This window comes from Peromyscus leucopus, chromosome 8b (genome assembly GCF_004664715.2).
Source record: "Peromyscus leucopus breed LL Stock chromosome 8b, UCI_PerLeu_2.1, whole genome shotgun sequence".
Classification (NCBI taxonomy): domain Eukaryota; kingdom Metazoa; phylum Chordata; class Mammalia; order Rodentia; family Cricetidae; genus Peromyscus; species Peromyscus leucopus.
In genome coordinates, this window is record NC_051086.1 from 52,567,594 (window position 1) to 52,703,726 (window position 136,133).

General features: G+C 49.3%; 9 protein-coding genes, 3 non-coding genes and 2 pseudogenes across 17 annotated transcripts in view; 3 read left to right on the forward strand and 11 right to left on the reverse strand.

The window, feature by feature from the left end:
* Nucleotides 1-1,556: 1,556 nt before the first annotated feature.
* Fxr2 (FMR1 autosomal homolog 2) lies at nucleotides 1,557-22,203 on the forward strand. Its single transcript, XM_028869451.2, has 17 exons — nucleotides 1,557-2,021; nucleotides 10,838-10,890; nucleotides 11,208-11,301; nucleotides 12,032-12,103; nucleotides 12,207-12,355; nucleotides 13,213-13,306; nucleotides 14,549-14,665; nucleotides 18,229-18,399; nucleotides 18,574-18,652; nucleotides 18,998-19,107; nucleotides 19,599-19,685; nucleotides 19,936-20,161; nucleotides 20,300-20,497; nucleotides 20,583-20,783; nucleotides 20,869-20,964; nucleotides 21,112-21,212; nucleotides 21,511-22,203. Exons 1-17 carry the CDS (start codon nucleotides 1,941-1,943, stop codon nucleotides 21,604-21,606), a joined length of 2,025 nt encoding a protein of 674 aa, XP_028725284.1. The 5' UTR covers nucleotides 1,557-1,940; the 3' UTR covers nucleotides 21,607-22,203.
* Nucleotides 22,204-23,100: 897 nt separating this feature from the next.
* On the forward strand, nucleotides 23,101-25,603 carry Sox15 (SRY-box transcription factor 15). The gene is made up of 2 exons (XM_028869453.2): nucleotides 23,101-24,775; nucleotides 25,318-25,603. Exons 1-2 carry the CDS (start codon nucleotides 24,246-24,248, stop codon nucleotides 25,472-25,474), a joined length of 687 nt encoding a protein of 228 aa, XP_028725286.1. The 5' UTR covers nucleotides 23,101-24,245; the 3' UTR covers nucleotides 25,475-25,603.
* Nucleotides 25,589-30,301, reverse strand: Mpdu1 (mannose-P-dolichol utilization defect 1). Of its 3 annotated transcripts, none has more exons than XM_037201068.1 (7): nucleotides 30,133-30,301; nucleotides 27,475-27,540; nucleotides 27,231-27,363; nucleotides 26,758-26,879; nucleotides 26,546-26,664; nucleotides 26,279-26,389; nucleotides 25,767-26,171 (listed from the first exon to the last, which is right to left on the reverse strand). In XM_037201068.1, exons 4-7 carry the CDS (start codon nucleotides 26,783-26,785, stop codon nucleotides 26,046-26,048), a joined length of 384 nt encoding a protein of 127 aa, XP_037056963.1. In that variant the 5' UTR covers nucleotides 26,786-26,879; nucleotides 27,231-27,363; nucleotides 27,475-27,540; nucleotides 30,133-30,301; the 3' UTR covers nucleotides 25,767-26,045. The 3 variants fall into 3 exon arrangements, with proteins under 3 accessions (XP_037056962.1, XP_037056963.1, XP_028725285.1); XM_028869452.2 differs by having other exon boundaries at nucleotides 26,758-26,843; nucleotides 30,133-30,296; XM_037201067.1 differs by lacking the exon at nucleotides 26,758-26,879 and having other exon boundaries at nucleotides 25,589-26,171; nucleotides 30,133-30,298.
* Nucleotides 30,302-31,838: 1,537 nt separating this feature from the next.
* Nucleotides 31,839-34,650, reverse strand: Cd68 (CD68 molecule). Of its 3 annotated transcripts, none has more exons than XM_037201065.1 (7): nucleotides 33,686-34,650; nucleotides 33,387-33,557; nucleotides 33,097-33,290; nucleotides 32,850-32,969; nucleotides 32,637-32,712; nucleotides 32,361-32,531; nucleotides 31,839-32,158 (listed from the first exon to the last, which is right to left on the reverse strand). In XM_037201065.1, exons 1-7 carry the CDS (start codon nucleotides 33,729-33,731, stop codon nucleotides 32,025-32,027), a joined length of 912 nt encoding a protein of 303 aa, XP_037056960.1. In that variant the 5' UTR covers nucleotides 33,732-34,650; the 3' UTR covers nucleotides 31,839-32,024. The 3 variants fall into 3 exon arrangements, with proteins under 3 accessions (XP_037056960.1, XP_037056959.1, XP_028725290.1); XM_037201064.1 differs by having other exon boundaries at nucleotides 33,097-33,305; XM_028869457.2 differs by having other exon boundaries at nucleotides 33,097-33,557.
* Nucleotides 34,651-34,744: 94 nt separating this feature from the next.
* Nucleotides 34,745-40,102, reverse strand: Eif4a1 (eukaryotic translation initiation factor 4A1). The gene is made up of 11 exons (XM_028869459.2): nucleotides 39,963-40,102; nucleotides 38,666-38,714; nucleotides 38,310-38,442; nucleotides 37,768-37,907; nucleotides 36,608-36,776; nucleotides 36,180-36,289; nucleotides 35,938-36,081; nucleotides 35,723-35,860; nucleotides 35,554-35,643; nucleotides 35,236-35,315; nucleotides 34,745-35,147 (listed from the first exon to the last, which is right to left on the reverse strand). Exons 1-11 carry the CDS (start codon nucleotides 39,983-39,985, stop codon nucleotides 35,003-35,005), a joined length of 1,221 nt encoding a protein of 406 aa, XP_028725292.1. The 5' UTR covers nucleotides 39,986-40,102; the 3' UTR covers nucleotides 34,745-35,002.
* On the reverse strand, nucleotides 35,377-35,518 carry LOC114693253. Its single transcript, XR_003734518.1, has one exon. It is a non-coding gene; the product is annotated as a small nucleolar RNA SNORA67 (small nucleolar RNA).
* On the reverse strand, nucleotides 36,386-36,525 carry LOC114693257. Its single transcript, XR_003734522.1, has one exon. It is a non-coding gene; the product is annotated as a small nucleolar RNA SNORD10 (small nucleolar RNA).
* LOC114693254 lies at nucleotides 37,403-37,546 on the reverse strand. Its single transcript, XR_003734519.1, has one exon. It is a non-coding gene; the product is annotated as a small nucleolar RNA SNORA48 (small nucleolar RNA).
* A 757-nt stretch (nucleotides 40,103-40,859) lies between the features above and the next one.
* Nucleotides 40,860-50,473, reverse strand: Senp3 (SUMO specific peptidase 3). The gene is made up of 11 exons (XM_037201063.1): nucleotides 50,133-50,473; nucleotides 48,624-49,334; nucleotides 47,539-47,778; nucleotides 47,334-47,445; nucleotides 46,846-46,993; nucleotides 46,679-46,726; nucleotides 45,702-45,779; nucleotides 42,223-42,360; nucleotides 41,942-42,025; nucleotides 41,768-41,818; nucleotides 40,860-41,369 (listed from the first exon to the last, which is right to left on the reverse strand). Exons 2-11 carry the CDS (start codon nucleotides 49,321-49,323, stop codon nucleotides 41,259-41,261), a joined length of 1,710 nt encoding a protein of 569 aa, XP_037056958.1. The 5' UTR covers nucleotides 49,324-49,334; nucleotides 50,133-50,473; the 3' UTR covers nucleotides 40,860-41,258.
* Nucleotides 50,474-51,409: 936 nt separating this feature from the next.
* Tnfsf13 (TNF superfamily member 13) lies at nucleotides 51,410-54,546 on the reverse strand. The gene is made up of 6 exons (XM_028869462.2): nucleotides 53,492-54,546; nucleotides 53,093-53,171; nucleotides 52,909-52,956; nucleotides 52,642-52,760; nucleotides 52,281-52,419; nucleotides 51,410-51,732 (listed from the first exon to the last, which is right to left on the reverse strand). Exons 1-6 carry the CDS (start codon nucleotides 53,723-53,725, stop codon nucleotides 51,623-51,625), a joined length of 729 nt encoding a protein of 242 aa, XP_028725295.1. The 5' UTR covers nucleotides 53,726-54,546; the 3' UTR covers nucleotides 51,410-51,622.
* A 270-nt stretch (nucleotides 54,547-54,816) lies between these two features.
* LOC114693180 (tumor necrosis factor ligand superfamily member 12) lies at nucleotides 54,817-64,623 on the reverse strand. Of its 2 annotated transcripts, none has more exons than XM_028869461.2 (7): nucleotides 64,126-64,623; nucleotides 63,923-63,970; nucleotides 63,229-63,304; nucleotides 62,227-62,280; nucleotides 61,972-62,007; nucleotides 55,725-55,849; nucleotides 54,817-55,521 (listed from the first exon to the last, which is right to left on the reverse strand). In XM_028869461.2, exons 1-7 carry the CDS (start codon nucleotides 64,282-64,284, stop codon nucleotides 55,270-55,272), a joined length of 750 nt encoding a protein of 249 aa, XP_028725294.1. In that variant the 5' UTR covers nucleotides 64,285-64,623; the 3' UTR covers nucleotides 54,817-55,269. The 2 variants fall into 2 exon arrangements, with proteins under 2 accessions (XP_028725294.1, XP_028725293.1); XM_028869460.2 differs by having other exon boundaries at nucleotides 63,923-63,973; nucleotides 64,126-64,614.
* Nucleotides 64,624-92,603: 27,980 nt separating this feature from the next.
* On the forward strand, nucleotides 92,604-93,005 carry LOC114693242 (annotated as a pseudogene).
* Nucleotides 93,006-107,010: 14,005 nt separating this feature from the next.
* LOC114693243 lies at nucleotides 107,011-107,623 on the reverse strand (annotated as a pseudogene).
* Nucleotides 107,624-111,946: 4,323 nt separating this feature from the next.
* Nucleotides 111,947-136,133, reverse strand: part of Polr2a (RNA polymerase II subunit A) — a 26,198-nt gene continuing 2,011 nt past the window's right edge. The window contains exons 2-29 of the mRNA XM_028869464.2: nucleotides 130,001-130,133; nucleotides 129,728-129,864; nucleotides 129,456-129,629; nucleotides 129,062-129,343; nucleotides 128,631-128,792; nucleotides 128,292-128,512; nucleotides 127,944-128,076; nucleotides 127,058-127,182; nucleotides 126,733-126,943; nucleotides 126,131-126,340; nucleotides 125,879-126,047; nucleotides 125,467-125,561; nucleotides 125,172-125,375; nucleotides 124,654-124,876; nucleotides 124,351-124,534; nucleotides 123,766-123,937; nucleotides 123,569-123,674; nucleotides 123,270-123,475; nucleotides 121,146-121,370; nucleotides 120,781-121,027; nucleotides 119,963-120,063; nucleotides 115,494-115,598; nucleotides 115,217-115,399; nucleotides 114,814-115,017; nucleotides 114,112-114,298; nucleotides 113,860-113,973; nucleotides 113,611-113,760; nucleotides 111,947-113,528 (exon numbers count right to left, since the gene is read on the reverse strand). Of these exons, the coding sequence (XP_028725297.1) occupies nucleotides 112,372-113,528; nucleotides 113,611-113,760; nucleotides 113,860-113,973; nucleotides 114,112-114,298; nucleotides 114,814-115,017; nucleotides 115,217-115,399; nucleotides 115,494-115,598; nucleotides 119,963-120,063; nucleotides 120,781-121,027; nucleotides 121,146-121,370; nucleotides 123,270-123,475; nucleotides 123,569-123,674; nucleotides 123,766-123,937; nucleotides 124,351-124,534; nucleotides 124,654-124,876; nucleotides 125,172-125,375; nucleotides 125,467-125,561; nucleotides 125,879-126,047; nucleotides 126,131-126,340; nucleotides 126,733-126,943; nucleotides 127,058-127,182; nucleotides 127,944-128,076; nucleotides 128,292-128,512; nucleotides 128,631-128,792; nucleotides 129,062-129,343; nucleotides 129,456-129,629; nucleotides 129,728-129,864; nucleotides 130,001-130,133 (5,820 nt within the window). The 3' untranslated portion in view covers nucleotides 111,947-112,371. The remainder of the gene's footprint in view (nucleotides 113,529-113,610; nucleotides 113,761-113,859; nucleotides 113,974-114,111; nucleotides 114,299-114,813; nucleotides 115,018-115,216; nucleotides 115,400-115,493; nucleotides 115,599-119,962; nucleotides 120,064-120,780; nucleotides 121,028-121,145; nucleotides 121,371-123,269; nucleotides 123,476-123,568; nucleotides 123,675-123,765; nucleotides 123,938-124,350; nucleotides 124,535-124,653; nucleotides 124,877-125,171; nucleotides 125,376-125,466; nucleotides 125,562-125,878; nucleotides 126,048-126,130; nucleotides 126,341-126,732; nucleotides 126,944-127,057; nucleotides 127,183-127,943; nucleotides 128,077-128,291; nucleotides 128,513-128,630; nucleotides 128,793-129,061; nucleotides 129,344-129,455; nucleotides 129,630-129,727; nucleotides 129,865-130,000; nucleotides 130,134-136,133) is intronic.

The window sequence follows — 136,133 nt, forward strand, 5'->3', positions numbered from 1 at the left end:
CGGTGCTCTTAACCACTGAGCCAGCCCTCCATTCCTCTTTGTTATATCTTACTAATGTCTACAAGATTCTTTTTCAGTATAACATTCCATTTTACTGCATTTATTGATTTAAATTTGGTTTATTTACTGTGCTATGGATCAAACTCAAACACGTACAAATCTATATCACAGTTCCTTTTTATTATTATTATCATTTTATTTTATTATTTTATTTTTCGAGACAGGGTTTCTCTATAAAACCTTGGCTGTCCTTGAACTCTCTGTAGACCAGACTGGCCTAGAACTCATAGAGATCCACCTGCCTCTGTCGCCTGAGTGCTGGGATTAAAGGTTTGTGCCACCCGGCTGTTCCTTTTTATTCTTTTTTTTTTAAAAGATTTATTTATTTATTGTATATATAGTGTTCTGTTTGCATGTACACCTGCATGCCACAAGAGGGCGTCAGATCTCATTACGGATGGTTGTGAGCCACCATGTGGTTGCTGGGAATTGAACTCAGGACCTGTAGAAGAACAGCTAGTGTTCTTAACCTCTGAACCATCTCTCCAGCCCCTCCTTTTTATTCTTACTTAAAAAAAATTATTGTGTTACCTGTGTGGGTGAACATGAGTGATATCACACGTGTTGATAAGACAACTTTCAGGAGGTGAGCATTTCCTTCCATCTCGTGGGTCCAGGAACTGAACCCCAGTCGTTAGGCGTTATAAGTTGAACCATCTTCCAGGCCAGGCTTTTTTTTTTTTTTCTCCATGACAATTTTCCTGTTTTGAATTTCCTCAGCATCAGATCATGTTGCATTTTCTTTTCAATATGGCCTTGAATTTCCTGGAATATTAGAATCAACTTAGGGCAAGCATGGCAGTGACAGGGTTGCCTGTAATTTTACTCGGGAAGTTTCAGGGATTCAAGGTCGTTCCCCATCACCTTAGTGAGTTCGTGGTCCACCTAGGACACAAGAGACCCGGTCTCACAAAACTTTAAAAACAAAAAACTACTCAAGCCAAGAACCGTGACTCTTGAATCTCCTATAGATGCAGAGAGTCAACACATGCGCATGGACACCAACGCCCAGCGCATGCGCACTGGGCAACTTGTCTTAGCCTTTCGGCTCCCCCCACCCTCCTTCCCTTCCGCCCCCCCACTTTGGAGTGTGTGCACCAAGAAAGACAAAGGTGGTGAAAGTGACCAAGCAGTCATTCCGGCGCATGCCCATCCCTAAACTGCCCTGGCTCCGCGGGGCTCCCTCGGTGGGGGCGGAAGTCCAATCCGATGGAGCGGGCGCGGCCCCTCCCTTCCCCGGATTGGCCGGCCGCAGTGTTGTGGGGCGGGGAAAGGAAGGGACAGGGGCAGTGGAAGCTCGGGGTAGCGGGGCGGGAGCGTCCGCCTGCTTCTGCGCAAGCGCAGAGCGGCGGCCGGGAGGGGGCGTGAGAGAGTGGAAGAGAATGTGGAAGCCCTGACGCGCTGGCGAGCCGGAGCTGGGTCGCCAGCCTCGACGCCTGCGCCCTGGCCCTCGGGCGCCGCGCGCGGCGGGCGGGTGCCCTGTGCGCCTGCGCAGTAGGCGGCGGCGGCGGCGGCGGCGGCAGGGGGAGGTGGAGGCCGTGGAGCGGCAGCGGCAGCAGCGGGTCCCGGGACTGAGGCAGCAGCGGGGGCGCCGGCGGGCGGAAGCTGAGGTGACGAAGGCGGCGGCGGCGGCGGCCGTTCCTCTCACGGTGGCGGAGACCAAGGCAGCGGCGGCGGCGGCGGACGGGGAGCGGCCCGGCCCCGGCCCCCTGCTCGTCGGCTGTAGCAGGGCCGCCGTGGGGCCGGCCCGGCTCCCGCCCCCCGCGGCTCCCCCTCCGGCTCCTCCTCCTGGGAGACGCCGGGGGCCCGGCCCGGCCCGCACTCAGAGCTCTGCTTCAGCCGCTGCCGGGGCGGTCGGAGGTGCTGGTGGCGGCGGCGCCATGGGCGGCCTGGCCTCTGGGGGGGATGTGGAGCCGGGACTGCCCGTCGAGGTGCGGGGCTCCAACGGGGCCTTCTACAAGGTGAGGCGGCGCGTCGCCCCGGGACACCCTCCTCCCCCCCCTCCCCCCGCCGAGGCAGGGAAGAGTGCAGCGGGGATCGAGTTTCTGGAGCTCGGTCCTGACCCTTAGAGCCTTCGACCCACGCTCCCACTCGCAACCCTCCCGGGGAGACCGTGGGAGTTGACCCTCGTGCTCTTATTTTGGAGCCTGCTGTGACACCTGCGTTTATCCTCAGCTGAAGCGTGACCGTCGGGTCAGGACTGCGCGTGGATGGGCACCCCTCCCTGGTCCCTCCGGAGAAACCCCTGTTCCCGGCTTCTGATTGACTTGGCTTGTGTCTTAGTGGAGGAGATACTCGAGCTCCTAATCCCAGCCTCTCCACGGCCCAAGCACATGGGAGAGTCTTTCTTTTCCTGCATGACCCCTTGGGAAGGCCCACTGTCCCACATTAGGTCTTCGGGCTGCAGGGAGGCTTCTGCCTGCTGGCTCTAGACCATTGACTCAACTTTGATCCTGTGTTCTTGTTCCCTGCCTAAGAAGAAATGGTCAGAACCCATTTGTAGTGTTGAGCATCTTTGGTCTCAGGTTTTATCAGCCATAAAAGTAGGTTTGTTGGACAAGTCTGTCACCCCACCACACCTTTATCCCCAAACCAGCAACCCAAGGATGGATTCGTCTTTATCTCTTGGACTCCAGATACATTTAGGTCATTCCTCTATTGCCTTCTTAAGTTTAAGCTTCATTAAAAGGGTGTCTCAACAAGATTCTTTCTGTTCTTATTCTAACAGTTTTCTACTTGTTGACAGTCTTTCTGGAGAGAGAAAAGTATCTTTCAGAATTGCTAATTTCAGCTTTTCTTTGCCCAAGATTTGTTTCGGGGGTGGGGTTTGGACCAGGATCTTGATATGTAGCTCTCACTATTTAGCCCAGGCTAAACTTGAACTCTTCTGTACTCCTACCTCAGCCTTCTAAGTTCTGGGATTACAGCCTTGAACCACCATACTAGATCAGACCTTTTGTCTTTTCCTTCTTTCTGTCCATACATCCATCCCACATTCTGGATCTGTTCTGAGTCTTATCCCGAATTTAGATTAAGACAGATTCTCCTTGCTCCCAGGTATTTTTCATCATCTGATAGGTGGAGTTCTGAACGTCTTTTGACTTTGGTTTTCCCCGACAGGGTTTCTCTGTGTGGCCTTGGCTGTCCTGTGCTCTGTAGTCCAGGCTGGCCTTGAACTCATAGCCTCTGCCTCCAACACTGCTAGCTCTCTTTTGACTTTTATGTGTGGAATTGTCCCAGAAACTTTTGATTCCTTCCTTACCCTTTTTACTCTGGAGAGAAAGGAATTTTCATAGCATCAGGTAAGTTAGATGAGCCACCTTTTACTTCTGATCTCCTCGGGTCCACCCCCTATCCCAGCAGACCTTTCTGCTTTCTCTTGCCCTTGGAAATTACTTTCTCTGACTACTATGAAATTGTATCTTTTTGTAGCTGGAAAAGGACTTGTGCTCGCCCTTGTAGATGGTTTCTGCCCCCACTCCCACTGATAAGTTGTGTTTTACTCCACTGTAAGTGCCATGCCATTTAGCCTGCCTTTTCTGATCAAGTTCTTTACCCAGTGCCTGTGGGTATACATATCTATTAGGCTTAGCTTATCCTCTCAGTTAAGTCTTGGGCTTTATCTTGATATTTCTGTATTCCTGTGTAATCCTCACTGATGTCCGCCTGTGGTTCATAGCTGAAGAAGGCTCCAGGCAGATTCTGACCCCCGGCACCTGCCTCACTCTCCTAACTCTTGGTACTTTTTGTTCTGACTGGAAAAATGCCTTTGTAACATTTATGTTTTCTGTGACAATAGTCTCTAATTCCTTTCAGGTTCTGATGGGACGCATTTATGTTTTTGTTGGGGGGGGGCACTATTTTTCTGTGTAGCCCTGTCTGTAACTCTGTAGACCAGACTAGCTTTGAACTCAGAGATCCACCTGCCTCTGCCTCCCGAGTGCTGGGATTAAAGGTGTGCACCACCACTACCTGGCCATATGTTTTAATACTCTTTTCCTCAGACTTGTATTGCATTTGTTAAAACAGTCTTCCTTAGGCTGTGTATGGTGGTCCATGCCTCTAATCCTAGTACTTGGAAGGCTGAAGTAGAAAATCCAGTCTCAAAAAACCAAAACCAAAAAAAGAAGTACCCTTCTTCATAAGATGTTAGTTCTTTTTTCCTTGATATATCTTAGCCTTCATCTGTATCCTTCTCACCCCCCAATTTTGAATTTCAACAAAAGTGTTTTGTTGTTGGTTTTTTTTTTTTTTTGTTTTCTTTTGCTTGTTTTTTTGGGGGGACAGGATCTTTCTATATGTGGCCCTGGAACTCACTGTGTAGACCAAGTTGGCCTTGATCTCACTGGGATATAGATCTGTCTCTGTAGAGTATTGGGATTTAAATCATCCACAACACACCCAATTTGGAAAAAGATTGTTAAATTGAGCATGAGATCAAGATAAGATACTTGCTTTTGTTCCAGGAGGCATGGGAGCCCCGCACGGCTCCCACACAGCCAGGAAAGGTCAGTGCTCAGGTCAGATTAACGTCTGAAGTGGTTGGGAAGAGGTATATTTTTTGTTACATGGATGGGTTTCCAACAGAAAGTCTCTGGACTTTTTTCCTTTTTACCTGTTGTCCATGGCAGTGATAGATTGGAGTGAAGCGGGTAGGTTTCTCAGATACAGAGTAACAGTTGAATAAAAAGGCTGGCAATGTAACTCTTGTACTCTAGCCACTTCAGCACTTTCTGCTCCATGCCTGAGGTAAAACAATCCCTACAATGGCACTAATATTTCTTAAACTCAATGTAATGTAATTGCTTATCTTCCAAACTTGCTGATTAATATTCATGACTCAGCAAACTTTGGTGTGAGTAAAGAAAGAGTGTTAACCTGTCTTTTAGATCTGTAAATCTGGGGAGATCCCCTTCTCCTCTCCCAAAAGTGTGTTTTATTTTGATTTTTCTAGGGCAGATACCAGATCTAAGATCTGAGTTATTTTATAACAATACTATCAAAATTTCCTTTTTTGTTTTAAGGTGTGGCTCAGGCTGGCTTTTAGCTGAGTGTGACCTTGAACTTCTGGTCTTACTGCCTCTACTTACTAAGTGCTAGGATTGGTACATATCACCAACCTCAACTTCATAATGTGTGGGTTGTTTTTTATTGTTGTTGTTGTTTTTTGTTTTGTTTTTTTTTAAAGACGGGCTTTCTCTGCGTAGCTTTAGCTGTCCTGGAACTCGATCTGTAGACTAGGCTGGCCTCCTACCTCTGCCTCTCCACTGCTGGCATTAAAGGCTTGTGCCACCACTGACCAGCCAGCATTCTTTTCTTTCTCCCTAGACAGGGTTTCTCTGTGTAGCCCTGACTGTCCTGGAACTGTCTGTAGACCTGACTGACCTTGAACTAGCAGGGATCTTCCTGCCTCTGCCTCCCAGGTGCTGGGATTAAAGGCATGCACCACAACAACCACCACCACCACCACCTGGGTCAGCCTTCTTTTCTTGAGGGACATCATCAGCTTCAAAACATGTTTTTTGCATTGGCTCTTTTTCTCCTAGAATTCCTTTTCTTCTCAAGGGTGAAGATGGAGGTTAATTTCATATCTTTTTATTTAAAGAAACAGAAGTGTCTAGAAACTTAAGAGCTGTCTTTATTCATCTCACAGTGCTAAGCCCAGAAAGCTAAGCCAGGAAGTGCTATAGCCTTTGAATCAGATCATCTGGATAGAGAAGGTTTTCTAACAGATTTTATGCACTGGCTTATTTCCCCAGTGGCATAGACCAAACAGAACCCTGGAGTTCCTTTCCATAACTGTTGTCCTCCGGAGAAAACCTTGTATCTGAAGTGAATGGGTAGAATTCAGAGGCAGAGGTGGAACTGGAGTATGATGTTGGGAAGAGAGTTTATTCTGGAAAGTAGTTGAAGGGAAAATGGTGCTGGAGGTGTAAGGATAAGTGGCATTGGGTTATACTGCAGAAGAAGGGGGATTCTCTTCTGAGCTTAGCTACTCTGTGAGTCAATTCAACATGGTAGAGAATTAGAATCTTAGACACGGCCTTTGTGAAAGAGTGAGAAACTCTATTTAAGAGGCAAGCAAGTTTATATTACTTTTCTACTTTTTTTTCTCCTTCGAATGTTTCCGATAATGTTAAGTACCTTGCTAATCTCCTAAGACTTTGGGCCTCTCCCCCTCACAGGAGTGCTTTGCCATTCATTCATTCATTTAAAGTCAGAGTTTCTTTATACAGCCCTGATTGGCCTAGAACTCACTGTATAGATCAGGCTGGCCTGGAACTCAGATCCACCTGCCTCTGCCTCCTTAGTGCTGGGATTAGAAGTGTATGCCACCATTCCTGGCCTCTCTGTCCCACTTTTCCTTAATAAATCTACATTCACCTTGGGGACAAATTCTTGGGGATGGACATTTGGATAGAGTTTGATGAAAGGTTAGGCTTGGTGACGTATCCCTATAATCCTAGCACTTGGGAGGTAGAGACTGGTGGGTCAGGAGTTCGTGGTCATCCTCACCTACATAGTGAATTCCACTTGAGATCCTGTCTCAAATAAGCTAAAGAACCCAAAGGGAAGCAGGACCAGGCCAATACTGACCAGTGGAAGTGCTCTGGAAGAGTTACCATGTAGAGACTTCAGGAATGGGCATTGATTCTGAATGAAGAGAAGATAGACATTGCGAGGAAATGTATTTTAAAAAGTATGCTAAGAACCAAGCCAGGATGTCTTAACTAGTCCATACTTGGGCAATAGTAAGGTTCTAAGAAAGACTGTCTCAAAAAAAAAAAAAAAAAAAAAAAAAGCAGCAGCAGTCTGGAGAGATGGCTTATGTGTTTAGAGCGTTTGTTTGTCTTTCAGAGGACTGGGGTTCAATTCCAAGCACCCATATAGTTGCTCTCAACTGTCCATAACTCTAGTTCCAAGGATCTGACACCCTCTTCTGAACCCTGATGGAGCCAGGGACACAGTGGTGCACATACATGCCCGCAGGCCTAACACTGAGATTAAGTAAGCAAATCTTATTTTGTTTCGTTGTTTTTTGAGACAGGGTTTCTCTGTATAACTTGTCCGGGCTGTCCTGGAACTTGCTCTGTAGATCAGCAGGCTGGAACTCAAAGATCATCTTGCCTCTGCCTCTGCCTCTGAGTACTGGAATTAAAGGTGTGCGCCATCACTGCCTACGCGAATAAGTAAATCTTTAAGGGAAAAAAAAAGTAGTAGTAGTAGGGCTGGGGAGACAGCTCAGTTCTTGCTACACTAGCATCAGGACTTGAGTGTGGATCCCGAGAACCAGCATAAGTAGCTTGGTGTAGCAGCAAAACTCTGATCTTAGCATTGACAGGCAGACAGCAGAAACCCAGGGGTGTATTGGTCAGTCCAAGTTCAGTGAAGGATTCTATCTCAAAAATTACAATAGAGGGATTTCTGGCTTTCACATACATACATGTACCACGCAAACCTGGACATGTTAGCATATGCCTGCAGTCCCAGCACTTGAGAAATAGAGGCAGGTAGATCTCTGTGAGTTCAAGGCCATATAACAGCTTGGTATACATAACAGGTTCCAGGTTGTCCAGGGCTGTATAGTGAGACTTTTTACACAAAACAGCCAAAGTAGATTGTATCTGGTGCGAAATCCAGGTTTAGATTTTCCCAATATAAAGGAAGAACAGTACAGGAAGTGGTGGTTGACTGGTCTGTGTGGTGGGAGCTGTGCATTTCCTAGAGATTATTGGTCTATTTTCTCCTAAACTCTGCCACTATCCCAGCTCCTATGCTTAGGGTTGGTACTTGAGCCTGTTAGCCTTTAGAAGCACCTGCCTTCTTACTGGCTTTGATGTGAAGATTGAATTCAGGGCTTTGTACATGCTAAGCACACACCACCACTAAACTATATTTGCCAGAGCCCCCTATTTATTTGTTTGTTTGATAAATACAGGGTTTCTCTGTGTAGCCCTGGCTGTTCTGGAACTCACTCTGTAGACCAGGCTGGCCTGGAACTCAGAGATCCTCCTGCCTCTGCCTTCAGAGTGCTAGGAGTAAAGGCATGTGCTACCACTGCCTGGCAACTAATTTTTTTTTTCTAGACAGGGTTTTTCTGTGTAGCCCTGACTGTCCTGGAACTTGCTGTGTAGACCAGGCTGGCCTCAAACTTGCAAAGGTCAACTTGCCTCTATCTTCCAAGTGCTGGGATTAAAGGTGTGCGCCACCAACACCCAGCGGCAACTAATTTTTTATTTTTATTTTTATTTTATTTTTTTGAGACAGTGTCTTACTATGTATGTATCTCTGGGTGGCCTGGAACTTGTTATGTAGACCAGGCTGTCCTTGAACTTATAAAGATCCACCTGCCTCTACTTAGCAAATTCTGAGACTAAAGAAGCTGTGCACCACTGCATTCAGCCTGTGTATGGGTATTTTATCAGCATATATATCTGTGTACTGCTTGTATGCCTGGTGCCCACAGGTGCCTCTACCAAGGATGACCCTAAAATTTTGCTCTTTCTTTTTTTCTTTTTTATTTGAGACAGAATTTCTCTGTGTAGCTTTGGAGCCTGCTCTAGAACTCACTCTGTAGCCCAGGCTGGCCTCGAATTCACAGAGATCCACCTGCCTCTGCCTCCCGAGTGCTGGGATTAAAGGCATGCACCACCACCACCGCCTGTCCAAATTCTGCTCTTTCTGCCTTAACTTGAGTGCTGGGTTATATGTGTACTTCACCATGCTTGGCTTATGATACATTCAATTTATTTTTTCTTTTTTAGAACTGGAGAGACAGCTCAGCAGTTAAAAACACTTGCTTTTCCTGAGGTCCGGAGTTCAATTCCAGCACCTGCATCAGGGCTTCACAACTGTATAACTTCAGCTCCAGGGGATCTAACACTTCTGGCCTCCTTGAGCACCTGCACTCAACATTCCCATACCCGCAAGCAGACACACACCTACACACATAATGAAAAATAATAACATAATGTTTTAAAGTTATTTTTGAAAATTTCATGTATATGAATGCTTGCCTGCATGTGTACCACATGTGTACCTGCTGCCTGCACAAGCCAGAACAAGGTCAGGTCCTCTGGAATTGGAGTTAGAAGTGGTTGTGAGTCACCCATATTGCTGCGAGCCTGTGAGCCTGGGTCATTTGCAAGAGTAGCAAGTGGTCTTCACTGCTGAGCCAGTTCTCCACCCCCATTTAAAATTGTTGAGGTAAATTGTGTATCTGATATGAGGTATCAAAGTTCATTTTTTTGTCTGGCTGTCCAGTTTTTCTAATACCATTTGTTGAAAAAGCACTATGCTTTCTCCAAACTTTCTTTTCACTTTTATCAAAAACCAGGAAGTACAAAGTAATGTATAATAACTGAAAGCAATTTTGGGGCTGGGAGTATTGTGTAGTTGATACTGCATGCATAAAACACTCTGAGCACCAAATAGGATATGGTGGTGCATACCTGTCACCACAGCACTTGGGAGACAGACAGGAAGATCAGAAGTTAAAGGCTCTGCTGCATATGAGTTTGAGGCCAGCTCGGGCTACTGTAAAATCTGTTACATACCTAAATGCCAAATAAAAAACTTGGGCCAGGGAGATGGCTCAGTGGGTAAAGGTATCTACCATCAAGCCTGTAGGCCCAAGTTTGATCCCAGGACCGACATGGTAGAAGAGAACCAACTTCATAAGTTGTCCTTTGACCTCCACAAGATGTGGTGGCAGAAGCATGCAAGCATGCATGTGTTCACATACACATGATACACATGTATACAATGTGTAATTTAAAACACATACAAAATTTAGTGGATTTAGGTTCCAGAAGTTCATTAGATATGAAACGAGAAGCATAGTTCCTAAAAAATAATGAATTGAGCTGGGCGGTGGTGGCGGCTCGTGCTTTTAATCCTAGCACTCAGGAGGGCAGGCAGATCTCTTGAGTTCGAGGCCAGCCTGCTCTACACAGTGAGTTTCAGGATAAGCCATGACTGTTCACAGAGAAACCCTTTCTCGAAAAACCAATCAAACAAAAAAAGAATTGTACTTTGTCAAAACTAGAAATCTTTGTGTGAAAAATAGGGAAAGAAGACAGAAGAACTGAAGACTGTAGGTTGAATATACAGTTTTGGCTTCTTAGGAAATAAGCAACTGTTTAATGATTCCTTTTGTCATGATCTCAAGATTGGGGTCTTCTACATATTTTATTTTCAGATTCAGTAGTTATTTTTGCCATCCAGAATTATGACATCTGTTCAATTCTAGTTTTTTCTTCGGTAAACTGCTTATTATTTAGAACTCCAGTGTTCCAGTTATTCTCCAAGGACTTGGGCATCTGGGGACTAAATTTGCCAGGTCCCTGCAAAGTTAAACTCTTCTCACTTCTTGCCCTGATGTCCTCTGTGTTCTAGTCTAGTCGTACACTGTCTTAGCTTGCTGGAAGTTTCTGGCATTTTAATTGAACTCCGGCAAGCTGCTTAGCACACCAGGTAGCAGATAGATGGAGAAGTAACCGGGACCCCGAGGAGACCACCAGTTTCCAGGCTGATGTGGTGCAGGTTCTGCATTGTTCTTACCCCAAGTTATTTCTATATTTTTGTCAGGATGGTTTCCTTTCTCTTGTTTATATTCTTTTCCAATACATCTTCCTTGCTGTGTTTAGACTGTTCACATCCCCTGCTAAACCTCTTAATTTTAAAGGTTTCTGATTTCTCTTCCTGATGGCTGAGATGGTAGTTAAATGTATTTTCATTAATGCTTTTTACATTTTTTTTCTAAATTTTTTTCTAGGGCTTTGTGAAGGATGTCCATGAAGACTCTGTCACCATCTTCTTTGAAAACAAGTAAGACCTTAGGAATAGACAAGCACACTAGTCCTAAAAGGAGAGTGAGAAAGCGGGGCTGCTGAGGCCTGCAGGTGGCAGGGAGCCGGGAGTTTGGGTGAGGATTCCAGGAAAGGAAAGGGCAGATAGCTTGGTGTAAGTTGTAGGCATTTGGTAGTGGGCAGCAAGGGATAAGAGACCACTGGAGCAGAGCCTGTTGTTTTGACTCTTTGAGTGCCAGGAAGGATAAACGGGGTCTTGGCAAGGGAGTAACCCCCTTGTAAGAAGTGGACAATTACATCAGTCTGAATAGCTTTCATGTCACTTTTGTCTTGCAGCTGGCAAAGTGAGAGACAGATTCCTTTTGGGGACGTCCGACTACCACCTCCAGCTGACTATAATAAGGAGATCACAGAAGGAGATGAGGTCGAGGTAAAGCCTGTGAAGTCCACCTTTCCAGTGTCAATTTGCCTTTTTTCCCCTCAGGATTCTGTTTGTGTGTGTGTGTGTGTGTGTGTGTGTGTGTGTGTGTGTGTGTGTGTGTGTGTGTCTGTCATGAGTGTGCCACAGCTCACAAGTGGTGGTTAGGACATTGAACTCAAGTCATCAGACTTGGAGAGCTCTTACCCACTGTGCAAGGAAAATGAAATAATTAAAACTCAGTGAGTATTTTTCAGTTAGTATTTCCTTACTCTGGTTTCCTTTTTGTGGGTTTAGGAATGCTTCTCAAGTATCTGAATGCTTTCTCCAATACACCCCCCCACACACACACACACACCCCGGTTTCTTTGTGTTATAGCTCTCCTAGAACTGGCTGTCCTAGAACCCACTTTGTAGACCAGGCTGGCCTCAAACTCAGAGATCCCCCAGGTGCTGAGATTAAACCACCACTGCCCAGCTTCCAATTCTTTTTGTTTGTTTGCTTTTTGTTTTGTTTTGTTTTTGTTTTTTGAGACAGGGTTTCTCTGTGTAACAGACTTGGCTGTCCTGGAACTGACTCTTGTAGACTAGACTGGCCTCAAACTCCCAGAGATCTACCTGTCTTTACCTCCCGAGTGCTAGGGTTAAAAGTGTGCATTACCACACCTGGCTTGCTTACTCCAATTCTTGATGTTTTTGAATAGTCTTCAGTGCTATGTCTCTTTATTTCTAACTTTTCCAGGTTTATTCGAGAGCCAACGAACAGGAACCTTGTGGTTGGTGGCTGGCCCGGGTTCGGATGATGAAGGGAGATGTGAGTGACTGAGGCCCTTTGGAGAACTCCTGAAAGTGTTTTGTTCTTGGGAAGTTGGCAAATGAATGCTCAGGTCATTCACTTCCTTTTTCCTTTCTGCCAGTTCTATGTCATTGAGTATGCTGCCTGTGATGCTACCTACAATGAGATTGTCACCCTGGAACGACTTCGGCCTGTTAATCCCAATCCCCTTGCAACCAAAGGCAGCTTCTTCAAGGTTACAATGGCTGTGCCTGAAGATCTCAGAGAGGCGTGAGTGTTGGGAAGGTTGGAAATTGGGGGTTCTCTGGCAGCCTCTGTCCTTATTTCTTCCGGGTCTCCCACTCTTCAGTCTGCTGTTCATCCCCTGGCCCTGTGAGAACCTTTTTGCATGATACACCTGTACCCCTTCCATTTTTCATCTTTGTCCTTCTTTCTCTCTTTGTTTTATTTTGAGACAGGGCCTCACTACACAAGCTCTGGCTGGCATGAAACTCTATGTGTAAACCAGGCTGGCCTTGAAGTCACAGTGATCCACCTGCCTCTGCCTTCCTGAGTGCTGGGATTAAAGGTGTGTGCCACTATGCCCTGCTCTGATTATTTTTTAAAATATTTTTTTTTGAAGCATAAATATTTATTTATAACAAAGGAGTTTGTGTACATTGTTGAAAATCTACAACTTCTTGTTAAATTCACATTTGCACTTGACCTTTTTAAACAAACATTTATAATCATAAAAAATAGTTTTCTTAAATCCCTATTCTTTAGCAATGGTTCAATCCCAATCTGGTCTACAAAGTGAGTTCTAGGATAGCCAGAGCTGTTACACAGAGAAACCCTTGTCTCAAAAAACAAAACAACAGCTGGGCATTGGTGGCGCACGCCTTGAATCCCAACACTTGGGAGGCAGAGGCAGGCGGATCTCTGTGAGTTCAAGACCGGCCTGGGCTACAGAACAAGTTCCAGAACAGGCTCCAAAGCTACGCAGAGAAACCTTGTCTTGAAAAACCAAAACCAAACCAAACCAAACCAACAAAAACCAGTGGTTCTATCTTTCTCATTTTCTCCTCCCTACTTTTTGTCCCTTGGCCCTCGTCCTGCTCCGTCATGAATGCTTTACTCTCCTGCAGCTGCTCCAATGAAAACGTCCATAAAGAGTTCAAGAAGGCCTTGGGGGCCAATTGCATCTTTCTCAACATCACCAACAGCGAGCTCTTTATTCTGGTGAGTTTTCACGCTTGAATCTAACATAGGCCTTTTCAACAGTTTCTCCTTTTCCTTCTGGAAACTTGCAAAAGTGGATATGCTAGACTGCTCACACCTACTGGTGACTTTGTTACTCCTGACCCTTCCTTAGTTTCCCTCATGTTATCTTAATCTCCCCCTTTGTGTTTTTTTCCCAGTGTGAGAGATTAAACCATGTTCTTCACATACCTGTGTGCTCTAGACAAGTACCCTAGCTTTGGATATGTTAGGATCTGTGTGTGTGTGTGTGTGTGTGTATATATATATATTTGCGTGTATATAGGTGCACACCATGGGAGGAGGGGCTGGGAAAGCCTGAAGTGTTGGTATCTTTCTCAATCACTACACTTTACAAGGCAGAGTTTTTTTTTTTTTTTTTTTTTTTTTGAACCCAGAGCAAGCCAATTCTGGTTAGGCTAGCTGTCCAGTTAGCCAGCCCTGGGAATTCCTGTTCTGCCTTTTCCATGTGTCTCATAACCAGTTCCAAGGCATCTGACACCCTTTTCAGGTCTTTGCACCTATGTGCACATAGCATTCACAGAGAGAGACACATAGAAATAATTTTTTTTCCCTAAAACTTACTATGTAAACCAGTCTGGCCTCAAACTCACAGAGATCTACCTGCTGCATCTACTACTACCCCTGGCTATAAATCTTTAAAAGGGGGGAAAACCCCACTGAATAACTCTCACCTTGTACTTGCTCCTTATTGTCAAATGGCTTCTGTCAATATTTAGTGACTGACAGTAATTTTCCTGCAGCCTACCTCATTTCTTTTGTTCCTTTGAGACAAGGTGTGCACCACCCCCCACCCTCACCCCCACCCCAGCTGACCTGGTATTCACTATGTAGCTGAATCTGCACTTGAGTTTGTGATGGTTTTTCTGCTTTGCTTTCCCTAGTTTTGAGGTGATGGGCATGTGCTACCACACCTTATTTTAAACTTCATTTATTTTATTTTTCAGCTTTTTGAGACAGGGCTTCTCTTTGTGTAGCTCTGGCTGTCCTGGAACTCACTCTGTAGACCAGGCTGGCCTCAAACTCACAGAGATCCGCCTGCCTCTGCCTCTTAAGTGTTAAGGTCAAAGGCTTGAACCACCATGGCTCAGCTGAAATTCATTCTTGACACCTGCCTTCTTTCATGGACTCTGGCATTGCGTAGTCTCTGATGCCCCCTTGGGTGTATTTTGCTTTTAAGACCTTCTATTCATTTCTTCCCAGTCAACCACAGAAGCCCCTGTGAAGAGGGCGTCTTTGCTGGGTGATATGCATTTTCGAAGCCTTCGCACCAAATTGCTGCTTATGTCCCGCAATGAAGAAGCTACCAAACACCTAGAGGCAAGTTTTGGCTGCTCCTTCTCATGCTGAATAATGTTCTTCTTTCCTTTCTTATCTTCTTGTGTTTCTGAAACATAGAGAAAGGCTACTGGGTCATTAGTCCTGGATTAGCTGTTTGATCTTACATTCTCCAGAGGACCGTGTTTTATCATGTTCTGTTTTGGGTTTTTCAAGACAGGGTTTCTGTGTACCTCTGGCTGTCCTGGAACTAACTCTGTAAACCAGGCTAGCCATGAACTTATAGAGATCCACCTGCCTCTGCCTCCTGAGTCCTGGGATTAAAAAGATGTGCTACCATATCTGGCCAAAAGTACATTCTATCTGTCTGTCTATTTTTTGAGTCAAGGTCTCTCTATTATATAGCTTTGGCTGTCCTAGAACTTGCTATATAAAGCAGGCTGGCCAAACTCACAGAGATCCACCTGCCTGTCTCCCAAGTGCTGAGATTAAATGCATGCACCACCACGGCCCTGCAATGTTGTCATTTTGAAACAGGGTTTCACTGGTTTCCTTGGCTTGCCTGAAACTCTCTGTGCAGGCCAGGCTAGCCACAATCTCAAAGGGATTGCCTACTTCTGCTTCTCAAGTGCTGGAATCAAAGGTGTGTACCACCATGCCCAGCTTGTCTTTTTGTTTCTTTTCAAGACAATGTCTCTCTGAGCCCTGGCTCTCCTGGAACTCACTCTGTAGACCAGGCTGGCCTCTGAACTCATGGAGATCCTCCTGCCTCTGCCTCCTGAGTGCTAGCATCAAAGATATGCACCACCAATGCCTGGCTGTTAAACCATTCTAAATGAGTATAAGATATGTGTGTGTGTTTTGATTGAATTGGATTTCTGATTCCATTTATCAAGTGAACTGATCCTTTGGGGAGGCTTTTCTTTGAGACAATGCAAATTGTGTATTATGGCAGTCTTCTCCAGGGCTATTGCTGAGGGAACTGGGAGATGAAAAGTCACCATTTCTTCCACTTGAAACATGTCTTTGCCAGTCCCAAATGAGCAGGTTTTTTTCTTTTTTTAAGATTTATTTTGCCTGGGCTGGAGGGAAGAGCACTGGCTGCTCTTCCAGAGGTTCTAACTTCAAATCCCAGCAACTACATGGTAACTCACAACAGTCTATTAACTGTAGTCCCATGGCATCAAATGCCCTCTTCTGGTGAGAAAATGTACATACAGACAAAACACTTACATACATAAAGTGCATAAATGAATAAATATTTAATGTGTATATATATTCATTTATTTATTTATTTTACCTGATGTGGTAGCACATGCTTTTCAGGAAGCAGAGGCAGGCAGATCTCTGTGAGTTCAAGGCCAGCCTGATCTATAAAACAAGTTCCAGGACAGCCAGGGCCACAGGGAAACCGTGTCTCAAAAACAAACAAAAATATATTTTACTTTATGTGTATTGAGTGTTTTCCCTGCCTTCATCCATGGTGTCTATGGAGGTCAGAAGAGAGCATTAGATCCCCTGGGGCTAAAGTTGAAAGGTGGTTGTGAGCTGCCAGATAGATGCTGGGAATGAAATCTGGGTCCTCTACTAGACTTAGCCTAACCTTGGAGCCAATTCTCCAGCTCCATAAGCAGATTTTAACAAAGGGTAGAATAGTCTTTTCTCCTAGAACTTGGCTTTCTCTTTCTTTGTTAACATGCCCTGAGTAATTGAAGTTAGACATAGGTGCAGAGTGCTTGCTCAGAATTGAGAGGAAGAGGTAGGTGAATCTACATAGAGGTCCAGAACACCCAGGGCTGTCGGGGCTATGCAGAGAGACCCTGTCTTCAACAACAACAAAAAGAAAAGGAAAGGAAAGGAAAGCTTGCATACTTGATATTCCTTACATTCTCTTTCTCTCTTTTTTCTTTCTTTCTTTCTTTTTTTTTTTTTTTTTTTGAGACATAGTCTCACTGTGTAACCTTGGCTGGCCTGGATCTTGCTCTGTAGACCAGACTTGTCTCAAACTCAGAGATCCACCTGTCTCTGCCTTCCTAGTGCTGGAATTAAAGGTGTGTGCCACTGTACCCAGCTAACACTCCTTTTCTTGTTCTCCCAACCCCTTTCTTTTTATCTCTTTGCTAGGGACTAAATCTAGAGCCTTCCGCACTTGAGGCAAGTTCTCGAACACTGACCTACAAAAGGCAGTGTTTTAAAATAACTGTTAGGACTATAGCTGAGTGGTACAGCATTTGCCTAGAGTATGAGAAACTGTGCATATCACAGTTGACTCTGCCCAGATACTCAGGAGAGGCAGGAAAACTGCTTGAATGCATTAGTTCATGGCCAGCCCAGTGAGACCCCATCTGAAGAAGAACTGGACAGCTGGGCATAGTGACATGTACCTATTATTTGGACTAGAAAGTTAAGAGCACCAGTTGCCCTTGCAGAGGACCTGGGTTTGATTCCCAGCACATACATGGCAGCTTATAACCATCTTTAACTTCAGTTCCAGGGGATTTTATGCCTCTTCTGGCCTCCTGGAGTAACAAGCATGTACACGGAACACAGATAGACATGCAAGCAAAATACTCATACATAAAAATAAAAAAATTAAATCAAAACAATAGGAATTTGATCATGTAATGGTTAAAAAAAATATGTGTGTGTAGCAAGCACTCATAGGCAGCTTATTTATTTTGGTGTTTGAGACAGGGTCTCTGTAGCCCTGGCTGTCCTGGAACTTGTTAATGTAGATCAGGCTGGCCTCAAACTCACAGATCTGCCTACCTCTGCCACCTGATGCCCAGCAATTTATTTATTTAATTATTTCCTACAGTGTTTTGATCATCATACTCCTGCCCAGTAGTTTGTTTTTGATGCCATGGGTTGAACATAGGCCTGGAGCATGTAGGCAAACACTCATACGCAGAAGAATTTTAAGAAGCCACTTGGATGTCAGCCTTGTTTAACTCTCTTGCTAGTCTTTGTTTCTGTTTTTGTTTTTCAAGACAAGGTTTTTCCTCTATAGCCCTGTCTTTGAACTCACTCTGTAGACCAGACTGGCCTCAAACTCAGAGATCCTCCTGCCTCTACCTCCCAAGTGCTGGGATTAAAGGTATGCGCCGCCACTGCCGGTCTGCTAGTTGGTCGGTCGGTCGGTCTGTCTGTCTCACTCTTTCTCTTTTTTTTTTTTAAAGCAGAATAAACACTGATTTATTAATGAAAAGTGAGAACTCCTGAGAGTGGGAAGGGCTCAAAAGAGGAATAGTATTCTTATTAACTTCCGAGTGAGTAGGTCAGCTGTAAGGACTTGTCAGGTGATAGACCAGAGGCACAGAGGGTGTGTCTTGTTAAGGACCATTCATCCAGTTAGTGTTAGAGCCAAATCTAGAACTTTGGTGGCTTCTAGCTCAAACTGCCCTCATTAGTTAATCACTGCCCATAAGCCCTCGTATTTAAAAGTGCCTGAGATTTCTGTGCAGGGCTCAGTGACTAGCAGACCACAGGCGGTCCTGGTTTTCTTCATACTTTTTCCCTTATTTAAACTATACAAAGGATTAGCCACCTGGGACGCGTATTCTGAGATTCCACCACCATGATCTCACAGTGCCTTTTCCTTTCAGACAAGTAAGCAGTTGGCAGCAGCGTTCCAAGAGGAGTTCACAGTGAGAGAGGACCTGATGGGTCTGGCAATTGGGACCCATGGTGCCAACATCCAGCAGGCCCGCAAAGTGCCAGGAGTGACTGCCATTGAGTTGGGTGAAGAGACTTGCACTTTCCGCATCTATGGGGAGGTCAGCCAAAGATGGGTCTTTTGGTTCCTTGGGGGGACTGAGGGGATAGAGGGTAAGGTGGAAAGCAAGTCTGAGCTGTGGTGACCTCCCTGCCTGACTTTGGTAGCAGCTTATTTCTCCAACGTTAGAGAATGGCAGAGATCCAGGTTCTGTTGTAGTTTACTCTTTCTATAGACGCCAGAGGCGTGCCGACAAGCTCGCAGCTACCTGGAGTTTTCTGAGGACTCTGTACAAGTGCCCAGGAACCTGGTTGGTGAGTTTGGGTGTGTGTGTATGAAAGGAATAGTTTGGGCCCGGGTGGCAGGGTCTTGAAAACAGTGTTAGGCATGTGACTAGGATTGATGTTACTCTGTGGACTTCTGGTTTCATAAGGACAGAATAAATAGTCTGACCTAGGAATGAGAAAAAGGGAATGATAAATGTGTGGAGATCGTAGGTAGCATTTTATCCCACGGAGAGGTTATGAGATTCCTAGAAATAGGAGAATGAATGAAGTGCAATATATGTAGAGAAGGGGCTGTAGAAGACGTTTACTTTTATTTCCTTAACAACAATAACAACAAAAATTAAAAGCCTAATTCCTCCTTTATCCATTTAGGCAAAGTGATTGGAAAGAATGGGAAAGTGATCCAGGAGATTGTGGATAAGTCTGGTGTGGTGAGGGTTCGTGTGGAAGGTGATAATGACAAGAAGAACCCCAGGGAGGAGGTATGGGGCACAGAGGCCTAGAAATTGTTTTCTAGAAATAGGAGGCACTGGGGACTTCTAAAGGGTGGAGCACAGAACATAGCCCTAGTAGACTGTGACCCTGTTGTCCGTTTGAGAAGTGGGCTTAACATTCCAATCTTTTCCTTTTTGATTTTCTTCCTTTTTTGAACAGGAGCTCACTATATAGCCCTAGCTGGCCTGGAACTAACTTTGTGAACCAGACTGGCCTTAAACTCAATTTACAGAGATACTGCCTGCCTCTGCCTCCCCAATGTTGGGACTAAAGGCGTGTGCCACCATGCCTGGCATTTGGGGGGGAATGGGTTGAGACAGAATCTCATGTAGCATAGTTATGCTTGAAATTAATTAACTTTACCGTGTAGCTGAGGATAGCTTTGAATTCCTGCTCCTCCTCTGTCTCCTGAGTACTAAGATTATTTGTACCATCACAGCTAACTGACTTGTACTCTTTCTGTTGCTCTGTTCTCTAGGGAATGGTTCCCTTCATATTTGTTGGCACCCGAGAGAATATCAGCAATGCCCAGGCACTGCTGGAGTACCACCTCTCCTACCTACAGGTACCCATGTCAGACAGGCTGGGGGAGCAAGGGGGGAGGGGTTGCCTGCATATCCTCTTTGGGGCTGGCCTGCTTGCTGCCTTTCTGTAGAACAGGACTGTTGGTTCATCCTGTTCTTTCTAAGCCTTTGTCTTCCTTCTTGTATCCCAAAAGCTTAGCTACACAGGGACCAATGAGTAGAAAAGCATGAAGGAAGTGGACTGTCCACTCATTTTCATTCTCCTGTGTTGTCTGTCTTCTTTCCAACCAGGAGGTTGAACAGCTTCGTTTGGAGAGACTGCAAATTGATGAACAGCTTCGGCAGATTGGGCTGGGCTTTCGCCCTCCTGGGAGTGGACGGGGTGGCGGTGGCGGCAGTGACAAGGCTGGCTATACTACAGATGAGAGCTCCTCCTCTTCCCTGCACACGACCCGGACATACGGGGGCAGCTATGGAGGCCGGGGCCGGGGCCGGAGGACTGGTGGTCCTGCCTATGGTGAGACAGCGGCGGGGGGGCCTGGGGAGAGCAGTGACTTGGGTGCTTGTGAGTGACGGGAAGAGTCTGGTTTGGAGGAGGTGGTAGAACTCGCAGGGCAACACCAGTGGCCCTGATTAAACCCTTCTGTGCCCTCAGGCCCCAGCTCAGACCCATCCACGGCTTCTGAGACAGAGTCAGAAAAGAGAGATGAGCCTAATCGAGCAGGACCCGGTGACCGAGATCCCCCAAGCCGTGGAGAAGAAAGCCGGAGGCGGCCGATTGGGGGCCGGGGAAGGGGACCCCCACCTGTTCCCCGGCCTACCTCAAGATACAACTCGTCATCTATTAGCTCAGGTTATCAGAGGGCTGGGGTCATGTATGTGAGCCCACAGGAGAAAATAGTTGTCACCTGATCCCAGTCCCTCCTTCCTCTCCTCAGTGCTAAAGGACCCAGACAGTAATCCTTACAGCCTATTGGACACATCTGAACCAGAGCCCCCAGTTGATTCAGAGCCTGGGGAACCCCCTCCAGCAAGTGCCCGACGTCGCCGTTCCCGCCGCCGTCGTACTGATGAAGACAGGACTGTCATGGATGGAGGCCTGGAGTCTGATGGTCCTAACATGACAGAGAATGGCCTGGGTGAGGGGCGAGCCCGGATTCTTAGGTGTCTTGAGAAAGAATGAAGAATGAGAGGATGGGTGGATGACTTTTCTTTACTCCACAGAAGAGGAATCGAGACCCCAGCGCCGCAATCGCAGCCGCCGCCGCCGCAATCGTGGTAATCGAACTGATGGGTCCATCAGCGGAGACCGCCAACCAGGTCAGCTGGCATTGCGGGATCGGAGCCTTCCTTGAGCTAAGGATGGAATGCTTGGTGCTCTAGGGAAACCAGGGTTGGGTTCAGTGGGAACCGTGGAGATGGAGCCCTGTGTTCCTGAAAGTCTTGATCCCTCTCTGCCTTTACTAGTGACTGTGGCAGACTATATCTCACGGGCAGAGTCTCAGAGCCGCCAGCGGCCACCTCTGGAATGCACGAAACCCTCAGAGGATTCTCTTTCAGGACAGAAGGTTGGCAGTCATGATACAGCTTACCCCATTCTTTTTTTTTATTTTTGGGCAGGGACATAGAAAACTTGTGTAGGAAATATCTGAGTTGTTGAATTGCCGGGCTGTACGTGGTGGAGTTCAGGTCAAGCCAGGCTAGAGCAGAGCTGGTGCGAATGGAAGGCAAGGCTCACAGTGACTAGAGCACAAGGAGATGAGGGAATTACCCCTGGTCTCCGTGTGTCTGCAGTGAGAAGGAATGCCTACACTTTGTGTACTGATGGACTGCTGTCTTTTCCTTTTCCTCCTGCTTCCTCTTCAGGGTGACTCTGTCAGCAAGCTTCCCAAGGGCCCCTCGGAGAACGGGGAGCTCTCTGCCCCCCTGGAGTTGGGTAGTTTGGTGAATGGGGTTTCATAAAACCTCCAGTCCACATCCCTCCTTTCTCCATCTCGCTTGCTGCCCACCACCATGGCCCTCATGGGTCCAACTGACCTGCGCTGGAGCTGCTCTTATCTATGGGGGAGGGGGGTGGCACAGCAGCTTGGGTCCCCCCCCAACCTCCAGGAGCTAGTGGAGGGGTGTGTAACAGGGTCATACCCCCTCCCTCTTGTCCACCCAACCCCCAGGGTGAGGGGAGCCTCCCCTTCCCTATCAGACTGGATGTGCCTTTATCCTCTAATGCCCCGACCTCTGAACACCCCCATTCTCCGCCTGTTGGTGGGGGTGCTCCTTGACCCACCCAGATTTGACAGTTCAGGGGGGCTCCCCTGCTATCCCTCCTCCCATCCTGTACCCCCCATTTCTGGGGCCTCATCACTGTGGAAGACGGGGATAGTGAGGGTATTTGTGGGTGGGAGGCATGGGGAAGGTTCTGGAGTAGAACCAGGGGTGTGTATGAAGGGGGTGACAAGGTCCCCCAGGGAAGTGGGGGGAATAACCTTGTCTGGTGGATGAGAAGGCGTATTTATTTTTCACTGTACAGTATTTAAAAAGAGAATAAAAAAATCCAATGGCCTTGTGGTTCCCATGTCTTATTTGTCCCCAGTCTGTGGTCTGTTTGGGTCTCTAGGACTGACCTGTACTGCTCCCTGGCTATTCTGTATTCTTAGCTTCCCATTCTGTGTCAGGAAGATGATATTCTGGAAATTGCTGCATTAATTCTCCATGCCCAGCTACTTGGTTGCTTGATAGAGTTGGGCCACTCCTAAGCCCTGAGTCACAGGAGGCTAGGCAGGGCTGCTTGAAGCTGGACCTGTTCCTGCTAGGAGCTGAGAGTCTGGGCAGGCTATTTAATCGGATTATCTGGGGCCTGGGGCACAGGCAGGGCCCTCATCAGAGGAGAAAATAGGGTTCTTCCAGCATGGCTTCTAGAACCCAGGAAGGTCAGCATGCATTTCTGGCTTGGTGTTGCTCTGGCTCCAGAATCCACATCACTGACCTCAGCTTTTGGGGTCTTACGGGTAAAGAGGTAGTGACTGGGATTGGGAGACTCCAGACCTAGGTTGGACAGTATGCTGAGGGTTGAAGATGATCCTAAAGAGGGTGTCCTGAATGCCTTGTCAGAGAAGGAAGCCATGACCTTAAAGTGGAATCCTCAAGAAATAAGTATCAGTCAGGTGATGGTGTTGTACACCTTTAGTCTCAGCACTAGGAGGCAGAGGCAGGCGGATCTCTTGAGTTCCAGGACAGCCAGGATTGTTACACAGAGAAACCCTGTTTTGAAAAACAAACAGGATGTATCAGGTAGCTCAAGGCCAGCCTAGTCTACATTTGAAAAAAAAAGGATGTACCAGGGCAGTAAAGATAGCTCAGGAGGCCGGGCCATGGTGGTGCGCACCTTTAACCCAGCACTCAGGAGGCAGAGGCAGTGAGTTCAAGGCTAGCCTGGTCTACAGAGTTCCAGGACAGCAAGGCTACAACAAGAAACCCTGTCTCTAAAAACAAAACAACAACCAAGGGTGCTCCCTGCCAAGTCAGGACCTGAGCTGGGCCCCCGAGGTAGCCTCTTCCTCTTCACTTGGAGACCCCGAAGGAGAGAATAGACTTGTGGGAGTTGTCCTCTGACCTCGACACTGCAGAGAGTAGCACTTGTGCCCCTCCCATCAGCTTTCTGAAAATCCCAAGATCCCGTTTTTTTAAAAGTGTGTACCTCTAGGTCCAGAGTTCTTTGGCTCCCTCCTCCTGGTTTAGGTTGAAAGATGAAACTTGCCATAATCGAGTGGCAGTGGGGAAATCTCAGGGCTGGAAGTGGCTTGAGTGTTCTCACCCACCCAGGCGCCTGTTGGAATGACTCAAAACAAAAATGGCCTGTCTTCTTAGTTTCTTACCTCTGGGGCAGGTCAGGGTTTGAAGATCAGCAGACACCGGAAAAGGCTGAGCAGGGTGTGAGATCTCCTAAGGTCTTCCAGTTTGGTTGACCCTGAGGGCATTTGATGCCCAAGCTTGGGAAGGAATTTGCTTTAAATTGCTGGTGCTTGGGTAGACAATTGTAGCCACTGGGGCCATTAGCCTGACATCCAGACCTTGGGTGGAGAGGGGCGTGGTGCCCCAGGGGAGGTGTCTGGGCAGCAAATAACAGGACACTTGGGTTTGCCGAGGAAGCACAGCCTCTGGGAGGGATTGGGGGAGGAGTCGGGCTTTCAAAGCCGGTTCATAGAGGCTGAGCACAGGTGGGGAACCGGTCTGTGGCACCTGGGCACGCTCCTGGCAGCTGTGGCAACTTCGGAGCCCAAGAGGCTCGCAGAGCCAGAGTTGCAGCCTCCACCGAAGGAAGACTCCGGCCCGCCGCTGCCCGCCGCTGCCCGCCGCTGCCCGCCCGCCGCAGAGGGTAGGGAGAGGGACTGCAGGTACTTGAGAACAGCACCTCTCCAGGCAGGGGGCAGACAAGGAGGACTCTGCGTTCAGCTTTCCAGAGGGGGTGAATCCATCCCCGAGAGCAAAGGTTCGATTTAAGGACTCCAGACAGAAGATTCTTAACCCAAATTCTCAGAGGCCAGTCTTCACTCTGGGAGGAGGGCACTCAAGACGCCCTCTCCAAGACGCTTTATCCTCAACCCATGGCGCTGCCCGGCTCCTCACAAGCCCAGACTTGGGCCGTGGAGCCCCCGGTTCCCACAGCCTCTTTGCCCTTGGGACCCCAGGAGCAGGAGGGTGCCGGGAGCCCCGCAGCGTCCGGAGGGCTTCCGCAGCAGGAGAAGGTGAAGCGGCCCATGAACGCCTTCATGGTGTGGAGCTCTATTCAACGCCGCCAGATGGCGCAGCAGAACCCCAAGCTGCACAACTCGGAGATCTCGAAGCGCCTGGGAGCGCAGTGGAAGCTGCTGGGCGACGAGGAGAAGCGTCCCTTCGTGGAGGAGGCCAAGCGTCTCCGAGCCCGCCACCTACGCGACTACCCCGACTACAAGTACCGGCCTCGGCGCAAGAGCAAGAACTCGGGCACCGGGTCCGTCCACTTCAGCCAGGGAGGAGGAGGCCTGGCCTGTGGTGGCCCGCACTGGGGGCCAGGGTACACAACTACCCAAGGGAGCAGAGGCTTTGGGTACCAGCCCCCCAACTATTCGACAGCCTACCTGCCCGGCAGTTACGCGTGAGTGTCCGATTGTGCCCCACCACCACCCCGCACCACCCTCTTCCTGAAGGCTGGGTAGGGATGGAGGCCGGAGGGCTAAGTTGGGAGGACCCCATCCATCTTAGCAGAAGCCCAGCAGGCTGAGGTTGGGTGCGAGGCATCAGAGTTCAGGACAGAGGCCTGTCCCTCTCAGCCTAATGTCTTCCACCTCTGAATGTCAGTCTCCCCCTTGCTGATGGCCCTTGTGTGACCCGGCTTCCTCTCCCAGCCCCCGGGGCAAGGAGAGGCCAAGCCCATCCTGTTGCTCCCTCCTGGCCTGCCGCCCCAAGAGCGTGCAGCACGCAAGACAGCTCCGAGCGTGCCCCGACAGAACTGCCTTGCTCTTTAAGCCATCTTAGGGTCTTGTTCCGTGCCTGCTGTGCCCAGCATGGCTGGCTGAGTAGCAAATTCTAACCCTGTTTGCTGCAAACTGGTCAGACCAGAATCCTGAGAGTTGGGGACCCTGCCCAGTCTCTTCATCGTGGAAATGTAACCTTCAAACCTCATGTTTCTCGTTACAGCTCTTCCCACTGTAGACCGGAGGCCCCCTCGCCGAGCTCCCTCCCTCCGAGTGATCCTCGGCTCCAGGGGGAGCTGATGCCCTCTTTTCCCACCTACCTATCCCCAGGCTCCACCACCCCATACAGTACTTCCCTTGCTGGTGCCCCCTGTCTGTAACCCACCTTTAACTGGCAGAGGCATTCAGGGCCAACTCCACAGAGCCACCCCTTCCCACGTCAGAGGCCTACAAGTCTCTCACAGAACCAGAATGCACAAAAGCACAATACACAATTTTGTACAATCAAAGTACGTCTCCGAGTCTTTATTGCCTGCCCATCTTTACGCTCACCACTACAGCAACCCCTGCCTCTCCACCCTTCCTCTGGACCTGCCCCAGCAGGAGCCTCCCCACCCCACCCTGAGGCCCTTATCTGAGTCATTCTCCCCTCCCCCACCTCCAGAATCGGGGTCCAATAGATTGTCCCAGCCAGGGGGCAAAGGGAAGCAGCCACAAGCTCACAACCACATCTGTCCAGGCTCTGTCCCCCCCCGTCCAGAAGGAAGGTAAGTGGACAAGGCAAGCTTCTGCTCCGTCCGGTAAGAAAACAGCTGCTTCCAGGGAGGCACCTCAGCCAGTTGGTGAAATCAGTGTTTACACAAACCCTGGCTCAGGAAGTGCAGTTGAGGAATGGAGGAAGATAGTTGAGTGGATGGTGGAAATGGAATGCTTCTGGATGCTGGCTCCACACTATTGCTCCTTTTTCTGTTTGTGGGGAGGCTTTGCGTTCCAGTAGAAGAGGACCTGGGCAGCAATGAGACCATTGCAGAGGGAGGAGACCACAAAGATGCCAGCCATGAGCGGGTCTCCAGTTTCCTGTTGGGAAAGACAACACAGACCTAGAAAGGCTCCCGAGGGAGAGGCTTCCGACTCAGCCTCGAGTGAGGTTTGAGTGCCCTCTAGAGGGCAGAAGGTGCACTCACCTGAACCGAAGTGAAGATGCGGGCCAAGGCGCCCCCAAACAGCATGAACACTGTGATGGCCGAGAGCTGGCCCGTGTGCCCGTTTCGGTAGTTGGTGACTGCCTGCAGCAACTGGAGGAGAAGTTGGTACTTCTGGTCTGTCATCTGAACACTCGCTGGGTTCCCACCACCAACCCCCTCCCTCCCTCCCTGCAGACTAACACTCCATACTCGGAGGCTCCACCCTGCCCCTCCCACACATGCATCCGTTCCCTTCCCAGCACCCACCTTCCCCGCCACCACGGCAGGGACATTGGAGGCCTGGAGCAGGGTGACTAGAGCCAGAGGTGTGAGTGGCGAGAGCAGCGCCAGCAGGAGCATCGCGTAGCAGGCGAGGAAAGCGACTCCTGGGGGTCAGGGAGACAAGGGCCCTCTTGAGCCTCCCGCGTCCCACAAGAGTCCCAAGGTCCAATGCCTGCTCTCCAGCCACGCCCCGGCACCTTTCACGGTCTCTCCTCTGTAGTGCATGACCAGGAAGCCGATGGTGACTGTCTGGAGGGTCAGGAACAGTGCTTCACCCCAAGAGCTGCAGAGTCAAGAGTGGGGAGGGGAAAAGGCGGGCCTGGAAAGAGGCAGGCAAGCCTCCATAGCCCATCCATCAGGCCTGGCTCATTCAGAGAGTGCTCACGTCACCACCACTCGGGTGTGCGGAACTTCTGGAAGGGCTGAAGTGTTCTTCACCCTTGTGAGAGCTGTGGGCACTAGGGCTGGTCAAGTAGGTCAGCAGGTGAAGGTGCTTGCCTCCAAGCCTGACCACCTGCCTTCCAGCCCCAGGATCCACACACTGGAAGGAGAGAACCAATTCCTACAAGTTGTTCTCTGCCCCCCCCCCCCCCCCCCCGATAAATAAGTAACTATAATAAGAAAAGAATTGTGGGCATTTGGCCTTGGGGAGGAGGAGTGGGGCCCTCACCTGAAGGGGAAGTTGTTGGTGATGCTGTAGACCACAGTTCCCGTCAGCGCCACTAGCTCTAGCATCACGGCCTGGAGACTCAGTCCCTCGGCACTCTTGGCTCCCAGGATCTTAAGTATCTGGGGCAGCTTTACTGGGGGAGAAGGGCACGGCTGAGGAGGAAGAGCAGCCTGGCCCCAGCCCTTGGCATCCGCCTCTCAACACCTCCACCTTTACTCTGACACAAAGAAGGAACTGTACGTACCCAGAAGTGACCCGGCCACGATGCCCAGCCCAAGGCCTTTGCTGAGGAGAATCTTGAGGCAGGGAACTGAGAGAAGAGAAGAAAGTGAGCAGAGGCCTCTGGAACCCAGGTGAGGGTCTGAAGTGCTCTGTGAGCTGTTCCCCTCCCCTCCCCCTTGGCATGGCCACCACAGCAGTAAGTCTCTCTGGGGAGGGTGGAAACGAGGGGGCCAACTGCTGCCTTCCCTCCTGCTCCACCCCCTTTCCTATAACACACGTGGAAATCGTCTGTTTTAGGCCTGACAAGAGAGCTAATGACCTGAGTTCACCCCGGGATCCACATGGCAGACGGAGGAGAGAATCCATTCCAGGACTCTCTTCTGACTTCCATGCATGAGCCCTCTAATAAAAATGTACTAAGAGCCGGGCGGCGATGGAGGAGCGCGCCTTTAATCCAGGCACTCGGGAGGCAAAGTCAGGTGGATCTCTGAGTTCCAGGCCAGCCTGGGCTACAGAGTGAGATCCGGGAAAGGCTCCAAAGCTACACAGAGAAACCCTGTCTGGGGGGGGGGGGGGAAGTACCAAGAAATTGTCTTTTTAGAAAGTCATTAGGGGCTGGAGAGATGGCTCAGAGGTTAAAAGCACTGACTGCTCTTCCAGAGGTCCTGAGTTCAATTCCCAGCAACCACATGGTGGCTCACAGCCATATATAATGAGATCTGGTGCCCTCTTCTGGCCTGCAGGGACACACGCAGGCAGAACACTGCACTGTATACATAATAAATATATCTTAAAAAGGCTGTGTTATGGTACATGCGTTTAATCTTTTTAATATCTGAGTTCAAGGCCAGCCAGGATTACATAGCGAGACTCTGTCTGAAATACTTAAAAACTATTGCCAGGTGTGGTGGCACACACCTTTAATCCCAGGCAGACAGATCTCTGTGAATTCAAAGATTGCCAGAGCATTGGGCATTGGTGGCGTTGGGCATTGGTGGCGCACTCGGAGGCAGAGCCAGGTGGATTTCTGTGAGTTTGAGGCCAGCCTGGGCCACAGAGTGAGTTATGAAAGGTTCCAAAGCTACACAGAGAAACCCTGTCTCAAAAACAAAAAACAAGACAGCCAGAGCTCTGTAGAGAGACCCTGTCTCAAAAAAATAAAAATAAGGGGCTGGAGAGCTGGCTCAGTGGTTAAAAGCATTGACTGCTCTTCCAGAGGTCCCAGGTTCAATTCCCAGAACCCACATAGACTTCACTGTAACTCCAGTTCCAGAGATCTGGCGCCGTCACATACATGCAGGAAAACACCAATGCACAGAAAACAAACAAATTATTCTACCAGCAATATGGCTCTGTTGCTAAGTCTGATAACCTGAGCATGCATAAGTCGAGGCACACAACAAGAATGAACTATAAAAATATGGGGCTGGAGAAATGGCTTAATCGTTAGGAGCACCTACTGCTCTTTCAGGGGGTCCGAGTTCAAATTCCAGCGCCCATGTTCAGCGGCTCACAACTGCCTGTAATTCCAGTTCCGAACGGTGATACCTTGTGCCTCTGGCATCTTCATGCCCCTGCCGTCACGGGCTCACATACACATACATACATGACTGCCACTGCCTTCAGTCACACAGGCACTGCTCCAGGGTTCCCTGACCCTTCTCTCTCTCCTCAGTAAGCCACTGCAAATGGTCTCCTTCCAAAGACAAATCTCGACAGCACACATTCCTGAACCTTCTGGTTCTTCCTGGCCCTTATGCAGTGGCCAAGCCTACTCTTCCAGGGCTTGCTTTTATCCCTGTTCATCCAGTATCTCTATCATTTATTTTGGTTTTCCGAGACAAGGTTTCTCTGTGTAGTCCTGGCAGTCCTTGAACTCAGAGCTCCTTCCTGCCCCTGCCTCCCAAGTGCTGGGATTAAAGGTGTGGGCGGCGGCCGCACTATTCCTGGCAGTTTCTCTGTCACTGAATTCTTGACCTGGATGGAATTCGGCCAGCAGGGAGTCTGACGATTGATTGCAAACCGTCTAGAGCCGTGTCCTCCGAGCACATGACCTGACATGATACGGGAAGCCTTATCAAAGCCTTATCTGGGGCTGGGGTAGCCCTTGGCCGTGGACTTGCCGGGTGAAGAAAGGGAGCTTGTGGGATGAGACAGCTCACCCCAGCACTGGTGGCCCAGGAAGGCCTGCTGCCAGTTCAAGGGCAGCCTGTGCGCCACAGCGGGTTCTGGAAGTCAGCACCGGGTGGGAAAGCATCTCAAAAAAAAAAAAGGCATCGCGTCTGCCTGTCAGTTCAGGGTTGGGAGGAGGAGAGGTCTGTCCACACGCCCGGCTGGGATCTGAGCTTTGCTTTATACAATGTGAGTCTTCCAGGCTGGGGACAGAGCGCGGGCGGCACAGTGGTCGCCGTATGCGCCCGAGGTCCTGGGTTCGATCCCCGGCCTAGGAAGGCGGGCGGCGAGAGCACCGACTTTGCAGGCGGCAAGGCAGACATTTAACTCTCTTTTCGGGCGACTCCCCCCTCATGCCCAAATATGGCACCTTCCCTAGGCAGGGCCCAGGACACTTCCGCCCTCTTCAGACGCGCCTTCCGCCCAGCTTCGCGTGGCACTAGGCGACCCGCGCCAGCTCACGGCCCCGGGCTGCTCGTCCAGACCCGGAGGGCTGAATGAAACTTACCGTGAAGCAGGTCCCACTGGACGAAGAGTTGGTCGTAGCACTTCTCAGGCAGAAGAATCGGCACCAGCACCCGTCGGAACAGCCCGTCCGCCTCGGCCGCCATGTTGGAACGGTGGCTTCCGCCAGGCCGGCTCGCCCCGCCATTGAGCGCCGCCGCCGCGCATGCGCGCTCCGCCCGGGGCCCCGCCCCCTCCCGCGCCGTCCCGGCCCCGGCCGCAGGCTGGGCCACGCACGCGCCCTGACGCCCGCTCTGGAGCGCGTGGCCGAGCCGGGCGCCTGCGCCGCTCGCACTTCCGCGCTTTTGTGGCCGCTAAGCGTCCCGCAGGGGAGGTTCGTCCCTCCGCCTCCCGCCGTCCCCCCTGCGGACGCGCCATCTTGTCCTCGCCCGGCCAACTTTGTGTTTGAAGTTGGGGAGGGAAAGAGTCCGAGCCTTCAAAATGGCGCTAGCGGGGGCGCTGCGGCTCCCTTCTCTCCTCCTCCGGGTCTCCCCGGAGGGAATGGCACCAGGACGCGGCCGTTCTGAGCTGGGCGTCCCCGCTGGCCCCGCTTCTTCCCGTGCTTTGCCCGGGTGTTGGAAGATGCCCGTCCGGCGCAACAGGAGCGAACCAGAGAGCGGCCCCGGACGCGTCCAGGCGAGAACGCTGGCGATGGTCCGGAGGGCGCAGGCCGAGGGTCCCCAGTAGCTCCTGCTTGGGAAGGGGCACTCCATGCTGCACCCCAGCGCCCGGACAGCGCTCTCGGTTCACTCTCTGCATGTACACCCGGCCCTCGGGCTTAGGGCACGCCTAGTTTCCCTGCCCCTTGTTCTTGGAGGGGCGGTGCTGGCCGGGGGCTGCCACAGGTACCTCTCAGCTGGGTAGGGCTCCAGCCCCCCAAGAACTTCTAGAGCCGCATGAGGCTCTTACAACTGGAAGGGCACCCATCCTTGACTCCCATTGGATGCGCTATGCCCTACTATAAATAGTAGAACTTGTCTGGCGGTGGTGGTGCACGCCTTTAATCCTAGCGCTGGAGGCAGAGGCAGTCGGATCTTGGTGATTTCAAGGCCAGCCTGGGCTACCAAGTGAGTTCCAGGCCAGCCAAGGCTACACAGAGAAACCCTGTCTCAAAAAAAACCCAAAATAGTAGGGCTTAGACTTGATGTCGGTACAGTGGGTGGCTATCTGGAAGTCCCTTTTAGAATCTGGACATGGTCTGTCCTGCAAGTGGCACCACCCCCTCGCCCTCTGGTACCCAGGCATCAAGGGTGTGTTTGCTGGGCCTCGAGTTGTTCCTAGAGCACCCACTGCTTCCAAGGTTGGTGCATTTCTTCGCAGTGGGCTCTTGAGTGAATCTAGCCCTGGCCACAGTGGCCAGGGACTCTCGTTGCTCAGTAGCCCCTGGCATCACCCCTTGAAAATGAAATTACACAGCCACCTACTCACTTGGCCTGTGTTGCACCTCCGGCTGGACAGAGGGTCAGGCCAGGATGGGCAATGCGTTGTGTTAAGGGGATGGGTAGCCACTGGCCCCAGCAGGGGGAGGGAGTTCTGGAGGAGTCCCCAGCTGCTCTGCCAGACACCGAAGGCTGAACCATGAAGGCATTCGGGCACTCTGGGACTCACATCCCTTCTTGCCAGCTGTCCCCTGGTGACTCAACCAGGAAGGCACATGACAAGAAACTCGTGGCTGTTAACTCTGGCATGGCAAGGGAACAAGGACACAGATTTCTTAAGTTTTCATGCTCCTTTTGTGAGCAGGAATGGGACACGGTTCCTGTTTATTAACCCCCCATTACAAAATCTCTAATTTTGTTCTTAAAGACAGGAAAGGAGAAGAACTTCGTTGAGTCAGGTGCACATTGAAGAAATGAGGGTGCTCCTTGGTGGCCCGGAGTGGATTGGAGCAAATGCTCAGAGAGGCTGGTAGGCTGATTGTCGTCTCCGGGTTACACAGAAGGCAATGAGCACCAGGGCGAGGAGGCCAAGGAGGACCAGGCCAATGATGAGAGGGAGCAAGAGGGATTGGTCGCTGGCGCAGGAGAAACCTGGTGGAAAGATGGGGTGATCAGGAGTTGCTGCAGTGGTGGGGGCCTAAAGGTGGGAGGAGCTTGATGAGGAGCTCAACCCCATAGTTTAGAGCAGTAAGGGAAGGAGGACTAGGTAGTCCTGGGGAGGAGACTAGGGTGTGGAAAGAGAGCTCTGGGGAAGAGGCTTCCTGTGCAGTGGGAAACTTGTGGGAAGTCTTACATGGCCCCAAGTGTCCTGTGTTGGGCAGCTGAGCAGCCTGTAGCCTCAGGGAGAGCAGGTCAAGGTGAACAGCTGGAGAAAGAACTATGCTTGTATTTCTGCAACAGAAGCTTTGGCCCAGAGGAGCTTGGAGCTCTCGAAGAGATGAATTCTGAGCTGAGAATGTCCACTCTGAAGAAGTTAGTAATGAAGAGTCAAATCCAGTCCACTCCCAACTCCCGAGTGTCCCCTCTTCCCCCACTAGCTAGTGTGTAAGGAGAAGGGAAGGTTACTCACGTGCTGCCTGTGGAAAGGACACGTTGTATTCCACTGCCATGTAGTTGAGGTATATACTCGGGCTCTGCTCCAGGTCCTTGAGGTGAACAAAAGGATCAGAGAGAGCAGCAGGGACAATGGCAGTGGCTTCATGTCCACAGGGCAAGAAGGGAGGCTTACGAGGTGTGGGTATGGGGCATGGGAGAGTCAAGGATGAAGACAAAAGCTGTCTACCTGTTTGAATCCAAAGGTGAGCTGCCCGTAAGGAAATGAGAGAGGCAGGTGGGACTCGGCACTGTCACAGCCGCCCTGGACCTTGGTTTTGTTGGGATTCAGTGTCGAGATGCCCCAGGCCTACAGAAGTGAGAGAACAGCGAGTCTGTGCCCTGCAATGTTTTTATCTCTCTCCGCTCTTCCTCCTCCCCCTGAACCACCACGGGACTGGCCTCTTGCCCCCTAAGCCCCACTACCTTAGCTTTACCTTTCCTCCACCCTGGGTCGGGTACAGGATTCGAATTTGAATTTGTGCTTGAAGCCGGACACAGGGCTGGGAGCCGTTCATCCACGTGTAGTTCCCAAGAGCCCCCTCGGAGCCTGGACGAGGACTTGGAGAGGGTGGAGGTGGTCCGGGGGGAGGGCCGGTGGTGGATCCCGGAGTGGGAGCAGTGCCGTTGTCTGTGGTGGGGTAAACTGTGGCATTCCCATGACTGGTGGTCACGGCAGGGCTGTGAGTGGAGGTTGTGGGCCTGGAGCTGGTAGTGGTACTCTTACTTGTTGGATGAACCGTGACATTTCCGTGGCTGGTGGTGGTGGGCCTGTGGCTGGTGGTGGTGGGCCTGTGGCTGGTCGTAGGGCTGGCTGTGCTTTCTGTGGTCGTCATCGTGAAGGATGGCAGGAGAGTAGCAGCTTTTCTACGAGGACAGTCTTTCCCTGTTCCTTGGGCTTTCAGGAAGAGATTGGTTGGCAACCCAGGCAACCCCACCACAGACAACGGCGCTGCTCCCACTCCTGGAAGGCAAGGGTTCCTGCCCAAGGAGCTCCCTCCCCCCCCCCCTCTCAATTCTCCTTACCTACAAGCAGTCCCAGCAAGACCAAGCAAGGCACTTGGAACCTCATGGTAGAGCAGCTCAGAGTCCAGCTGGGCTGTACCAGTTCCTTCCTCAACCCAATAACCTCTGCCTTCTCTTGGAAGAGGAAATGAAAGTTGCACTTCCTATAAGATAATCCCACCCAGAGCCTGACTCAGACACCTTTGCTCCAGCCACTTTGTCACTGGTTTTCACAATTGAGCTGTGATTGGCAGTGTGGTCTTTTGAGTGGGAGGGACGTTAGTTACCACGTGAAAGAGGAAGCAGTTGACTCACAAGGATCTTCCCTAAGCAAAACTTGCTCTACTTTTACAAGTTTACAAGGCAGAGGAATAGGAGGCCCCTTCCTCATTGGTGAGAAATTCAACACCATCTGTGTCTACCTTCAAGCCCAGCACTGGAGGTAGAGGCAGGACAGCCTGGTCTGTAGTTCCAGGATAGCAAGAGCTTGAGACCAGCCCTGCCTACCCCCTCAAAGGGGATTGCCAATTAGCATTCAATCTGGGTTAGACCTCAAGCACTAAGATTGTTAACCAAACTAGGTTTCCCGCACTCCTTAACCCCATTCCTTAGCTAGTTCAAGGCTGTCAGGAGGTGACACTTGGACTAATCTGAGGGGTATCCACTGGCAGTACACTTTCTGTAGACGGCGGGTCACTAGTGTCTTTTAAGCACCGGTAGGGGCAATTGTAACAAATGTAGTTCTAGCCGATCCACAGGAGCGGCAGGTGGGAGGGGACAAATGAGAAGCCCAAACAGGCAGTTTCCAAGTCATTTTATTCAGAATTTTGTGTTTGTTTCCTGAATCAATAAATACTATACAAAACAATGTAAAAATGGCTACCATTTTCTCTCCCCTGCTCCCCTCACCTGGGGACAATTCCCTGGACTTCACGCAGGCACTCTCCCTGTAGACTTGGTCCAGCAAATGAGGCCAGACATGTTTTAGACCCTTGACACTTTTGGAGACTTGGCTGGGGTAGGAAAGCCTTTAGAATCAAGTGACTAAGTTAGGGAACTGGATTAGTGTTTTTTTTTTTTGGGGGGGGGGAGACGGCGCCTGGGGCAGAGCCTACCCCAAAGAAAAGGGTGTCTAAAATGTTCACGGTTCCTTCTTTTTGCCTCAAAAAGTGACATTTATTCAAAGAGAGAGAGAGAGAGAGAGAAACAAAAAAAAAACCAAAAACAAAAAAACCAAAAACAAGATGTCCATCCCTTGGCTCCCTTCCCTCCCCCCTCCAGCTGTTCCTCAGCCCCCCAGGACTGAACCCTGGCTAAGCCAGGTAGCAGGACAGCCCCTCAAATGAGGTCAGCAACATTGAGGGGCATTTCTTCAATGGAGGTGTTGTAGAATGTCTCAATGTCTCGAAGAGTCCTTTTGTCTTCTTCTGTCACCATGTTAATAGCCACACCTTTACGGCCAAAGCGACCACCACGACCAATTCTAAGGGGGAAAAAGAAGAATTGATGGGAAGGGATGACATGTAGGTTTCAGCCCACTGAGTGAGTCTGGTATCTCAGACCTTCATTACCTGTGGATGTAGTTTTCCCTGTTGGTGGGAAGGTCGTAATTGATGACTAGGGAGACCTGCTGTACATCAATGCCTCTGGCCTAGGTCAAGAAAGATGACAGAGCCGTCAGAGGATACAATCTATCCAGACTGACTAGGCATACATGTAGGCAGCCAAAGACAGGCAAAGGCAACAAGCATCCCTTGTTCCCCAGAGACCTCAGGCATGCCAAGTTTTCTTCCAAGTTGCTACGTTCCTGAAAAGGGCACTAGTCAGCCCCTTGGAGAGGGAATCACCTTGGACCCACCCTTGCTTTCCCTACACTGGCCTCTACTCACCAACAGGTCAGTGGTAATTAATACTCTGCTAGAACCAGACCGGAACTCCCTCATGATCACATCTCGTTCCTTTTGGTCCATATCTCCATGCTAGAAAACAAGGATGTGAGTAACAAGTAGCACGGGTTTCACATGCACATAGCTGTCAGCAAGATCTGAGACAACTTACCATGGCAGAAACGGTGAAATCCCGGGCATGCATTTTCTCAGTGAGCCAATCCACCTTCCTTCTGGTATTGATAAAGATTACTGCCTGGGTGATAGTCAGGGTTTCATACAAGTCACACAATGTGTCAAGCTTCCACTCCTGGAGATCCGGAAACATCAGTCAGGGGCTATACCCAACAACTTACTGCCAAGGCCCGCCTCCTGCACGGGCCCCACCTCTCGCTCCACATTGATGTAGAATTGGCGGATACCCTCCAGGGTCAGTTCTTCCTTCTTCACAAGGATCCGAATGGGGTCTCTCATGAACTTCTTGGTCACTTCAAGGACATCAGAGGGCATTGTAGCGGACAACAAAACTACCTAGTGGGGGGAAAAATGAATCAGCCCCAAGGGTGGTTTGTACTCCCCACACCACAACCAAGCCACAGCTACCCTATGAACACTGTAGCTTTTCTTACCTGTGTGTTACTGTTGAGTTTTTGGAATATATCATAGATCTGGTCCTTGAACCCACGGCTTAACATTTCGTCTGCTTCATCCAGTACAAACATCTTGATGTATTTGGGGGCTAGAAGGCAGAAAAGACACCAAAACATAATCAGAGAAATGCTTCACATTTAATTAAGTTTCTTGATAAGGGTGAAGGCAAGAGGGAAGACAGTCTGCTCTCAGAATTTAAGGACTGATCCTTTGCCCAAGGCCTCCCTGCAGGCCAGACGACAGCCCTGGTGAGTAGAACACTACCTGGGGCAAGGCAACAGGGAAGCTGGGCTCAGATGACACGCATGGGGTTCATCACAGAGCAACTCAATTCCAGGACCGGAAAACTAACATGCTAGCAAGTGAAGCTGGGGAAGTGACCCCGCAACTGGAAAGCAGTACTCACACAGGTATCTCCGGTTAAGCATATCAAACACCCTGCCAGGGGTGCCCACGATGATATGGGGAGCTTCCATTTGCAGCTTCTGCACCTCAGCACGAACATTGGTGCCCCCAATACAGGCATGACAAGAGGCACCCATGTAGTCTCCTAAAGCCATGACCACCTTTTGTATCTGAACACAAAATAGAGACATCTATGTCAGCTGGAGCTATACCAGGTAGTTCATGGGAATTATTCTACCCTTTACCTGCTGAAACACAGCTGTTCAATAAATACCACCAATACCACCAATATCAATATCACCACCACCACCACCACCACCACCACCTGTCTAAAAATAAAAACCAGGCAGCTCTTATGGCTTAGAATTCACAGCCCCCATCCTACCATCACATTCCAAAAGCTGGGATTATGAACACACTGACACACCCAACATGTTTATTTATTACATCCCTGCCACAGAACCCAAGACTTTGCTTATGCTGGGTAAGTGGTCCACTACTGAGCTACACCCTTAGCCCATACACAAAACATAACCCCCCCCCAAAAAAACCTGGATATACGGCTCTCTCTTTTGATTCTTTAATTTCTTGCTTACATCACCCAGATGGTTCAGAATAATCACTAGGTTTAAATACTAGTAACAGAGTAACATCAGGATTTTTTGTTTGTTTTTAAGACAGGGTTTCTCTGTGCAGCTTTGGAGCCTGTCCTGGAACTCAAGAGATCCGCCTGCCTCTGCCTCCTGAGTGCTGAGGTTAAAGACATGCGCCACCACTGCCTGGCAGCATCTGGATTTTATGTGCCCTAGGCATGAAACAGCTTTGGCCACCAAGTCAGGCATCAAGCTAGGATGAACAAAGGACTGCCATCTGCTCTGCCCCTGACTGATATAAGAGCAACACCACCAACAAGGTGTCTCTTTGCCCATTGCCAGGGGTTTCTTCATAAAACAGCTGACCCTGCCCAGCCAGCTGGATTCTACTCCCCTTCCCACTTTGCTTGAGAATCAGGTAAAGGAGTAGTTTTGCTGGTGGAAAAACTGTTGATAATTAGCCCAAGTCAACAGTTCTAGAAGCTATCCGTGCCAGCAAATGCACCTGACCTCTCAGCTGCCATCATTCTTACACCGGACATTCCAGGAGGGAAGAAGCCGCTCTTACCTGCTGCGCCAACTCCCGAGTGGGCGCCAGAACCAAAGCCTGAGTGGCCTTTAGATCTAACTCAATCTGCTGCAGGATAGATATGGCAAAGGTAGCTGTCTTCCCAGTCCCAGACTGGGCTTGGGCGATCACATCATAACCTGCAAGCAGACAGAGAATTACATGTGCATCCATCATGGGCCCACAGACAATTGAGACCTAACTGCATGATATCAATAAGGAAACAAAGTTCTAAAAAGCGTCAAGGGCCTCAAACTTTTGCCACCATGATATTCTGACAACAAAGTCCAGGGTATCTGAACATTGTGAACTAACTCACTCCACGCCCACTTGAGCTAGACATAACACGTTAAAAATAAAAATGCCCGTGAAGTGGGAACACCAACCCTGTATCCAAGGTATGACCTAGGTACCGACATAAAAAGCCAGCAACCAAGGAGCTGGGATATACAAGCTGTTTCCCTCTGCCTGCCATGCCCACCACCAACTCCATCCAGATCAGGGACAGTCTACCCCAAATCTATCCCGAGAACAACTCTTACCCTTGATACAAGGAAGAATGGCCCGCTGCTGGATGGCAGACGGCTTCTCAAAACCATAGGCATAAATACCACGGAGGAGGGATTCGGAGAGATTCATGTCATCGAAGCTATCCACAATCTCATTCCAGTTACTCTGCAGGATGCAAAGAAACAAAAACTCAGTAAGATAGCAACGTGTTTACACAAAAGCCACACAGCCACTCCAACCGCCCCCCAAGCCTGACACTTCATTCTCGAAGACTGAGGTCACTGTCGATATAAGGAGGCGCCACCTGTTTGCTTCAGACATGTAACGTGGGGACTGGATGGCGGAGAACACTCTTTGACAGGGTAATGGAAGAAGGTTCTAGTCTCACCTCGATGACGCCTTCAGGCTCCATCCCGTCGGGGCCATTGTCTCTGGATCTGTTGATTCAAAGCATCGGTTTTGTTTCCTGGTTGAGCACAGCACGGAAGCAACCAGCCCATTCCCGCTCCAATCCCCACCTGCTCCCAAAGGACCATCAAGGCGCAATGCAGAGCGACCCTCCGGCCAAGCCCCAGGGGCTGGGCCTCCACACCCACGGCGCCGAGGTTCGGCCCTGCCCGCCAGACCCACATGTTCCGGGCCCGGCCGATCCAAGCGCGTGCACCTCCTCCCGGGCACCAAGGCCACCGGAAGTCCCGCCCTTCACCTCGGCGTTCCGAGGGTGGGCCGTCCCCTTCCCCCCACGTCATGCCGCCCGCGCCCTCCCCCACTCCCTCCGGCCGGCCCCCCCTCCGCAGTACCCGGATGTGGGAGGCCGCGGGCGGTGGCGGCCTCGCGCACAATGAGCCCCAGCCGAGTTAGCTCAGGGGGAGATTGCACAACACAGACAGGCCAAGCAGACTGGGGGAGGGGAGCCTCTCCAGCGGCCATGTGCTCACCCGCCCCGCCACTCGGCGGCGGCGTCTCCCCCGCCATCGAACAATCCGCAGCCCGCCCGCCCCCGTCGAGCAATGGCGTCGCCCTCCCATACCTCAGGCCGCTCACCCCCGCAGCAAAGTGGACCTGCCCATCCGCAGTTTGCCAATTGCCCGGCTTGTGCGGCAAAATGGACCCGCCCGCCCGGCGCCGGGTGGGCTCCCGGTGCCTCCCGCGGCCGCTCCTCGGGGTCAGGCTCGGTCCTGGCCGTCAAGAAAACCAGCACCCTGAACGGCCCGTTTCTCCTCCCCCGACCCCCATTCCAAGAGCGGCGAAGGGAAGGCGCTGGCTCCAGCCCCGGGCACCCCCGCCCGGGCAAGTGGTACCGCCAGAACCCGCCGGAACGCGCGCGCCCTGCCCGACAACCAGCCCAGCCGGCTCCGGGCCGCGCCGCCGCCGCCCCACGCGAGGTCGCGACCTCGCCTCGCCTCCAGCACCCGGGCTCCGCGTACGGCAGCCCCTCGGGCGGAGGCCTCGTGACGAGCCTCGCGCCCCCCGCCCTGGCCAGGCTGTCCTTTCGCGTCTCCGCGCCGGCGGCGGCCGTGGACCTTCCCCAGCCCCCCTCCGGACGGTTCCTCCCGGCTCGGCTCCCCGCAGCTGGGCGGGTTTGGGGCGATGGGCCTCTCAACCTCCGCCCCCGCCCCCCGCGGGGCCGTCGGAAGGGAGCGGCGGGGTAAGTAGCCGCAAGCTCTTGCAAATGCCTTTCTTACCGAGAATCCTGACTCGCAGACATGATCCTTAGAATCTAGGGCGGAGTGCCCGCCTATCGACAACTTATAGAGCGCCCGACCCCGCCCCAGCCATCGCATTGGCTTGGCCGCCTCTGCCCCGCCTGCCGGCGCTCTGCATCTCGACGTGACGTTAGTTTGTAGGCGCTTTAGCTCGTACGCCCTATTGGGTAATTTGAATGCCTATCAAGGTCGAGGCCCGCCCTGCAGCCTCATTGGCTGAAAGGCCCGCCTTTCTCGCTGGTACGGAAGTGACATACAGAAGTCGAGCCTCGCGGCCGGGCAGCCATCTTGGAGCCCAGCACCTTTACACGTGCGGAGGCGATCGTGCCTTGGTCATGTGGTTCAGCAGGTCCTATCAAGCGACGGGGGTGAGGCCTTAGCCTCTGGGGACTTCCGGGCACTCGGGACTACCACTTCCCTTTACATCTCTGCTACAGGTTTCTACAGGACTCAAGTTTTATTCTCCCGTTCAGTACAGACTGGTGTTCACAGTGCAGCGGGAACGATAGAACCAGTGTCGATACCCCAGGGGGCAGAAAGTTTCCCTAGCTGGAGGGAAAAAGAATGGAACCCATTTCTGGGCTAAAAGGTATGCTGTCAGGGTACTTGGCCCACTCCATCAGTGGTTCTTTTAGGGTCTGTTCCCCGCACTCTCAGGCTCCCTTTATTTTTGAGGCTTAATTCCTCTTCTTCTGGCCCTCTGCCACGCTGGCTGCCCCGGAGATTTGTTTGGATGATGAAGTATTGGCACATATAGAAAGCCGGCTTTTGAGATCTTAAGACCTGAAAACGGGGCAGCTAACAGCACTAGCTGGAAGGCCTGAGATAGAGCACATCCGCTATTTTAAGGCCCCTCAAGGAATACCACCACTTATGTATCTTCAAAGGATCCTTTATTGACCAGAGCAGGACCGTGGCATTTTTATATATATATTTATATAAAAAAAAAGTTTGAACATCTGGCAGGCAGTAATCCCTTTGCCCGCCCACCACCCCCACAGTTTTCCTGCCCCCTGAACATGGAAGGAGGAATGGATGCTCCATCTAGGTCACAAGGCAACATTCCTCTAGAGAGGGAGACAAGGACTCTTATGTGGCCACTCCCTTCCCGTCAGAAATCAACATTCTTGCAAAGAGAACAAAATACAGAAATCAAAACATTTAAATATGAAAATCCAAAGGGAATTGGGTGGGGAGAGGAAAGGGACTGGAGTTTCTGGGGAAGGGTCTCCCTTGTCCCTGCCCATTAGTGGCTGGGGGTCTGGGGTCCGAGGCTCACACAGTGAGTTTGCAGTGACACAGCTCCTTGTAGATCTGGCGTCGAAGTTTGGGCATGTCCTGCTGGGTGAAGCTGAATGGCTGCGACAGGGCCAGGTGCTTGCAGTACTGGGTGTTAACAAAGCAGGCTGTGAGAACCATTGACTGAGCACACCTCCCAAGTCAGGGCCTGTGCTACACATTTCACAGAAACCCATTTCTCATCCAGACTGGCATTAGTGTCTGGGGTTGAAAAACTTCATATTTGGTCCAGTCTTCAGGTGGGAGAAAGTACACTGAGTTGGGGGAGGATGTTGGGAAGCCTCTCTATCAGGACCAAAGCCAGAGAACCAGTCCCAACTCTGGATGGAGAGAGGTCTGGAGAACACCGATGAAATCAGGGTTTCTGTGCTCTAACACAAAGGTACAACCTGCTCTACAATCTGGCAGAACCAAATGAGGCACGAACTACCAACAACCCCTAAGCCACTGACTCGAGCTGAGGAGGCGGCCTCATCACTGCTTACCTGTAACACGAAGGCACCACAGTCGCTGTCATTGTTCTGCCTGGCCACATTCTAGGGAAGAGAAAGCAAGAACCTGTCGTTCACTTGGAGACTCGCAGAGGCTATGAATTCACTTTCTGCCTCCTCTCCACTACCCTCACCATTACACTAGTCCACTTCCCTCTGGAAACTCACCATTTTGAAGTAACCTTTCCAGCCCTGGTGGAAATCCAGTCGGTCTTTTTTTACAGCCTCTGCCTGCAGATACTTGGCAATATGCTATGTGGGCAGGGAAAAAGAAAGTGATACTTTCATCATTTACCAGCCGAATGCAGAGTATACTGGTGGCAAACACCATGCCCACGGACGGCCCTCTTCTGACTCCAAGCCCACAGTTCTTCCTGAAATGGCTTGTTCCCAGATTGCCCTACATCTTTATCTTTACTACTTGGTTTCCCACAACCTCGTCCTCAAACCTTAGGGCAGCGGCGGTTTAGAGTGCGCTGTGAGTCAAAATAGGTGATGGTGCGCCGCCTTACATCAACCGAGATAAGGGACCAGTGTACCTCCAGATGGATGGGGATTAGCAGTAGTTCCTTATTGAAGATGTCCACCTGAAGAGAGAGTGCTGGAGGTCAGAAACAACAGAAAACTCTGCTGACTACAATGAGGATTCTAAAGAGAGAATATGGAACAGGCAAAGGAGTCATAAAATACATATCCTAGATTGTGAGAGAAGGCTCAGTTTCAGAAGTTAATACTTATTTTGGGGGGGTGGGGGATGAGGGAAGGAAGCAGTGCTTGGTATACAATGCAGGGTCTCCTACATGATAAGCAAGCACTTTACGACTGTATTACATCCTACCCTGTTGCTGAGATTCTCTGTGTATGTGTTATGTGTGCCACGCATATGGAGGCCAGAGGTCTGACAGCGTCCTTCCTGAGTGTTGACCTTTTGTTTAAGACAGGGTCCCTCACTGACGTAGGACACAATGAGTAAGCTTGGCAGGCTGGACAGCAAGTCCCAGGAACCCTCTTATCTCCACTTCCACAGGATTGATATTACCGCTATAGGTGGCCTGGATTTTTTAGGTAGGAATCAAACTCAAGTCCTCGTAATCACTCTACAGGCTGAGGTATCTCCCTAGTATAGACGTTGCTTTGTGTTGATTTTTTTTTTTTTTTTTTTTTTTTGGTTTTTTTTTTTGGTTTTTTCGAGACAGGGTTTCTCTGTGTAGCTTTGCGCCTTTCCTGGGACTCACTTGGTAGCCCAGGCTGGCCTCGAACTCACAGAGATCCGCCTGGCTCTGCCTCCCGAGTGCTGGGATTAAAGGCGTGCGCCACCACCGCCCGGCGCTTTGTGTTGATTTTTTGAGACAGGGTCTCTCTACATAGCCCTGGCTGTCCTGGAACTCACTATGTAGACCTGGCTGGCCTTGAACTCAGAGATCCTCCTGCTTCTCCCTCCTTAGTACTTGGAATACAGGCATGCACCATCACACCTGGCTGATGTGGAGATATTTGATGGTGAAGAAGAAAGTTAGAAATAAGAATAGTATCAGAATATACATGTGCCTTGTAATTCCAACAGCTGGGAAGAATTAGGAGTTCAGGGCCAGCCTCTGCTACACGAGATCCTGTCTGGTGCCAGGTATTCATGCATTAAAGGAAAAAGTCTAGGTAAAAACCCAGACTCTGTAGCAGGAGAGATGGTTCACAGGTTAAAAGCACTGGCTACTCTTCCTGAGGACCTGGGTTCAATTCCCAGCACCGACATGATGGCTCACAACCATCTGTAACTTAAGTTTCCTGGATTCAATGGCTCCTTCTTGCCTCTATGGCACTGCACACATGGTGCAGACATTCATGCAGGCAGAACACTCATACACACCTTATAATAATAATTAAAGCAAAAACAAAATAGACTCAGGATTTTGGTGCCACATTGCCAGGGTTGAAATCCAGCTTCTACACTTACTGGTCCAGGTGACCATGAGCAAGCTACTTAACCTTCTATATGTTGCCTTATCTGAGGAAGAGAGCAAAAGTACCTGTCTTTATTCATTATAGGGAGTAAACCAGACACATGGTCTCAAAGAAATGCTCAGTTAATGTTTGTAGTCACCCTACCACAAATTCGTGTGTCATTCAAGACCAAAACTGCCAATTGGGCAAGCAATTGCTCAAGGCCACAGAAGTAAGCAACAGGACAGGACAGACTTACTTTTCTTTATGTTCATTATTGGGAGGAGGGGACACACATGCCATGGTATATGTGTGGAGGTCAGGGGACAAGTTGATTCTCTCCTTCTACCATGTGAGTCCCTGAGATCAAACTCAATTCATCAGGCTTGACAGCAAGTGTCTTTACCTGATGGGCCATCTCGCTGACCCAGGTATACAGAAGGCTAGGGTTTTCACTACATTGCCACTCTTGCCTCTACTGAAAGAAACGAGGCTCTGCCGGGCGGTGGTGGCGCACGCCTTTAGTCCCAGCACTTGGGAGGCAGAGCCAGGCGGATCTCTGTGAGTTCAAGGCCAGCCTGGTCTCCAAAGCGAGTTCCAGGAACGGCGCAAAACTGCACAGTGAAACCCTGTCTCGAAAAACCAAAAAAAAAGAAAGAAAGAAACAGAGAGAGAGAGAGAGAGAAAGAAGGAAGGAAGGAAGGAAGGAAGGAAGGAAGGAAGGAAGGAAGGAAGGAAGGAAGGAAGGAAGGAAGAAAGAAGAAAGAAACGAGGCTCACCAGGTCCGAGTAAAGTTGAGCACAAAAATTACAACTGGAGCTAGGGCTAGGGCGGTAGTCCAGTGGTGAGTGCTGCACAGCTGTAGTTCTAGCTATTTTTTTTTTTGGGGGGGGGGGGGGGAGGCAGGGAGACAGAGGTAGGGAGGTAGTGTTAGGTGACAGGAGGCAGGCCGGCAAATGGGTGTTAGAACCAATGTTCCTTTGTCGCTGTAGAGATTTCCAGGCCTTTCAGATTGGGCAAATAAACCTACAGAAATTCTGGAATCCACCGCAAACCTTCTCCTGTCCCAATTTTTCCTGTTACTTAAGCCCCAAACTCAGGTATTATCCTCCACTGCTCTCCTCATCTCCCACATGCAACCTGCCAGAAAAGTCTACTGGTTCTACACGTCCAACGTAGAGGAATCCCCTGCCATCTCTCCCTCTGGCACTCCAGTCCAGCGACTTCACTGGGCCTCCCTTCCCCTTCCATCCCATCACGGAACAGGAGCAGCACACATGAAGCATTCTAGTCTGCTAGGGCTGGTTAAGACGGCTCAACAGGGAAAGGTCTCCCCAAGCATCACTACCTGAGTTTGAGCTCTGGAACCCACATAATGGAAGGAAAGAACTGATTCTTGTAAACTGTCTTCTGACCTCCACATGCCTACCATGGCACACACATCCACACGGTAGAAATGCAATCAATTTTAAAACGTCTTCTCAGCGTACCCAGAGTAACATCTACCTTTGTCAGCTTGCCTTACATGCTCACAATCTTCTCTATCATTCTACCTTAGTCACCGTGTTCCAAGCATATTCTTCTTCTAGCTGGGTCTCAAACACTTGCTGTTCCTTTTGCTTAGAGCACTGGTTCCCAGACTACACATGGTGACTCCTATCATTCAGATACAGAAGGCCTTACTAAGCCCAGTAAGACCTCTTCCCAACCTAAAGTACCTCTTACTCTTACGATGTCCCATTCATTACTGTTTTAATATGTTCACAGCACTTTATGACTCGCTGAGATTTAACTTACCCTCATCCCATCAAGGCAAGATCATTTCCTTATTTAATATTGTACCCTTAGTTCCTACAATAGTGCCTGGCACACAAGGTATTTAATATTTAGCAGAATGATGACCAGGGTTGGGGAAAGGGCTCAAAGAAAGCAAAACTCTTAAAACATTAAGACAAGGTGCTGTACAAGTAGTTGTGAACTCATGACTCACATTTTTGGTCCACCTTTTCACCCCATCATAACCCTTGGTACGGAGTTTGTCATAGAAGAAACTGTTGAAGAAATGCACCTGTGCCAAAGAGACAAAAGAGCCGGGTAGAATTCAAAGACTTCAGAGCTGCCCACAAAGTTCCCTGCCACGCTCCCAACCCACAGGCCAGTTGCTAACGGCCTAAGTGAATGGCTGCAACAACTACCACTCTAATTTACTTAATAGGAAAGTGGAGCTGTGGTTTTGTTTGCTTTCTTTTCTTCTTTTTGTTTTTTTGGTTGGAGACAGGGTTTCTCTCACAGCTTTGGTTGTCCTGGAACTCACTTTGTAGAACAGGCTGACCTTGAAGTCACAGAGATTCCCTGCTTCTGCCTCCTGAGTGCTGAGATTAAAGGTATGGGCCACCACTACCCGACATGGAAATGTTTTTAACTTTCTCTTACAGATAATTTCCTGTCTCAATTATTGGGGGTAACTAAAACACTAAAGATTTGCTTATAGATTTAAAATAAATCAGCCAGGGGTGGTGACGCACACCTTTAATCCCAGCACTCGGGAGGCAGAAGCAGGGAATCTCTGTGACTTCAAGGCCAGCCTGAGCTACAAAGTGAGTTCCAGGAAAGGAACAAAGCTATACAGAGAAACCCTGTCATGAAAAACAAAAAAATAAATAAACCGATTACCACTTACTCCTCCTCCTCGCAAAACACAGACCCTAGTTATATAAAATGGAAGAGATGAAAGGGTATGTAAAAACTTGCTAAGAATTACAAAAGTTCTGGGAATTAAAGAATCTGTTTCGTGCCAGGTGGTGGCAGAGGCCTTTAATAGTATTAAAGCACTGGGGAAGTAGAGGTACATGGATCTCTGGGTTCAAGGCCAACTTGGTCTGCATTTCAAGTTCCAGGAAAACCAGAGCTACACAAAAAAACCCTGGATCAAAAAGAAAAGAAAAAAAAAAATCTGGTTGGACCTACCTTTTCAGGGACTGTGTCCATGACCAGGTCTCCATACATGTTCATCACCTGGGGAAAAAAAAGAGGAAAGTAACTTGCTCTGGAGGGTGTGGCATGGGTACAGGGTCCCCCCCATGCAAAGGCTCCACTCTCCAAAGGCCTCTTCAAGCCCTTCATCTTCCTCTTACCTGGTCATTGAGCCAGTTCTGTCCATATAAGGTCCCCAAGTCATCCATGGTGAGCACATGTCTTTTGTAGGACACCCGGAAGCCCCGCACCATGGCATTGCCTGGCATTCGCTGGTAGGACTGGATCAACTGCAGTACCAGACTCTTCCTGAATAGGACAAAGGTTTGCAGCTCATACAAGAGCTAATAGGGATGGGCAGACAGAAATGCCCACGGCTGTCTAGAGTAAGATTCCAAACCAACTGTTCTTTCTTGTCACAAGTCCTTCAGAGGGTCTCCCGCTCCCCAGAAAGAGGAAAGATCAGGCATAAACTTTTCAGTGTCTCACGGCATCCTAAAGAAGTTCCTCCCAATTGTCTCACAGGCTCGGCACTCCGTCTGCGCCCCCCCCCCCTCACAGCTGTAGCTTTTCTACCCCACATACACCCTGAGGAGGAAAAACACCCTCCCTCCCTAAGGTCCCAGCCCCACTTCAAAGGGCACCTCACCTGGAGGGTGTGGAAAACTCCTGTTGGAAGATGTCCTCCAACTTCTCTACAACTTCATCAGTGCTGAGGGGGATGAGGCTACCATAGGTCTGCAGGAATTCATCTAAGATGCCTGAATAGAGGTAGGAGAGAAGAGCAGGGTGAGGCCTTTAGACTCTGATCTAGGAGCTGGCCAAAATGAGACTGAAGTCCTCTAAAGGCTTACTCTGCACGCAGGTCACATGTTCCTCCCGCAGGGGGCTATGCTGGCCTGCTTTCTCCTCAGGCCGCTCTGCCTCTTCCACAGGGCCCAAGTCAGAGCCCTGAAAAAGTTCCTGAGCCACATTGTCCCCAATGCTGCACACATTGCTGATGAGTATGCTGGCATCAGGGGGTGCCAGGCTGCGCTCCCCTTCAGGACCAGATAGTCCCCCAAAACCATTAGGCAGAGTACATGAGAGGAGGCCTGTAAAGCATGGAAAAAGGATAGGAATGAGAAATCAGCCCAAGGGAAAAAACTGCTACATACAAATACGAGCACAGAACAGACTGAAGCAGGACCTAGCAATATAAACCTTATGGAACGCAAACCCCTAAAGCCTAACGTAAGGACGACCGGAGTTTACAGAAGGAAAGAGAGTAGTAATTCCCAGTCACAAGCAGGAGGAAAGCAGACAGCTGGGGTTCAGAGAGATTTCAAAAATACCCGCCACCAATACATGCCTAACCCCCAATGAAGTACAGTGTAAAGAAGACTCATTAATAAGGACGATAAAGTATTAGGCTAGAGTTTGCCAAAGAGGAAATATTCTAAATAAAAATATTAAAGTCTACAGATGATTTATCCTACTTGTAGAGCTCACATTCCACAAGCTCAGTGAGTAATCTGTGGAGATGTGCATAAGCCTTAATCCAAGAGGAAGGCGGCTTTGGAATGGACAACACTGATTTTCCTAAACCATGGCGCCCTTTGTCATCTGTACTGAAGACCACAGGACAGCTACTTAAGGGTCTGTTCCCTCTCCCTGTGTTCCAGGCATCATTCCTGCTCAAAATTAGATTTCCCCCACTCCCACAGAACAGGAGCTTTCTTTGCAGGCCAGGCCAGGCCTTGATCCACTGTTCCTGTCTTAGCCTCCCAAGTGATAGGATAACAGGTGTGTGCCAGAACCCGGCCTTTCAAATGAAGGCTTAATGAGATCATTTCTCCTGGACGCCTCACTCTGCTGTCCTTAGGCCCAGTTCTCACCACAGCCACAAACTCCTGGTGCTCCAGGCTCTTCACCCTTCCCACTCCATTTCCCACCTTACCAGAGTCGGGGTCCAGAGGAGATTTTGGGGTCCACCTTAGTCCATCTTCCTCCATGGGGGGCCCAGAGGGCACTGGTGAAGACCCTCTCATCCCGTCCTCAGCCATGAGAGCACCTAGCAGACCCAGCCGGGGTGGGGGTGGCCCCCGGGGAGAATCAAAACGACAGCAGGGTGATGGCACCTGTGGCGTTGCACCCCCTTCCTGGGGTGAGAGATGGTTCTTGGTGTGTGCCAGATTCCGCCGCCGGCCTCGGTGGCGCCCCCAAAGCTTCCAGTGGAATGTCAACGAGGTGCTTTTTGAGTAGAGCAGCATCTGGAAGGCTCTCATGGCTCGGCGCCGGCGCTGTGAGCAGGTTTTTCTATGAGAGGGTCGGAGAGGGCGAGGACGCTGGGAGGCCCCCAGGTGGCCCCATCTAGGGGGTAGCCTCCAAGCTGCTACTTCCTCCTCCTCATCTTCCTCCTCCTCCTCTTCCTCTTCTTCACTAGCTGAGGCATCAAAAGAGGGCCGAGGGGCAGGGAGGCGTCTAGTTGGCACTGTGGTCCCTGACCCAGGATCCGGTCCGAATCCACCACCTGACTTGAGCCGGGGCTTAGGGGGCAGGGGCCAACGAAGACGTTCTCGTCTGGGGTTTGAGTAAGTGGTGCCGGGTCCCGGAGGCTCAGGCCCCCAAGACCCGGTCCCTTGTATAGTCTCTTTCATCTTCCAGTACTCTGTTAAAAAAAAAAAAAAAGGTTTGAATGTCAGAATCAGTACTCCTCCTCCCTCCAAGATAACTGTTCCTCAGCATTTCCCCTCTGATTTCAGATACAAATAAAGAAAATCTAAATACTCCTAATTTCAGCTCTTCTCAGCTAACCTGGTCCACAGGGAACCCTCCAGAGCCTGTCATTGCTTCCCTCGCCCAGGGGAGAGGCAGAGGGAAATGACGAAGTGGCAGACCTGAGAGATTTCACTTCTAAGCTCCGTAGGTGAAGCCCAGTATTTCCAGGCTCCACTTTAAGGCCACTATGGGTGGGTTACTTTGCTCAGGAAAAGGGCTCCACGGGAATCCTGATATGGGTGTCTGGGAAGAAGACAACTTTCACCAGGAAAACTTTGTTCCCGAGTGGTAAGTTCCCTTTCACTCTGGAATGACATGGGGGAAGGGGGACACATACGCCTCAGGTGTGGGGAAGGGTGCTGCCAGGGTTATGGCTCAGGAAACAGAGTGATAAGAGGGGAAGATTGCGAGGAAAACTGGAAGTGAACCCAATCGCTGCTTAGCGACCGAATCAAGGCGACAGGACAGACGGAAGCGGTGGGAGCCAGGCAGCCCACCCCGTCTGCAGCCGTATCCCGGGGGACCCGACGGCTCCCCGGCCCCGGTACGGTTCTGGAACCGAGGGGCGGCTCGGCACACACGGGTCTCAAGTCCCTTACAGGGCCGCTTGGGCCCAGTTAGGTGCGAGCCAAGACCCGGCGTGGAGGAGACCCCCGAAGGGCGGGGGGAGGGGCAGGGGCGTGCTCACCGGGGCGGGGAAGCCGGCCACACGGGCCCCGGGGCGGCTGTCTCCGCCTCAGGCTTTCCGGCTCATCTTTCGGACGGCGGCGGCGGCGACCCCGCCACTCCTGATGTCTTCAGGTGGAGCCGTCTCAGTGTACACGATGCCAAGGCTCCGGGCCGCGCGCCCCGCCGCCCCGCCGCGGCCGCCTCCGGTGCGGCTTTAGCCTCCTCCACCTCCGCCTCCGCCTCCGCCACCGCCACCGCCACCCCTCCTCCTCCTCCTCCTCCTTCCCCTCCCGCGAGCCCCAGGCCCACCGCCGCTGGCGGCGCGGAATTAGGACGTCACACCCGGCGAGCGGCGCCGGCGCGGCCCGCTCCTGCCGCCCGGCCCCGCCTACCCGCGAGCGTGCGGCCCCGCCCTCGGCCGAGCCAGCCGAGCCTGCGCACAGCTGCCCGGCTCGCCGCGCGTGGCGGCCCCGCCGCGCGCCCGTTTACGCCGGCGTGTCGCGTCCGGCCTCACGTTGTACGTCGTAGCCATACGGTGCTCCCCGGTCCCCGTCCCCCCCCCCCGTCCCCCGCTGTGGCCTGAGCTTGGGTGATCCAGTGGGCTTCCCAGAGCGTGGCCAGCACGTCGGGGGGCCTACGGGCACTGGCGTGGGAGGCCTGGCGCTTGGGGAAACGGAGGCGGGGGCCGGGGGGCCGACACTCACTTTTTTTTTTTTTTCACTTTCAGCAGGGCTTGATTAAGGGGGGAGACACGGCCAGCTTGCCAGGGCGTGCAGTACATACAAACTACCCGGACACCAGTCCAGTCTTTGGTTGTTTGGTTTGTTTGAGACGGCGGGGGGGGGGGGGTCCTCAACCATGTAACCCTGGATGGCCTGGAACTCGCTTCTCAGACGAAGCCGACCTCGAACTCATACAGATCCGCCTTCCTAGCACCGGAATTAAGGACCTGAAGCACCATGCCCAGCTTGGAAGTTTACCAGGGGGATGGGCAGCATGAAAGGCAATGCAGATCGACGCACCATAAATGCGTTTTTCTAGATGATAACAAGAACTCGGACACAATAGAAGTGAAAACGGGGTTCTTGGAAATTGAAGCGGAGGGCACTCGAAGAGGCGTGGCCAAGAGCCCCGGGCTTCCCTAGCAGAGGCTGTATTCCTTCCTCAAGCTGCCGCTAGATGGTGGTGCTGTTCTGGATGCATTCCAGTGGACTCCGTCGAGTGGACAAGGCTTGGCACAGTCCACGGAAACCCCCTTAACACACACAACAAAAGAATTTGGGGCTGGGTGGGAGATAAACGCAAAATCTTGTACCTTTTTAATATCCTTTAAGTCAAAGCCCAGGGAGGGGGAGGGGGAAAGTCAGAGGGAGGGACAAGAGTCACGGATTCAAACCCAAGGAGATCCCTTCTTGACCATCTGCTTGTCCTTTGTCTGGCCAGTCCTTGCAGCCTCCAGTACGGGCCCATACTGCTCTTCTCAGTTCAGAACCCCCTCTGATAGCACGATCACAGTTTCACACACCCCAGGAAGGTTCCGTGCGGAGAAAGGCTAAGTTTTGCGTTTGCCCGTGGAATTTTGACAGTCAGAATATCCCCTTGATGTAAATGAAAGACACCTGAGGGAAAAAATGAGAGAACAGATGTTCAGTGAAACACAGGCACACGAGATCTCAGATGTTTCACACTCTGCTCCTCCTCCATTTTGATTTTATGTTTTCTTTGTGTGTGTGTGGAGGGGGGGCGGACATGGGCATGTGTGGAGATCAGAGGACAACTTGTGAGTCAATTACTTCCTCCTGCTCTGTGGGCTGTAAGATCAGACTCAGGCAGTGAAGTGTGAGGGATGGAGCAAGCACCTTCTCACTGACCCTTGTTTAATGTTTGAGACAGCCTCACACTGTACTGGAGGCTGGCCTTGAACTTCAGGCCAGCCTCCCACCTCAGCTTCCTAAGTGTTGTGATTATAGGGGTGAACCCTGTGGTTCATAGGCTCGTCCCTTTTCTCCCTGTAAGGACGTGGGCATCTTGTTCTTTATTCTTTGGATTTGCCTCTACACCCGGGTTCCCAGCTCTCTACGCAGCTCCCCGACCCGAGTCAGCTCTGCTTGAGCTGATGTGACCTGCTGTGCTCACATCAGCCCTCTACGGACCCCCTAGTTCTCACCTGCACTGTAGCAGCTATTGTAGGCCCGGTTAGGATCTGAGGGCATACTTCGGACACATCGGAATAGAGTCTCCTGTCTCCCTTGGCTTTCCCGAGATACCACCTGACCCATGGTGAACGTTACATCATGAAACAGGACCTGTCGGGGGAGGGAGAAGATGCTGAAGAAAACCAGAAATGCAAAATTCAGTCCTGGGAGGCCTCGGGAGCCCTGATAAGGAGCCAGGCAGTAAGGAGGGTTCTTCTAAGTGTGGGGTGAACAGAGGGACCAGGGGAACCCTCAGTATGAGGTCCATAAGAAAGAAGGTGACAAGCCAGCCTCCATGTCCACATGGTGGCCTCAGGGCTTGTCTGGGGTTACCTGGCTATAGAGCAGATAAATTCCAGTGTCCCAGACTCGGACAATGTATCCTTGGGCCTCCAGGCCTCTCCCACGCCGCAGAGCTGGTTGCCATATCACCTCGGTCACATCAGAGTCCACTGGAGGTGAGGATCGTGGCAGGTCAGCATTCTTTACACTCAGATACATGAGCGCCCCCACTTTTTCTTTCTAGAATTCTCTTGGCCCCAGCTCCACAGTTCCTGGTTGGTGCCCTCCCACAATGCCATTATTTAAAATAGTGCTCACCCTTGGAGGTAATGTTAACAGGAACAAGATGCAGGATTGAGTGCTTCTCTAAGGAGAGAAGGAGGAAACAGTGGTGTTGACCTGCCCCTGGAGTCCACCCTCCGCCCTCACCTCAGCTCTGGTCGGGCATTCCCCAGGCTTCCGGATCACCTCCCGCCCCCACTGAAGCCCAGGGCTCACTCACTCCTGTGCCTCGGGGTGAACACTGCTCTTCGCCTCCTAGACCTCGCCTCATCCTTCCAGGCTTCCAGGACATCGGGACTCTGCTCGGGAAAGAGGGTCATTTAACTAAAGACACAAGGGTCTCAGACAGCCTTCATTCCCAGCTCTCCCCAACACGAGGAATAGCTCAGATTTCTGCACCTGTCCTAGGCCCCTGCTCTGGGCACTGACTCCCTTCCAGGGTGTTCTTGGTACAAGAAGTATCAATCTTTAACAGTCTATTTTCCTGGAATGGCTGTTCCCTTAACTTCCGAATCCAGGGCTGCCTCTTGCACCCACTTGAAATTTTGCAGACTGAGAGGCCCTGAGACCCCTCTGCCATTCCTCCGTCACCCCAAGACTCCCCTCTCCCCTTACTCACCTGTTTCCAGAGGCTCTGCCATGGACATTCTCCCCGCTTCTGGGAAGGGGCTCCGCCCCGCTGCTGCAGCCGGCTCACCTCCCTCCTCAGACTTTGCAGCTCTGTCTGTTGGAGCAGTAGCGCCACAGCACAGGTCACAGCCCCCAGGACCGCCCCCCAACTCAACCAGAGAGCAACCGAGAGGGCCGGCTCTCGGACCGAGCCCCCCATGTTACCTGGAGATGAGGCTGGCATGAGCTGGGGATGCTGCCCACAGCCGTGGTCTCAGAAATGAGGTGGCCAGGAGGTGGCAGGGAGGGTGGGAATACAGGCAAGCACAGAAGGGAAGAGCGCAGTTACGCAAGGGAGAAATAAAAAGGAACTGGAGAATAAAAAGGAGAGAGGAAGAAAGCAGACTCGGGGTGCTGTTAGCACCCCTGGCCCCCCCCTGTAGAGCTGGTGTCACTCTGCCCCCCACCCCAACTCCCAGCCTCGGGAGAATTTGGTGCCAATGGTCTAGGAAGGACAGCGCGGCCTGTGACACCCAGAAGGAGCGGCCAGCATTCAGGAGCCCAGGGACGGCCCCTGAGCTGGAGGAGGGAAGGTCGGTTGGTTATGGGGCATGGTGCCAGGAGCAGGCAAGGGGTATAAACTGGGCAGCATTGAGGTTTTGAAGGTGAGTGGGGCAGAGCCTCTGACTCAGGCCTGGACGGGATCTCTCAGGAGGCTCGTTAGGGGTGACTGGAGATGAAAAAAAAGGGGTTGAGGGGCCAGCAGGGAAGAGAACCCGGGACAAGAAACTGGCAGGGTGCTGGGGTTAAGGCTGGGCCTGGTGTGCTGGAACCAGGCCTGTGCTACTCCCTGTGCTGAACTTGGCAAGCTGGACTTCCTGTTTCCCAAGAAGAGTTCTTACATAAGGCTCTCCGGACAAAGAGACAAAAGAAAAGAGCCCCAAGCCCCCCAGCCACTGCGGCGCTCCCCAGGCCCAGGGGCCCGGCTCGAGCGCGTGGCCCCTGCAGTCCTTCCCATGGCTCTGAGCCCCTTTCCAGGCTAACTGCCACCCCATCTCCTCCTGGCGAGGGCCTGTGCCAGCACCTGCTGAACTGCTGAGCCTTCTAAGGCCGCCAACAGGAAGGGCTCCTGCTCCTCCCAGTCAGGGATTCCCCCTGCAGGAGGAAGTCCGCCTGTTAGGGAAATGAGACCGCTTCTGCAGTACCTTGAGCGGAGAGGACCAGGTGGTTTTGTTTTTCTGATACCTTTATGATTTCTACTCAAAATTGTAGCTTAAATGCCTAAACGTCCTTCCCATGACTTTCAGCTATTCTGGGCCCCAAAGAAGAGAGAAATCATGATTTATTCTCTTTAATATCCATTTAACATTTTGTCACAATAATAATAAAAATAGTATCTTTTCAAAATCCACAGGGATCCAGGGAGGGGCTTGTCTAAGGCTCTTAGCCCTCACATTTGGGAACTTCTGGCCCAGTCCCAGGCTCTTTGCTTCCTGCTGCCAGGTCCAGCCCATCTCAGTGCCTGATGCACAGTCAGTAAACACAGTGTCCTGGGGGCCGGGGGTGGGGGCGATCGGGGACAAGTGGGGCTCTGGGAGCTAGGGAGGTGGACAGCTGGGGTGGGATGGGGTGTTAAGGAAGAACAGGAATGTTTCGGTGGGATGGAAAACACGTGAACAAGCCCCGGCTGCCTTTAGAGGAGAGGACGGGACCGGAGCTCAGGGTCGGGGGGGGTCGCGGTGCTCCGGGAGCTGTGTGGGTACAGGGAGTCTTGGAGAGCAGGACCCCTCAGTGAACTTGAAAGAGTCCAAAGTAGGTGAGGAAGGGGGCAGCCTTAAGATGAGCCCAGGGCAGAGTACGGATCCGAAGGGAAGACCCTGACTGGAGGGCCAGCAGCCCAGACACCTGGCACAGCCGAAGCTGGGGTCCAGGGGAGCTTGCTGCTGTGGCTGAGAACTCCTCCAGACAGCGCAAGGCCAGCGCGTCATTCACCAGCAAGTCCAGCTTCAGATAGACAGCCTTCCCCTCATCGAAGTGCACCTGGACAGAAAGAGGGCCAGCAAGGTCCAGGCCGCTGCCTGCCTCGTCTGAATTTCCAATCTCCTTAGAAATCCAGGCATCTCTTTGCGCATAAAACCCAGAGGCTCCCTCTCCCACCTATACCTTGCCCCGCTTCCTACCTCCTAGGCCCCGTCCCTCTCCCCTTGGCCACCGCTCTGCCCGTGGAGCCAGGCAGAGCTTACCTGACAGTATAGGTAGTAGAGCCCAGTCTTGATGACTGTAAATTCCCCGATCTGGCGGTCGTAGCGCAGAGGGCTGGAGCTGTTGATCTTGGCCTCTTCCCAGCCACTCACGGTCCCATCGACACCTGAATGTGGATGTTTAGGGATAAGTAAAAGTCCCTTTACAAGAATACAAGAATCCTCCACACTCCCCAAGAATCCATTGGGGAATATATATATATATATATATATATATATATATATATATATATATATATATATATATATTCACACATATATTCCACCTTACCCAGAAGAGGGTATCAATGGCCCAGAGTATGGGAGGAGCCATGGCCCCTATGAAGCCCACAGTGATACTAAGGTATTATTGTGTGATGAGATCTAACATAGGTGACCAGAAAGTTTCAGGGCAAATTGTCACTGGTGATTGCTTCTTGGGAGATTAAAGAATAGTTATGAAGCAGGAGAGTTGAGGATTTTACATTTTACTTCGTCTGTCTTTACTGCTTGTCTCTTGACTATATAGTAGAGTGTATATACACAGACATGCATTGTTTGAGTCAACAAAAAGAAATGAGTGACAGGACACAGACTCATGAGCTGTGCATTTAAAATTTCTTATGAAAACAAGAAAAGAATATGCCAGGCGGTGGTGGCGCACGCCTTTAATCCCAGCACTCAGGAGGCAGAGGCAGGCGGATCTCTGTGAGTTCAAGGCCAGCCTGGGCTACAGAGCAAGTTCCAAGACAACCAGAGCTACAGAGAAACCCTGTCTCAAAAAACAGAAACGAACAAACAAGAAAAGAATAAAGTGACATTGACTGTCCATCTGCTGATGAACAGATGCACAAATGTGGCAGTCTTATGCACTGAGTATTATTCTGCTATCAAAGGAAATAAAGAACAGTTGCTTGCTATCACGTAGACAAACCTTGAAAACAATGTTAAGTGAAAGAAATGCATATTGTAGGCTCCCGAGCAGAGGAAATGCCTGCATTTGGCAGTCTACAGAGACAGCGAGTGGGCCATTGACTGCTTGAGGTTAGGCATGATGAGACTATAAGGTGACAGCGAAAGGATGCCTGACCTTTTCTTCCTCTTTTTATCACTGCTATTATTTTTTGAGAGAGGGTCTCTGTAGCTCAGGCTGGCAGCTGAGGATGACCTTGAATTCCTGATACTCTTCCTCCTACCTTCCAAGTGCTGGGATTATGGGTATGTGCCACTTTACCAGACTTGGGCTTGTGGGGGGTTGTTACTTTTGTTTTGTGACAGGGTCTCTCTATCCTGGCTCTACAGGTTGCCCACTACATGGACCAGACTGGCCTCAAACTCACAGAGACCAGCCTGCGCCTGCCTCTGCCTCCTAAATGCTGGGGTTAAAGGCATAAGTCAGGGCTTGTGGCGATTAATGGTTTGCACCTTAGGCTGTACTTTAGTCTAGTCACAGGAGACTAAAGAGCACTGGGTTGTACAGATGGGCAGACTGCATGGAGTGTGAAATCTATCTCAATAACGCTGTTACCAAAAACTATACCATGGAAAGGGCTGGGGAGACAGCTCAGTGCTAAAGCCCTTAGCTAGCTTGCCTCGGGCCTTACATTCTGTCACCACAAAATGAACAAAAAGAAATCCCCGACAGGGGGTGGTGGCGGGCGGCAGTGGCGCACGATTTTAATCCCAGCACTCAGGAGGCAGAGCCAGACGGACCTTTGGGAGTTCGAGGCCAGCCTGGTCTACAGAGTGAGTTCCAGGGCAGCCAGGGCTACACAGAGAAATTCTGTCTAGGAAAACGCAAGCAAACAAATGAAAAGAAAATTGAAACAGAATTAGTGAGCATAGAGCCCAGTGTCCATGACTTCCCAGAGCCCGCCTCCAAGGCTGTCTACCTCCCCAATCTCACTGACTCCCCACACAACACTTTCACCCACCACAACCATCCTGGCCTTCTTCCCGTCTCTTGCTATTCACCAAGCTCCCCCCACCCCCACCTCTGGGGCTTTATAATGTCCTTCCTTCTTCCCAGGACTTCTTCCGGACAGCCACCTTCTGGCCTCTCCTGTGGTAATGGTGGGTGTGGTGGTACAGGTCTATAATCCAAGCATTTGGGAGATTGAGAAAGTCTCTGAGTTCAAAGCCAGCATGGGCTACAAACTGAGACTTTGTCTCAGACAAAACAAAGTAACACAAGACAAGCAAACAAACCCGCCTCTGTTGTCTCTCCTGCTCGTTCCCTGGCAGTCAGCAAAATAAGAAACCTTTTTTATTTATCCCCTCTAGGGTGTGACTCCCCGGCAAGGGCAAGGACAGCTGTCGTATTCACCCGGTCTGTATTCCCAGCACTTGGAACTGGGCCTAGGACTCACTGGTGGGAAGAGAGGAGTCCTTAGGTCCATAGGCTGCCTGGGTCTCAGGAGCCTGAGCACTCAGTCAGTTCGGCGTTCCTAGTCTTCCTCCTCTGCTCTGGTCACTTGTGGGTTGTTGTGGGTTTTTTTGTTTGTTTTGTTTTGTTTTTGAGACAGGATTTCTCTGTGTACTTTTGGTGCCTGTCCTGGATTTCACTCGTAGACCAGGCTGGCCTCGAACTCCCAGAGATCCGCCTGCCTCTGCCTCCTGAGTGCTGGGATTAAAGGCGTGTGCCACCACTGCCCAGCTCACTTGTGGTTTTTAATGTTGGCTCGGGAGAGGGTCTCACCCTGTAGCCCTGGCTGCCTAGTCGTTACAGTGCACTTGAACTTGTGATCCTCCTGCCTCATCCTTCAAGGTGCTGGGATCCCAGTAGGTACCACCCTGCCTGAATTTCTTGTCCCTTTTCAAGTAAACAGTAACTCTCTGGGTTAGGGTGAAGGTCCATGGTAGAGCACTGGTCTAGCCTGTGTAGCGTCCTAGGCTGGCTCTCCCACCACACTGAAAAAAGTGGGGGTGCTTCTTCCTGAGCACACTCACCTGAGTTAGCACAGTCCTTTAAGTCCAGCCCTAACGGCTCCTCAGAGCCCTCCTTCACCCAAACAACTAACCTCCTCCCCCAGGAGGGTGAAGGAGGACTCGCTCCACTATCTACATCCCACACGTGGCTCATGGTCTCACTGGTCTCTTCTGTACCCGGTTTGCTGGGTGATCACAGTTTCCTACCATTCCTGCTCCTGAACGGCCCCGCCCACTCCTCCCTTTTCTCCCCATTCTGGTCTCCTTGGGACTCCTCACTGGAATCCCGGTCTCCACCCTTGCCTCTTGAAGTTCATTTCCCAAACAAAGCCGCAGAGTTGCTGTTTCCAAACTACAGACCTGGGCTTGCTTCTCCCTGCATTTCAGTGATGGGTCACTGGAGCTCAAGCCCCGTTTTTCTCTTTGTGACCCGCCTGCCATCTGTCTTCCGCAATCTTATAACCCAGCCTATGTCTCTTAGAGGTATGTCCAATCTATAGCCCTCAGGGGGTCCCATGCATCCCAGAGGAGGTACGAATGTGGTCCAGTATATTTGTAGAGGACATCATCATGTGACAGTATCAAAACACTGGACACCCCCACGTTTCTAGAGGACTTTCTGCCTCAGCCCCGCTGAGATTCTTACAACTTTCAACCTCATCAGACTCTTGGAAAAGCCTGGCCTTGCATGGTTCCTGACCCTCTCAACACCACACAATTAGGCTTCACAGCCTCGGAAGGCCTCAAAGCTACTGCAAGGGCGGATGAGTCCCTGACTCCACTGGAACACTGTCCTTCCTGTGCAGCGCCGTGTATCTTGGGCTACTTTACTGTCATCCTTGTCCTCCAGCTCTGTAATTACACATTTACAGACTGTCTGCTATCCCTCTGTAGGGAATCCTGAAGCAAGCACCGCCATGGTCTGGTCCCTGGTCCCCGGGAAACAGCAGGCTCCCGATACATGTATGTTAAGGAACGGATGCCTGGGAAAGTGCCCAAAGAAATGAGCTCTACTAAGGGGACGAGAGCTGGCCTGGAACAGGGAGGGGAAAGAGAAGCAGGTAAACTGGGTGCAGACCGGCTCAGGGCAAGTCTGCTTGTGGCCAAAGGGCACGGTGTACCCAGGAATGTGAATGGTCCCAAGGTCACTCACGTCACCACTACAACCCTTCAAAGGGTGTCTAAGGCTACCTGGCAACTCACTTGCCCCTACCAAGTGCTGGGCTTTGTAGCATCTCCTTAGACCCCTGCTCCTGTGTCCCTAGCCATCCTTAGGCCGGGGCTCCCCATCTCCCCCTACAAAACCTCCAAGCACCTCTTCTCATGTGTTCCTTTGGCACCGTTATGATGTGTGTCCTTGCTTCTAGAAACATCCCTTCCACCTTCTTGGGCTCTGGCCTATGGGCAGCTTCATCCACACACCAACAAGTGTGCTTCTCAAGAAGACTGTGTTCAGTACCCAAGCATGTCCTTACCGGCTTTGAACCGGGCCTTCACGGCCTCCATCACTTTGCTTTGCTGTGATCTCAGAGCATATAACTCTCATTTACTAAGTGGAGGTCATCAGAATATCTTCCTGCTAAGGTAGTTGTGGGGATCTGATAATTCCAGCTAGTCCCAGTGCCTACCCCAAAAGCACTAGGATGGATAGTCTCATTAGAAGGACAGGTTTTCCTTGGCCTCCATCCCTCTTTTTTTTTTGTTTGTTTGTTTTGTTTTGTTTTTCGAGACAGGGTTTCTCTGTGTAGCTTTGGAGCCTGTCCTGGAACTCACTTTGTAGCCCAGGCTAGCCTCGAACTCACCGAGATCCGCCTGCCTCTGCCTCCCGAGTGCTGGGATTAAAGGCGTGCGCCACCGCCGCCCGGCTGTTCCTCTTTACCTAGCCGCTGTCTCTCTCTTCCTTGTCACTGTCCCTCACCCCCTTTTCTTGTTTTCTGCCCAGTCCACACTGCTCTCCTAGTCACAACGCTGAAGTCACCCATCAGGTCATCAGTTGACGCTAGTCACCAAGCCCAGCAGTCACATCTCTGTCTTCATCTCGTGACCTCTCAGCTGCTTCTGCACAGACAGCCACATCCTCTTGCCCTGTCGTGGTCGTCGGAGCTCTCAGGACACCACCCTGCCTGAGCTTCTTCCTTTCCCATCTCCTCGCTGGCACCCCCTCTGCCCAGCTTCATTCTGGGGTATTTCTCTCCTCCGGCATCTCATCTCATCCTGTTGCTTTAAATAACAACCCCATGACCATTTCTCACCAACCACTGGTGAGATCTACTTTCCTAACCATTTTCTCCCCGTGGTCATTGTTAGATGTACAACCTATTTCCCTGCTGGCCGATCCAGACTTAGGCACTATCATTCTCAGCGCTGTTCAAGCCAGGTGTCGAGGCACAACAAGCCCGTATAGCTGCAGCCTCTAAGGAGGCTGAGGCAAGAGGGTCACCCGAGTTTCAGAGCAGCCTGGGTGGAGTAGCAAGACCCTATCTCAAAAGAAAACAATATACATGCTACTTATTATCCCTCCGTTTCTCTTGGCCGTTGTCATGGAACCCACAAGCAAACCCTGCATCTTGAAGCCACCTGTCCGACCTCCAGAGCTCCGCTCCTCTACTGCTAACACCCTGGGCTGGCCCACCTCCTGCCTTGTCTCCACGCCCGCACAGTGGAAGGATGCTCCAGGCGAGGAAACAGTCTGCTCAAAGTCCAGAAGAGACACGCCAGGGCCCAGGAGTGTCAGCCCCACAAGCAAGTGCCAGGAAGTGAGGCTGAGACCATAGCAGAGGGGCAGGCGGCTCAGCAGAAAAGCGACAGGAGAGGATCTGTACATTCAGGAGGGCTTCGCGGGGCAGCGTAGGTGGACAAAGAGGGGAGGCAAGGAGACTGAGGATGGGGAGGGGCAGAGCTGAGTTTGGGGTTCTCAGGGAGGCAATAGAGATGGGCAGAGACTAGAAACCCTTGGAGAAACAATGGTCGCACAGCAGGAAAAACCACAGAACACGGAGAAAAAAGGAAAGGATGGTGGGGACTGCCTCGCAAAGCCTGAGGGTAGGAAGAAAAAGCTGGGGCCATTGGTTGGGGAAGGGGCTAGCCTGGGTTCTGGAAAGGGGCTAGCCTGGGTTCTGGAAGGGCGGGAGTTTTCCGTCTATTTCTCTCCTGACCCCGCCATGCCAGGGTCACAAGAGAACTTGGAGGACTTTCATAAACTGGCTTCTGGGGTTCCTAGGCTAGACACAGGGAGGAAGAGGGTTGGGGAGCCCTTTTCTGGGGCGGGGGATGCTGCTCTGATGGGTCAAGAGAAGCTCAGAGGTGGAGATGGGGGTCTCACCTGCCTGCGCTCCATCCTGTCCTGGCCGTGGATGAACTGTGAGACACAGGAAAGGGTTGGTGAGCCTTGCTCTGCCCCTCTGCCACCACTTCCCCCTTCCTAAGGGGCGACCCACCTTCCTGAGGGGCGACCCACCTTCCTGAGGGGCGACCCACCTTCCTAAGGGGCGACCCACCTTCCTGAGGGGCGACCCACCTTCCTGAGGGGCGACCCACCTTCCTGAGGGGCGACCCCCCTTCCTAAGGGGCGACCCACCTTCATAATGTGCGGCAATAGCTTTGCGAGCCCGCGGTTTCCGGCCTTTAGGAGCTAAGAATAAAGAGAGATCAGCAGAGAGACCTCTCTGAGACCCAGGAGCCAGCCCCCCAGCCTCTCTCCCTCCTCAGGACCCTGGCAGCCTTAGTGTTATCCAGACTCCTAGCCATCATACTTTAAGCCTCATCTTCCTTCATAAACAGTGACAGCATAATTTATTATCCAGATTGGGATACTTGTGAGAGCAAAAGGTAGCTATTAATTAATAATCACACTGGGGGAGGGGTGCAGCTTGGTGGTGGGGTGCTTGCCCAGCATGTAAGAGGCTCTGGGTTCTATCTCCACCACACACACACACACACACACACACACACACACACACACACACATGCACACAGAGACACATACACATAGACACACACACAGAGAGACATGGACACACACACACATACACATAGACACACACATACACACACAGAGACATGGACACACACACATGCATGCAGAGACACATACACATAGACACACACATACACACACAGAGACATGGACACACACACATACACATACACACACACACACACAGATATCAGGTACAAAGCAGGACAATTTCATCCATCTGAACTTGGATATATAGGAATGTACCATTGATTCATAGAAGTCTTTGCTTTGGGATGCCCAGGCCTCAGACTCTTCCACCTTGTCCTTGGAGGCTCCAGGAGTCTTTCAAACTCCTGGCCATTTGTGGTAGGGTCCATAGGAAGCAAGTCCATATAGCAAAAGCAGCTTTGGAAGGCAGAGCTAAAATTCCTAGAGCCCATTCTCAGCTGCTTAGCTGTTTGACTCTGTGTCTCCTTCATGCTCCCTGCCTCAGTTTCTCTATGAAAATAATAGCTTTAGTCTGCTCATTTCATAGACGGTTGGGAAGGGCGAAGCAGTGAATGAACCAATGACTAGCCAGGTTTGTCCCTCCTGAGATGGGACACGAGGATGGATGCTCACCGCTTCTTCGATGCCGGACTAGTCGTTCCAAGAAAGGCACCACATCCTGGCTTCCCTCTGTCTGGGGATTCAGTTCCTAGGAATCAAGGGCAGGGTTCAAACAGGACCTCCTGGCCATACATAGCCATACATAGGGCCTGCCAGAAGGACCGTTAGCCAGTAACAGATACAGATCCTCAGGGTTGGCTAAACCTGGGTAGTGAGGCTGGGAACCAGACAGACTTTAATGCCTTCAGCCTCAGTCAACGGACAGCCTGCATCCTGCACACACACACACACACACACACACACACACACACACACGGAGGGAGGTGGGGCACAGGCAGACGGCATGTATACACAGGTGATAGCATCTTTCACAGAGCCTCTGCCCGGTGCCAGGCTCCGATTTCTCAGGCTCACCTCACTCACAGCCAATCAGCACTCCCCACTCAGGTAGCACAACTCTTCCTTTTGTGCTAAGAGTTACCTCCCTACGCCCAGATCACCCTCTCACACACAGACGTACCCACGTGGGCTGGTTCACTCCGCACACTCCGTGGTAAACGAGAGCACGCGAGAGTCTTCATGCACATACAGCTGAATGCACACACCTCACGCACACACACACACAGCTGTCACCGCCAGCCAAAGCCTCAACTCAGGCACATTTTTCCTTGCTGGCATCCTGCGCACAGCATCCACACCTACTCACAGCGGGCTCCTGGTGGTCGTCTGCTGTCAGCTCCTCCTGAGAAGGCTCCTGCTGGGAGGGAGGCAGCGTCACCCTGTCCTCTTGACATCTTATCCTCCACCCCTTCTCCGATCCCCTGGCCCTCTGCCCTCCCGGCCCCCATCTGCTTCTCTGCACTTTCTGGCCCTAATATGCTCAGAGAGGGGTATTGCCGAGGGCCTCACCTGGGCAGACAGCGTTGCCCAGCTCCCCAGGCTGACCACGACCAGCAGGAGGCCAAGGCAGGCCAGCGCCAGGCCCAGGCTCAGCACCAGCGGGGCCAGCAGGGCGGTGCCCGGCTCCCCCCGGCGCCCCCTCCGCCTCTGGCTCCGACGGGCGGCCATGGGGGCCGGGGGCTGTGCCTGCCTCACCGCCCCCCCATCCCAGGACCCAAGGGATGGGGAGGGGGAGCTGGTGGGCGGATCGGGCCAGGGGAGAGGGAGGGGCCAGGGAAGCGGGCCGGAGGGGGGCGAACGAGGACAGGAAGCCGGACACTGTGTGATTAAACTCCAGCCTCCCCGGAGTGCAGTGCAAGAAGCCAGAGGCGTCCAGCGCCCGGTCGGTCGTGTGCAAGCAGGCGACCGCAGTGGCACCCCAGGCCTAGGCCTCTGAGAGCCAGGGAAAGCAGAAGTGGACAGGCATCCACCCAGGCCTGAGTGCCAGGCTCTGGACCCAGGAACCTAGCACCCGCCCCTCTGTTCTGGGCCCTCCCATAGCAATCATTAATCAAGAAGACGCCCCCAGTGGGATTGCCTGCAGGCCAATCTAATGGAGGCGTTTTCTCAGTTGAAATTCCCTCTTCCAGATGACTCTAGCTTGTATCGAGTTGACAAATCTAACCAGCATACCACCTCTTTCCCAGCATAGATCACTAAAAAGGAGGTTCTTCACATCGTGGTTTGAAATGAGGAACCCCCAACTCCGTCAGTGTCTACTCCAACACCTTTTAGTTCTTTCTCGGTTTTGTTTAGTTTTTAGGGAACACTTCATCGGTATTTGTGGCAGCGTTTCACAGGGGTCTTGCTTCTCTGTACCACCCCAGTTTTCCCATGTGCGCTGGGGGAGTGAGCACTTTTTCTTATAGCTGTGAGGGCTTCTAATGATATTTGTGGCCATGTGACCACTGGTTATCTCCCAAAAATACTTCACTAAAATATTATATATTTTTCTTTAAAGAAAAAAATTCCTGTTTTTAGTTGTGTGTGTGTGTGTGTGTGTGGTGTGTGTGTGTGTGTGTGTGCATGCAGGTAGCCTCAGCTCAGAGGCCAGAGGCACCTGAGTCCCTGGGACTGACTTAACAGTGATTGACAGCCACCTGATGTGGATGCCAGGAACCAAACTCTGGTCCTCTGGAAGAGCAGCAAGTGCTTTATCTTTTTTTTTTTTTTTTTTTGGTTTGTTGAGACAGGGTTTCTCTGTGTAGCTTTATGCCTTTCCTGGATCTTGCTCTGTAGACCAGGCTGGCCTCAAACTCACAAAGATATCTTTTTTTTAAGACTTATATATCTTATTTTATGTGTATTAATGTTGCCTGCAGGTATATATGTGCCCAGTGTGTGTGCCTGGTGCCCACAGTGGTCAGAAGAGGGCATTTGATCCCCTGGAACTGGAGTTACAGGTGCTGGGGGTCAAACCTGGTTTTTTTGCAGGAAGAACAAGTGCTCTTAACCACTGAGCCATCACTCCAGCCCCAGAAAAATGCTCTTAACTACTGAACCATCACTCCAGCCCCAGAAAATGCTCTTAACTGCTGAACCATCTCTGTAGCCCCCCACCCCTGCCTTTTATCTTTGTTCAGATAGTCTCACTGGGTAGCCCTGGCTACCCTGGAACTTGATGTGTAGACCTGGCCTCAAACTCACAGAGATCTGCCTGCTTGTGCCCTCCACATGCTGGGATTATAGGCTTGTACCATCAACCCCAGCCTTTGTCTTTTTAAAAGATCTTTGCTGGGGTTAAACTTCATGCATGCTAGGCAAACAAAAGTTCTGCCTCTGAACTGTTCTCCAAACCCCTAAAGGATTTTTAACAAGAGCCATGCCCACCCAGCACCCAATAAAATCCCCAAGACTCCATATGGTGGGGCCAGGAGCAGAGTCCTAGGCTCTGAAATCTGCTCTATCAATAAAAGAGTGTTTAGGAGCCAGGGAACCGACTCATTCAGTAAAAGCACTTGCCACACAAGCCTGGTGACCTGAGTTAGGTCCCTAGAACCCTCATAAAAAGCAAAATATGGGAAGCGGAACAGGTGGCTCAGTAGTTAAGAGCACTGGCTGCTCTTCCAGAGAACCTGGGTTCAATTCCCAGCATCCACATGACAGCTCACAACTGTCTGTAACTCCAGCTCCAGGGGATCCGACAATTCACTTAGACATACATACAGGCAAAACACCAATGCACATAAAATAAAAATAAATTAATTTAAAAATCACACAATGTGGTGGAGTGAATTAATCTGAACATTTCTACAGAAGAAATGGGAGACATAGATCAAAAGAAACAGGTGGGAGAAACAAGGTGGAAGGCAGGAACCAACTCCTGAAAGTTGTCCACCGACCTTCACAATGGCATGCCATGATCGCACACATGAACAAGTGTGTGCACACGCAACAAACAAATACACAAACACCTTTAAGGCAGGGTGTCTCTTTTTTCTTGCAAGGTGATGGTACCCAAGTATATGCTAAGCAAGTACTCTATCACCAAACTACACATCAGCCCTTAAAAGAGGTTTTCTGCATTAGTTAGGCAAGAATTCGAAGTCAAGGAAAGAAGAACATTGGTCCTTGAGGTTGTTTTCTGGGTTAGCAGAAGAGCTGAAGAAAACCCGAGAATAATCTCAAAGGAGGATGGGTATGCTTCATCAGACTTGGGGCTTTTTTTTTTTTTCCAGCCATAAAAATCTCACCAGTCATACACCCTAATGCTTTAGGTTGCTAGACAGTTCCCCAGGAAAAGCCTGCCACCAAGCAATGCTTCAAGTAGTTTGGTCTCCTTCCTCAGTTTACCTCCCTTCTTAGCTCTCAAGCCAGGCCTTGAAGTGAACATGAAAGCCTGTGTTGGAGAGATTGTCAATACAGTCAGTAAATAGTTCTTAGAGTTCCATTGACTCGATGCATGAGCCATTTCCATGAACCTCTGCCAAACTGTATACTGGCTGTGTGCAAAACCAAAAAGAGGGCAGGCTGAGTGTGACCACACACCTCCTTAACCCCAGCGTTCTGGAGGCAGAGGCAGGCAGATCTCTGTAAATTTGAGGCCAGCCTGGTCTACATAGAAAGTTCCAGGCCAGCTAGGGCTACGAGTGAGACCCTGTCTAAAACAAGGAAAGGAAAACAGTGTGCCTTCTGATTCAAAGCCAGACACGTTTCTTGGTCTCCAATATTTCCTCAGATCCCAGTGAAATAAAAGTAGAGAACACAAGCTGGAGAGATGGGCTTAGTGGTTAAGAGCAGTTGGCTCTTCTCGCAGAGGTCCTGGGTTTGAGTCCCAGTACCTACATGGCTGCTCACAACCATCCGTAACTTCAGTTCCAGCGGATCTGATGCCCTCTTCCAGCTTCCGTTGGCCCCCGCCATACATGTGGTGCATGGAGGTACATGCAGGAAAAACACCCATAGATGTAAAATATAATAAAAAAAAACATTTTATTTTAAAAAGATAATTTGTAGCTGAGAGGTGGTGGCGCACGCCTTTAATCCCAGCACTTGGGAGGCAGAGGCAAGTGGATCTCTGTGAGTTCGAGGCCAGCCTGGGCTACAAAGCAAGTTCCAGGACAGGCTCCAAAGCTACACAGAGAAACCCTGTCTTGAATTTAAAAAAAAAAAAAAAAAAAAAAAAAAAAAAAAAAAAAAAAAAAAAAAAAATTTGTGCTGGGCAGTAAACACATTTTTAAAAGAAGCAGGCAGATCTCTGAGTTTAAGGCCAGCCTGGTCTACAGACGGAGTTCCAGGACAGTCAGGGCTACACAGAGAAACCCTGTCTTGAAAAAACAAACAGCAGGGCAGTGGAGGCACACACCTTTAATCCCAGCACTCAGGAGGCAGAGCCAGGCAGATCTCTGAGTTCAAGGCCAGCCTGGTCTACAGAGTGAGTTCCAGGACAGGCAGAGCTACACAGAGAAACCCTGTCTCGAAAACAAATAAACAAACAAACAAAAAAGGGAAAAAAAAACAAAAGGGGAAAAAACAAACAAACAAAAAGATAGTTTGGAAAATTGTGTGTATGTTTGTGTGAGTACATCACATGTGTGGGTGCATAAGTATGTGTGTACATGGAACTCTTCATCTTAGTTTTAGAGAGAGAGTCTCTCACTGACCTTAGAGGTCATCCGTTTGGCTAGACTAGCTGATAGCGAGCTTCAGGGGTCCTCTTCATGCCTCTCCACCCAGAGCTGGGTGTGTGGGTGTGCACTGCCCCAGATGGCCTGAGTGTGAGTGCTGACCTGACTCAGGTCCTTCACGCTCACATGACAGTCATCACTGTCTGCGTCATCTCCGAAGCCCCAGCTTGAGGAACACTTCACGTATGATGTCTGAGTCTCTTTTCTGTGGCGATTGCACACAGTTGCAGACTTCATAACTTAAAAGGAGTTTGCCTTGACTCATGGTTCTGGTCCAAGGTCGAAGGGCCCCACTCAGTGATGGCCTTCCTCTTGCCAAAGTCCTAACAGCACAGGACATCACATGGTGAGAGATAGGGAGCACGAGAGTGGCCAAATTGGCTTGATAGGCAACTCACCGTGAAGATAACCCACGAATGCACTCATTGCGCGGCTGGATTGATCAACCTACCACTGAGGGCAGAGCCCTCGGCATCTCTCAGCCGGGTCCGTCCCACCTCTGATTATCTCCTAATGAGGATTAAATTCCAACATGAGTATCAGAGGCCACAGAAGATGACATAAGTAAAGAGCGTAAAACAAAAGCAAAACAGAGCTGGAGAGATGGCTAGCAGCTGCTGAGCACTGGCTGCTCTTCCAGAAGACCCGGGTTCAATTCCCAGCACCCGCATGGCAACTCACAACTGTCTGTAACTCCTGTTCTAGGGGGTCAGACACTCTCATGTGTACATACATGCAGGCAAAACACGAATGTACATAAAATACAAATAAATAAAGCTTTTTTTAAAAAAAAAAAAAAGCAAAACAGGTAGAATTAAAGAATAAATTCATGACTGAAATGAAAAAATAAGCTATAATATGACAATAATATTTAATTGGTAAAGTATCCATTTACAAAACTCAAGTTTTTCCCATATTCTTCTTAGAATGGCATGTGGGGCTGAATGCATGGAGAGTTACCGGTTTGGATATAAAGTGTCTCCCGAAAGCCAGTACCCAGTGTGATGTACAGAGGTAGGTTTTGCAGAACTGATTGGATCTTGAGGGCTTTGCTTTCATCATTGATGGATTCAAACTTTGGTGGTTTTTTTTTTCCCCTTTAGCCTTTATTATTATTATTACTTTTGATTTTATGTGCATGGGTGTCTGAATGCATTTGTCTGTGCACCACACACATGCAGTGCCTCCGGAGGCCAGAAGAGGGCGCGAGATATCTTGGGACTGGAGCTACAGACATTGGTGAGCTACCTTGTAGGTGCTGGGAACCGATCCCAAGGTCCTCTGGAAAAGCAGCTGAGTTTTCTTTCCAGCCTGGAATTCAAACTTGTACCAGGCTATAGGATGGCGCTGGGACTATGGCAGGAGGGCCTGTTGGAGCAAGCAGATTACTGGGTTTGTGCCTTGCTTCTGTTTATCCTTCCTGCTTCCTGTCCTCCTTGGGGGAAGGAACTCTGCCATAAGCTCCCCACCACGATGTTCTTCCTCATCATGGGCAAAGGAACAACAGCAGCAAGTGACCATGGCCTGAGACTTTGGAAATGGGGTTCAGACTGGTCTCCCCCCTTTAGTTTCCTACGTATCTGTAGCAGCAATGAAAAGTCTAGCCACACAAAGAAGAAGGTCTAGTGCTAGCCCATTGTTTGCTGGAGCTAAGCCTTCGTTGACATGGTAATGATAATGTAAGTCTGTCTGTTGGGCTTTATCTTTCATACCATCTAGTCCAAAGGAAACTCTGATTCCCCAAACCCCAAAAGGCAGTCCAAATATCCAGAAGTAAGCTCCACCTGGACTATAGGAGAAATTGTATTGGTTAGATAAAAGCCAGCGTTCCTCAGGAACTTGTGAAGCTAGTTCCCCTCTACCAAAAAGCCATTTCCTTCCATCTGGCAGAAGGGACATATGGCTACCTGGGGTGCCCATCAGCGTATCAAAGTGCATGCTGGTATCACAAGTACCTGTTACATACACACTTCACAGTCCATGCTGGCTCCTAGGCCTTCTCATCTCCTCCTCTACCCCAAACTCCCTCCAGCTCATGGGCTCCCCTCCCGGGGGAGCTATTCACACTCCTTATAAGCCTGCTATTTCTGCTCTTCTCTCTCTCTCTCTCTCTCTCTCTCTCTCTCTCTCTCTCTGTCTCTCTCTGTGTGTGTCTCTCTCTCTCCCTCCATTCTTTATTCTCTGTCTCTTGCTTTTCTCTCCTGTCCCACAGACAGCCCCGGCCATGTCCAGTCGTCTGGCCATGTTCAGTCCCCTTAATTTCTCCCTCTCCTCTGCACTTTTTCCAGATGCCTCTGGCGGTTCTCTCTCTCTCTCTCATATCTACCATCAAAACCTCCCCCTTAGCCACACCATGGAGCAGTCATGTTATCGGTTTATACATAGACTCATCCTCAGCAAGATCCAGAGGCTCTGCTGTCAGAGCATAGCAAACCTCGCGAGTGCTTACAACCTTGAGTATTGTAAATGTGAAGCTGAGAAGGGGTTATATATGGGAGTGAGGGGGCAGGGTGTAAATAAACGAGACACTCCTCCCCGGTCACCCTGACAAGGAGACAAAACAATAGACGCTTACTTCCATAACCGAATAATTCGTCTAAGCAAGGCACGATGGTACACACCTGTGATCCCAACCAGCAGGTGGGTATTCTGAGGCCAGCTGGGCTGCATGGTGAGACCTTGTCCCAGACAAAGAGATGCAAAACACCACTGTTCCACAAGCTGGGAATATAGCTCAGTGGTAGGGAACTTGCCTGGCACATGATAAGGCCCCGGGTTCAGTGCCTGGACCTGCTGGGGGAGGATAAAAAGAAGAGAAAACATTATGAATATCACCTTCCTTGGGAAGCAGAAAGGGAGAGAGTGGACCACACACCCGACATTTTATACTTCAGCGACCTCAACAGCAACGTTGGTTTTTTAAAAAACCCGGAAGTATGAACATTATTAAACTAGGATTTCTGGAACAATGCCTAGAAAAGGCAAAAGCAAGCTGTTCCAGGGGTCGCCTAGAGCGGCTGGGATGGGGTAGGCCGGGGAGGGGAGACACTGACATTTCCCATCATGCCGGGCTTTGCCAGGTGAATGCAGCACTGTAACTTGGGAAAAGGAAAATCTTCCAATAGCAGGAAGCCTTGCTGGAAAGTGGGGTTCGTCCCCACGGCCTGCACCAGGCCTCAGTCACACCTGCTAATGGAAAAACACGAGGACTGGACCCTCAGAGACTGCAGCTCCCATAACTTTGCCTTGAAAAATTAATTTAATACACTTAACCTTCTTGTTCTTGGTTTGCCGCCAGAGCTAAAATTGACTCGCATTCTTCTAGGACACTGATGGGAAACGACTTGGGGGAAGTGTAGGAAAAGTACTGAGGGGAATCCTGCCAGTTTCATCCCCCCGCTTCTTCCACTTTCCCGTTTTCTGAAGTTTCTACCCCAGCACTGAAGAAGGAGAGGCCTTCCTGGTTTTGTTTTTCTAGGGACTGTCACGTTGCCTCATGCATCTGACACAGTGATTTGGTGTGTCACGGTGTCATCTCAATGGCGATTGTGTTCCCAGAGCCAGCTAGAGTGTGTGAAATGAACACACACAATCTCAGCTCCCTAGAGTGGGGCCAGCTTGACTAATGAAGGTGAAACACCGCTCGCAGCCCATGGCCGGACGGTGATCATCCCAGCCCGTGGCCGGACGGTGACCATCCCAGCCCGTGGCCGGACGGTGACCATCCCAGCCCGTGGCCGGACGGTGATCATCCCAGCCTGTGGACGGACGGTGATCATCCCAGCTTGCTAGAAGTGAAGAGCTGCCTGCCCAGGTTGAGAGACTATGAGAGCCGAAGCCGGGACAGTGTGGGATGAGTTAGTAGAGACCCAAGGGAGGCCTACACCACCGTTCGCTTTTAGCCCAAATGTATAAGCTTCACTCATTCAGTCAATAAAATAACTCAAGGCCCCATCCTGGGTACCTTCTCCTCACCCGTTTGCCTATCCATGCCTGAACGTTACCATCATCCATCAGTGGTGACTCCCTAAATCCTTTTCCCCACTGATCACGGGATCCTCCAGAGGTCTCCCTCCTCCTGGATCCCCTCTACACCTTGGGCCTATCTCATTCTCCTTTTTTTGGGTGGAAGGGGGTGGTTCAAGACAGGGTTTCTCTGTGTAGCCCTGGCTGTCCTGGAACTCACTCTGTAGACCAGGCTGGCCTTGAACTCACAGAATTCCTCCTGCCTCTGCCTCCCAAGGTCTGGGATTCAAGGCCTGCACCACCACCCAGCCTCCGCTCCCTTTTCTTATAAAGGCTCCATGTTTCAGTCACAGAGCTGAACTTTGATGAATTTATTTCATTCTAACAATCACTTTCCAAATGTCCCACTGCCCAATGCCACAGGTGGATTAACCTTGACGGTAGGAATTCAGTTTTAATATATGAAACTTGGGGAGACATGGGGGATGATGGCTCAGTCAGCACTGCCTGCTACACAAGCTCCAGGACCTAAATTTAGACCCCTAGCACCCATATGTAGAGAGAGAGCCGGGCTTCTGGAACCTGTAGAGGGCAGACAGAGTCACCCTTTCCCTACCAGCTCGAGCACGGAGCTCCTAAGAACAAGGGCTGCCCACCCTACAGAGAGTCCCATGTGGCCCAAAATAGCACTGAGCTCACTGCAGCCAAGGCCTTGAACTCCTGATTCTTACAGTGGGGTTAGGGGTGTACCACCGCTCCTAACACAGAGCTTTCCTTCATCTGCTGCGGAAGGGTCAGATGTGAGCAGTTAATCCAGACAATTCCACCGGCTACGTACGGATGGCCCTGGCTGTCCTAACACCGTCCTTTACATCAACTGTCCTTTCCAACTCAGGATCATATGTTCCATCTTCATTGTCTTTAAGCTGCCTTTTCATTGCTTATTTCTTTCTCTCTTTTATTTTTGGCACACAGTGAAGAGAACGCCCAGCCTGCCCGAGGCTGTAAAGGAGATCAGTTTCTCGGCCTTTGTCTTGACAACACTGATCATTTTGAGTCCCAGCCCGATGTCCTATGGAATGCTTCCCCGTCGGTTTGTTCGTGGTTGAGCTCAGGTGAAGCTGTTTGAACAGGACCACCGTGGTCGGCCGCCGCTTCCTCTGTGTGTCTGTCAGGAGGCTCGTGGCTCAGCTCAGTCCGTAAGTTAACCAGTGTCGCTCGCTAAGGTGGCATCTGCTGGCCTTCTCCACCTAAAGCCACCTCTGCATCTTCGTAACTAACCAGTATTTCGTGGAAGGGCGTCCAGAGGCTCTGTGACCGGTTTCCATCAGCTCTCGCCCAGAGACCTCAGGGTCTAATTCTTGCCTGAGTCCTGGTTGGCTTCCTGACTAGCCTCCAGTTGCTATTGACAGACAGACTACTGCCAGCTGCAGGCTCCCGTTTGCTCCATGGATTCATTTTGAGTGTAGTCATAAACTCATTACTCATATTTTTTCTTTTTTCTTTTTCCTTTTTCTTTTTCTTTCTATCTTTTTTTTTGGGGGGGGGTTCTGTTTTTGTTTTTTGAGACAGGGTTTCTCTGTGTAGCCTTGGCTGTCCTGGAACTCACTCTGTAGCCCAGGCTGGCCTTGAGTTCACAGAGATCCCTCTGCCTCCAGAGTGCTGGGATTAAAGGTGTGGGTCACCATCGCCCAGCTACTCGTATGTGCTTTAAAATGTGTTATGATCTATTAAGTCAGTATCCATGTTAATACTTAAACTGTTTCAGTTGGTTCTCCGGGAAACTTGTGTTTTCAGTTCAGTTTGTTTGTTAATTGAAGTTCTGTTTCAGCCTCCCAAATGCTCGGATTGCAGGCACTCACCACAACACCCCACTACCCCACCACCACCCATCCCTCCCTCCCTCCCTCCCCCATTCAGAACCCATCTCTCTGAGCTCCCTTCCTTTTGTGGAGACCACCACATAGAAACAAAGATCTAAACACTAGCTGAGTGTGCCTGGGTGTGTGCCTGCCTCTAGGCTCCATGTGGGCACAGACGGGATATGCAAATAGTAAACAAGCAGGCGGACCTGCAGCTTAGAGTGGTCCTCTTTGCAATGGGATAAAAGCTCATGTCTTCGGTACTACCGCACCACACATTCTAGAAGTCTGAATTGGTTTCTTTCCCACATCAGTGACATGCAATCTATTATGATGCTGAGAGCCCTAGGTCCGTCCAGTCCTCTGCTCTCCGAGAAACGAGTGCACCCTACTACCCAGCGCTGAGTAGTCCTAAGTGTGAGGTAGGTTAAGGCCGATCCAGAATTCTCTCTGGGCTACTGTGATTTGTTGGGACTTAAACCCACTGAGTGTCACCATGATAAATTCATGTCACCTCTGATCTGGTCCAGTCTACCATGTGCTCCTGTGGCTCCCCAAGGGCCTCTTCCTACCAGAGGACCCGTGTTTCTATTATTGCTCTGGCTGTGTTCACTGCCCGGGGTCAGCCTCCAGCACCTCCCGCACCTCCCGCGCCCCCCCCCCTGCACCTCCCGCAGCCCATGCCTGGTAGGACTGTTTATCTTGAGGTCCTTGGCTCTCCTGGCCCAGCTCAGTACCTGGCACACAGTAAGAATTTTATACTTTTGGCGTGTGGTGGAGGGAGGCTTCTGGAGATGGGAACCAGAACGTGGCTCATGCTAAGCAAGCGCTCTACTGTTGATGTGCTCCCATGTGCTCTCTCTCTTTCCCTCTCACTTTTTTTTTAAATCTCTCTCTCTCTCTTTCTTTTTTTTTAAGATTTATTTATTTATTATGTATACAGCATGTATGTCTGCAGGCCAGAAGAGGGCACCAGATCTCATTACAGATGGTTGTGAGCCACCATGTGGTTGCTGGGAATTGAACTCAGGACCTCTGGAAGAGCAGTCAGTGCTCTTAACCACTGAGCCACCTCTCCAGACCTATCCCTCTCGCTTTTATAATTCTATTACATATGCTCTTTTCTTTTTTTTTTTTTTTCCAAGACAGGGTTTCTCCGTAACTTTGGAGCCTGTCCTGGACTAGCTCTGTAGACCAAGATGGCCTCGAACTCACAGAGATCCACCTGCCTCTGTCTCCCGAGTGCTGGGATTAAAGGCATGCACCACCACCACCCGGCTTCTCTCTCTCTCTCTCTCTCTCTTTTTTTTTTGGAAACAGGGTCTCTCTGTGTTCCTGTCTGTCTTGGAACTCATCATGTAGACCAGGCTGACCTTGAACTGACAGAGATCTGCCTGCCTCTGTCTCCCAAATGCTAGGATTAAATGTGTGCGCCACCACAGACAGCTCCTGTTATATATTTCTTGAATGAAGTGGATTCTCACTGAGCTTTCCAGGTTCTCTGAGATTTTCTCCCAATTAGGGTGTTCTGTGTCCCACACAGCCTGACTCCCCCCTAACCACACCCAGTGTCTCTCAGGTTATCATCTGTTTACCTGACTCTCCTCTCCATCCTCTGCACTTCATGAGTGCAGGGACTGGACTCACTCATCTTTACTCCCCGGGACTAGCTGATCCCTCAGACACTCATCAACAGAGTGTTGCCTGGAAAAGCTACTGACCTTGCTCTGATGCCGTGCCACATCCAGGAAGTAGAGCCTCCAAAGTTCAAACCTTCTTGTATAATATTAGAGGGACCAGCTTTTTTGGTTTCTCTGTGTAGCTTTGTGCCTTTCCTGGAACTCACTTTGGAGACCAGGCTGGCCTCAAACTCACAGAGATCCGCCTGGCTCTGCCTCCCAAGTGCTGGGATTAAAGGCATGTGCCGCCGCCACCACCACCCGGCAGGACCAGCCTTAATATTATACATCCCAGGGGCTCAGGAGAGAGAACTACTAACGGCGAGGACTATTTTTGGGAAATAGAATCTCAGCACACCAAGCTCTATAGTCCACTTGCTTTAATTCCTCTGATATAACATCCTTTATACACAGCTTTCTTGCCTAGCTCCTTTCTTGCCTGATTTCTCTCTAAATTTATCTACTGCTCCCTCTAAGTTCTATCTTAATTCTCTCGTCTTAATTCTGCCTCATCTAGGTCCTTTTCACCTTGTTCTTACCCAGCTAGTACTTCCCCATCTGGCTCTTCCTCATCTTCCATCTCGTTCCTCTAGTCCTCTCTTCTAGCCCTTCAATCTGGTTCTTCCCATCTCAGTTTGTTCCTCTCAAGATCTCACCCATCTAGTTTGCAACCAAAGGGAAATGACCAGTGGGGAAATGAATTAACTAAAGGCTAAATTCAGGTAATATCTAAGAAGAGGGATCTTATGTGCTCAACTATAGTCTTAAACGTGATTAGTAGAAAATGTTAAGAATCTATAAGTTGCTAGGTCAATGGGAGAAAATAAAACTGTCTTCCTTTTTCCTGTGGCTCCTATCTGTCTAAGCTATCTGCCATTTTTCTGCAGGGTGAGGGAAAGTGTGCTTGGTCTCTAGGCAACCTGTGTACAGCTAGATGTCTCTGGTGATAGTTAAAGGGAGATCTGGAACTGGAGGTAAGGTTTGGGAAAGGAGGAAGTAAGGTTTAATTGGCACATCCGCCAGGCCTTCTCAAACAGGTAGCCTGGATGCTTAAGTCTGTTCTTAGAGGGTACAGAGGTGTCTCTGATAAGGTACTTTCCTCCATCTGGGGATGGACCTGGCCGGATGCTGCCAATGATGATAATTACAGGGATAATTACAGGCTTGAACTGGGGTTCTGGCTGAGCATAGCTGTCAGCGCAGAAGGTTATCTAAATATTCCTAGCAGTGGTTAGGTAAGGATTTAAACATCTATGAAGTTAGTAAGGATGTAAGAAAGGAGGGTCTGAGCTGAATTGTGTAAAGCTATTACTTAACGTCCACCTGACCTAGGCGGTATCTCCTTGTGGAATTTATCTTAAATCAGGAGACTTGCATGTGGACTGTTATTACTGCTAGTCCTTGAAAGTGGCCAAGGGAGAATCTGATTCCAGAGAAAGCCTTTCCTGAGGCTGTTCTCCAAATACCTGGAATGTGTATGTCCAGAGAGTGATCAGTGCACACTGTTAGCCCTTCTTAGGGAAAAGTCAATTGGGAAAACTTTGAAGGCACACATGATTTTCATGACAGAAGATGATGTATAACAAGCCAAGCAACACCAAAAACTCCTTGGAATTTGGCTTCCTCTGGAGGAATTCCCTGATCCCTCCAGGTGGTGACTTTGCCATAACCAGCTGAGTTCTTATGATATATTCCTGTGGCCCGCAGCAAAACCTGGGTCTGCAAAGCAACCTCCTTTCCCAAGCATGCTCTGTCCCTGCAGGAGGAGGGAAAGAGGACCCAGGCCTGAAGAGGTGAGCGGAGGGGAAGGGGACGCCTGGGCTCTGTTTGTCACCCGCTCTTTTGTAAGTTGACCTTCACAGGTTCCGGGTTTCTCAGGTCATCAGTTGACCCCAAACCTGCGAGTGATGAGGTGCTGAGTGAGAGGACCAGGAATGAGAAATAAAGAAGAAATAAAAAGACAAGGGCAGCAGCTGGGTCCGGCAGGTCTTGCTGAAGCTGACTGGTGCCAAGCAAGTTAATTACGAAGTCCAGCATCGTACATTCTGTTTGCAGGGTGGGAGACAGCCAAGGTCAGCAGAGAGCTGAGTCTGATCGTGTTGGCGAAGAGAACGCAGGATCCAGCTGCCTTCGGACTGATAACTACGGCCCAGGGGAAGGAGCTGGGTCCCCAGACCCTGAAACCTCCACCCACGGGAGGCACCTGCATGAGACGGGGCGTACCAAGTCCACTCTTGGACAAGGACACAGATCTAAAGTCCTTCTGTCCTTTCACGGTGGCCTCCGAGAAAGGCTTGGGTGACCCAGCTCCCCACAAACAGTCCTCCGCCTTTCCCCCTACTCTCCATTCAGTCTGAGCCAGGCTTCCTCGCCAGGCTTCAGCTTTTAGCTCACACCTGGCTGTGCTGGCACCGGCTGCCTGGCCCGGGCTCTAATGAGATTGGTCTGGTTTGGCTCCTGGCCCTTGGCACCAAGTGGCAGCTTGATTCACTTGTGCCTTAGTACTGATACATCACCCCGTGTGTCCTCCCTCCCAGTGAGAGGGGAGATGGTAAGAGCGTCCTTCCACCTTCGAGAACAGCTTCCTCAAGGGGGCGTGGCTTTAATCCCTGCCCTTGGAGGCAGAAGCAGACAGATCTCTGTGAGTTCTAGATCCAGCCTTGTCTACAGAGCGAGTTCCAGGCCAGCCAATGTTACATGGTGAGACCTTCTCAAAGCAACAATAACAAAACTAACAGCTGCTCTGAGACCCTTTTGGGAATAAACCCTGAGTGAGCCAGCTAGCTGCTAACCCTTTAGGTATGATGGACTAAGAAATGGAAAATCGGGTTGGTTAGTCATAGCTTTCGGGTTACTGTAAGAATGTGCCTGAAGGGGTTGGGGATTTAGCTCAGTGGTAGAGCGTTTGCCTAGCAAGCACCAGGCCCTGGGTTCGGTCCTCAGCTCTGGAAAAAAAAAAAAAAAAAAAAAGAATGTGCCTGAGATAGCTCTATTGCCTTCAGGCCAGTAAGGGGCGGAGCCTCAGTGAGGGAGGTAACTGCTTGCTTGCTGACCGAGAAGCTAAGAGAAAAAGAGAAGAGGCCAGGATCCCCACAATCCCTTCAGGGACTACCCCCGCCCCCCATCTCCTAAAGGTCTGGCCACCTCCCAGTAGCACCACATGCTGGGACAAATGTTTAGAAGACTTGTTGTTTTTTGTTTTTGTTTGTTTTCAAGACAGGGTTTCTCTGTGTAGTTTTGGTGCCTGTCCTGCCTGGATCTTGCTCTGTAGACCAGGCTGGCCTTGAACTCAGAGATCCACCTGGCTCTGCCTCCCGAGTGCTGGGATTAAAGGCGTGTGCCACCACTGCCAGGCTGGAAGACATTTAAGATACAAACGATAGCACCTAGATTCTGTCCTCCACAGACTGAAGGCTTTGGGAAGACTTCATTTGGGTTGTTGTGGGATATTCTCCAGAGAAGACAACTTGGACACAGGTTTAAGCCAATAGGAAGCCTTTATTAGCTGGCTGGTGCCCACACTGGATGTTCAGCACAAAGCCACATCCTGGTTTGACATACTTCAGTTAACAAGAACAGTTAGCCAGAAGCAGAACTACAGAAGCCAAAAAGGAAGGTTAGCACATTTAGAGACTTTCCCAGAGCTATAGGACTTTGATGGATTAGGTCTCTAATTTTGGCAGGTGATGCTATGTGCTGAGTTTTATGGCCTGAATGGTACCTCCATCATGGAGTCGGTTGTGCTAAGGTGTGGAGGCCGGTTACACAGGTAACCAGGTAACAAACAGGAAAAGAGGCAATGGTGGCAAGTGTACATCCTGACGTATTTCCTGCCCGTGGACCTCCCCTCCGCACGTGATCAAGCCCACGTGTGATCAAGGAGGTCTGGTGCAGATGGGTCAAACAAACTTGTTTGAGGGAGTGAAGAACACGTGGCTTGTTATCTTCCGTAAACAACAGCCTCCAGCATTTCAGGAACTGTCTGTCCTTGAGCAAGGGGCTTGCAGATCAGAGGCATTTTTGTTTCACGGATCTCTAAGGCATAGTAATTAAAACTTAAAGTGTAACTTTGGCTCTCAAAAGAGTTCGCTCTGAGGTACATTGGTAAGTTCACAAATCTGTCTCCCATGTGTATGTACGGCCTAGTATCAGGAGGTTATAAGAACCCGGAAACCTCCGTGGAAGGAAAATTTCACTATACACTCTTACATCTGCGGGACTATTGTAAATCTGTAAAACAGCTCTTTTGCAGTTTGAAGTGGAGGGAACTAATAAAATTGTCTGTCTTTTTTCTTGAAATGCTGGAAATTGAACCCCAAGTTTCATGCATGCTGGTCCAGCTCTCCACCACTGAACTACACATCCAGACCTCATACTCTGTAAATGTGCATCTCCAGCCCCTGCCGTGAGCCCTAAGGAACCCCACTGCGGCCTTGGTTCAGCTCCTGGCCCAGCCCTCTGTGAATCTGAGGCCAGCTGTTTCTTGCCTTGGAAGCTCTCTCACCCTTGTGGATTCTGCCTTTTTCTCTGTCCCAGGAGGCAGGAGATAAGACCTCTGACTTATTGCACTTACTTGTTCTCCACCCTCTTGCCAGGAGCATCTGAGGAGGGGTTAAGGAGTAATATTTAAAGGAGGAAGAACCAAGAGGAGATTCCTCCTGTTGATTTTATTTTATTTTTATTGTTTATTTTTTTAATTAAGAGCTTTTCTATTTTACATATCAACCACAGATTCCCCTGTCTTCCCTCCTCCCACCCCCCAGTCTTCCCCCTCAACCCACCCTCCTCTCCTGTTGATTTTAGACTACGTACATATGCTGAAAAGCTTTGTTTGTTTAGTACAACGTGTGTTTATCTTTTCAGTTGTTTTTGAAAGTTTCACGATGTAGCCCAGGATATCCTAGGACTCACCACTGTAGCCTAAGCTGACCTTGAACCTTTTGGTGACCTCAAGCCTCAGCTTCCTAAGCACTGGAGTTATAGGCTGAGCCACCACACCTACCCTCAAGGTAACATGCTGTTTGTATTTGTGGCACTTCTTTCTAGGTTTGGATTTTCCTGAGGGGTTTTTCCTACAGGGAAATAGCATTTGCTCTTAAGATGGCTGTGAGGGCAGTGCCTTCAGCTCCCTGGAAGAGTATTTGCCTAGGATGCCCAGCCCTGTGTTCAGCCCTCAGGACTGCACTAAATAAATAGATAATAAACATGTGTCAAGGAATAACATCAGTTTTCTGGGTGTGCTGATGCATGCTGTAATCCTGGCACTTGGGAAACTGAGGTAGAAGCAAGAGCCTGGGTGATATAACAAGTTTGGGGCTAGCCTGAGCTATATAGCAAGATTCCCCCCTCCCCAACAACAACAAAAAGAAAGAGAAGGGAATAAATGGAGGTGATAATTTTTTTTTATAATTTCTAACAATAAAGGGGAAAGCTAAGGTTTTATTTTTTATTTTCAGACTAATCTCAATCCAAATCTAATTCAAACCATGCAATTCTGTCTCCACATAGGTGGTTTCTAATCATGCTACATACTTTATATAGTTTTTTAGAGTTCTGCGTGTGGATGTATAAAATGTGAATGCTTACTGGGGAGATGAGCATGTTACACGGTCTGATTGAGTCAAGGAGTTCAATTGCAACCAGCTTTAGGGAGCTCAGAGTTCCTGGATCCCTGGAACCTCTGCAAAATCTCATCCAACTCTACCCACAGAACAGCCTGGGGCCTGTTCAGTGAGAAGCCCATACATGCATGTCCTGTGTTACCCCATGCTGGTGTCCAGCTTTCATGCGCGTGCGCGCACACACACACACACACACACACACACACACACACACACACACACACACACACACACAGCAACATGACTGTGGAAGCCAAAACACAAAGCAGGATGTGGGAGGACCATGTAGGTGCTGGGAACAGAACCTGGATCCTCTGGAAGAGCAGCACTCATCATCCCTGAACTTATCTTCTCCTTTTCAGCCCCAAATACTATTTAAGGAATCCTTACGATAGACTTCGTGGTGAGATTGTGATCACCTCTTGTGGCTAGAAATCCAGACTCAGAGTGAAGCCAGTGCACAGAGGGAAGGCGCCCAAGGCCCAGAACCTGGAACTGGCCCTGCTGCCTTTCTTAAGTAGACCCTGGGAGCTGCAAACCAGGCAAACCTGGGTGTGAAGTTGAATTGCCTGGAGAGAAATTACGCAGAGGGCACTGGCCCCAGCCCCGGAGTTTCACTGGTGTGTGTGTGACTGGGATTTGCATTCCAAGTGACAATTGTGAAGCATTCCATCGCAGCCCCAGAACCTGATAACACCCCCAGCATTCCATCGGCAGCCCCAGAACCTGATAACACCCCCAGCATTCCATCGGCAGCCCCAGAACCTGATAACACCCTCCCCCCCCAACCCATCCTCCCACCTCACCTCCCACCCCCCTCACCCCCTCCAGGCTCAGTGCTCTGCTCCAGCCCTACCTGAGGGAGACCTAGGCAGAGCTGGGTCTGAGGCTGATGACTGGCCATCAGATGAGCAGGACCTGAGGCCTCCACCTCTACCCGGAGCCCTGAATGGGACGGACAAAGCGGAGTTTGTAAGCGGAAGGAACAGAAACCAAGCGGGGTGGGTTTCAGCAGGAAATGAGATGATGGATGGTCGTGCACAGCCAGCCTCGATGGCAAAGCCGTAGAACCAGACTAGGAAAGCAAGCCGGGAAGAAGAAGCCTCACTGTGGAAAAGGGCCAAAGCTCCCTGCCGAGCTGGCCTGGTGAAGGCTCACCATAAGGACATCGTCTCCTGGCCGGGACCCGCCAGCACGACAGGCCAGCAGACGCTGAAGGTCACTGCTGCCCTGTGATGGTTCTCCTCTTGATTTCTTGCCTCACTAGTCCAACCGAAGTCTGAATTGGTAGTGGTCCTCCTGCCTCAGACAGTGCCTGTTCCCCACCCACTGCAAGGGATGCTGGGAAAGTGAAGCTGGCTCTGGGGCCCCTACAGAGAGCAGAAAGCCTGCCTTCCCTCAGCTCACTTAGTACTGCGGATGCTGTCAGGTGGGAGTGCAGGAGGGGGGGTCTCCCAATTCTTGTGTTCTTGAAGGAGTGAATTCAGTCAAGAGACAGTGGCTGAGCAGGTTCAGGCCCTTGCTGTCAGGCCTGGTGATCTGAGTCCAAAACCCAGGACCCACGTGGTGGGGAGTGAGAACTGTTTTCACAAGTTCCTCTCAGACCTCCACCATGAGGTAGAAACTTCATGACGTTGGCTTTGGCACAAAGAGCAGCGGCCAAACCGGAAATAAACAGCTGAGATGAGGTCCAAATGCAAAACTTCTGTGCACTAGCGGGCGGTGGTGCCGCGTGCGCCTTTAATCCCAGCACTCGGGAGGCAGAGGCAGGCGGATCTCTGAGTTCAAGCCAGCCTGGTCTACAGAGTGAGTTCTGGGACAGCCAGCGCTACACAGAGAAACCCTCCCTGTCTGGAAAAACCAAAACCAAACTTCTGTGCGCTGAAGCACATATTCATTGGGTCAGCTGAAATGAAAGGCAGTCTACAGAATATCGTTAGTCCCTCTGGGTGAGAACGAAACCACTACCACAAGTTTTGAGCCAACTTTGAAGCAAGCTTTATTAAATATTGGCCGGGACAACGGATATTGGCCATGTCCAGACCTGGGACTCCCAGCGAACGGCAGTGAAATACATTAGTTAGAAGCTATAAAGGCAGTACCCACGAGGCTAGGTACTTCCTGCCTACCTTCCACCCACCTATGTGTGATCAAGCACACCCGTGCAGCTGGGGCCCTCTTGTTTACAGAAGCCGACAGTGGCTGCTTATCTTACATGAACAGCAGCCCCCAGCCTCCCAGGAGCTTCCCTCTCCTTGAGCAAGTGGGGCTTAGAGGTTAGAGGCATTTTTGTTTTACAGATTTCTCTTTTTTTGGGGGCGGGGGGCTTTCAAGACAGGGTTTCTCTGTGTAGCTTTGGAGCCTGTCCTGGAACTCACTCTGTAGACCAGACTGGCCTCAAACTTTCAGTGATTTTTTTTTTACCTGCCTCTGCCTCCCAAGTGCTGGGATTAAAAGTGTTCGTCACGGGCTAGAGAGATGGCTCAGAGGCTAAGAGCACCGACTGCTCTTCCAGAGGTCCTGAGTTCAATTCCCAGCACCCACATGGTGGCTCTCAACCATCCATAATGAGATCAAATGCCCTCTTCTGGAGTCCAGGCATACATGCAGGCAGAACACTGTATACATAATAAATAAACTTAAAAAAAAAAAAGTGTTCGTCACCACACCTGGCTTGTTTTATAGATCTTTTAAACATAGTAATTAAAACTTAAAACATGAGCCAGCCTCTGTCTCCTGAGTGAGTTCCAGGATAGGTTCCAAAGCTACACAGAGAAACCCTGTCTCAAAAATCAAAAAAAAAAAAAAAACACCAAACAAACCAACAAACAAAAAACCAACTTAAAACATAACTTTAGCCCTCACAATAGGAGGAAATGTTAGCCAGTCTTTTGATAAGTCGTGTCCAAAGTCAAGTTTACAATATGCTGGGCATACACCTTTATTCCCAGAATGCAGAGGCAGGCATATTTCTGTGAATTTCAGGCCAGCCTGGTTTAAATATCAAGTTTCAGGACGGCCAGGGCTACATAGAGAGACCCTGTCTCAAAAACTGACGACGGCTCACAATGGAAAAATTGGTTTTCTCCGATGGAGTCTCACTGGGTATACAAACCACACTACGGCAGGCCCCATGGCCGGCATAGAGGGCCAGCACGACAGGAGCTCAGTGGCAGTTTTGGGGATGTTTTGTCTCATAGTGTTTTGTTTGGGCATTTTTTTTTACCTTGATGGTCTTTTGCTTGTATCTTATGGTTTCCGGTTTTGTGTTTTTATGGGTTTGTGTGTGTGTGTGTCTGCATGTGTATGTGTTTCTCTTGCTTTTTCTGTTCTGTTTTTTCCCTCTGTTTCTCTTTGCTTTGTTTTATACTACTGTTTTCTGTTTGTTTGTTTTTGTTTTTTCTTTTGTCTTTTTTTGGTTTTTCAAGACAGGGTTTCTCTGTGTAGCTTTGTGCCTTTCCTGGATCTCACTCTGTAGACGAGGCTGGCCTCGAACTCACAAAGATCCACCTGCCTCTGCCTCCCAAGTGCTGGGATTAATGGCATGCGCCACCACCACCTGGCATATACTACTGTTTTCTAAAAGGAGCAAGAAAGAAGGCATGGGTGGAGAGCATCTGGGGGAGGCGAGGAAGAAGAACCATGGTCAGAATATACTGTGTGGAAATTATTTTCAATATAGGTTTTTGTTGTTGTTTTGTTTTTTCAAGACAGGGTTTCTCTGCGTCACCCTGGATGCCCTAGAACTTGCTCTGTAGCCCAGGCTGGCCTCAAACTCACAGAATCCACCTGCCTCTGCCTCCAGAGTGCAGGGATTAAAGGCATGCACTATCATCACCCAGTTTATTTCAAATTTAAAAAATTAAATAAAATTCTTTTAAAGAACCAGATTTGCTAATATCTAATTACTTCAGGCTATTTTTTTATTAAGGATTAAAGGATGCGAAGATATAAAATCGAAGCAGACAGGACTCCACTGTCAGGGAACTGTGGCTCTCCGTGTGCGGGGGCCCCCCCCCCCCGCGGGGCCCCCCCCCCGCCCATTCTTCAGATTGCTCTGAAAGCCAGAGATCTACTCAGCATTTGGAGTCTATCGTATGGCCAGAGAGCCCTTAAACTGAGTTCAAGCCTGGGAGGGAAGAGGCCCGTGCATTATTATTATTACTTCATATTTTCATACACTGTGTACCCCAGGCTGACTTGGTTTTGTCAGGATTCTCCTGCCTCTGCCTCTGGAGTGCTGGGATTACAGGTGTGAATTGCCATGCCTGGGGAGACCTGTGTTCTAGAAAGATCGCTTAGAAGCCAGGTGTCAGTGCTCACCTGTGTTCTCAGTGTAGCGGTAACGCCCGCATTACCGATAACTGTTCACCGTGTCCGAGCGAAGGGCTGCGGATTAAAAAATAGAGACAAAAGACAGCGGGTCATCCGTACGATTGGATGTCGAATGCCCTTTATTGAAAGAGGGAAGAAACCTTAAATACATACAGGCTTACAGCACAAATGGAGGGACCCCCGGAGGGCAGAAGTTCGCTGTCAATGGTCTACATTCCAGACCCAATGTTCTACATTCTTGTATCTAAGTAGTTAACGCCCAAAATGCAGGATATACAAACAAGGAACTTCCCTTAAGCATTCAGAAGGGTGGATACCGGCAGGGAATCTGAATAGGGAGGACATCTGATCAAGGTCAAGCAAGCAAGGCCGCAGCCACTCCCAGTCGGGGGCCAGGGCCCATGGCGCCCACACTCAGCACCAGGAGGTGCAGCTGGAGTATTAGGAATTCAAGGTGGTTCTCAGCTACATAGAGAATCGAAAGCCAGTCTGGGCTATGTGAGCTCTAACCTCAAAAAAGAAAAAGGAAGAGAAAAAGAAAGTTCACTCAGAACAAATTGTGAGAAGCAGACTACTTTGGAGTTCATTGTAGAAAAAAAAAAAGTTTTCCTCAGAAACTTCTGTGACCCAAAAAGATCTGGGGAGGAGCTGGAGAGGTGGCTCAGAGGTTAAGGGCACTGGCTGCTCTCCCAGAGGACCTGGGTTCAATTCCCAGCACCCACATGGTGGCTCATGACTGTCTGCAACTCTAGCTTGGGGACCCGATGACCTCATTCTGGCTTCCCTGGGCACTAGGCACACCAACAGTATGTGGACACACGTGCAGGCAAAACACCCATACATAAAGGTAAAAATAAACATTTCTTGAACCGTATGCCATCTTTGTGCGTGGGTCATCGCAATCTCCCCTGTGCTCCTCAAATGTGACGCATCTGCAATCAAAGCGAGCACTCTGTTGTTTTGACACAGATTCTCACTCTGCAGCCCAGAATGTTCTAGAACTTACTATACAACCCAGGCTGGTCTTAAATTCATGGCAATCCTTGCTTCTGCCTCTCGAGTGCCAGGATTGCAGGCATGGGTCACCATGGCCTGCGACGACTTCTCATTATATCACGTACTTTATGTGGGAGACGGGAAGGACCACAGACATTGGGGTGGCAAGAACTCCAGCCCCTTGCACAGTGAAAGAGGTTAAATCTGGGCAGGGTGACTGTCACACACTACTGTCCCAGCACTTGGCACTGTAGCGAGAGCGTCTTGAGAGCCAGGCCAGCCTGGGCGACACCGGGAGTCTCAGGGCAGCCGGCGCTTCATAGCAAGACCTTCTCTGACAATAAGAAAAAGCAAGCGAGCAAATAAACAATGGTCAACCGTTTAGGAAGAGCGGTAACCCTGGATAGTGACCAGAGATGGATGACCCCACCTCCCGTTTCCTGAGGGAGGGGAAGGGGTGTCCATCTGGTTGATCAGTTGGTATTCCACATGGGAGCACCTGAGCAAGTCTCATGGGGAAGGTGTAGAAGCCGAGAGCAGAGAGGTCAATGGTGACTGATCCTGGACCCTTAGCTGGTGCCCACAGGAGGCACAAAGAGGCGTCCGGCCACAGGGTTAGGACTTCGATGGCAGGCTGTGAGGAGAGCCGGCTGCCTGCTGATCTGAAGTCAGGAGGGAGGTCCTCACAGAAGTCCAGCAGACGGGCGTGTGGACCCAGCTTTGAGGAGATGCCAAGAGGGTAGTGCGGCCTGTAGGAAGCTACGTGGGTCCCACATGTTCACCCCCTTCCGTCCAGCTTCTCCCTTGAGCTTGTTCTCAGCACAGCGAAGCAGGATGACGTCATTCCCTCGTTTCCAGTGCCCCCTGCGGAAGACATCTAGCACCCTTGTCCCTCCCAGACGTGATCGTGTGTTGTGTTCTTCTGGCTTCCTCACTGCCAACCTCCGGGCGTTTGCACCGGCTGTTCTTTCTGTTAGCCAGGCATTATTGATTATTTGGCACAGGGAATCTTTCCCTTACTGCTGAGGAGGGATGTTCTGTGAATCCGAAGGATTTCAGCACTGTTCTCTCCACTTCCCGCTAGATGCCGGTAGTACATTCCCTCCTTGCCTGGTTGCCCGCAACCAAAACCATCTCCAGATGTTGGAAACTATCCCCTAGGTGGGAACACGGAATCACCACTGCCTGAACATCATGGCCCTAAAGCGTCTCTCTGCCTCTTCTCCCTGCGTGTCCTCTGGCCTGCCAAGTCTCCAGACAGACTTCAGCCTGTCAGTGAGGGTCCCGGGACAGCTTATCAAAGCCCTGCATCTGGTCCCACCTCGGACCCCCCCCCCCTTGGGCTTCTCTTCTGTAGCAACCGTTGCCATCTGAAACACCACAGGATTTGCTCATTTATTATCATGTGTCATTTCCTGCTAATTTTTAAAAATAAAGGTACTTGTAAAATTTCTTTAGATTCATTTTATGCACATACGGCTGTGCACCACGTGTGTGTCTTGTGTTTATGGGGGTCAGAAGAGGGCACTGGATCCCCTGGAACTAGCATTGTGGGTAGCTGCGAGCCAACATGTGGATGCTGGGGATTGAACCAGGGGTCCTTTGCAAGAACTACAAGTGCTGAACCCATTTCCAGTCCTGCATTTTATTTCACACGTATGGACCTTTTGTCTGCATCTGTGTACCATGTGCACGGAGTGTCAGCAGAGGACAGAAGGGCATCATAGTCTCTGGAACAGGAGTTACAAACAGTTCTGAGCTGCCATGTGCCACATTGATGCCGGGTCCTCTGGAAGAGCAGCCAGTGCTCTAACCACTGAGCACCTCGCCAGCCCTCATTCCCACTAAAACATAAGGCCTCCAAGATCCCAGAGTCTAGTAGCTTTACATACTGAAGTAGTCCAGTGTCTAGAACTGCACCAGCATGGTAACATAAAAACCACTAATTCAGCTGGGCGGTGGTGGCACAGGTCTTTCATCCCAGTCCTCAGGAGGCAGAGGCAGGCAGATCTCTTAGTTCAAGGCCAGCCTGGTCTACAGAACAAGTTCCAGGACAGCCAGGGTTGCACAAAGGAACCTTATCTTAAAAACAAACAAACAAACAAAAACAAAACAATACTTCAGAACAACTTATGAATTGGACTACCTAAAGGAGAACCTGGGTGAGTTTAGCACGTTTCCTTCCTTCCTTCCTTCCTTCCTTCCTTCCTTCCTTCCTTCCTTCCTTCCTTTTGTACCAGCCTTTTTCTTTTAGGTTATCACCCAGCTCCCAAATCATGACACAGAAACTCATTAGGTCTGAGTGCCCAGCCTAGCTTAGGCTCATTTCTGACTAGCTCTTTCGACTTAAATTAACCTGTTTCTCTTCATCTACCTTTAGCCTCAGAGCTTATTACCTTTCTTACTTCTGTTCATCTTACTTCGCTGCGTCTCTATGTCTGGCTGGCGTCTGCCTGGCTTCTGGCCCTGGGTGTCTCTCTCGTTCTCTCCTCCTCCTCCTCTTCCTCCTCTCCTTTTTCTTTTTTCTCCAGGGTTTAGAGTTCTCCTCCTATTTATTCTCTCTGCCTGGCAGCCCTGCCTGTCCTTTCTCCTGCCTAGCTATTGACCGGTCAGCTCTTTATTAAACCAATCAGGTGCCTCAAGGCAGACAAGGTGAAAAATGCAACACACCTTTACATAGTTAAACACACATCCTTACATGTTAAACAGATGCAGCATAAACAAATGTAACACACCTTTACACAGATAAAGTAGTATTCTGCAGAGTAAACACATGTAACACATCTTTGCCCAGTTAAAATAATAAATACTCCACAATACTTCTTTCTGTTTTGTTTTGTTGTTGTTTTGGTTTGGTTTGGTTTTGGTTTTATGATAGGGTCTCACTATGTAGCTCTGGTTGTCCTGAAACTAGGTCTGTACACCCTGCTGGCCTCGAACTCACAGACATCTGCCTGTCTCTGCCTCCCAAGTTCTGGGAACAGAGGTGTACACTACCACACACAACCAGCACATAATTTTCAGTAAGAGTCATCTTCAGAAGTCACGTACTGACTTGTATTTTGAAGTAACTTCAACACCCAGGTGTGGTGGTTCAGACTTGTAGTCCCAAGAATAGGAAAGTTGAGGCAAGAGGATTGTGAGTTTGAGTCCAGCCTAGCCTACATAATGAATAGTCTACACAAATGGTTTTTAATATTTGTGCATTAGCAAGGCCCTTGAGGACCAGCGAAGTCTCTATGTCCCCATCAGCTGGTAAAGTGACAGACATAATACAAATAGTTTATAGGATCAGGGCTGGAATTTCGCCTGCCTGTCATCTGATTATTCACGTTCTTCTCCATTCCAAGTCAGGATTACAGACATTTGAACACGGGGGTGGGGTGGGGGTGGGGACAACAAACAGGATAATGCATTACAGTTAGGTGACAGGCAGGAAGTCAATCATAAGGATGAGAGAAATTTCTAGATGCTACAAATGCTCTAGTTTTTTTTTTAATTTGGGTATTATTATCTTTTTTTTTTTTTTTTTTTTTTTGAGACAGAGTCTCACTATGTAGCCCTGGCTGTCCTGGAACTCACTCTGTAGACCAGGCTGGCCTCAAACTCACAGAGAGCTCCCTGCCTCTGCCTCCCAAGTGCTGGAATTGAAGATGTGACACCATGCCTGGCCATGCGGGGCTGGAGAGCTGGCTCAGCAGGTAACGGCACTGACTGCCCTTCCAGAGGACCTGGGTTTGATTCCCAGCACCCACTGGCAGCTCACAGCTGTCTGTAACTCCAGTTTCAGGGGACCCAACTCCCTTTTTTTGCCCCCATGGGCACTGGCATACACATGGTGCACATATATATACATGCAGAGAAAGCAATCATATACATGAAATAAAAAGAGAAAGAAGGATGAAGAATGAGAGGAAGCAGTGGCTCACATCTGTAATCCCAGAGCTCTGGCTGGGGATGGCCTTAAAGGCAAAGCTGACCCGCACTCTAGTGAATCCCAGGCCAGTCTGGGCTGCAAAGTAAGGCTCCGTCTCAAAAAGCAGAGGAGGCGGGGGGATATCAAAGAAAGCACAATGAAAAGGCAAAGCAAAGGGAGGTAGTCATAAACCAGCAGCCTGTGATTGAGAGGCTGTGATGTCATAATTGCCTCACGTGCGGGTCAGGGCTCGGCACATCTGCGTTGATCTTCCCTGTCGTGAGGTAAGAAGCTTGGGTGGGTGTATCACATGACCGCCCCATGCCCTTGATTAATTGCAAGCCCTGGCTCAAGAACACACCTCCTCACCTTGGTATTGGGATCACAGCAAAAGACAAGACTTCCAGTCCTCAAAAGGGCGAGGTGAAGACACCTCCCTCCGTTCCTGGGAGGTGAGTCAGGAGGCTTCTCAGAAACACCCTCTCTGCAGGGGGTTGCACTGCCTGGCTGTGTACTTGGGTTACAAGTACATGAGGTTTGACCTTGGAACTGAGCCCTGGGCTCTGTCTTCAGAGACATCATCTGGGAGGCCATGCAGGAAGTCCCTCTGCCCAGTCTCTTTTTTTCTGCAGTTTGAAGCCTGATGGTGAGGTGGCCAAGGTGGCCACAGGGCTTCCAGGAAGTCCCTGCAATTGGCCGTGCACAGACTTTGCTTAAAGAAGTTGGCCTCAAAAACTCTGAAGAAAGCTAAAGGTTCATGAGTATTCAAGTCTGGGCAGAAAACCTCCTGCAGCAAGCCTGCCCTGGGGTCCGACAAGGTAGAGTAACTGAGTCCCAACGGCCTGAGATTGAAGTGTTTCTGAAGACCTAACACTCTGGGTACTAAAGCTGTGAATGTCCCAGGCACACCAAGAGGAGTTGTCTGATTTGTTTCAAACCGCACTGAAGAACTCACACACACTGGAGGGTTCGTGTGTGTGTGTGTGTGTGTGTGTGTGTGTGTGTCTGTGTGTGTGTGTGTGTGTGTGTGTATGTGTGTGATGTGAACTTTGAAGGCCAGGACAGGGCAAAGGACATGACTTGCCAAAGAAAGAGGTGTTCCCGATGGTCATCTTCTGTTGCTCTGATGCACGCAAGTGGTGTCCGCCTGGTTTGTAAATTCTCAAATGTTCAGAACTTCCAAGCAGCAGAGGCGCGTAAAAGTTAGGTGCCTTGAAGAGCTGGAGCGGTGGCTTTAGCAGTTAAGAGCACTGAGTTGCTGTTGCTGAGGACCAGGCTTGGATTCCAGCTCCAGCAAGGCCGTGCAGACATCAGTAACACCAATACATGGGGATACGACGCCCTCTTCTGGCCTCTACTGGCACTGCGTGTATGTGGCGCACATGTATACAAGCAGGCAAAACACCCATACACATACAACAGACTCTAAAATAGAAACTTCCTGGGATTGCTCTCTTCTTGTGTCTGTCATGAAGTTCAAAGTGTGATACAGCAAGCATCCGAATCGAGTTTTCCTCCTCGGACCCCAGGACTGTGAGGGATGATGGAGTTGGAGAAGGGGAAATCTCCTGTCTCATTCCTCACACCTAATGATTTATCTGTAAGGATGGTCTCTTTACTTTTGTTGTTGTTGTTGTTGTTGTTGTTTGTTTTTTTGTTTCTCGAGACAGGGTTTCTCTGTGTAGCTTTGCGCCTCTCCTGGAACTCACTTGGTAGCCCAGGCTGGCCTCGAACTCACAGAGATCCGCCTGGCTCTGCCTCCCGAGTGCTGGGATTAAAAGGCGTGTACCACCATCTCTCTCTTTACTTTTTGGTAATTCCTGGATTTTGTAGTTTACTTCAGTACCCCAAGGCTGACATTGACTGTTTGAGCACACTGTCTTCACACAGCTGTTTCCAGAGAGGGTTAACTGAGGAGAGAGGGTGCATGTGGGATGTAGCCTGAGGTGAATAAGGGAAAAGAGGTCGCAGATCCATTTCCAAGATGAACGCCAGAGGCCTTGGGTCCCAGCTGAAGGACAGTATTCCAGTTACAGAGCTCTCAGTGGGTCTTTTGAGAGTCATGATCTCTCCGGAAAGGGGTTTCTTCTGTGAAAAATGAACCTTTGCCCAGTCACCCTCTTGAATTATCAGAAAAAAAATTCCAGCTCCCCTGAAGTTACAGACGGAGTTCAAGGCAGTGCCGCAGGTCCAGCGTCTTCCATTCCTTCCAAGCTCAGACCTGTCCCTGGATATGTTGAAGGGTAATTATGAGACCATTGGTTTTGAGGCTGGTCTTAGTGATCCGTCACAGTGAACTGATGGGCGAGCCGCACTGGATGGTAGAGTACGAGCTGGGCTTTCTGTAGAGCAGGAGCCGTCCGGGAACTGCGGAAGCGCACTGTGTACCTGCCTCCTACAGTCTGATGTACACATTAAAGTACTGACAAGATTGATCAAAAAACAAGAAGAAGAAGAAGAAGAAGGAAAAGAGGCTGGACGTGGTAGCACACTCATTTTAATCCCAGCGCTCAGGAGGCAGAGGCAGGTGGATGTCTGTGAGTTTTGAGGATGGCTTGGTCTACATATCAAGTTCTAGGACAGTCAGAGCTACATAATAAACCCTGCCTCAAAAATAAATAAAAAAGGGGCTGGAGAGATGGCTCAGTGGTTAAGAGTGCTGACTGCTCTTCCAGAGGACTGGAGTTCAATTCCCAGTACCCACATGGCAGCTCATGATGTCTGTAACTCGAGTTCCGGGGACCTGACACCTTCACACAATGCACATGAAATAAATTTAAATATGTAATTTAAATCAAACAAACAAACCTGATCAAAATACAAAAAGCCGGGCGGTGGTGGCGCACTCCTTTAATCCCAGCACTCGGAAGGCAGAGGCAGATGGATCTCTGTGAGTTCGAGGCCCGCCTAAACTACAGAGTGAGTTCTAGGAAAGGCGCCAAAGCTACACAGAGAAACTCTGTCTGGAAAAACAAAACAAAACAACAACAACAAAACCAAACCAAAGAAAAAGAAGAAAGAAGGAGAAGAAAAGGAGGAGCAGGAGAAGGAAAGGAAAATAGGTGGGCACCAGCATTCTTTAGAAATCTGTTTCCTGCTGGGTGATGATGCCTTTAATCCCAGCCCTTGGGAAGCAGAGACAGACAGATCTCTGTGAGTTCAAGGCCAGCCTGGTCTACAGAGCTTCAGGACAGTCAAAGATACACAGAGAAACCCTGTCTGAACAAGAAAACAAAAAAACAAAACAAAGAGTTTTCTTCAGGGACCAGAGAGATGGCTCAGAGGTTAAGAGCCCTGACTGCTCTTCCAGAGGTCCTGAGTTCAATTCCCAGCACCCACATGGTGGCTCACATCCATCTGTAATGAGATCTGACACCCTCTTCTGTATACATAATAAATAAATCTTAAAAAAAAAAAAAAAGAGCGGAGATAACTCATCTCTTTGTGAGACACAGGCATGAGTCGGAAATCCTGGCAGCAAGAGCTGGAGTCACCTGCTCACACTCTAGCAGAAGTTTCTTTTCTTTGGACAGGGCTTCTTTGTGTAGCCTTGGCTAGCCTTGAACTCACAGATACCCTCCTGCCTCCCAAGTGCTGGGATTAAGGTGTGCACCACCACCAGGCTGAAGCAAGCGGTTTTAGCTTAAGATAAGATAAGCCCTTAGCTGGAGGGGGTCCCATACCAACAGGCAGTTTAACGGTTAGCTAGGACATCCCGACCTTTGGTTCCGATGAGTTGAGTCATTTCCCATGGGATTCTCCACCAAGGAGGTCTGAATGGCCTCAGCAAGAAGACAAGATGGAGGAACCTCTGCCCTGTCTTGCCCCATCACATCTGGGGCCAGAGGAGGTCAGAATTGGGTGTTAGATCCCTTGGAGTTGCTGATGTTTGTGAGCCGCCATGTAGGTGCTGGGAAGAGCCCTCTGCAAGAGCAGCAGTGTTCTAAAATGCCAGCCGATCCATCTCTGCAGCCCAAGGGTGATGTGTTTTTTTTCTTTTTTTTGGGGGGGGGGGGAGCGTTTTTTTCGAGACAGGGTTTCTCTGTGTAGCTTTGCGCCTTTCCTGGAACTCACTCTGTAGGCCAGGCTGGCCTTGAACTCACAGAGATCCGCCTGGCTCTGCCTCCCGAGTGCTGAGATTAAAGGCATGCGCCGCCACCGCCTGGCTGGGTGATGTTTTTAAGACAGCATTCTAAACTGGTTCTAATCAAGGACAAAGAAAAGTAAAATCCAGAGGTTGGGGTGGTTTGCACCCAAAGCATGCTTCTCTTTCATGGTTTCTGCAAACACAGAAACAGTTCCTTTTCCCTAAATTGTTCTCACACACTTAGGAGAGAATATAGGAAACTCAACCCAGCGTGGCAGCGCACGCCTTTAATCCCAGCACTCAGGAGACAGAGGCAGGGGGATCTCTGTGAGTTCAAGGCCAGCCTGGTCTACAGAGCGAGTTCCGGGACAGCCAGAGCTGCACAGAGAAACCCTGTCTTAAAAAGTAACCCGCTCTTGGGAACTGGAGGCAGAAGGATCAGGAGTTCAATGCCAGCCTCAGCTACATAGCAAGCTTACTGCCTGCCTGAGCTACATGAGACCCTGTTGAGGAAACAAAAAAAGAAAAAAGAAACTCATGGATGAGAGACATCCTGTGTGTAGTTGGGGGCCTCCTACAATGTCAGTATAAAGGTACAAAGAAAGTAAACTCCCCAAAACTAAGACCCACTTCAGGGAGCTGGCCCATGCTTATGGTACTTAGGAGGAAGATCTAGTATTAATCCCATGGAGGGAACATAGAAAGTCCTTGTCTCAAAGCACTGGAAAATCCCAAAACAACAAGAACAGATCTCAATTAAGGAGATAGGGAATAAAAAATTCGCTTGACTCTGGAGAAACATTTATGTTTTCTGAGGGAAGACTCGCTGCAAGCCAGCGCCCCGCAGCATGTACTCACGCTTGACCCTGCCCATCGCCCGAGTGAACTCACGTTCAAAGGGTTCTGGGGTGTAGAGAGAGCTCACAAGCGCTCCCTGGAAGTTTGTGCTCAGGTCGAGGGATCAAAGATCCCCCACAGACAGGGTTCTGAGGGAAAGAACAGCTCACAAGCAAAAGCTTCACGCCGGCCAGGCACCGCGAAAGCGGTGGACAGGAGGCGGAGAGCTGCCGAGGCCCTGCTGAACATCACCGCACAGAGGGGCCTCCACTAAAGACGACGGTTTTCATTGAAACTGAGTGGCCGGGCTTGGTGGTGCAGGTAGGTAATCCCAGTCACTAGGGAGGCTAAGGTCAGAGGGTCATAAATTGACGGTCCAAACTAAGGATGATGGGAAGGAGAAGGGCGGAGTCTGGAGTCGCCTGCCAGAAGCAGAGGGAGCTGAACATGCTTTGCTAATAAAGGCTCCTGGTCCTCACCACTCAACTTCAACTTCCAACCAGCTCTGCTCTGGGCCTTGCCTAGATCTGTCGTTCCCAAAGAGCATGCCTAAGACCCCTGAGCTCACAACCTGCTTTCAAGGTGCCTGTGGGAACCACACCTCAGACCAACATTCAAAGACTCTTAACCATCTGGCCTCAGGGCAGCAGCTCAGAGGCAACAGGCTTCTGTATCACCTCTGACACCTTCCAAAGAGAGGGACAATTCCAGAATCTGTGCTCAGAGTCAACCCTGAGACACAGAGCCCACCAGCATCAACTGGACCAAGAGCTCCGATTAGACCAAGAGTGTCAACTGGACCAAGAAAGGCCCCCTCGGACACAGACACTTGACATTCATGTTTCTCCAGAGTGGAGGAAGAGATGAGTAGACGCCAGTGCAAAAATACAGTCAGCAACATAAAGAGCAATATGGCACCATCTGAACCTAGTAGTTCTACATCAGCAAGACATGAACATCCCAATGCAGAAGAAATAGAAGAAAGAGACCTTAAAAATGACTTTAAGAAGATGCTAGAGGCCCTTGAAGAGGAAATGGAAAATTCCCCTAAAGTTGAAGAAAAGACAAAACAAAATATTGGAAGAATTCAATAAAGAATTTGAAGAAAAGACAAACAAAATATTGGAAGAATTCAATAAAGAATTTGAAGAAAAGACAAACAAAATATTGGAAGAATTCAAGAAAGAATTCAAGGGAAAAAACAAAAATTGGAAGAATTCAAGAAAGAATTTGAGAAAAAGACATACAAAGAATTGGAAGAATTCAATAAAGAATTTAAGAAACAGAGAAACAAAAAATTGGAAGAATTCAAGAAAAAGACAAACAAAAAAAATGGAAGAACTCAAATCCCTTAAAGAAAGCCAAGAAAAAGCAATTAAACAGATGAAGGAAACAGTTCAAGATTTGAGGATTGAAATAGAGACAATAAAGAAGATACAAACTGAGAAAATGCCAGAAATGGAAAATCTGAGAAAATGAACATTAACTACAGATGCAAGCATAACCAACAGGATGCAAGAGATGGAAGAGAGACTCTCCGGTGTTGGAGACACACTAGAGGAAATAGCTTTGTCAGTCAAAGTTAGTGTTTCCACTTTGGCTGCTTACAGTCTAACTTCAGTGAGGATGATGCTCATTGGTTTTTGTCCCTCCCAAGGCTGCAGACTTTGTCTCGCTCAAATCCAGATAGTGGTGGGCTTATTACATTTAATAGAAAGTATTTCATTGAACAAATGAGTGGAGGAATGAATGAATGAATCCTTGCAACAACCAGATTGTGTTCTCTGTAAGCATTTTGGGTAGGTATGGATTTGCTTATGAGATACTATGATGGATGTTTGAATCTGTTTACTCCATGAGACATATAAAGACATTATTTAGTGTCATTTCTAGGCTGGTAAAATAGTCTTGCTCATATCAGTTACTCACTTTGGTCCTCATCAGAGTAGGTAGGAAGTGGCTTTGATCTTTTTCAATCTCACATTCGCGCTCAAAGCACTAAAATCTGCCACCACTGAGATTAATATAAGGAATATGTCCTACAACAACAACAAAAAAAAGAAAGAAAGAAAGAAAGAAAGAAAGAAAGAAAGAAAGAAAGAAAGAAAGAAAGAAAGAAAGAAATTGACGGTCCACTAAAAATTCTAAAAAGTAAAACTACTTTTCACCACAGGTTTTTTTTGGTTTTGTTTTTTTAAATTGGGCTGAAGAGATGGGTCAGCAGTTAGAGCACTTGTTGCTCCTGCCGAAGACACTGGTTCAATCCCTAGCACCTACACTGTGGCTCACAACCCTCATCCACAGCTCCAGTCCTAGGACACCTGACAACCTCTCCTGGCCTCCATGAGGTGGTGTACGTACCTATACACAGGCAAAACACTCACACATGAAAGAAATGAATCTGAAACCTTTGGAAAATTATTATTATTATTTTGAGGCAGGATCTCAAGTAGCCCAGGCTGGCCTTGCACTTGCTATATATAAGAGGCTAATCTTGGGGCTGGAGAGATGGCTTAGTGGTTAAGAGTACTGTCTGCTCTTCCAGAAGACCCAAGTTCAAGTCCCAACACCCACATGGCAGCCCACAGCTGTCTGTAACTCTAGTTCTAGGGGACCCAGCACCCTCATATGGACATACATGCAATCAAAACACCAATGCACGTAAAAATAAAAATAAATAAATCATTAAAAAAAAAAAAAAAGAGGCTAATCTTGAACTCCTGATGCTTCTGCCTCTACCTCCCAAGTTCTGGATTACACCATGCCCGTCTTGACATTATTTAAGGCAAGCAGAATTTTTTCCGTTCGCTACTATAAATCCTTGTCCTTCCAGATGGTTGTACTCTGTCACGGGTGCTTAGGCCTCAGGATGCTGAAATGTGAGTAGACGGTGTCCCGTTGCAGCTGGGGCTGGAGACAGTGGGATCAGCTCCATCAGCTTCTCCTTCCGGAGGAACTGTAGACGAGGAGGTCCCGGGCAGGCCTGCCCCAGCCCAGGCTGAGAAAGTCAGATCCTAGCACACAGATCCGACTCAGATCGTCTCTTAGTATTGCCTGCCTAAACCCACAGGCCTGCAGAGCAAGCGAGAGGCATGAAGCGTAAGCAGAGAGGTGTCTAAACCAGCCAAGCAGATGAATATGCATATATTTTAATAACAAGTTAGGATTTTGGGAAAGGTTAGAATGTGTGTGTGTGTATGTTTTGTTTTGTTCTGTCCTGTCTTTGTTGTTGTTGTTTTGTTTTGTTTGTGTGTGTGAATTGAAATTAACTCAATGGATAAACTAAACAGGTGAAGCCCCAGCTAAAAAAAACTGTGACTTAAATGCAGGGTGGTGGTCCACTCACTGGCCTTTGATCCCAGCACTTGGGAGGCAGAGGCAGGGGTGGGGGTAGGGAGGTAGGGGAGTTGCGGGGTGAGGGGATGGTGAATGTATCCATTACCACATCCACAAAAGCGGGGTTGCTTGCACTCTGCCTATAATGCTAGCTAGGCCAGTTCAGGGCCAGCCTTGAGACTCGGTCGCAAACAACACAACTGTTATGCCCAGATTGCAGGGACCCCCAAAAGACCACCAAAGCTTGGAGCTTTGTCCCTCTGTCTGTCTGACAGAGCGGTGAGAGCAGAGAGCCCTGAGCTCAGGTGGGGCAGAGTTTTTTTTAATCATAGCAGAGGTTGGGGTGAGGGGATTTCTAGGCTCCAGGACCCTGATTGGCTGACAGTTGTCTAGGGGTATCTGTAAAACAAAAACAGGTACGTGCTAGACTCAAGGACATCTGGTCACCTTATCTAATGGCTGGAATGTTTGGGATGTCAGGTACTTGCTCACCCCTGGGTGGATCCCTGGGTGGTATCAGCTTAAGGCTTTTCCTGGATCTGGGTGTTGCCTGCCAGTAAGCCTGTCACAGAAGCTGTGTCTAGGCCCCTAAGCCTGTCATGGCTGCTGTGTAGTCAAGCTATTTTGGGGCCCCTTCACAAAAACAAGAGTAAGGAGAAAGGAGGATAGAGAGAGCCGACTTTCTAAAATTTATCTGTAAATCTAAAATCAGTATTTGAGGGGCTGGAGAGGCGGCTGTGGTAAAAAGAACCCAGATTTGACTCCCAGCACCCACATAGCAGTTCACAACCATCTGTAGCTCCAGTTCCAGGGGATCTATGCAACAACCTCTTCAGGGGCCAGGGTCGCAAGTGGTGCACATACATACATGAAGACATGTATGTATTGGGGAGGGGGGGGTTGTTTGTTGGTTGGTTTTTTTGAGACAGGGTTTCTCTCTGTAGCTCTGGCTGTCCTGAAACTCACTCTGTAGCCCAGGCTCCCTTCGAACTCCGATCTGCCTGCCTCGCCTCCTGAGTGCTGGGATTGGGGCCTGGGCCACCATCGCCTGGCTCTAAGTAAGTATCTTTCATTTGGTGATATTGAGGGGCTAAGAGTTAGACAGAGTCCCAGATAGGCAGACAGATAAGGTGAGGGGCCGTAACTAGGGGGTAAAGGTGGCTGGACTCTTCCCCACCCTCCAGGCTTAGACAAAAGCCTGCTAACTTCAAACAAAGGCCTGTGGGCTTTTTCTCCTGCCAGTGCTGGCCCTGTGGACGGACTGGCTTAACTAGTTCAGGCCAGATCAGATCATGTTTACACAACAGTTGTGGGCCAATCAGCCATCACCCTGTCTTCCTTCAAACTGACCAACCCTAAATTAGGGGAGGAGTGTGGGATTCTACACATTAGTCATCGACTCTGAGTCACCAATCATGAGTCCGTGTCCACTCAAGGAAACACTGCTCGTCAGAGTCCAGATTTGAATTCTCTATTTCATGCTCCTTGAGTCTTGGGTCCTCTGTCTGTCTGTCTGTCTGTCTGTTCCTGCCTGAGGTTGTCTCGTGGATCCGTCTGTCCCTGTGTGTGACTGTGTTTGTGACCACGTGTCTGTCACTCTGTCTTTATTGAAGAGGACAGAAAGCATCACACCAGGAAAAAATGGGACACTTGACAGAAATTTTTTTTTTTTTCTTTTTTCCCCCCCAGAGCTGAGGACCGAACTCAGGGCCTTGTGCTTGCTAGTCAAGCACTCTACCACTGAGCTAAATCCCCAACCCCTTGACAGAAATCTTTAACAGAGTTTTACAAGAGATTCACTCAGTGACCCACATCACATCATTACTTATTGACCAATATCCATAAATGCTTGTTCTCAGCTCCTGCACTTGCCTCAGTCACAAAATAATGCATTTGTGCTCCTGGTTCAGGGGCACGGAGGGACAGATAGCTTAAAATTACAGCTAGCATTAGCTTAGGTTGTAAATGTTGGGGCACACAAGGTTGATTGTTACATTGTTCCTTGAAAGAAAGGCAGGTTAAATAAACAGGTTAAACACAGTATATCCGGGTAGCCATCTTTAGTGAATTCAAGGTGTGTCATTAACTCTGGCTGGGAGATCCAGCAAAAGTTCTTAAGATGGAAGAGGTATTTTCAAATATTGCATCTCCACAGAGGAAACACTTTCAGAGACTTTAAAGCTCCAGTCCTCATGGGAATGCTGCTTTGGTTTTCTCTGCTTTATAGAGGGTCTTTCTGTGTGTTTTCGCTTTTGTGCTGTGCCTGTCTCCTCGACCCTAATAAAAGCATTTCCTCAACTGCTGATTCTGTCTGCTCCCGTCTGTTTGAGATTTCTCCCATTACTGAGAGAAAATGAACCAGAATCAAGACTCCTAAACAGAGAAGGAAAAAAAAAACTTTACATATAATGTATTCATATTATATATGCTATATGATCTAATTTTATATATTCTATGATATATAATTTATATAATGTATATTAATATTTATGAATATATATTTGAATATTTTTGTGCTATGTGCATCTGTGGTGTTAGAGTTTGATCCTGGGGTCTTGCATATACCAGACAAACACTACCACTGAGCTACAAACCTAGATCTTTCTAAAAATCTTTTTGGTTTTGCTTTTGGTTTTTTGAGACAGGGTTTCACTTTGTAGCCCTGACTGTCCTGGAACTCGCTCTGTAGATCATGCTGGCCTCGAACTCACAGAGATCCGCCTGACTCTGCCTCCTGAGTGCTGGGATTAAAGGTGTGCGCCACCACCGCCCGGCTCTAAAATTTTTCTATTTTAGAAACTATTTTGTAATTATTTGAGAACATCATGCAATGTATTTTGATCCTATTGACCCTCCATCTCCTCCCTTATCATCCTCTTCATCTTTGCCTACCTACTATACAACTTCGGGTTTTCTCTCCTGCTCCCCCACAGTCCAGTTTGTGGTACTCACCTGTTCTTGGGAGTAGAGCCTTGCCTGGAGTGGTCCACCATTGCATGGACCGTGAATCCACCACTACAGAAAACTGACCGTCTCTCCCAGCAGCTAGCAAATGCCCTTCTATCTCTCAGTTTTAGCCTTTCCTGTTCCATTGGTCCCCTTTAAGTGTGTATACCTCCGTGTTCTGCCTCCTCTCCCTTAGAAGTCCCCTCCATCCCCTGCTGCATTGGGTATTTCATGTGAAACACACAGCTGAAGAGTCAGAGCTACATCCACAAAGGAGAGAAAATACGTGACGTTTGTCTTTCTGTGACTGGGTTACCTCACTCAAAATAACTGTTTCTAGCTCCGTCCGAACTGGCGATTTTATGTTAACTTGACACAAGAGCCATAGGAGAGGAAAGAGACTCAGACTCAACTGAGAAAACGCCTCCATACGATCATAAAGCAGGCAAGCCTGTGGGGCATTTTCTTAATTAGTGATTGACAGGGGAGGGCCCAGCCCGTTATGTGTGGTGCCATCCCTGGGCTGGTGGTCCTGGGTTCTATAAGAAAGCAGGCTGGGCAAGCCAGTCAGCAGCACCCCTCCATGGCCTCTGGCCTCCAGGTTCCTGCCCTGTGTGAGTTCCTGCCCTCTCTGCTTTGAGGATGAACTGTTATACGGGGCTGTGAGTGAAATAAACCCTCCCCCCCAAGTTGTTTTAGGTCATGGTATCTTATCACAGCCAAAGTAAACTTAACTAAGACACTCTCCATCTGAGACAGGGTCTCTCTGAGTTGCCCAGGCTAGCGGTGAACTCACTCTGTAGCTGAGGCCGGCCGGCCTTGAACTTACAGGCTTGTGACTTTAAATACCCCCCCACCCCCCCCCACTCCCGCTTCTAACCCAGTGCTAATGCGTCGTCCGCTGTTGTAAGTGCTAGCGGGCTGTTATGAACACGTGTTAACTACGCTTCATACCGACATGAGTTAATACTGCTGCTGGCCCTGACTTCAGGGCTAATGTCTTAACAACACATATTAAACAAAGTAAAACAAGGTCATCTACTGCTCAGCTGATGAAAAGTTTGAAACCACAGGATGACAGGAACTTGTGGGTTCTTTTTAAGAGCTGGGAAAAAGTACTTGCTACCAGAGAGTTTATGGCAATTGTACCAAACCGGACTATTGGAAAACCAAAAAGGCCAACTATGTGTACCAACGGAAAATTCTAGAACTGAAAAAATTATGTCTTCCATGGAAAGTTCATTGGATAGGTTTAAATAGTACAGATGACAGAAAAGTCAGGGAAAAATAGGAATTATGTACAGAGGTGAGAAGGGGTTTCTTTTTGTTGTTGTTGTTTTTTTTGGTTTTTTCGAGACAGGGTTTCTCTGTATAGCTTTGCGCCTTTCCTGGAACTCACTTGGTAGTTCAGGCTGGCCTCGAACTCACAGAGATCCACCTGCCTCTGCCTCCCGAGTGCTGGGATTAAAGGCGTGCGCCACCACCGCCTGGCTGAGAAGGGGTTTCTTAAGACGACATCTCTCTCATCATGCAGCCCTGGCTCACTCCAGTTTGCTATGTAGCCAAGACTAGCTTTGAACGCTTCACCTTCTAGCCTCACTTCCCAGTATTGGGATTACAGACATACACTGCCAGGCCAGATATGAGAAGCTGGACGGTGCACATGACTGTAATTATTGGTCTTGGAAGGCTGAAGTAAGACCATGAGTTCGAGGCCAGCCTAGGTTACACAGCAGGACCCTGTTAACTGCTTCCCAGGACCAAATAAACAAGCAAACCACACTCCACGCCCTCCAACACAAACAACAGAAAGAAAAAGAAAAATACCTCTAGAAAGTCATGTTATAGTTAGTGCGCTCTCAGAAGAGCAAGGCAGAAGTCACATGTGGTAATGTACACCTGTAATCCCAGGACTTTGGAGGCAGAGGCAGGAGGATCAAAGCAATTTTCAGGCCAGCCAGGGCTGCCTAGTGAGATCCCATCTCAAAAAATCAAAACAAACCCTAAAACATTTAAATACTTTGTTTTATCAAATAAGTTAAAAGATATATGTTTACAAAACAAAACAAAAAATACCCATAGAGAACCCCATGCTGATAGACCCCAGACCCAGGGTACTACCTTCTTGAGGGGGTGCCCCAAGAACTCAGACTCCAGTCCAGTTGATGCAACAGCATGAGGTTTTTATTGAAGCGACTGTACAGACGGGCTAATCTTGTCCTGAGAGCAAGAGCTGCATCTTACTGCAGCCACATGGGGGCTTTTAAAGGACAAACCCACAAAAGCCATAAGATTATAATTCCCATACAATTTCATTTCACAAGCTCATGGTCTTATCACAGAGTGGGTACAGTCACATCCGCATGTACATTCTTCCCGAAACCTCAAGGGGGGTATCAGGGCGGGAGTGGAGTTTACACAAAGGTCACAGTGGTCCTTCCTGGAACACTTGCAACAATCCCAGTCACAGTTGAGCACATCTCTCTCTCTCTCTCTTTTTTTTTTTTTGGTTTTTTGAGACAGGGTTTCTCTGTGTAGCTTTGAGCCTTTTTCTGGAACTCACTCTGTAGCCCAGGCTGGCCTCGAACTCACAGAGGTCCGCCTGGCTCTGTCTCCCGAGTGCTGGGATTAAAGGCGTGTGCCACCACCGCCCGGCCTTAGCGTGTCTTTGAGGGCATTGGTGGAAGAGACCAGCATTGGGCTCAGTAGACGGCGGCGTGAGGAGCGTCCTGGGTCAGCACTAGGGCACCACCTGATCCGTGGAGAGCAGGGAGGAGCCCATTCCCTCTTGGTGAGGTTGGTGGCCATCTGCTCCTGACTTTAGCGTAGGAGCTCCTGCATCTCGGATACTCAGATTCTGGGGCTGATGCTGCTTTCATGATCAGCGTCGTGTTCAGCTTCTTACTCAGGCTGAGTGATGCCACCAGCTGCCTAGATTTCTGGGTTACACTTCGAAGTATCGTGAAATCCTTGGTCTGCATGACCCTGTGTGCTCCGTGTGTGTGCATTGCCTCTGACTGCTTCCGCTTCTCCGGAGGACCCCGAGTAACCCATCAAACCATTGAAAACCAAAGATAAAAAAGCATCTTGAAGGCACCAGAGCGGAGCACTGTGAAGAAGCAGCGAATCGGAGGCGGTGGCGCATGCCTTTAATCCCAGCACTCCGGAGGCAGAAGCAGGCGGATCTCTGTGAGTTCAAGGCCAGCCTGGGCTACAGAGTGAGTTCCAGGAAAGGGGCAAAGCTACACAGAGAAACCCTGTCTCGAAAAAAAAAGAAGAAGAAAAAGAAGTAGTGAATCCAAAGGCCAAGAACAGCGCGTCAGAGGTGATAAAGCCCAAAATTTAGTAGGAAATGTTTGAGAATGCTACAAAAAAGATAAACCCGTTGCAGCAGAAGCTGCGATCCGAGGAAGACATCCCTTTGAAGGCAGAATAGAAAACTGGAAAAGAAAAGCACTTACCGCCAGCAGCACTGGTGGGCGGGACTGTGGAAAATCGAGTTGCTGAGGCAACGGTATGAAGAGAATGCTTAGGCCCTCAGGAAGGAACGAACGCAGCAAGGCTACATATTTAGGGAAACACAAAACACTACTGTTTTCCTCTTTCAATTTTTATTGCATTTTAAAGCTGTTTTGTTTTGTTTGAGACAGGGTTTCTCTGTGTTGCCCTAGCTGTCCTGGAACTCGCTCTGTAGACCAGGCTGGCCTTGAACTCACAGAGATCCCCCTGCCTCTGGCTCCTGAGATCTGGGATTAAAGGCGTGCATCACCATGCTTAGCTTGGCACTGCTTTTCTTATTTGAGGTTTTGTTCAGATTCTGAGTTTCTTCTAAAATTGTAGCGACTCAACCACACAACTGAGAACATTGCTTCTGAGGCCCATTCTTCAATGAGAAAGTTCAGTTCCAACTGGGCAAAGTTACCTGAGCCCTAGAATTTTAGCCCTAGTACCTTACATTACCTAGAAAAATAAATGCCCACGTCTTTTGGCTTTTTTGTTTGCTTGTTTGTTTGTTTTTCCAACAGGGTATCTCTGTGTGTAGCCCTGACTGTCCTGGAACTCGCTTTTTCTTTTCTTTTCTTTTTGTTTTAAAGATCTATTATTGTTATGTGTATGAGTATATTTATCTGCAAGTATGTGCACTGCATGTGTTACCTGGTGCCTTCAGAAGCCGGAAGAGGTGCCATATCCCCTGAACTGGAGTCAAGGACAACCAGAAGGAGGTGCTCGAACCAAACCTGGGTCCCCCGCAAGGAGAGCAAATGCTCTTAACTGCTGAGCCATTTCTCCAGCTCCTTTACTGCAATAAAATATTTATTATTTTAATTGTGTGTATGTGTGTACCTCAGTGTGGGTATGTGCAGGTGAATGCAGGCGCTTTCGGAGGCCTCAGAGGTCCCGGAGCTGGAGTTAAGGGCTCCCGTGAGCCTTGTGCACATGCCGGGATTGGCTGAGGTCCTGGGCAGGAGCAGCACATCGATCTTACGCACTGAATCATCTTTCCAGCCCGTTATTACTTAAAAATAAATTGTGTGTGTGTGAGCGTGCGTGCGTGCATGCTCGCACATGTGGAAGTCAGAAGACAACTGTGGCTGTTGGTTCTCTCCTTGCACCGAGTGAGTTCCCAGCGATTGAAATCGGGGCCTCAGGCTTGCAGACACCTTCACCTTCACTAGCCCAGAGGCCAGTTCTCCATTTAATTTCTTTAAACATTCAATTTAAGCATTTGGAGCTAAGTAACGTGACCAGCTTAATGAAACTGTTAAGTGAAGAAACTTTTTTTAAAAAATAGAAAAGCAAGAAGGGATACTTTTTTTTTTTTTTAATTTTTCTTTTTAAGATTTATTTATTTATTATGTATACAGCATGTATGACTGCAGGCCAGAAGAGGGCGTCAGATCTCACTACAGATGGTTGTGAGCCACCATGTGGTTGCTGGGAATTGAACTCAGGACCTCTGGAAGAGCAGTCAGTGCTCTTAGCCTCTGAGCCATCTCTCCAGCCTAAGAAGCGATACTTCTAAGAACAAAAACAAATTAATTAAAATTCAGTCATGTAATAACAGTCTACTTATTTCATTCATTCATTCATTCATTCATTCATTCATTCGCTCTATGGAAAGTGTATTGCAATACTCCAACAGCGCATCACTTCTTCTTTTCAACATCTTGCTCTGCGGCTTCCTTCGTCCTTTTTGCTCGGATGCCAAAGAGCCAGGCATTCCTCTCTTCTGTGACGACTCTGGCTTTCTCCTTCTCGTAGACTTTCTGGATGGGCATCACAGGTCCTGTTTTGATGTCTGATGGGTGGCCAGTTGGGATTCTTCAGCAGAACTCTCTCCCTTCTTTGAAGCAGAAGGCTTCCTGGGGAAGAGGATGAACTTGGAGAGGACCTCCTTCAGGCGCTGCGTATTGACCTGTATGGCTCAGTGGATTGTTTCGTCTCCTTGGGTCCACAGAGATGCCACTGGTGCGAGCCGTTTTCCTCTGGATACCAGCCACCCCGAGTTCTTCCAGCCCGCTCACTCTAGGGCACCTCACTATGGGCCTGATGGGATCCCAGTGGGGCACATTCTTTCGCCTGTGGACCTTGCGTCCGCGGATGTTGCGTGCCGGTTGGTTAAACCAAGTGTCCACTCGATGCCGCCAATTCTTGTGTAAGTGGGACTTCAGGATCATGCCTTTTGGCTGGGTGCCGCGGCTGCCCCCTGTGCGGGAGAACCGCCAAGCGGAAAGGCCATTTATTTTAGACAAGGTTTCACTCTGTAGCTCTGACTGGACTGGAACTTGCTGTGTTGATCAGGCTGGCCTCAGACTTACAGAGATCTGCCTGCCTTTGTGTCCTGAGCGCTGGGATTAATAAAGGCTTGTACTACCATGCCCAGCAGTTAATTATTTTTAAAAGGGACGAGCTGCAAGATGCCTCAGTGGATAAAGGCACCTGCCACAGAGGCTGAAGCCTGAGTTTGCCCCCCGGAACCCTGGGAGAGAACCAACGCTCACAATTTGTCTTTTGAACTCCACTGGCATCATGGCACACACACACACACACACACACACACACACACACACGCGCGCACGCGCGCGTGCATACAGACACACATAAAATAAATAAAATGTAATACTAATACTAACACTAGGGCTGGAGATGACTCACAATCAGTAATAATAATAAAAGCTGGGCATGTTGACACACTTATAATTCTGACACTTGAGGGCCTGAAGCAAGATTTCAAGTATGAGGCCAACGTAGGCAACATTGTTTACCTCAAAGTTTCATAACATTACTCATCTGTTTATATTTATAGAGTCTCACTGTAGCCCGATTTGGTCAACGTCACTATGTATGTAATCGTAGCTAGGCTCAAACTAGTAGCAATCTTACTGCCTGGCCTCCAACGTGCTGGAATTACATAGATAAGCCACCATGACCAGCTTTATAAAGTAAATGTTCCTGTATAATAAGATCTCTTATCAAATTAGATAAACTTATTAACTTGATGAAAGTTCTATTTAAAAAAAAAATTTAATGTAATTTAATTTTTCTTTTATGTGTATGGGTGTTTTGCTTGCATGTATATCTGTGTACTGCATGTATATCTATGTACCACATGCATGTCTGGTGCCCTTTGAGGTCTGAGGAGAGGGTTGGAGCCCCTGGGACTGGAGTTAACAGATGGTTGTGAGCCACCATGAGGAGACTGAAAATTGAATCCAGGTGCTTGGCAAGAACAAGCGCTCTTAACCACTGAGCCAATTCTCTAGCCTGAACTTTTTATTTATTTTTTAGAATGTATTTATTCTTACTTTATGTGCATTGGTGTTTTGCCTGCATGTATGTCTGTGAGGGAGTCAGATCCCCTGGAACTGGGGTTACAGACAGTTGCGAGCCACCATGTGGGTGCTGGGAATCAACCCTGGCCCTCTGGAAGAGCAGCCAGTGCTTTTAACTGCTGAGCCATCTCTCCAGCCTGGAAGTTTTATTTTAAAACAAACATTATAAGGCTGGAGAGATGGCCGCTCAGCGTTCTTCTAGAGAACTTGTTTGGTTCCTAGCACATGGTGGCTCATAACCATTCATAATTCCAGTTCCAGGGGACGCAACGTCCTCTTCTGACCTCTGCAGACACCACACATGCATACACACACACATATGGAGGCAAAACATTCATACACATGAACAAATCTGAAAAAAAAAATAGGAAAAATATTTTTAAAAGACCAAAGACAAAGATGAGTTCTAGTCAGTTTACTTAAATTCCTCATCCTGAAGTAACACAGGGAATCAAAGCTGTAACTGGAGAGTTGGAGAGATGGCTCAGCTGGTAGTGTCTACCCCTCAAACATGAGGACTTGAGTTCCATCGGCAGCCTTCACGTAAAAGCCGGGCAACACAAGCACACTGAGACATGTGTACACACGGAAAAGAAAAACAAGCAACCCATTTCATAGATTTACTTCAGTGTCTCAGCTTCATGTACGTATGTGTACCAAGTGTGTGCCTGGTACCTGCAGAGATCGGAAGAGGGCATTAAATTCATAATAGCTATCAATCACCATGTGGGTGCTTGGTAACTGAACCCAGGTCTCCTGTAAGAGTAGCCACAGTTCTTACCCCAAACTCTCTCTCCAGCCCAGTAACTCCTGTTTTGTTTTGTTTTGTTTTGATGTTGTTTGTTTGGTAGCCCTGTCCTGGAACTCTGTAGACCAGGCTGGCCTCGAATTCAGAGATCCCTTTAGTGCTAGGACTAAAGGCATTCACCACCACTGCCCGGCTGTTTTTTAAAGTGTGTGTGTGTGTGTGTGTGTGTGTGTGTGTGTGTGTGTGTCTATGTACTAATGAGTGCAGGAGTCATTGGAGGCCAGGTGGAGTTGGATTCCCTGGAGCTAGAGTTATGGGTAGCTGTGAGTCACTGCCCTATGTGGGCTGAAAATGGAACTTGGGTCTTCTGCAAATGCAGTGAGCACTTGTAAAAGGATTCACGTCTCTAGATCTTACTACACAGCCCTGGCTGCCCTGTAACTCACTATTGTAGACCACGCTGTCTTCAACTCTGCTTCCGAGTGCTGGGATTAATTCATGTGCTACCCTACTTGGCAGACATCTTTTTTCTAAAAACCTAAGTTATAAGGTTAGGTGTGGTGGCACACGTCTATAATCCCAGCACTCCAGCGTAAAGGCAGGCAGATCTCTGTGTGTAAAAAAAAAAAAAAAAAATCAAAATGGGAGAAGGGAGAGCTGGAGGGCTGGCTCAATGGTTAAGAACACTTGTTCTGCCGGGCGGTGGTGGTGCACGCCTGTAATCCCAGCACTCATGATGCAGAGGCAGGTGGATCTCTGTGAGTTCAAGGCCAGCCTGGGATACAGAGTGAGTTCTAGAACAGGCTCCAAAGTTACACAGAGAAACCCTGTCTCAAAAAACAAACAAAAACACTTCTTTCAGAGGACCTGGGTTTGGTTCCCAACACCCACATGGTGGCTCATAACCATCTTTAACTACAGTCCAGAGGATCCAACAGCCTCTTCTGATCCTTGGGCACCAGGTACACACTTGGTGCACACACACATATGTAAAAACACTCACACACATAAAAAACAAACCTTAACCAAAAGAAATTTTTAAGGGTATATGTTATGGCACATGCCTTTCATCCCAGCACTCCTGAGGCAGAGGCAGGAGAATCTCTGTGAGTTGGAGCCTTGTCTGCAGAGACACAATAGCCAGTCAGGATTACACAGACACTGTCTCAAAACAAAGTAACTATTATTATTTTTTTGTTGTTGAGATAGGGTTTCTCTGTAGTTTTGGTTCCTGTCCTGGAACTCTATAGACCAGGCTGGCCTCAAACTCACCGAGATCCACCTGCCTCTGCCTCCCAAGTGCTGGGACTAAAGGCGTGCACCACCACCCCCTGGCTAAAACAAAGTAATTTTTTAAACAAATCTAAACAATGGGGCTGGAGAGATGGCTGGGGCTGACAGCACTGGTTGCTCTTCTGAGGACCTCAGTTCAGTTCCCAGCACCCACATGGCAGCTACAGTAGTCTGGAACTAGTTCCAGAGGATCCAACACACTCTCTGGCTTCAAAAGACAATGGAGATGTGGCACACAGACAAAATATGCAGGTAAAACACACATGCACACACATCTTTCTTCTTGTTTTAGAGATGGGTTTTGTTGTTTTTAACAAGTTGTTCTATTCACCAATAAAGACTCGGGAGTCAGATGTTGGGGTGAAAACCTGCTAGATCAGAGAAGCCAAGAAGCAACCAGCTGACCTTGCATTTTGGCCAGAGACCTAGCAAGGGAGCGTCTCTCCATCAGTCCCAAGCCCCCAAAACAAACCACTCCAAGTCCCTCCCTACTTCCGTGCATCTATCTGCATTTCTGGCTCCTCTGTCCTCTCCTTGGCTAGGTCCTGTCAACTAGTCACTGGCTCCACCCCCAACTCAAGGTTAATTTTATTAACAGTCTCACAGTGCAACAGAATCTCACAGTGCAACTGGGTTTCTCTGTATAGCCTTGGCTGTCTCGGTAAACCAGGCTGACCTCAAACTTAGAGAAATCTACCTGCCTCTGCCTCCTATAATTAAAGGTGTTCGCCACAGCCACTACCATCACCAGGACATTAAAAAACAAAACGAAACAAAAACCAAGCAGGGCGGCGGCGCACGCCTTTAATCCCAGCACTCCGGAGGCAGAGCCAGGCAGATTTCTGTGAGTTCGAGGCCAGCCTGGGCTACAGAGCGAGATCCAGGACAGGCACCAAAACTACACAGAGAAACCCTGTCTTGAAAAACAAACCAACCAAAAACCAAACCAAACCCTCACAATTTATCAGGAAGTGGTGGTGCACACCTTCTATTCCAGCACTCGGGAGGAACCCTGAGTTGGAGGCCAGCCTGGTCTACTGCCAGGGCTACAAGAGAGACCCTGTCTTGAAAGGGAACAAACATCCTCATGGTGGGATTTAGGAGAGTACTTCCATTCCTTCTGCATCAGCCTTTCCTGTGCTTTTCCAAGCGGGCCAAAGGGCCTTGGAAATTCTCTTCCTCCCGAGCCCCAAATAAGCAGCACACATATTGACTTTTGGTCAAAATTAGTAAACTTTATTTAAATTTCAAAAAAATAACAAGACAAAAGGCAGCTTAAGCTTTGTTCTTCCAGATCATTTGTATGACCCAAAGCAGGAACTAGCCTTCGGAAGTTAAAATGCCTTTAATCCCACCCAATCAAATCCCAGGCAAGCAAAGACCTTCACTGTGGAGTCAGGCATGGACTAGGTGGGGTGACAAAACCCTGCAGCTGTCAGTGAGTCCCAAGACAGCGCGAGGAGAGGACAAGACGAAAAGCGCCATCCAAGGAGGGATCCAGAACTTCCAGAGGGTTCTGTCACAAGGAGTTATGTACAAGGGACCCAGGCTAGGGTCTCAGCCTGTGGGAAGAGACTGCACAGGCCCCCGAGGTTGCCTGACCCTAACCTGCCGCTGCTGTGCCCCGCTCACCCTCAATTTTCCTCATCGCTGTCATCCGGGCTGATGGCTGGGCTGGTGAGGCTGTAGGTGGGGCTAGTGGGCGAGTAGCCAGGGGAAGTGGGAGAGTAAGTGGAACCCTTGGGAGAGGTGGGGGAGTAGGTGGGGCTGGTGGGGGAGTACTTGGGGGAAGTGGGGGAGTAGGTGGGGCTGGTAGGCGAGTACTTGGGGGAGGTCGGGGTGTAGACTGGAGAGGTCGGTGAGTACGTAGGAGAGGTCGGGGAGTATTTTGGGGTGGTAGGGGAGTAAGTGGGGCTGGTAGGGGAGTACTTGGGAGAAGTGGGTGAATATTTGGGGCTTGTAGGTGAGTACTTGGGAGAGGTAGGGGTGTACTCCGGTGAGCTGGGGCTGTAGGAAGGACTGGTTGGGGTATACTTGGGTGAAGTGGGGCTATAACTTGGTGAGCTGGGGCTGTAGCTCGGAGAGCTTGGTGTGTAGGTTGGGGACTGTGGCGTGTACCGCGGGCTGGAGGGGGAGTAGCTTGGCGAGGTGGGGGAGTAGCTGGGTGAAGTTGGGGAATAGCTTGGAGAGGTTGGGCTGTAGTTAGGGCTGGTCGGTGTGTAGTTCGGACTAGTAGGTGAGTAGCTAGGCGATGTTGGGCTGTAGCTGGGTGATGTTGGGGTATAATTTGGACTAGTTGGAGAATAGTTAGGGCTGGTGGGTGAGTAACTTGGAGAAGTTGGTGAGTAGCTTGGAGATGTCGGAGAATAGCTTGGAGATGTCGGTGAGTAACTGGGGGAGGTGGGAGAGTAGCTGGGAGACGTTGGGGAGTAGCTGGGAGACGTTGGGGAGTAGCTGGGAGATGTTGGGGAATAGCTGGGAGAAGTCGGGGAGTAGCTGGGAGATGTTGGGGAGTAGCTTGGCGATGTTGGGGAGTAGCTGGGAGAAGTCGGGGAGTAGCTTGGCGATGTTGGGGAGTAGCTGGGAGAAGTCGGGGAGTAGGATGGAGATGTAGGAGAGTAGCTGGGCGAGGTGGGGCTGTAGTTGGGGCTGGTTGGAGAGTAGGATGGGGAGGTCGGCGAGTAGGAGGGTGAAGTTGGGGAGTATGAGGGACTCTGGGGTGTGTAGCCCCCAGGGGAGCGTGGCTCATAGGCAGGTGATGTTGGCGAGTAGCTGGGAGACATAGCACCACCTGTAGGGAAAAGACAAAAGGAGATGAGTGGAGAGCCTGGCCCAGAGGGAGGAGTGAGGAGGAGATAAGCAGAGCAACTCACCTGGTGAGGGGATGTACGGGCTTGAGGGTCCAGGGGAGCCTGGAGAGCCTGGTGTGGGAGACCAGGCCGGAGAGTAACCCGGGCTGAAGCCACTGGCGTCAGATGCAGCGCTGGGAGAGAAACCAGCTGCTCCCGGGGTCATCCCACTCCCTGGAAGGGAGAACAGGAGGAATCAGTTGTAGCTCAGTACCGTTCCCAGCCCCAGAGCCGCTGAAGTCCCACGGTCCTCTTCTGGACAAGGCTACTCACCAACACTTGGGGACCAGGCACCGTAGGCTGGGGTTGCACCCTGGTTCCAGGGTGTCATTGCAGGAGATATTCCTCCCATTGGACTGGGTGCAGAGCCAAAGAACATGCCAGTAGCTGCAAAGAAGCCCAGAGTAATCATGAGGAGCAGCACTCAGGGACTGACAGCACCCTCCCTCACACACCTGTCCTCACCCACCCACCCTCCAGAGACCCGGCCAGTTCTACACAGCTGAAGCCAGCCCTCAGACTCACGTCCAGCAGCCCCCAGGCCAGGAATATTGGTGGGGATCTCCATGCCATATTTGCACTTTTCAGCATCAAGCAGGAGGTCAAAACAGCCAGTGCCAGCTGGAGCAAGCTGGCCCAGCATGATGTTCTCAGAGACTCCCTTCATGGGGTCACTCTCCCCGTGGGCAGCTGCTTCCATAAGCACGTCCACCTGCACAACAGAAGGGACACACCAGCCCTTCACATGCAGCACTGTAGTGGTTCAAGCACCGCCACAGTGCAGGGCAGTGCCAGCCCACTGCACCACCCCTCCACTGCACCACCCCTCCACTGCACCACCCCTCCACTGCACCACCCCTCCACTCCGGGTCCCTCCTCTCAAGATCCTTGGAGATCACCTTTACTAAGCTGGGCATGGGGGCCCAAGTATTTAGTCCTAGCACTTGGGAAGCAGAGGCAGAAGGATCTTTCTGAGTTCAAAGCCAGCCTGGTCTACACAGTGAGTTCCGGTCAGGGTTACACAGTGAGACCCTGCCTCACAACAAATGATGATGACAACGATGATAAAACTGCCATTAGCAGCTGGGCCTGACTCATGCTTGCCTTGTCACCAAGCCCTCAGAAGGCTGAGGGAGGAGGGTCACTGAGTCTAAGGCTAGGCAGGTTACATAGTGAAGTGTGTGTGCGCGCGCACGCGTGCGCGCACCCTTAGTGGGTTGCCATTACCGTTTCCTCGAAGGAGCATTTCATGAGTGGTCCAGTGTCCTGGCGGTTGACTCCATGACGAGTGATGGCCATCAAGTGGCCGCGACAGGTCATGGTGTCACACAAGAGAGCCAAATGCCGGTAATTGACATAGGAACCATCAAAGGAGATGACATGGTACAGTTCCCGCTCCAGGGCCTTCCGCACAGCCTCAATGCCCAGCACCTGCCACAGAGGTGAAGGAAAGAGTTGAGACCAAGTCGGCTCTGTTCATCTCCCTGATCCCGTCACTACCCAGACTGTCAGGAGGATAACAAGGGCCAGCCCACCCTAAATTAAAAAAATGGACTCAGAAAGCCATAGCATGGAAATCATGAATGGGGGCCCTAGAGAGACTTCCAGGCTTCCTGCTCTGTGGGCTCACCGTAAAGATCTCCACAATGTCATTTGATGTGGTGCGCACAGGGTCCACATCCTTCTCACTCAGCACCCGCATCAGGCTCACACCATCAGTCTCCAAGATCCACTCTTGCAGGGCCTTGAACTCTCCGTCTTCTGTGATGATGATCTTCTTCTTGTTGTCAGTCTGAGGTAAGTGCATGTACACCTGGAGAGACACCGTGAACTCCAGTCAGGTGAGGTGGGGCACAGTGGGGGCAGCTGGTCATGGGGTGGGGTAGGGGAGAAGGTTGAATGCTGACCTTGCTAATCTGCTCGATACCCTGCAGGGTCATATCTGTCAGCATGTTGGACTCAATACACCGCAGGAAGACATCATCATCCATCTTATCCACCACCTCTTCCTCCTGCAACAAGAATGAGGTCAGGAACCCTATCTAGACCTTTGGTCTCAACCCTGGTCCCTCCCCAAACTACAACCTTCCCAGAAAAAATTGCTTCCTTGGCTCCACTGAGACACTTAGCTTTTTAAAATAACTTTCAAGAAAATTTATTTATTTACTTTATGGTTGAGTGGTTTGTTGCCTGTATGTCTATGTACAATATACTTGCATGGTGCCCTTGGAGCTCAGAAGGCACCAGATACTCTGGAACTCAAATTACTAATGATTGTGAACCACCATGGGGGTTCTGGGAATGGACACTGGGTCCTCTTTAAGAGTAACAGTGGCCGGGCGGTGGTGGCGCACGCCTTTAATCCCAGCACTCGGGAGGCAGAGCCAGGCGGATCTCTGTGAGTTCGAGGCCAGCCTGGGCTACCAAGTGAGCTCCAGGAAAGGCGCAAAGCTACACAGAGAAACCCTGTCTCGAAAAACCAAAAAAAAAAAAAAAAAAAAAAAAAAAAAAAAAAAGAGTAACAGTATTGCCGGGCAGTGGTGGCGCACGCCTGTAATCCCAGCACTTGGGAGGCAGAGGCAGGTGGATCTCTGTGAGTTTGAGGCCAGCCTGGGCTACAGAGTGAGCTCCAGGCCAGGCTCCAAAGCTACACAGAGAAACCCTGTCTCAAAAAACCAAAAGAGTAACAGTATTCCCCCACCCCACCCCGCCCCTCACCACAGGGTTTCTCTGTATAGTCCCAGCTGTCCTGGCACTTGCTCTGTAGACCAGGCTGACCTTGAACTCTGTAGATTCACCTGCCTCTGCCTCTTAAGTGCTGGGATTAAAGGTGTGTACCACCACTGCCCAGCTTGACAATTTTATTTATTTATTTATTTTTTAAAAGATTTATTTTATTTATCATATACACAGTGTTCTGTCTGCATGTACCCTGCCGGCCAGAGGGCACTAGATCTCATTCTAGATGGTTGTGAGCCACCATGTGGTTGCTGGGAATTGAACTCAGGACCTCTGGAAGAGCAGCCAGTGCTCTTAACCTCTGAGCCATCTCTCCAGCCCCAACAATTTTATTTATTTTTATGTGTATGGGTATTCTGCCTGCACGTATGTCTACATACTATGTGCATTCAGTGTCCCTGGAGGCCAGAAGAGGGCATCAGATCCCTTGGAACTGGAGTTACACATGGTTATGACCCAACATATAGGTATTGGGAACTGAACCCACATCCTCTGGAAGAGCAGCCAGTGCTCTTAACCACTGAGCCATCTCTCCAGCCCCCAAAGGACTTCATTAAATGGATATATTGTATAATCTATCAAGATATGCTATTACTTTGATAATTCCTCTAAGTCAGTAGCTGCCAAGTTCTTCATGTCATGCAGCCAGGCATGGTAAAGCACTCCTACAATCCCAGTAACGGGCAGATGATGGCAGAAGATCAAGAGTTTAAGACAGAGATATGACTTAACATTAAGGAACCCTGGAGTGACTGGAGAGATGGCTCAGTGTTTTAAGAGCATTTGTTGCCCTTTCAGAGGATTTGGGTTTGGTTCCCAGCACCTGCATGGTGGCTCACAATCACCTATAATTCTAGTGCTAGGTGATCCAACAGCTTCTTCAGACCTCCAAGGGCACAAGGCACACTTGTGGTGCATATACACATGGAAACACCCCACACACACCTACAATTAAAAAAAAACTTGCTGAGTGTGGTGACGACACCTTTAATATAAGCGCCCAGGAGGCAGATGGATCTCTATGAATTTGAGGCTAACCTGGTCTACATAATGAACTCTAGGACAGCTGGGGTACAATGTAGAGACCTTGTCTCAAAAAACCAAAAATACATAAATAATTTTTTTAAAAAAAAATATTTATGCCGGGCGGTGGTGGCACACGCCTTTAATCCCAGCACTCGGGAGGCAGAGGCAGGCGGATCTCTGCGAGTTTGAGGCCAGCCTGGGCTACCAAGTGAGTTCTAGGAAAGGCGCAAAGCTGCACGGAGAAACCCTGTCTCGAAAAACCAAAAAAAAAAAAAAAAAAAAAAAAATTTATTATGCATACAGTGTTCTGTTTGCACGTATCCCTGCAGGTCAGAAGAGGGCACCAGATCTTGTTACACATGGTTGTGAGCCACCATGTGGTTGCTGGGAATTGAACTCAGGACCTCTGGAAGAACAGTCAGTGTTCTTAACCTCTGAGCCATCTCTCCAGCCCCATAAATAAATAAATTTAAAGAACAAAAATGGAGTACTAGGTCCAGGTGTGGTGGTGAACACCTTTAATCTCAGCACTTGGGAAACAGAGGCAGGTGAAATCTACAAGGTTCAAGACCAGCCTGGTCTACATAGTGAGTCCAGGACAGCCAGTGCTACAGTAAGATCTTGCCTCAAAAACAAATAAATGAAAGTCCTAGGAAAAGCAATTTCTTTACAGGGTTTTTAACCTTAGAGCTAGTAAAGAATACCATTTTTTTTTTACTTTTTGAGATAGAGTCTCACTATGTATCCTTGGCTATCCTAGACCGCACTCTATGGACTAGGCTGACCTTAAACTCACGCATTTGCTTGCCTCTGTCTCCCAAATGCCGAGATTAGTCTGTGTAGTTCTGGCTGTCTTAGAACTCATTTTGTTGATCTGGCTGGCCTCAAACTCAGAGTCGTACGCCACCACACACAGCTATTTATTTATTTATTATGTATTCAGTGTTCTGTCTGCATGCACACCTGCAGGCCAGAAGAGGGCACCAGATCTCATTATAGATGGTTGTGAGCCACCATATGGTTGCTAGGAATTGAACTCAGGACCTCTGGAAGAGCAACCAGTGCTCTTAACCTCTGAGCCATCTCTCCAGTCCACGCCCAGCTATTTTTGAGCCAGGGTCTTGCTATGCAGTCCAGGTAGGGCTCAAACTTGTTACTCCTGTCTCAACATCCTGATCTGGAATTACAGGTATGTTTCACTATATGTGGCAAGACTGCCTCTTTCTGAACTCTTCATTACACTGTAGGTCTGGGTATTATGCTTGCATGTGTCTGTGTACTGCATGCATGCAGGGAGCTCAGAGGCCAGAAGAGGGCGTCAGATCCCCTAGGACAGGAGTTGGAAGTCACCATTTGGTTGCTGAGGACTGAATCTGGGTTCTCTTGAAGAGCAGCCAGTGCTCTTCAGTTTTGAATTACAGCTCCAGCTCCGCCCCCATTTCTGTGACATGGGGGTCTCACTGTCTAATCCTGGCTGGACTGGAACTATCCAACTGTCTCCATCTCCTGAGGACTGCCAAACAAAACAAATGCTAAAAATCTTGCTATACTCATATAAATGATCAGTCCAATACTAAAACTTGACTGTTCTAATTAAGTGGACTTATTGTAACTGTTTGATCTTCCCAAATATGGAGATACAGGCATGCTTTTCACTGTTTCAAAGATTTTTTTACTTACAATTTGGACTTTTCCTCCTTTATCTACCCAGATGCAACTCTCCAAAGTATTGCTCTCAGTTTTCTCCTACTTTCTTGACTTGAAATAGCTAAAAATCAGAACTATCCAAATTATAGATGGCACACACTTGTAATCACAACACTCCCTCAGGATCTTAAGGAGGGAGGGCCGTGATTTACCTAGGCTAATGGGCTACACAGTCAGAACCTGACTCAAAACAACAACAACAACAAAAAAACAACAACAACAACAAAAAAAAAACAACCCATCACTACCACCAAAGTAAGGTTCAAGGGAATCTGGAATATATGAGCCATCTAGCTAATTCCAGACCAGCACAACCTCTCAGGAGTCATGCCCAGGACCAAGTCACTAGTCAAACATGGATCCTTATGTCTACTGTATACCATTTCCCAAGAACACAATAATTCCTACTATCCAATCTGCCCCTGAGGCTGAAGTCTCTACTGCTTCAGGCAAGCAAGCTGTAGGAGGAACTCGGGAGGAGAGCCAGGTGGTAGAGTTATAAGCACCCCTTTTCCACTGCATTCTGTTGTCGATCTGGACGCTATTATGACTTCAGTTTAAAGATTTTGTTGTTGGATGTTTTGAAAATCATTATTAACCAACTGTTTCCTATTAGGTGGGTGTGATTGGACCTTCAATACTACTCGCATCTTTTTTTTTTTTTTTGGTTTTTCGAGACAGGGTTTCTCAGTGTAGCTTTGCACCTTTCCTGGAACTCACTCTGTAGTCCAGGCTGGCCTCGAACTCACAGAGATCCGCCTGCCTCTGCCTCCTGAGTGCTGGGATTAAAGGCATGCGCCACCACCGCCTGGCGCTACTCACATCTTACTGTTAGAGGTTACTAAGCACAATTTAATGATTTTTCAGGATACATCACTTTCCTCCCCCTGTTCCGTCCCTTTACCTCCTGCATCTTGTTTTCATCACTGTTCATAATGCGGATACGAAGGACCAACTTCTCTGCGTTATCATCATTGAAGATGCAATTCAAATCATCGCCAAAACCTGGCAGAACAGTAACACACCATGAGAAAAACCGTATTTCACCGTTGCCCAGTTTCATTTCATTAGCAGTTTTTCTCTCAGAGGGAACTCTTTCGGCTAATTTTTCCTCACGGATACCTTTCTCATAAACACTTCTGTACAAAGAGGAAAAGGGGGTTGGGGAGATGCCTTGGGGGTAAGAGCACTTACTCAGTAAGCATTAGGATCTGAGTTTGGAGCTCCAGTACCATATAAAGTCAAGTAAAATGTGTGTGGGGGAGGGAGGGGGGGGAGTGGATGTGTCCTAGAGACTCATTGGTTGTGCAGCCCCAGACAAACCAGTGGGTTCCAGGTTCAATAATAAACAGATAAACACGTTTTATATATATGTACATGTATGTATGTATGTATGTACATGTATGTATGTATGTACACATGGAGAGTAATAAAGAAGACACAGCCAATGTCAACCTTTGCCCTCCAGATATGCAAGTGTGCCTGCCCCTCACAAATGCATGTACACTGCACACACATGCATATGCACACACCCAGACCAAACCCAAACCACATTAGAGAGAAAGAAGTACAGAGATGACCTGTAGGATTTAAGGATCCTTGAAAAGCCCTGTTGGAAAGCAGGTGTTTACAGGTGGTAGGTGACTCTCAGGACGCAAGTGAAGTAACCATGAAGTAGAAACCTAGGTGGGACATCCCTGGCAGCTGCCTGCCCAGCCTTACCTGCGTTGATTTTTTCAGCAATCTGTTCCATGGTGAGCTTCCGATCAGTCATGTGCTTGCGGTCCAGCTCCACACGCAGGAGCCAGGGGGATATTCGGGCCACATCAAAGTCAGGCATCTCATAGTACACGTTCACCCACTCCTGGTCCTCTGCCACCACTGTGCTCTGGGGGTTGGGGTCATAATAGATGGCTGTGTTGGCTGTCACCTTTCTCAATGTTGTATGTTCCAAGCGGCACAGAATGTCCTAGGAAAAGACAGTGATCCATGACATGACACTGGGGTAGCTCAAAGGCCTCGGGAAATCCTCAAACGGAAATATTTTTGATTCAACCTCCTCTTGCCAGGCAGTCCATTATTCCTACCTTGGCCCGCTCCGCATCTCGAGCAGACTGGCCTAATAGGAAGACAGTGAGCGAAGGGGTCTTTGGCTTCTTGGAAATATTGATGAGCTCCTTAAGTCGAGGTACACCCAGCGTCACGTTCTTGGCAGACACACCAGCATAGTGGAAAGTGTTCAGAGTCATCTGAGTGGCAGGTTCTCCAAGAGACTGTGCAGCCAGAGCGCCCACCATTTCTCCAGGATGGGCCTATGGAAAAGGTGGCATCAGACAAAGCCTATCTTGCAAGTAGTGGGACGCAGTCAGAGCGAGCCTATTTGTTAATTATAAAGAAACCTGGGCAAGATGAGTGTAGCAAGGAACGGATACTTAAATCTTAGTCTTACTTGATTATTTCCTTTACAAATCTTCAGTGTATAACCTATCACTTGCCCTCACTCTGGGATACGTTGCATACCCAGAAAAGATACTATTAACATGCCAAATGCATTTTTTTTCCTCTAAAGAAAATTCTGTTTTATGTGTATGGGTGTCTTGCCTGCGTGCATGCCTGTGCAGCATGAATATGCTGATGTACATACACAGAGGCCAGAAGAGGGTGTTAGGTCACTGACCGGAGTTACGATTATGAACCATCTTGTTGGTACTTCGAATTGAACTCAGGTCCTTTGGAAAAGTAGCCAGTGCACTAAACCCCTGAATCATCTCTCTAGCCCACATCTACAATCTCCATGAGGCCTATAGTGTGAATGTATGAGTTCATGCATGCCATGGCACATGTGGAGGTCAGAGGACAACTTATAAAAGTCAATGCTCTCCTTCCATCATGAGGGCTCATGGAGGTTCTGGAGACAGAACACAGGTTCTCAGGCTTGGTGGCAAGCACCTTTACATATTGAGCTTTTTGTTCTCTGTGTAGTTATGGTTCCTATCCTGGATCTCGCTCTGTAGACCAGACTGGCCTCAAACTCACAGAGATCCACCTGGCTCTGCCTAGACTAAGCTATTATATCAGCTTCGTTTGATCTTTCAAAGATTATTTTGTTTATTCTGAGTCATTTGTATTTTCATATAGTGATTTCATTAGGATCAACTTGTAAATTTCTGCCTTAAAAGCCCATTGGAATTTTGGTAAGGACTATGCTAAGTTGGGGATTAGTGACATTTAACAACATCTGAATTTTCCAATCCAAACATCGGGGCTGTCTTTAAGTGATTCTTTCAATGGCGTTGTATTTTTTATTATTATTCAAACTCGAGAGAGCTGTCTCTGCCTCCAAAGTGCTGGGGCTAAAGGCAAGTGCCACGACGTCCATCTAGTTTTTTAAATGTGTGTAGGTATTTTACTTACATGTATGTCTGTGTACCATTTATTTGCCTTTGTGCCTATGGAGGTCAGAATAGGGTATTGGCTCTCCTAGAACCAGAGTTACAGACAGTTGTGAACCATCATCCTACATGTTGGGAATTGAACCTGGGTCCCCTCAAGAGCAACCAATGGTCTTAACTACTAAGCCACCCATCTCTGTCCAGTTCCATTATAATGTCTTTCTATCCTCCCATTATTCTGTAAAATCCTCAAAGACAGTGAAAACCTGTTCTAGTATCTGCAATCTCTTTCTTACTAACTTCTTTTATTTCCTATATTTACCTGAATTAGAATTCTCATACAGTAGACATTCTAGGAAAATAAGACTGTTTCAATTTCATATCCTAGTCATGACACTTACTTCTGGAATAAACACTGCTTGATGCTCACTTTATATGAACCTCAGTTTCTTTCACATGGGACTGGCAATTCCTCAATTTTTTTATTTTATTTTTGTTTTTCGAAACAGGGTTTCTCTGTGTAGCTTTGGCACCTGTCCTGGAACTCACTCTGTAGCCCAGGCTGGCCTCGAACTCACAGAGATCCACCTGCCTCTGCCTCCTTTGTGCTGGGATTAAAGGTGTGCGCCACCACCGCCCGGCTCAATCCCTCATTTTTAATGTTGCTGTGATATAATGGTATGGCTGTTCATAGCAGCCTTGCAAAGATATCAAGCAACGTAGAGAAATGGGCCATTGCTAGGAACCAGAACAGCCAATAAGCAAAAGGGAAAAAAAAAAAAAAATCAAGGCCAACATTGAAGAAGCATTAACACTCACAATGGCTTGGTTGAACTTGGACTCTATCTCCCCAAGCAGCCAGTCAAAGGCCTCTCCACTTAGCCGAAACTCCTCGGCCATGCGTCTAGAGCAGAGCGTGGACCTTAGGTGGATGTTGAAGAGCAGCGTGGCATTCTCCTGTGCCTGCCGACTTAGTGGGTCATCCCCGTTCACAATCACCAACTTCTTGCTCAACTCCTTGACTCCTGGGGCCAATGAGGCAAGGAGATTGTCAGACCAGGCCACAGCAGCTCCAATCCCCAGTCTAGCCCGGAGACATCAGAGCAGGCACTACTTACCCTCTACCACTTTGATGGGGTGCAGATCAGAGGGAAGGCGAGGGTTGATATGGAAGATTTTCTGAGCATTCCAGATCATACGCAGAAGGTTACAGGGGAGGACCACCTGAGGGAGGAGGGATTGAAGGGAGGACTGTAAACAGGACAGCTGTGCACAGTAGGACCTCTCTAGTCTAGCACATCCCATTTATATGTACCTTGCTGTCACCAGTTGGGAAGATGACCCTGAGCACTTCCCGATCCTCACGCATCCGTTCAAATTCCCGTTCCAGCTCATTCTGTATGTGTGCATTGCTCAGCACATCCTTCACCAGATCCTCCTGGAGAGTGCGCCGCAGGGCCCTCTCATTGGTATAATCAAAACGGAACCTGGAGGTGACAAGGGTGAATGAGAGGACACACTGGCTCTGGGTTCTCACCCCATAAGGTATGGCGTGAGGTTTTCAGATGTGCACAGACAACTGAGAACAGGGCTTTGGAGGCAAAGGATCTTGTACAAGGCCCAGGCCCCATGGGGGTCAGCTAACGGGACCTAAGCTTGTACCATCCCTTTATGTGCTGCTCTGTACTACCTACCACTAGGGACAAAACAGGGTCAGATCTCAAATCTGCCTCTGTAGCCACTCTCTTCCCATGTAACAACTATTTCAAAGGGACGGAGAAATGTTGGTGCTAAAAGTCAAGCCCGCTGAAAGATGCATTAGGTCACTTCTCCAAGGGGAATAATTTAACTCAAGCACTAGGGCCCAGGGTGGGGATCATCTGCTTGCCCGCCTCCTTACTTCTTCTCAAAAGCTTTGTTAGAAGGTTTGAGTGTAGCCAGATTCTGGAACTCAACGCTCTCGCCTGCTAGGCCATCCTCTCCATAGCGCAGCTGTACCACCTGGTTGATGGAGTTCCGCACAGTTGCATCATATTTCACCATCACGGACTCCATGGATTTTATCAGCCTTCGCTGAATATACCCTGGGAAAGGGAGTCAAGAGAAAGACCTGAGGCAAGAGGGCTACAAAGCTTAAAGATACACAAACAGGAACCTGTAGCCTGAGAACTCCACCCCCACGTGCACTCCAAACAGGCCTCACCAGTCTCGGCAGTCTTAACGGCTGTGTCGATGAGACCTTCTCGTCCTCCCATGGCGTGGAAGAAGAACTCAGTGGGTGTAAGACCTGCTAAGTATGAGTTCTCTACAAAGCCTCGACTCTCAGGACCATAATCATCCTTGATAAAGTGAGGCAGAGTCCGATGCTTAAATCCAAATGGGATCCGTTTGCCCTCCACGTTCTGCTGCCCAACAACAGCAATGACCTGGGAAGTAGAAAACACAGGCTGCATAAAACTTCCCCTGCCTTAAGCATAAGAATTTATACCAGGAATAGAGGTGCATGCCTGCAAGTAACTAAGTTCAAACTCAATAGAGGCTACACAGCAAGAACATGTACTTAAAAAAAAAAGGAAGAAAAGAAAAAAAGGCCTTTCCCATGTGAGTGGCCCTTGTTTCAAGCCCCACACTGCAGCGGGGGTAGTGGGGAATTCCACTTTCCCCACACCAAAACACACACAAGGCCTCTGTCTCCGTCCAGACCGGAAAAACAGTTCTTACCTGAGAGATGTTGATCTTGGAGCCTTTCGCCCCAGACACCACCATGGACTTGAAGTTGTTGTACTCAGACAGGGATTTCTGGGCGGAGGAGCCGGTTTTGTCCCGAGCATCATTGAGGATGCGATTCACCTGATTCTCAAATGTCTGACGTAACGTGTTCCCTGGGGTGGGCTCTAGCTCATTGTTATGAGCCTTCTCAATGACCTAGAGACAGAGTTTTCATTGACCCATGCTCTTGTGGGTGTTAAGTTCAAAGTTCCTAAGAAGCTCTTCTCTGCCCGGCCTTCCTTCTCACCTCTATTACATCTTGTTTAGCCTTCTTAATGGTGTTCTGGATGTCTTGGTAAGTCTTGGAATCAGCAATGGAATCCCCAATGCCAATGGTATGACCTAGGAAGAAAGAAAAGCATTAGCAACAATCAATCATTTTTGGACTCTTAGGCAACCTGGGAGTGTAAACAAACAAACAAAAAGGGTAAGTAAACAAGCCAGGTGGTGGCGCACACCTTTTAATCCCAGCACTCGGGAGGCTGAGGCAGGTGGATCTCTATGAGTTCAAAGCCAGCCTAGTCTACAGAGGGAGATCCAGGACAGGCTCCAAAGCTACACAGAGAAACCCTGACTTGAAAAACAAAGAAAAAGAAAAAGGTAAAGAACAAACGAGGAAAAAGTCTCATATATGATTCGGAAGAACGTGCTATACTTGCCCTCAATGAGGAGCCAGTTGTTAATGACAGTCTGAATGTTGGAGTAGAAGAGGCGAGTGATGTCATGACCCATCTCTAGGTAGGAGATGTGGACCAGAGAGCCTGCTGAGGTGCCCAGGGACTTCTTACAAAGGATGCCCATGATAAGCTCCCCATTCTCCACCACCACCTGTGGACAAGCAGGCACTCAAAATGTTGTTCTCATTCCCAAGTCCAAATCCTTTAACTAGATACCCAGAAGCCAGGCCTTACTTTGGTGTCTCCAGGAGAGATGTGCTTGTAAGGGCCACTGTCTTCATCATCAGGATGGGTGCTGTGGGTACGGATGCAGTTGATGTGACCAGGTATGATGAGGGAGAAGATCTGCTTGCCTGTCCACAGCGGCCGGGGCTTGAGGATAGCTGGCTGTGGGACTTTCCCATCCCACGTGGAGAGGAACATTAAAAGGTTCATCACTTCACCCTGTGAGGTAAACAGCAAGGAAAGAAAGAAAAGAGGAGGAGAAAGTCAGACTGGAAGTTTCATTATCTCAGGAATATTTGGGAGGCTGCCATGCCCAGCAAGAAAAACCACATTTTGGAAGCACAATGATGCCAGAAGTGTCTTGCAAATTTTAGTTTAAAAGAAAAAAAATTATAGTAAGATCTTATTTTTCTTTTAATTAGGAAAGAAGTAAAGGCAAAAATAAAGAAGTGATAAAATAAAAATTTAACAAGGACATACTTTCCCCTCATTTTTACTTTACAGACAATACATAAAATTAAAGAAAAACACTGTAGCTCTCCTTCCCTGGTTCTTACATATTCTAAGACCCTTTTGCCCATCAAAGACTAGTTTTCCTTTGGATCACATACCCGCTCCAAGAAGACATCTCTCTTCGTGAATTTGCGTACTGCCGTGAGCGTGTCTTGCACAATACCCATGACAGGTCGATTGCTCTGAGGGGTGACAATCATTCGAGGCACCATGGCCAACTCCTGGATCTCTGCCCGTGTCTCCAGAGACTGCGGCAGGTGCAAATTCATCTCATCCCCATCAAAGTCTGCATTGTATGGAGTTGTCACACTGTAGCCAAACAGAGAAAGAATGCAGAGTTGGAACTCTGTCACCAGTGACATTTAACAGAATTGCCTGGCCTGTCCCCATCTCAGCCTGATTTCCCTCAGGTGCAGAACTGACCTAAGATTCAAGCGAAAAGTAGACCAGGGGAGGATGCGGACCCGATGTCCCATCATGGACATTTTGTGCAAGGTTGGCTGACGATTGAAGATAACAATGTCCCCATCACACATGTGCCGTTCCACCTGGTGAGGTACAGAAAAGGCTCACTGAAGGAGGCACACTAGATGGAAATGACAATGGACCTAGTCTCTTGTACTGGTGACAGTGTTATTTCACTGAAAAATACATCAAACACACTCCTTTTGCGCAGCCCTAGTCCAACCAACATCATCAGGTTACTAGGGATAATAAAAAGTAGCAACCACCAATTCCATGGAGCTCTCTCCCCTGCCACATACAATCTGACATGGGCTGATAGAACCCCATTCTGTTATCAGTGGCTGGCAGAACAACTGTGTCAGCAGAACCCTTGTTTTATAAAACAAGAAAGAGGCACCCAGTATCAAGTGCCACACACCAGCACTAAGGAGCCTGAGGCAGGAGGAACATGAATTTGAAGTCCGAGAGCTACTGGGCGGTGGTGGTGCATGCCTTTAACCCCACACTTGGGAGGCATAGGCAGGCAGATCCAAGGCCAACCTGATCTACAGAGAGAATTCCAGACAGATAGGGCTACACAGAGAAATCTTGTCTTGAGAAAACCAAACCAAACCAAACCAAAAAAAGAAAAACTACCCCAAACAAACACAAAAATTGAAGTCTGAGAGTTCCAGTTTAGCCTAGGGTATATGGTGAAAACCTGTCTCAAAAACAACAAAAACCCACACCACTCCCCCTACCCTAAAACAACCAACCACTCAACAAGCTTAAATCTAGGCCAGACCCCATTCTAAGGGGACTTTCTGCTCCCGTAACAAATGAAGGGTCACAGCCTATTACATGCCTTATAGCCAGTCTGCAGGTGTAAGTCACTGGGTTTAGGATGGAAACGCAAGTCAATTCGATCACCGTTGTCTCGAATGATGTACTTGGCTCCTGGATACTGGCTGTTTCCCCTGCGTACTAATTCCTGAAGCCTAAGAAGGAAAGAAGTATGAAATGAGCAAAACACTTTCCAAAAAGCTTCCATTCCCACCTTCATCCCCAAACCTCAAAGAGATGCCAAACATAACCCTCAGTATCTCCTGGGCTCACCCCAAGCTGTCTCTTGCAGACGAGGAAGGCACACTTCTGCCATGTGCCCCACCCCCTGCCTTGGCACCATGGACAGGGTGAATGGACTAAAGCACACCTGTCGATGTTGAACGGGGTGACAATCTCCGCAAAGGTCATGTTGGCAGCGATGGAGCGGGGCACACCGACTTGGTCGATGGACAGGTTCGGGTCAGGGGTGATGACAGTGCGGGCTGAGAAGTCCACGCGTTTGCCCATCAGGTTCCCCCGAACCCGTCCTTCCTTGCCCTTCAACCGCTGCTTCAGGGACTTGAGGGGGCGGCCAGACTTCTGCATGGCCTGAAAGAAAACACGGCAAGGGGCGCCCAGGTAGTCAGCACTGGGTTCTCCTCGACTTCTGCCCCTTACTGGCCCCACCCTGGCTCCAATCCATAAGGGCAGGGCTATGCAGACGCACACGGGGCAAGCCGGGCAGTTCATTGTCCACCATGGTGGCCACATGGAACTGGAGGAGTTTCACATCCTCTGCGATGACATGGGCAGCTGCGCCATTCTGCTCATTTCTCCGCAGCTGGTTGTTGATCTTCACGATGTCAGCCAGTTTGTGAGTCAGATCATCCTGAAGCAAGAAATCAGCATCATAGTCAGGCTACCACTAACTGGGTGCTCAGCACACAGGAACCAGGCATACAGTGATTCCCCTCACTCTACCCTGGGAGACAACGTAAGGGCATCTTTAAAGGGTACACTGCTATCAAGTGGCAAAGCATTTTCAAACTTAGATTAGTCCTCCTGGCCACCACAGGTGTATCTGACCCACCCTCTAGTCACCGTCCTTTCCCAGATACCTAGCCCTCCACCCACAATGCAGTCCTGAGAGCAGCTGACCTGGTTGCGGGCAGACCCCTGCATCACCACAGCTGGTCGGACAGAGAGAGGCGGCACAGGCAACACTGTGACAATCATCCACTCAGGCCGGGCGTAGCGAGGCTCCATGCCCAGAACAAAACACTCCTCATCTGAGATGCGTTTGAAGATTTCATGGACTCGTTCTGGACTCAGCAAGATCTTCTTCTCCTGAGAGTCTTCATTAACATGCTTCCATTCAGCATACAGCTCCAGGCCAGAGCGCCGGATCCGGGGCTGGTACCGTCCACAGCCACCATGGCCCTTCCAAAGAGAAGAACCATCAGACCTAGCCTGGGTCATTCCAACCAGGCCAGTACATCCCACAGTTCTGTGTCCTTTCACTCAATTCCCAGTCTTGGCCGGTCCCTGTCACCTTTTCTTTGGTCAGATCCTCATCCCCCTCAGGCTGCTCCACACCAAACTTGTTATCCATCTCCTCTCCACCTTCGCAGATGTTTTTGCCCTTGCAAAGGTCATAGACATGTGTAAGACGTTTCTTGGGCTGCCCCTTCGATTTGGCCAGGATGTCCTTAATCTTCGGGTTGTTCTGAGGGAAGAATAGAGGAGGGTCAATCGAAGCTGCCCCCATCGCCACCCCCCAGCTAGCAACTGCCCTCCCAGACTTGGGACCACTGCCCTACTCACGGAATCCACGAGCAGTTTGGAGCAGAAGAAGCAGACACAGCGCAAAACCTTCATTGTCTTCACCAGGAAACCCACATGGAACACAGGCTTGGCCAGTTCAATGTGGCCAAAGTGGCCAGGACACTCAGTCATGTTACCTGTGGAAACACATACTGATACTTTCTTCCAAGTTCCCACTGACCTCAAGAGACTAGGTTTTTAGGTAATCATCTATTCCTGGCTTTAAGGACCTAAAACTGTTCCATCAGGGATTCCTCTGACCCCAGCACTTACCTGCACATGTCTGGCAGCGGCCAGTCCGCTCAATAACCCCCTGCCTTGGATCCATTAGTCCCCCAAGCTTGGGGCGACCTCCCTCGGTTGTCTCTGGGTATTTGATGCCACCCTCTGTCACAGACATCCGCTTCTGCAGAAGAGAAAAGCCAGCACCAACTAAGTAGGAGTCCTCACTTGCAGAGCTAGAGTTCTTCACTAAAGCCTGAGAAAAATCCCACACTACTTCCTTCTCCCAGTATGAAAGGGGAATGTCAGCATAGCTGAAACTCTGGAATACTAAACTTGAGTACTACATCTCAGAAGTATGTCCCAGCCACTGTGTGTGCATGAGGGTGGGGTGAGTTGGCATGTGTTCCTAACAGAGTGCGAGCCTCTAGTGTTTCCTATGGGACAGTCTTGCTGTGTAGCTCATGGTGGCCCCAAACTCCAGATCCTCCTGCCTTTCTCCCAAAAGCTAAGATTACACGTGCATCACCATGCCCAATTCCCCTGCCTCTAGCTAGCACCAGAAGCTCAGATATCTCTCTGTGTTAAATTCTGTACTACGCCATCCACAGGCGTTAACATAAAAAGGGATGTAAGTTGCTTCAAGAGTGGGGTGTCAAAACCAAAAATATTGTCTTTTTCTTCTCCAAAGCTGAAATCACGCCAACAACTATCTGACACCCTGGCAAAACTCTCTGCACCTGCGATGTGCCTGAGAGCACAGGCCTGCTGTCAAGACATATCTGCCAACCCTTAACATCAGTTCCCGAGGAGGAACAGGGCACCTCGAGATTCCATCTCTTCTTTAACCCTATGTCTGCCACTGACTCCTAAATTACCAACACCTCCATGTCCAGGTGGAAACTGATTGTAAGCAAGGACAACCAGGCACTGTATAGTTGGCAGAGTAGAAATGAATGGCTGAAGTCTCAAGAAAGGTGGAGCCAGGACTCAATGGGGTCAATTCAGTGAAGAGAACTAGGGGAGCTCAGAAGATACGGTCTTTCTCTGTGTAGCTTTTGCGCCTTTCCTGGAACTCACTTGGTAGCCCAGGCTGGCCTCGAACTCACAGAGATCCGCCTGCCTCTGCCTCCCGAGTGCTGGGATTAAAGGCGTGCGCCACCACCGCCCGGTGAGATACGGTCTTTTTTATGTCCGTGTGTATGTATGGGGGAAGAGGATGTAGTCTTGGGGTCAAACCCAGGGCCTCAAGCATGCTAGGCAAGCACTCTGGCACAAAGCCATATTCTTGGTTTGGAAGTAGCTATGGTGATCAAGGCAATCTTGAGTATCCTCTCACACAATGAAAACCAGACTTTTAAATCAGAGGTATAAAGGTCAACTAATTTAATAAAAGCTTCATTGAGTGTTAACTCTGAGATACAGACAAAACTTGTGTTTCTAATCCTAAGCACTGACCTCCTAGGAATGACTTTTTATCTCTTAGATACTAGAAACTTCATATTGTATGAAGTTATTACTCAAGCCTTCAGTTTCAAGTAGTCAGAAGTGAAACCCAGCATTCTCTAGTCCTAAACACAGGCTCATCCCACTCTCCCTTACAATAGCAGAAACAATGATATTCACTCTTTTTTTATTTTTTTGAAACAGGACCTCACTAAATAAGTAGGCCCTGGCTCCCCTTGAACTTAGAGATCTGCCTGCCTCTGCCTCCAAAGCACTGGGATTGGTTAAAGGCACGCACCACCATGCCCAGATCATTCATTCATTTTAAAGACAGAACTAGTATAACATAGACTGGCCTTGGACTCTCTATGTACTCTATGATCTCAAACAAGCTGAGCACCCTGGATCCCATTCATGAGCTTGCCAGATAAATGGCAAGCTCCTAACACCTGTTTGCTAATACTAAACTACACTGTTTAAGGCCTGGCACTGAACAAGGTATCGGAAAGAACTATTTGCTTACATAATAGTTATGCTCACTTGACTATAATCCTTGAGGGTACAGATCATGCCCTACACACACACACACACACACACACACACACACACACACACACACACACACACACACCTCACTGTAAAGCCCTAAATGGCTGGGAACTAACAGTATGGACTAGGACAGCCTTGAATTTATAAACACTGCCACTATGTCTGGCAGACTTTTTTTAAAAGATGTATTTTTATGTGTTTGAGTGTTCTACTTGCATGTATGCATACATACTGCATGTGTACTTGGTGCCAGACAGGCCAGAAGAGGGCACTGAACTACCTGGAACTGGAATTAAGGTGTTACAAGCTGTCATGTGGGTGCTGGGAATTAAACCTAGGTTCAGTAGCCAGTGCTCTTAACCACTGAGCTCTCTTTAGCCCCATGGTAGCATACATTCTTTTTAATTTTATGAGTATGTATGTCGTCTGTGCATGGGTATGTGCTCGTGAGTACAGGTGCCCTCAGAGGTTAGATCCCCTTGGGGCTAGAGTTATAGGCAGTTTGAGTCACTTGTATGGGTAACTCAGGCCCTCTCCAAGAACAGTGTATGCTCTTAACCACCAAGCCATCTCTCTGGTCCTGACAGCAGACACCTGCCAATTCAAAGAGCCCTCTGTAACTCAATTTCTACCCCAAAACTGAGGAACACTACACAGGGAGCCCCTTATTTACCCATCTTCTTTCCCAAAATAAAGCCATGTAATTCCCTCAAAAGCAGGTTCTCTCACTGAACCTGCAGCACACCAATGTGGCTAGACTGACTAGCTAGCAAGCCCCAGAGACCCTCCTGTCTATTTCCTCACCACTGGGATGACAGGAGCACACCCCTACACCTGATTTTTACATGGTTATTAGGGACTGAAACCCAAGTTCTTTATCATATGAGCTATCTCCCCAGCCCCACATGCGGTGTCATCTGAAAGGCCAGGCATAGTGGCTCATGTCCCGTTATGCTAGCATTCAGGAGAACAAAAGAGCCAAGTTTAAGCAAAGCCTGGCTTATGTAATGAGTTCTAGATCAACTAGGACTACATGAGACCAAGTCTCAAAAACCAAACAAACAAAAAGCCTCACCTGCATACCATTAGGTAATTTTTTTTCACTGTATCTGCTCACAACACCTCCACAAAAGATCCATCATTAAGCAAGGAAACCCAAACTTGAGGCCAGCCTGGTCTACAGACTGAGATCCAGGAAAGGTTCCAAAACCACACAGAGAAACCTTGTCTCGAAAAACCAAACAACAACAAACAAACAATCCTTGGGATCAGATAAGCTAACACCATCCTTATTTCTTGCTCCAAATCTGCTAGTCCTTAGCAACTGCTAAAACCGCAGCTCTGTGGTGGGGGTGCAGTGGCATGGGCCTGTGATCCCAGCAATGAGATACAAACACTGTCTCAAAAACAAACAAAAAACTGGACCTAGAGATGACTCAGTGTTTAAGAACACATAGGAGAGAGTCAGGTGTGGTGCACACACCTTTAATCCCAGCACTCATGAGGCAAAGGCAGGCAGATCTCTTGAGTTGGAGGCCAGCCTGGTCTATAGAGTGAGTCCCAGAACAGCCAGGGCCACACTGAGAAACCCTATCTCAGAAAACAAACCCAAGCCCCAGGCATTGCTTGTGGATGACTGGGGAGTGGATTCTCAGCATCTATGTCTGCTGGCTCACAACCACTTGTAACACGAGTGCAGGGCATCCAACACCATTTCTGGCCTCTCCAGGCACCCCACATTAACGTGGCATACACACCCCAAATCTTTTATTTTTATTTTTAGGCAAAACACTTGCATTCAGCTCCAGGGGATCTGTCACCTCTGATCTCTGTGAGCACCTGCACCAGTAGACACACAGCTTTATGCTGACATATACACACAGAATTAAATAAAATTACAAACAAAAAAGCTAAACCAAACAAAAAAACCAATTTGGCTTCACAAAGATATGATGTCATTCAAAGAGATCCAGCGCCATCTAATGTTGAAACTGGACCACGTGCAATTAGTAGTTCACAGAGCACCTGTGCTTCTCTCCAGCGGGCAGAACAACCCCTATGCCCCTGTGACTTTGCCTCAAATGTGAGAGCCATCTGGGAACATTGGATTTCGTTTATTAGGATAGTCTTGTTCTATTATAAAGACAGGACCTAAGTTATTCAAGAAAGGTTTTTTTTTTTTGGTTTTTCGAGACAGGGTTTCTCTCTGTAGCTTTGCGCCTTTCCTGGGACTCACTTGGTAGCCCAGGCTGGCCTCGAACTCACAGAGATCCACCTGGCTCTGCCTCCCAAGTGCTGGGAATAAAGGCGTGCGCCGCCACCACCACCCAGCTAAGAAAGGTTTTTATTAGCATTTACTAATATAATATTTAAGTGACTTAGTTGTCATTTTCAAATGTTAAAATAAATAATCCTTTCAAATGTATATTTGTACAACTATTCACTTATTTACCCAAATAATTTTAATTACATGCCAGTCAGTACCAGGAACTACTGGAAATACTGGGTAACAGCATTCTCTGGTGAACAAGTTAAAAAAAAAAAATCCTCTAAGAGTGACAGGCTATTAAAACAGAGGGTAAGGGTTCCAGAATAAAGGATGCTATTTAAATGGTCAGGGCAGACATCTAAACACAGACCACACCGACATGAAGAACGAGGCATAGAAGAGGTCTGGACAATGCTTTTCCAAGCAGCAGAGACAATGATTAAGTAGCCCCTGAAGCAATAAGAAGCTTGTTAAAAGACAAGCAGGTCAGAGGGGCCAAAGGAAAGCAAGGAGACTAGAGACGGCACAGTGGTTAAGAGCGCTTGTTGCTCTTGCAGAGGACCCGGGTTTGAGTCCCAGCACCACACAGTATGTCCAGTTCCAGGGGCTCCAATGCCCTCTTCTGACTCTCTCAGGAACCAGGTACACATATTGTGTACAAACATCCATGGTGGCAAAACATTCACACACATAAAATAAATCTAAACAATAGTTTTAAATTTTTCTTTTTTCTTTTTGGTTTTTCGAGACAGGGTTTCTCTGTGTAGCTTTGGAGCCTGTCCTGGATCTCACTCTGTAGACCAGGCTGGCCTCGAACTCAGAGATCCGCCTGACTCTGCCTCCTAAGTGCTGGGATTAAAGGTGTGTGCCTACACTGCCCGGACAGGAAACTCTTTTAACCCGTTATTAGGAAGTTTTGGTTTTTTTTTGAGTTGAGGACCAAAGGCGGAATCGTAGCGCCCCACCACTGAGGTGATCTCTAACCCTGGTAAACCAATGAAGAACTGAATGGACACTTGTTCTACTTCTGCCAATGTCTATTCACACAACCCTCATCCATTTCTTAATGATGCAGAACTCCTTTTTTTCCCCCCAAGACAGGGTTTCACTGTAGGTAGCCTTGGCTGGCCTGGAACTCACAGAGATCCTCCCCCTTCTGTCTCTAGAGTGCTGGAATCAAAGGCATGCCCCACCATGTCTGCCCCTAACTCCTCTGTGTGTTAACAAATCCAGTTGAGGCTGGAGAGGCTGGCTCAGCAGTCCATCAGAGGACCGGAACTCAGACCCCAGCACCCACAATAGGTGGCTCATGGGCCTATGGATCTCCAGCTACACTCTGACCTCCACAAACACTGCGCGGGACCCACAGCCAAGCATATGTGCCTCTTAAAATTATTTTTAAAAATTTTATCTGTATTAGTGTTTTGCCTGCACACCAAGTGCACACAGGGCCCAGAGAGGCTAGAAGGCATCGGACCCCTGTAACTGAGTTACAGATGGAGGTGAGCCACTACTGGGGGCCTCTCAACGAGCGACAAGTGCTCCTAACTGCTGAAGACATTTTTTCACCTAGCCTAATTTTTTTAATTTTGAAAAAAACCTAACCAAACCAGGTATGGCGGTGCAAACCTATACTCTCAGCACTCAGAAAACTAAGGCAGAAGAATCACCATTTCCAGGGCAGCCTGGACTAAACAGCAAGATTCTGTTTCTTTTTTCTTTTGTTTTCGAGACGGGGTTTTCTCTGTGTAGCTTTGTGCCTGTCCTGGATCTCGATCTGTAGACCAGGCTGGCCTCGAACTCACAGAGATCCGCCTGGCTCTGCCTCCCGAGTGCTGGGATTAAAGGCGTGCACCACCACCGCCCGGCGAGATTCTGTTTCAAAACACCAAGAGCTGGGGATACTGGAGCTAAGTGGTC

Coding starts and splice junctions, on each gene's coding strand:
- Fxr2 (XM_028869451.2), top strand. CDS start 1,941: ATGGGCGGCCTGGCCTCTGGGGGGGATGTGGAGCCGGGACTGCCCGTC. Junction 10,891..11,207: donor ACCATCTTCTTTGAAAACAA/GTAAGACCTTAG, acceptor TTTGTCTTGCAG/CTGGCAAAGTGAGAGACAGA. Junction 13,307..14,548: donor ACAGCGAGCTCTTTATTCTG/GTGAGTTTTCAC, acceptor ATTTCTTCCCAG/TCAACCACAGAAGCCCCTGT.
- Eif4a1 (XM_028869459.2), bottom strand. CDS start 39,985: ATGTCTGCGAGTCAGGATTCTCG. Junction 38,715..39,962: donor TCTGCGAGTCAGGATTCTCG/GTAAGAAAGGCA, acceptor TTGAATCAACAG/ATCCAGAGACAATGGCCCCG. Junction 38,443..38,665: donor AGCCTGAAGGCGTCATCGAG/GTGAGACTAGAA, acceptor TGCATCCTGCAG/AGTAACTGGAATGAGATTGT.
- LOC114693180 (XM_028869460.2), bottom strand. CDS start 64,284: ATGGCCGCCCGTCGGAGCCAGAGGCGGAGGGGGCGCCGGGGGGAGCCG. Junction 62,281..63,228: donor AGTCCGGCATCGAAGAAGCG/GTGAGCATCCAT, acceptor CTTTATTCTTAG/CTCCTAAAGGCCGGAAACCG. Junction 55,522..55,724: donor TCTACTACCTATACTGTCAG/GTAAGCTCTGCC, acceptor CTTTCTGTCCAG/GTGCACTTCGATGAGGGGAA.
- Senp3 (XM_037201063.1), bottom strand. CDS start 49,323: ATGAAAGAGACTATACAAGGGACCGGGTCTTGGGGGCCTGAGCCTCCG. Junction 46,727..46,845: donor AGAACTGGCTCAATGACCAG/GTAAGAGGAAGA, acceptor TTTTTTCCCCAG/GTGATGAACATGTATGGAGA. Junction 42,026..42,222: donor TAAACCGCCGCTGCCCTAAG/GTTTGAGGACGA, acceptor CTGCCCACATAG/CATATTGCCAAGTATCTGCA.
- Mpdu1 (XM_028869452.2), bottom strand. CDS start 30,235: ATGGCGGCCGAGGCGGACGGGCTGTTCCGACGGGTGCTGGTGCCGATT. Junction 26,665..26,757: donor CAGAGGAGAGACCGTGAAAG/GTGCCGGGGCGT, acceptor CCTGACCCCCAG/GAGTCGCTTTCCTCGCCTGC. Junction 26,172..26,278: donor GCATCTTCACTTCGGTTCAG/GTGAGTGCACCT, acceptor CTTTCCCAACAG/GAAACTGGAGACCCGCTCAT.
- Cd68 (XM_028869457.2), bottom strand. CDS start 33,731: ATGAGGTTCCAAGTGCCTTGCTTGGTCTTGCTGGGACTGCTTGTAG. Junction 32,970..33,096: donor CGACCCAGGGTGGAGGAAAG/GTAAAGCTAAGG, acceptor TCACTTCTGTAG/GCCTGGGGCATCTCGACACT. Junction 32,713..32,849: donor TCACCTTTGGATTCAAACAG/GTAGACAGCTTT, acceptor GTTCACCTCAAG/GACCTGGAGCAGAGCCCGAG.
- Tnfsf13 (XM_028869462.2), bottom strand. CDS start 53,725: ATGCCAGCCTCATCTCCAGGTAACATGGGGGGCTCGGTCCGAGAGCCG. Junction 53,172..53,491: donor GGCAGAGCCTCTGGAAACAG/GTGAGTAAGGGG, acceptor TTTCCCGAGCAG/AGTCCCGATGTCCTGGAAGC. Junction 52,420..52,641: donor TTTATCTGCTCTATAGCCAG/GTAACCCCAGAC, acceptor CTCCCCCGACAG/GTCCTGTTTCATGATGTAAC.
- Sox15 (XM_028869453.2), top strand. CDS start 24,246: ATGGCGCTGCCCGGCTCCTCACAAGCCCAGACTTGGGCCGTGGAGCCC. Junction 24,776..25,317: donor TACCTGCCCGGCAGTTACGC/GTGAGTGTCCGA, acceptor TTCTCGTTACAG/CTCTTCCCACTGTAGACCGG.